This window comes from Clytia hemisphaerica, unplaced genomic scaffold (genome assembly GCF_902728285.1).
Source record: "Clytia hemisphaerica strain Z4C2 unplaced genomic scaffold, Clytia hemisphaerica genome assembly, whole genome shotgun sequence".
Classification (NCBI taxonomy): Eukaryota; Metazoa; Cnidaria; class Hydrozoa; order Leptothecata; family Clytiidae; genus Clytia; species Clytia hemisphaerica.
Window position 1 is genome coordinate 743 of NW_027104188.1, and position 139679 is coordinate 140421.

Genomic DNA, 139679 nt, shown 5'->3' on the forward strand with positions numbered 1-139679 from the left:
TTAAGGTCAGAAGTCCAAAATTGGCCGAACCCCCCTGGGGGTACTGATTCGCACTACAGGCAAAAATTGGAAAAAATGGCATTTTCTGGCCTTTTCAGGCCTGTAAATATGTCAAAACTATTGCCAATCTTATTTTTTTCACTTGCTGTACTAAATTTTATGAAGAAATAACAAAATAATTATATTGGATTGAAAATTGTGCCCGTTGGAGCCCTAAACAGGCTGTTTTAAGCCGATTTTGGGTAGCAAAATGCTTTTTAAGGCCAATTTTGCAAGTTCATAAACTTTAAACTAATTGATTCACACGTCTGAAATTTTCAGAGATGGAAGTCTTCAGTAAAGTCTTTAAGCAAAATGAATTTCAAGATTTTCACTTTTTTCAAAAAATCATAATGGCGTCTTCAAAAATCGCTTTTTAGCAAAAAAAAATCAGATTTATCAAAATATAGCATTTTTTAAGGCAAGCTTCTACAAACTGAGTTTAAATGCTGATTGAAATTTTTTTGCAGTGATAGTATTCTGGAGATACTCCAGGGAAATCAAAATCATTTGGGTCTGGGATGTGGCTATGTCCCCCATTATGGAAATAAAATCCCTGCTAAGAGCCATTTTTCAGGCAAAAATCCAAATTTGGACTGAAAAAATCTCTAAAATGACAATAGACATGGGCCCAAATTTTCTTGCAGTGATAGTATTCTGGAAATACTGCAGGAAAATCAAAGTCATCTGGGCTTGGGATTTTGGTAAATCCACCATTTTGGAATTGAAATTCTTGCTAAAAGAGGCCCCCCCAGGCGACCCTCAATTCACGTATTCACGCAAAATTTTTTGCCAATTCACGTATTCACGCGCGAAAAAAACCATTTTCACGTTCACGCGCTGATTTTGTTTTTAATTCTTTTGTTAAACGATTGTGACCTTATTGGGCTAAATTTGACCTTTTTATGGCCAACATAAAGTTTTCTGCAGTTTTTTGACCTTATTCTCGACATCGTCGACCCTTTAAGACCTCTGCAATTATTGGAGCTTTCATAGGGCAATGTTTAATGTCTGTCTATCCCGTCTATTACGCCAAAGTTACAAAAAACTACCTCTCTGGCGTACGGTGGTATAAGCCCTGCCTGAATTTGCTTTCTAAGGGACGTAAGTGCAAAGTTAAGCCTTAGCTTTAAGGTTTCCCCCCGAAATTTCTTCGTCGCAGGCCCTAAATATATTTTACTAGCCATAATTTTCATTAAAGTGCCACCGCAGAAGAACGATCAAATAAATTGTTGAATTTGGAAAGAAATGTTACTTATAGCCGTTTCTTCTGTTAGAATGGCATCTCATCTGAAGCAAAATTTAGTCTACAAATATTAGCAATTTGTGTCCATCTCAGAGATATCTTCTTATAGAGATAAGGTAAAGTTATTTATCTGTTTATTTTTATCATCTCTTTTATTACCAAAATAATGGTATATTATGGTTTGTTCATAGCATACTAAACGCTACTGTACTAAACTGCCATTTTACTGTAATAGTCAAACGACATGTTTATGAAAGGATAAAAATTTCTAATTTGACCTGGTCAGAGGCGGTTAATAACTACTTGTGGTTTAAATAGGGAATTTCCCAACAAAAAAAGGAATTTCCCTTAATTTGACTCCCTGAGGTAATAAAAAAAGACATATAGAGCTTTGAAAATGGGTAATCAGATCAAAAAAAATCCGGAAAAGTGTTTTTAATGATGATAAAACAATAGAAATACAGTCAAGCTAAGAATGTTACGGTACACCATTTAACCGGAACTAAAATACTGAAAAACGCGCGCAAAATTATGAGATGTTTGCCCAACTTCCTTATGCGTGAAGCTATGAATGCCATCCTCGGAAGCTTTAGGCTTCCTGCGGTGGCAATCATACACTAGCTTTCGCTTTTCAGGGTTGTAATGAGCTATTCGCTTTTCATGGTCATAATTTGCTTTTATTTTCACAGAATGCGAGTCGTAAAATTTTTTATTTTCTTCCTTTCGTTTCAAAATTTTAACCTTTTGGTTGATTTTCTCAAATAAATCATCAAATTTACTTTTTTTGTTGCTTGTACTGCAAAGACCTTCATAGTTTATTGGATTTCTCTTTCGATTAGGATATGTTTTTTTGATCTCATTTTCTTCATTATTGATAGACAATTCTGTGTTAAGAGGGTTAGTAGTATCTATAACAAAGTCAATTTTTTCAGAATCAGATTTTCTATAAAAGGCAAAAAACCAACCTCCTTTGTTTTCAGAAAACATTTCATTAATGTTTTGAAAACAAATTTTTTCAGGATTTAAATCATCAATGTAAATCCATTTATTCTCAATAAATATACCACATGCAAAATGGGCACCACAATTCCTTACAATGGCATGTAATGTGTAGCTATTTTCTTTTACTATAATCTCCTCAAAAAATCTACAATTGTTTATACATACTGTTGTACAGAGTTCTATAAGAAGAAAAAATAGGCAAATTGACAACTTGAATCTGTGCTGGTATGTTGACAGAGCAAGAATCACAATTAATTTCTGAGCTTGGATTAAGAGAATTTGATACACAGTTTGGCCACAAACTTGCATCAACTAAAATCTCTGGATATAAAAAATGCGAAAGAAGACTGACAATGCTACCCGTTTCTCTTTGTTCCTTCTCACTACCACAACTATTACAAGTACCCTGAATTACAAAACTTGTTTCAAAAACATGTCTCTCTTCTTCTGTTAATTCTTTGAAAATATTACTTCCAAAAATCTCTTGAAACTCTGCGTCGCTATTTCTTCTCACAAAGGTACCACAATTTTCAATAATCTTAGACCATACCGGTTCCCTAATTTCATCCAGCAGTCGAAAAGCATTACTTTTCATATCGTAATCTTCAAGTGAAATTTCCATTGATCCACTTAATTGAAGCAGCTTAAAAAAATCACTGATTTTTCATATGATACTTTAGCTTTCATTTCTGGAAGAAGCAAGCGGTAACATATTTCAAGAAAGCAATCAACAGCGCAAGAATAGGTACGACTGCCAGTTGTCCTGCTTGAATTTCGGAAATGTGCAACATTCAATGCAGTGTCTAGATTAATCGCAAAGTCTTCCTCTGCCATACTGTGAAAAATCTTCAAATTATTTTAGGAGCAAAAAGCAAAAAATGTAATTACAGTTGACACTGTCTAATTTGACGTTCTACTATTTGATAAGCCCGTTTTGGATAAAAATTTGAAGTCACTTTAAAGGTTTTGAAAAAACCACTCTCTTATTTGATTTCTAGTAACAAAAAAAATGCCAGATATTTTGAAATTCAAATGTTCGATTTTGTTGCGTTCAAATTAGAAACTCAAAATTTGACTCCTCAAATATTGCAAATATCAAAGATTTCTTCCAAAAAACTTATATAAATTTTCAGCAAGATCTTCGGTTATTGTACTGATTCGACGTTCAAAAACCAATCGCAATAATCAACCTTCGCTTCGCCTTCTTCTTCCCGTGTTACTCTATAATTCAATATTTACTTTAGGGATTTGGGAGACTTTCTCAATATTCAATATGCTGTGGTATTCGATGAGAATCCCTTGAAATTTGAATTAGAGAGTGTCAACCACCCTCGCGAGCCAGGGCCGATAAACGATTCTGCGACTTAAAGAGGCCAGTACCGTATAATTGGAGGAATCGTTTAGGGCCCTGGTACTTTAGAAGAGAAAATATCAAGAATCTTGATATTTTTCGACCTTTGGACTCTGCCAGCTTGAGTGTGGGCAATATGTTGCGAAGACAAGTACAGCCGAGCTGCGAGCACACTTACTAAAATAATTTATATCAAAATGCTGTAAATAGTTCTTCTCCGTATGACCATTTGGCATGGGAAAAGAAAATATGTTGATTTGGCATGGAAGGGAAATGCAAGTAGAAAAGACTGTGTTTGTGTTTGGAATAGAGAATGGCTTTCCTCTGTCTTTAATTTTTTTTACGGCTCAAATTAAATTAGTAGCTTGCAATAAGTCTCAACTTCCAATTACTGTTTTTTAAATTTGGCTCTCTGATATGGATATTTTTTTGTGGTGAAGTTTTAGGGTTGGTGCAGAAAACTGCTGTGAACTGGTCTTAAACAGCTAAAACTATAAATTAACTGGCTTTAAACACACTCAGCAAATCTAAAGAAATTTCAACCTTGAAATTATTGCTTTCTTTCTCACTTTTAGAGTATGTGAAAAATAAATAAAATATTTTCAACAGCTCTAATGCTTTGCTGCTGACTCTGCTGATTAGATGCTGCTTATCCAAAAAGTAGCCGATAGAATTTTTATATCCAGCCTCAAGAACGTAAACTCCAATCGTCCACCCATATCATGTCACCACAGCTGGGAACGATGAACGACAGTGACAGTAGCAGTAGGATGAACTCAATCAGATTTTTGTACAACAACATAATGTTTTTGTGTGTTAAAACATGAAAATTATCATGTCCTCAACATCATCATTGCATCTTGCTTTTGTGACTAATTGGCTGATTGGAATAAGCATGAGCTATAAAAACTCTGAGAGATTGCACTATTTGTTAGCCCTGGTTTTCCAGGATGCTAAATAACTAAATGCATTGATTGCTCAGTCATCAGTGTCAGTTGAAGTTAATTTTAAACATTTGGCCACTGTTATGATGTTTAACTGGTTTAAATATTAAGAAAGAAAAGATTGATGGACACTTTATGGACTGTGTAACAATTAAGAGTGAAAATGCTTGATCTTTGTTACTTTCACTTCACTGAAAAACAATTATTTAACGAAAAGGGACAAATGGAGATAAAATGGTGAAATCAGCAAGAGGCAAAAATTGCGAGAAAATAAGAATTTGGGAATACAATTACTTTGGAGAGAACTTATTTTGGCAAGGAGCTAAATAAAATAGAATTTTTTATAAATGTGGTTTTGAAGAGAAATGCAATTTTTAATCATGGCTCCGAATGGGGTTCTAGGTCCCCCCAACAAATTTAGGTCCCCCCTACGATTTAGGTCCCCCCACTTTTCAGTAAGGTTCAGGTCCCAGTTGAAATATAAAGGTTCAGGTCCCTGCAAAAATTACTTTCAAGGTTCAGCTCCCAGCAAAAAAAGCTTCTGTCAGTTCTGGTAGTATTATTACTAGTTTATTTACGTATCAACATGGCACGTCAACCAACTGAGGAAGAGAAGAACGAATTCATGTACATCATAAAAATGCATAAATATTTGGTTACATATCTTGGCAAAATGCTGATTATACAAGCCACGATGATAATAAATTTCAAGAACCTGAACTACCATGGGCCCAAGGTTGGGATTAAAAGTCGGGGGTCCAAATTGAAAATTTAAATAAATGTTGCCCACCATGGTTGGGCAATGAGAAAATTTTGGAATTTAAGGTAGAAATCTGCCTTTTAGCCTACATTTTGATTCGAATGTAAGAGATAATTCATAGAAAATCCTTAACTATTAACCAAAACAATAGTGAGGGGGTATTTTACAGTTTTCTAATTAGCCCCCAGAACTTTAGTGTAGCCCTTCAGCTCCCCCCACTTTTTTAGGTCCCCCCTGAGTTTAAAAAATGAGACAGCTCCCACCCACTTTTAGGCCAATTTAAGATTTACACCCCCCCCAAATAAGTGGGGGGGGGGGCGGAGCCATGTTAATTTTGGCAAAAACTAATTTGGGCAAATAGCACAGTATATAAAGTGGTTCTTTTATGCTAAAAAATTAGTGTTTCAAATAGAACTTTGGGGTTACTTAGGGGCCGTCCACATAGTACGTACCCACTAAAATGTCAAAAATTGAGTATATATATACCCCTCCCCCTATAGGCAAGCAGATGCAAATAGAGCTATACCCCCTGGTGAGTACGTACTTTTTCATTCACACCCCCCCCCCTGGCTGAAAACAATCAAATTCAAAAGGCTTGGTTTCCCCTTTTTCTATGGAGAGAAACAGCTGTATTTTGTAAGGAACAGCGAATAATATTCTTTTTATTCTCTTTCAACCAATTTAAGCAAAAAAAGGGCTGTGAAATTTTTTTTCTGCGTACTACTTTTCTTTCGACCCTCCCCTTCCCCTTCCCCTCTGTACGCAGCATATGCTTTGAGAAACCCCCCTCTCCCCCCTATGCTACTCTCGGGTACCTAAAGCGTCCCCCCCCGCTAATAATTTTTCGAAAATTTTCCCCCCAGGACATTCTTATTCCAACCCCCCGCTTATTAATTTTGGGAAAATTTCTTGAAAGTTCCTCTTTTGTCCTAATTCAGCTGTTTATATGCCTTTCACAAATTTTCCATCCAGACTTTTTATTCCAACCCCCGCTTATTAAGTTTTGAGATTTTTCCAACCCCCCCGCTTATTCCACCCCCCCGGCTCTTAGGTACCGAGGAGTACATATATGGGACGGCCCCTTAGGAAAATCACTGGAAATTTATTCTGTAAGAACTTATTAGGGGGCCCTTTATGGTGAGGCAGGGTGAGGAAGCAATTCTTTCATTTTGGCGATAATTAATTTTGGTGAATTTTTCTGTTTCTATCTCATTCATTAAGAATTTTTATTTAGAGCAACACATTGAATTATGTAAATACCCATTTGAACTTTATGAAAATTTTATCTAGCTAGAATCATTGTATAGAGTTTGGAATTAATTCTCATTAATACGAGTTTTCTGACTAGTTAAATGAATTTGATATTCTTTGTGTGAATCTTTTACGTTCCATTTAAGATTTTCTTGTGAATCTTTAAACGATTTTCAACTCAGGGTTTTGATAATAAAANCACCCGCCAAATTGAATTCCTGCCAAATTTCTTCTTCAAGGTATTATTATCAATTTTGTCAAGTCTCGAGAACAGTGAAGGTAAAGTACAATATTTCCAAATTTTTATTTTTGCCTTTAATGGTTCCTAATTTTTGATTGAAAAAAGTTCCAAAATTAATCTTGTTTTATCAGTCCTTTCAGCTTCAAAGTATCAGATGCTTTAAAATGAAACAGCTTTGCTCCAAAGAAATGTGACATTTACAAAAAAAAAAACAAGAGATATATATTCAATTTTTGTAGTAAATTCTCCAATCATTTTGTATCAAAATAACAGAACTTGAACTGAAAAGACATATATAATCTTAAAGTTCTATTCTGGAATTTTGACCAAAATGTAGTTGATTGCTATCTTTTGAAACAATGTCCAGAAATATTCATCTATAAAATAATAAAATTTGACACTTAATACAGCTTATGAAAAAAAATCTGTCAATGTTACTTTAGACTGTATTACTACTTGATTTTATCCTCAAAATAGGTTAAAAACTGAAGACTCTATGGAAAACTTTCCAAAAATTTTGTTATGTAGCAAATCAGCACATTATGACGACAGTGAAACATAATCTTTAGGTCAGAATAAATTCAACTGAAATCCAAAAAAGTCTAACATGTCATAATTGATATTGATAATCTAGATGACAGATTTGTTATTTATATGTTTGCATAAATTTTATCCCGATAAAAAAACTACTTCCAGCTTCAACATTTTTTGTCAAATTCAGTCCAATATACACACTGTACCACACTAGTTTGTATACTTTTTGACATTTACGGTCAATATAAATAAATTTTCAGTCTGGTAATAGGATATGTTTAAAGAATTGTTTCATGGTAAACATTAAAGAAACAGATTTATTTCTTTTTTCAATACTTGAAGTTTCTTGCTTTTACACATTCATCAATTGATTAGAATTGTTCACATAATTGTATAAACCATAACCAGAACATTTTTGCAGTGAGTTTGTATTGTACGTAGTCTCAAGTTTTTCTGAAAAAGCTTCTTCACCGATCAGTTCATTTTGACTACCAGTCAAGCAATCACTGGAGATGTATGCTTTTTTCTTTTTCATACTCCTGATGCCCATGGTGTCATGGACAAGATAGATGCCAAAATGTATAAACATCAGTCATTCATCACGAGTGATCAGATTATAAAGAAACATGCAAGATTGCTGTTGGAAATCAGTTCAAGCAAAACAATTATATGTGGACAGCAGAGGGTCTTCTCGAGTGAATCTTTAAACTATTTTCCATAGTCATTTTGTCTTTCTGTAAAAAATCGTTTTACAAGCAGTTCCAGTTCGCTCAGTGCAGGGATAGACCAGGATAGACTGCTTATCAAGGTCTCGTAGTATCTTTCTCTGCCAATCAAGTTTCATTTAAATGACATTTTGCAATTTTGTCAATTGATTGGTTTGCCAAGAGTTCTTCATACTTCAACTTCTTCATGTTGAGAATCTGTCTTTGACTTTTAAATTTACTATTTACATCAGCCATTCATTACATATTTAGCTTGTTTTGATCTTTTCAAATTCTCGGAATTTGTAAAATGGCGGGGTTATGCTAATCGACATACGTTTCGCGTACATGCCTAAAAGTACTTTCGTTTTTAAAGTGCACCAGGGCTTATATCCCCCGTCAACGCGTCCATCAGAATCATCAATAGCGTAAGGGGGTTAGATAAGCCATGGAGTCGAGGGTGGAATTTTTGTACAATTATTGTCACTTTTTTCTTATTTTCATCTGATGTTAATCATTAGGTAGGTCCATTCAGCATGTTGCTTGTTTAACCTATACGGATTGTTTTATATAGAAATGACAGTTACGATATTACGTAATTATGCAAACTCGTCCCAGCCCTCGCATGGATATGTGTCCCAGCCGTAATCTGAATTAGTTTTGTTTAGGTTATTAGTTGTCATAATTTTGATTCATTTTGATTTAGTCTATCATTTGGGCAAAAAGTATGATGGTGAAAGCAGGTACTCGTGTTGAAAGAACCCATAAACCTTTCGAAGGTAGAAGGCAGATACGGAGGCGAGCAAACGTAAAAACTACAAAGTTCTTTCACTTTCCTAAGAGAAAATGTTGAACAGGATAAACTATGTGTCTATGAACAAGGCCGATCTAGGTTAGATGTTTTAATAAAGCCATATCTACATCAAAGGGATAAATCTTCGCGGGCAAACATTTTTGCGAGACAGTTTGAAAATTTTGCGCCCCCTTTTTCATTTAATTTTGGCAAAATGTTTACCAAGATTTCTATGCTATTGGAAGAAGCTTACCTTAAGTGGATTAATTTTTGCAATTATATTTGGTGATTTTTGCGAGTTTTCCCAAAAATTTGCGAAATCTAATGCTCGCGAGGATTAAATTTAACTATTCATTTCCAAACCAAGAGTTTCACATGTCGCTCCTTTGGTGCTTTGAACTGATATGATCTTCATACAGAATTGATATAAAAATAAATCACTTTTGATTACCTAGGAAAGTTTTTCTTTGTGTATAAATTCTGTGCATTTTGATTTAAGAATTCTTATGAATCGTAGATTTATTTTTTAAAGGGATTTTATTTTATACCAGTAAATTTTATATTTTTTCATAAAAATGAATTATCGAATTTTATTAAATTCTATGCATCATTCTTGCAGTTGAGATGGATAATCGAGATTTTTTGCCTTTGATGACGAGACGAGCTTTCACAATGAAAAATGAGCGGGAAGGAAAGGGAACTAGTGGTCACAAACATCGGTCACAAACATCGTTCAGGGCTGTATTGAGCAGGGAAAAGATCAACAGACCCAAACATGATAAGAATCCTATTTTAAATCCTTCTTTATGAATAATGTATAACACATTAGAATACCTTTGCGGGAGACATGTTAACTAAATGAATGGCTGTTGCTTCCTTATCCCTAACAACCTAAAACTATAAATGAAATGGTTAAGAATAATTCATAAGCTCGTATATTTTTGTTTTGCTTAAAAATATTTTTCCACTGATCTCGACTTTTTGTTTTCAGACCGGCTGAAAAGAAAAAGGTCGGAAAGAAAAACAAATTTATAAAGTTAAAAGATATATTTTAAGAGAAACAAAATGTTTGATTCAGAAACTATGGAGGATGTGATGAATAGGTTCTCGGACCCTTTAACTGATGATATCACCACAGATGAGTTACAACAAATCTTTTTTGTGATGTATCCCTCAAATTGTCTTCGTAGAGAACACTTCACGGAAGCCGTCAAAACGATTTGTGACGATAACGTTTGCCATCGATTAGATTTTCAAAACGTTTTAAGAGAACTTATTCGACGAATGGAATTACGAGAAATGATCTTTTGGGATTTTGAACTTTTAGATGGTGAAAATCAAGGATGCATTACTTTATCTGACGCGCGAATGTTGTTCCAACAAACACTAGGAGCTACACATTTTGAAAAATATTGGCAAAATTTTGAGGAGAAACGACTAAAAAATTCGTCAAATAAAAATACGGTTTCGTTTGAAGAAATCGAAATTATTTTGTGTGCTGCTGTCCCAGAATAAGATTTTGGTGATGGTAAGAAAATTTTTTATGTAGATATTATTGTAAATTTGTAAGAATTTTGCTGATTATTTATATCATATTATGAAAAAGAATTTATTAAGAACTTTCCCTGCAAAAACAGATTTATTACAAATCGGTCGTGCACCTGGCCAAGGAACGTTTTGTCGTATATGGGTAGTGTGATGTCCAGTTAAAGCAATGTCAATTGAATTCTCTACCTGGTCAGGAAGTCCCGGGTAAAAGGTTGAAGTTCATTTTGTTTTGGTCACGTGATCGAAACGCAAGGGTAGGTTTTCGGCGGAGGCGAGTCTGCTACCTTAGGACTGTTCAAAAAAGTAAACATTACCTTTTGTTTTTCATGGAAACAAGATGGCTGAGCACCTTGGAACTGAAATCTTTGAAACCCGATTTCCTGACCATGTATTTCTTCAATTGACATTGGTTAAAGCTAAGCGGATATGTTTAATTCCTATTGTTAATAGCAGCATTCTTTCAAACGCCACCCAAACCACATCCATCCTTGTTATAATCAAGTGAAAATGTGCCTTTTCACAAATGCTGAAGAAGTAACTGTAGTCTTGTCTTTTAAAGAATCTCAATTTCCAAATGCTCAATGGAGTACATTGAATCTCATTGAAAGGTAGATTGATGAAGAGTTTTCTACACGTAAAACAAGAACACGTGCACACAATGTTCGCCCGAATTATTGAATTCCGCCCAATACACATAATCTTCACCGAACCATATTTTCCAAACATCACCACTGTTCACTTTCTTTACACCTTGTGAAGTCGGTAGAACCAACTCGTTTGACATGTGATCAAAATCAACCAATGGGATCTCTTTATGGTTTACTCTCGTTTCGAATTCAGAATCAGGTAGACTGGAGTCGTTTATAATGCGTGTAATACTAATACTACCAATACTACTAATAATAATACGGGATTTAGTTTGTATAAACGACTGGAAGAATCCGGTGTTCCAGCCTTATAGATACAGGGGCTAGCTACGCAGAAACTTGCGTAGCGAGAAAACAATTTATCAAGCAACAACAAACTCTCAAAACGAAATCAACTCAAATGAAAAACTTTCAATACACAAATCCACACACATGTTTTTCTCAAGAAATATTTTGATCGGGAAAAACTTATAATTGCAAAATATTGACACTTTTCTTTTGTTTGAAGTTAGTGCACAAACGTTTCTAGACGACTAAAATTGTTCTCTTTATTACTTTTTGCTTTATTTCTACTATGTATGAATTAGTCGTCTAGCTTGCTAGACTAAGAATCAGGGAATAATGGTCTATCTTGTGAATCTGTTATAAGTGTTAGCACAGTGTTCTCTTTATAACAGCATCCACAAGCCCAACGACTTACGAGTCTTTCACCACAAGCAATGTACCCAGAGACATGTTGCAATTTGACAAAGGCGATAGAGCCTGCATCTTTGATCGTAAAGAAACCAGGTGAACTACCTTTTCCTTTGTAACAAACTGGACTGGTTGTCACTTGCTTGTATCCGGCTGCTAGAAAAATAAAGTGATAAAGAATTTCAAAAGGGAATAGTTTTGTCAGGAGAAGCTATCATAATTGAGAATTGAAATCTCTTTACTGTGACTGCAGTCAGCCACGAAAGTATGCGAGCACAGTTTTCTCGCATATTTTTTAAATAAAAAGTTACAGCCGTACAGTAAAGAAGGTTTATTTTGGCCGTTTTTTAGAAAATTGAAAGATATACCGGTGGACAATCGTAATTTTAATGCGCAATGACAGTCAACCAGTATATTTCAGTTTATTGCTCACGCAGAAAAGTTTTGGAGAGTACCATCAAAGGTTCGATATAGGGTTGTAGGAGTCAACAAAACTGATAAAAACTCGTACCTTTCCTAAGTGTGATTCTAAATGTAGAATAGAGTGGACCATTTTTGATTTGACCTTTTGCGTTGAGGAAGACAGTTGAGACGTAGAGAACCATTGACCGTGATATTTCTTTGATCTCCACCTCCACACTTTTATCTTTGGTGTATGTAACCATGAAACGCTGACCAAACTTGTTGATTCCGTGCTCCGTTACACCAGTATCATCATTCCAGATGGCGTCTATTGAAGAATTTTCATGATCTGCATAGTATACACTTACCCAATTACTATGTTCATCGATATAAGGATACAAGTTCACTTTGATAATGACATCTTCCCCTTTCGTCAATTCGAAGTCTGATTGGGATGGAGCGATATGTCCTCCACGAACTAAACAAATAGTTGGGCGAGAGTATATCCATAACGGATAACTTTGTAAAATACAAACTACAAAGAGAGAAAGATTAAAGTTCAAAGGAGTTAGAGGTATACTGTCCAGTTTGGATATAAAAATGGAATAAATATCAGAAAATCTGCCAATAACAATTACAATCCAGGCGTTGCTATGATTTCTGGAAGGTATGAATAAGTAAACAAGAGTGTCAGGAAATTTCAGGTCTTTGAATGATTAAAAGATTTACCTGAGCATAAACTTTGAGCAAGCAAAGAAAGCAAAGATAACAATCTAACAGAATTCATCTTTCACTTTTCGTTTGTTGAAAGTTGTGTTAGTGGTGCAGACTCTACCGACGTTAAAATGCATTTTAAGCATTATTAATGTTTCCGTAGAAATCAAAACAATCAAGCCATCGATGTCGTTTCCAATTACAACAAATAAGGATCTTATTTCATGAAATGCGAAATCCCCTAACTTACATACCTAAATTCAGTCAACTCACAGAAAGGGATATAAAAAAAAATTTGTCACAATCATCAACATACCTATTTTTGCCTAAGCATCCTTCTGCTTTCTGCATTCCATTTTTCGTATGTAGAAGCCAAAAAGAGAGCCTACAAGTTTGAAAAACAATTGGAAATATAAAATTTAAATACTCCTGTCAGAAATACATTGGACCATTCCATTTCATATCCATACAGGGGTGGACGAACATTTCTACCGAGAAGAATTTCCAGGGGTTGTATTTTCATTTTTCCAAGGGGATAAAAAGTTATTCTAAAATTTCCAGAGGTTGAAAGACTGATTTTAGCTCGTCCACCCTCGATTCAAGGTATTAAAAGAATCTTTCCAAGGGTATTTTTGCAAATTTTGCCAATTTCCATCCCAGGGGGTAACCACACATTTTCAATTTTTTTGACTTAAAAAGGTTCGTCCACCCCCCCCCCTTGTATGGTTTTTAATGGAGCAGCCCATTCTACTTTCAATGAGTGCCCCTGTTGAGCCATAGGATAAAAAAACATATTATTAAACAGTACCCTTAAACTGTTGGAAAATTCAAGAACCATTTTACTTACGTGACTTGGCTAACTGGAGAGCTCCTCAGGAATCATGTCCACATTTTTATTGTAAACTTTCCCTCTTTTTCTAAAATTCTTATTTTACTTTGTATCACTGTAAAATAATAGAAAAATATATTGAGAAAATATTTCTATCAGAAATTTTTATCAGAAAGAAAAAAAAAAGCTTTAAAAAAAAAAAAAAAAAAAAAAAAAAACAGGATTAGAAAAAATTGAAAATGGTCTTATGATAGTCTTTGGAAGAAGGAAAAGAAATTTGCACCTTCACAAAACAGGATTGTATAACGCGTAGGGAATTTTTTCGAGTTCAAAAAAGGTTTTGGTGAAATGACTTTGCCACCTTCATTCTTGTCATGTCTTACTCCGACCAGCCGCACGGTCTCTCGAGCCAGTAGCGCCGCAGGACACCACGGATATCACTTTTCACGAATCACAACACCTGCATTGCTAATGAATCGATTGAATAAAAAGACGAACAAACAATCAATCGAACGATATCGATTACATCCGATTCGGAAATACGATTCATCTAAAGTTTCCCCGATTATGAAAGATGTTTTGGAAAGCGTATTCAATGATAGAATGAACTACGCAGCTGAGCTGTTTGGAAAGCTCACCAAAATTGCAAGTAATTCCATCAAAGAGAAAGTCAAACATCTTGGATTCAGTCGTTATCGGATCGTCTCGATGGTTCACGTAGGTCAAAATTTACACCAAGGAACTTCGATTGCCAGTAGAACTTTGATGGATAAAGAAAATGATGATTTTACAGAGTTAACGATTGATTATGGACATTTCTTTGTGACTGCTGTTGTGTATGCTGTTTACAAATTGTAAATGGAATGTGGGAAAAAATAAAAAGAAAGAAGATTTAGTCAAAGTCTGTTCCAGCCAAAAATGGCAATGGTCACATTTTAATACATTAAAGGAAACCCTGGCTAAAGGAAACCTTGTACAATACAATTTAAAAGAAAAGCCTCAGTTGGAACTATCTTTCCAACGCAGTATTACTTTAATCATTTATTATTTTATTCGAGACCATTTTTTTAGACAATACTTCAGAAATGTAATATATGAATGTGAAACAAGGTTAAAAGATATTCCTATAAAACCTAATACACCAATACCCACAAATTGTAAATCAACTGTTCCATTTCAATGAGCCTACAGTAAGGAATCTTCGAAGCTTTTCTGAACCTTTTCTAAAAGTCCTTCCTCGCAAACGATATCAATAGCGGTCATTGCCATACTCTTTGCTGAATTCAATGTGGGTAACTGACTTTCCGCAGATCCAGCGGCTTTTGTAAAGCCATGGTTATGGTTTGTTTCTTCCGATTTTATTTTATATATAGGGTGTATAGATGGTTTCATTGCTGATACATTTCCCATATCTGTCGAAGCTTGCAATATGTCTCTCATGCTATCATCTTCAAAAGGAACGCCAAGTGATTTTGCGTTTTCGATGTAAAGATCGATCATGACTTGATTTGTATTGACAGCAGCGAAGTAAGGACTTGATTCAAACATCTCCATAGTACAGCCTATGAAAATTCATAAACACTTCAATCTACTTCTAAAGACGGACCATAAACACACAACATTTTAAGCTGCCCAGGGGGGAGCTACTAGGTTTGCGAGGTGACGGGTAAGTCCGAGTCAAAGTTCGAAAATCGACCCTTTGAGAGACTACTGAATTTCGCCGTTTTTGCAACCCTTTGAGAGACTATTTTTCCAATTTTTAGATTTCGTAATTTTGGGACCCTTTCAGACTCGATTCTTCTACCTTTTGAGAGACTTTCGGGGGCTAAAAATAGGACCCGTATGGCACATACCCGACACCTATTGTGCCAAAGTAGCCCCTGGGAAGTTGCTTGATCATACAGATTATAGCAGTGAAATCTACAAAAGCTGGTTCATCAAGTAAGAGAGAAATTTCTAACCTGTAGACTGGGCTGCTCCTTCAGCGCACGCTCTGAGTCGTTCGACCATACTCGCGACTTCTTTATCAGTTTGCGCGCGAACAAAATAAAACATCTCGGCGCGTTCAGGAATGATGTTTGGTCTTTCTCCTCCGTCCACAATAGTACAATGAATACGATTAGTTGGTTTCATTTGTTGTCGTAACATGCTAACGTTATTATAACATGCTACAGCGGCATCTAATGCGTTGATTCCTTCCCATGGCGCCGCTGCTGCGTGTGCTGTTTTGCCTGAGGAGAGAAAAGAATACAAAAATAATTATAGTAAAGCATAAAAATATAGATTTGGAAGATTTTCTTCGTAAGAATGAGATATTCTAATGTATTATCACGTATTTACACGTGCAGAAAAATTCAAATGTTATTGCCCAGTCATTAGTTAGTATTGTAAATTATTCGTCATTTTAGTACTAATCGGATAAAAATTCATTTATGAATGATTGGCACTTAGGCTGTAGGCCTAAGTTTAATAAAAAATAGATATTTATTACCATCAAACAAAGTCCTACCTTTGAAAACGATTCTGTATTGGGCAACACCAAGCCAAGAAGGGCTCGGAATTTCATATGGCGCAGGATGACTCATCATGCAAATATCTGCTTCATCAAAAACGCCTTTTTCGATCATCAAACACTTCCCACCGCCCCCTTCTTCCGCTGGCGTGCCATAAACGATCAAGTGGAAATTGCAATCAGGTTTTGAATCAATCACTGCTTTCAATCCTGGAGTAGGGAAGAAGATATAAAGAATATTAATCAGCTTATCAATTCACAATCCATTGATTAAAATTTCTTGAAAAATTGACAGTGAAGAAGAAAAATAAAAGTAACAAGCAACATACTGAATGGACCTACCTGGTGATGAAAGCTAGATAATAAGGCAATAAGAAGAAAAATGAAAAAAATCAGTCAGATGATTATAGCGTTTTGCGAAAATGCATAACACATTAAATTTTATCATTGATTGTTGATGGGGGAAGAGGGAAGGGGAGTAGGGAAAATAGAAATAGAAAGTTCCAGTTCATCTTTCATCAGTGCGCAAAATTTCATAAAAAAATATTAAGTACAGCTCGAGAAATTCAAGAAATACTGTCTTTCCGGCGAAAAAAGGTTGTTCCGGCGATTTTTGAATAGTTCCGGCTTCAAAAATCAATTTTTTTGAAAATTGAAACATGCTTGATGGTGGGTATTGCTATTAATAATGTTTTTGAATGAAAAAACAACCAATTATAAGAAAAAAATCCAATGAAAATCCAGAAAAACGGCGATTTCCGGCATATTTGGCCGGAAAAAAATGTTTTTCGAAAATCGGGCTCCGTCACATTTTAGGCATTGCCATTTTGCATCATTGTGCAAAAAATCAGAAAAAAGTAATGAGTCAACATTGAGAAAAGCTATATTTTCTTATTTGGTTAAAGGGAATTTCCCCAAAATACGAAAATCCGTTTTTTAAGGCGAATAAGAATTTTCCGGGAAAAACCACTTCAGCCATTCTTTAGAGAATCTTGCCCTCCATCTTTGTACAAAAAATCAGAAAAAAGTAATGACAGGATTTTGCACAAAGTCCAAAAAACCCTATTTTTAGGTAGTTTTTGGCCCAAATTTGCCCAAATAGATTTTTTTTTCGAAAATCTGGCTCCGTCACATTTTAGGCATTGCCATTTTGCATCATTGTGCAAAAAATCAGAAAAAAATAATGAGTTAACATTGAGAAAAGCTATATTTTCTTATTTGGTTAAAGGGAATTTCCCCAAAATACGAAAATCCGTTTCTTAAGGCGAATAAGAATTTTCCGGAAAAAACCACTTCAGCCATTCTTTAGAGAATCTTGCCCTCCACCTTTGTACAAAAAATCAGAAAAAAGTAATGACAGGATTTTGCACAAAGTCCAAAAAACCCTATTTTTAGGTAGTTTTTGGCCCAAATTTGCCCAAACAGATTTTTTCTCAAAAATCGGGCTCCGTCACATTTTGGGCATTGCCATTTTGCATCGTTGTGCCAAAAATCAAAAAAAACTAATGAGCCAATCCTGAGAAAAGCTGGTAACAGACGGACGAACGAACGGACGAACGGACGGACATCGGTTAATTTATAGGACCTCTATCCCACCGGGGTAGGTCCAAAAAGAAAATATATTTTCTACTGGTTTGATAAAACGGCACAAAAACTAGGTTTTTTTTCGCTATTTCGGATGAGTTTTGACCATTATACCCAACTTTGGTCCAAAGTAAGTATCATACCAAAAATCTGAATTGAGTTTTGGAATCAGAAAGGTTTAAATATTCTAAAAAGTGCTCTTTTGTGAATGTTAAACCAGTAGAAAAATTTTCATTTAATTTTCTTTTTTCCGAATTCTTTATTATATTATAGCATTCTCCTCAAAAATACCTTTCCAACTGTACATACCTTTTTAACATAGCATGAGTGGGTGCTTAGAAAATGTTGAAAAGGTAAAGTGTTCACTTTTAAGACATACTTCATGGCTTTAAGGCTGTATCGTCACCTCTTTTCCCAAACATTTACTAGTTACCCTGGTGATCATAACTTTGAATGGTGGGTGAAAAGATGTTTTCAAACTTTTCTGATTAGTTATTTGAATATGATATTGTTGAACTTATCTTACCTACCTAAAGCTGCTCCGATTCCTGCTTCAGCGATCAAATTATGACCGCAAGCATGTCCAACTCCAGGTCATGCATCATATTCACAAATCACTCCAACTTTGATTCCTTCTTTTTTTCCATAACGAGCAATAAATGAAGTTTCCAAAGGAGTGCTCTTTGCTACTTCAAACCCTTCTTTTTCAAGATATGACGTCAGCAAGGCATGTGCTTTAAATTCTTCGAAATTCACTTCAGGATTTTTCCAAATTTCTTGACTGATATTGTTTAGTTCATCCTTCTTGGAGTCTATGGCTTCGCAAATGATCTGTTTTAGTTTTCCTTTCATTTTCTACCCTGAAAAAAAAAGCGGACAAGATAACATTGAAACTTCCTTATAAAAATTTTCAAATAAATTTAAGTCAATCAATAAGAGCTAAATTTACTGTAAAATTTAAATTTAATGTTAATGTATCCATTGTTCTATTCTTTCACCTTCAAAAAATATTACAAAAAGGAAATAAGGTAAATTTTAATACAACAACAATAATTTTTGAGAATTAAAAAAATTTATTTTAAAATTATTGCAAAAATTTTTACTTTTGTCACTTTTTATATGATAGAAAATTCATTAATTATCCGTGAGTGGTGTATGAAATTGGATGTATGAAAATAATGCAAGTTAAAAATTACCAAAGTTTACAATTACAAGTAGACAAAAACATGACAAAAGGACATGGTCCCCGTCACCAGGGGGGGGGGGACACTCATATGATCTGGCCTACGTCATGTGCTGCGCTTAAGGGTGGGGTTTTTCAACATCCCAAAATGCACTGTAAGGGTGTGTTTCTGTGAGATTGCACTGCAAGGATCGAATTTTAAAACAAATCCAAAATAATTGTTAAAAAGAAAGTTTTTTACTTCTCGTTTATTTGAAAAAGTTTCTATAATTACAGCTGACAAGAATAATTTTCTCAGTTTTTCTTTGAAACAGAAAATATCCCAAGCTTCTTCTTTCACGCAGGTTTACAGCTGAGAAATATCGTGCACTATAAATAAGGGTTGGGTAAATCAAGAGAAAATGCACTGAAAGGGTACCTTTTCAGCCATTTTGAACTGCACTGTAAGGGTACGATTTTTAAAAGCAAATTTTGCGCGGCACATACCGTCGTTTCGAAATCGAGTGGCCCCCCCGGGTCATGGCCCCCTCATTATTTTGCAAAGTTATTTTTTTAACTTTAAAAAAGTCTTATATATACCGTTTAGAGGGGTGAAATAAGGATGAAAAGTCGAAAATTTTCTTCGTCGCCTAACCATGGTGTGCGACATATTTTTTTGGCCCCCTCAATTCGACTCGCACGCCGGGAGCAGCCATGCAAAAAGATACAGTAAACAGTTAACTCTCTCTCATTCAAACCTCTACTATTCAAAAATTTAAATAGTTCGAACTAAAATATTAGCCCCCTCAACTGAAAAATTGTATGAAATACTCTCTGTAATTCGAATCTTGCTCTTCTTTGGCCCTTGAAGATTGAATTAGAGAGAGGCAACTGAACATCTGTGTTTTTGGAGGCTTAGCAATCACATGTTCGTTATATTTCATTACGAAAGTAAAGATTCTTTAAAACCTTTCTGAACCTTTTCTAAAAGTCCTTCCTCGCAAACGATATCAATAGCAGTCATTGCCATACTCTTTGCTGAATTCAATGTGGGTAACTGACTTTCTGCAGATCCAGAGGCTTTTGTAAATCCATGGTTGTGGTTTATCTCTTCTGTTTGTATTTTGTAATAAGGATGAATGGACGGTTTTACAACTGAAACGTTCCCCATATCTGTTGCCGCTTGGAAAGTTTCTTTCGCATGGTCGTCTTCAAAAGAAACACCAAGTGATTTTGCATTTTCGATGTAAAGATCGATCATGACTTCATTTGTGTTGACAGCAGACCAAGAAGGCGCACTTTGCTTCATGGCCATTGTACAGCCTGTGAAAATTTAGAGAGAGAACTTTCCTGAACAATAATTTCTATAATTTCTAAAACTAAAACCATTTTTTAGCATTCAAATTCAAAATTTTAACCTTTCCGCCCCGAAAGACGTATCTGATACGTTCGCCATACGTTCCGAAAGACGTATCTGATACGTTTTTAAGGTGACCTTTATATTTGGTCGGATTACGCCCCAACCGTCAGAGGTACGGTAAAACCGATTAAAAAATCGGAATCAGCGTGAAATTTCCGATAAGAAACAATCGGGGTTTGTTTTGGTATGACGCAACATTTTTCAAAAATAGAAATGGTAGACCAAGCTGTGTTGCGTGATTTTGTGAAACAGGAGGAGGCAGAAAGTTAGCTATGAAAGTAAGGGTTTATAAAAGTGTTTGAGTTTTATTTGGCTTTTCAAAAGTATGGAATTGTATTACCTAACTATAAAGAAACCTTCTAAAGAAAAAAGTATAAGTGTTTTTATCAATTTTTCAGTTCTCTATAATTTTTTGAAGTTTTGCACCAAAAAATGACTTTTCCGCGACATTGTTTTTTCATATACCTTTTGTCTGGCTTCATAATTTCTGTCCAAAATTGTTTGAAGTACTCAGTTAAACATATTTAGAAAGGGGAAAGGTAGGGCTTTCCAAAAATATAAGGGTTTTTTTCTGAAGTTAATTTTACAAAAAGTTATAACGGTTATCGTGAAAATTGCATTTTCATCAAAAAACGTTGCGCGCAGACGGGCTGAAGATGTAAAAATGTTGCGCGCTGGAAAGGTTAAGGTATTTTTTAAGGAAAAAATCTGACATTATTTGAAATCTCCACACTATTCGAAATTTTAAATGTTGAAAAACTCGTCGTCATTGCCCAAAAATCATTATTCACTTTCACATTGCTCCAGACAGGCAGACAGATAGACAAACAAACACTCAAGTATTGTCAAAATTGAGCTGAACTGAAATTAGAAATCAAAAGACACGAATAGGAAAGGTTAATTCTATCGATAAAACTTTTCAGGGGGATTAAAAGATAAATTCAAACCTGTAGCCTGGGCTGCTCCTTCAGCACACGCTCTGAGTCGTTCGACTAAACCTGTAACTTCTTTATCAGTTTGCGCGCGAACGAAATAGAACAATTCCGCGCGTTCAGTGATGATGTTTGGTCTTTCTCCTCCATCCACAATAGTACAATGAATACGATTAGTTGGTTTCATTTGTTGTCGTAACATACTAACGTTATTATAACATGCTACAGCGGCATCTAATGCGTTGATTCCTTCCCATGGCGCCGCTGCTGCGTGTGCTGTTTTGCCTGAGGATAAAGAAAATGTGAAATGAGAAAGGTTATAACGTATAATCTTGCGTTCGAGAGACTTTCAATCCCTTGTGAATTCAATTTTCCCACAAATGAGTGCTTCGGCCATATGTTTCTCTCATATGGTCATCTTCAAAACCAACACCAAGTTTTTTTGCATTTTCATTATAATTCGGCTTCCAAATAAAATTTAAAGATCATGATCAATACAAGAATTTTCATGAGTCATTATCAGATGATCCGTAATAAAATTGTATCTGTAAATCTTCTTTTATCCATGTTTTCATTCAACAGAACCTTACCTTTGAAAACGATTTTGTATTGGGCGACACCAAGTGAAGAGGGGCTTGGTAATTCGTAAGGCGATGGGTGGGTCATCATGCAAATGTCTACTTCATTAAAAACGCCTTTCTCGATCATCAAACACTTTCCACCGCCCCCTTCTTCCGCGGGCGTTCCATAAACGATCAAATTAAAGTTACAACCAGGTTTTGAATCAATCACTGCTTTGAGACCTAGAGTGGGCGATGAGTAGAAATTTAAGCCAAAAATCTTTGCCTTTATACCCTCCAAAAAAGATTTGAAAGTTTGTAGTCTAAAGCCAACCTGCATCAACAATAATTCAATATTTACAGTAGTAAAAAGAATGAAAAATATTTTTCAAGCTATTCTCAATCTTTATTAATCAATAATCCTTTGTGAGTTGATCTTACCTACCTAAAGCAGCTCCGATGCCCGCTTCAGCGATCAAGTTATGACCGCAAGCATGTCCAACTCCAGGTAAGGCATCATATTCACAAATCACTCCAACTTTTATTCCTTCTTTTTTACCATAACGAGCAATAAATGAAGTTTCCAAAGGAGTGCTCTTTGATACTTCAAACCCTTCTTTTTCAAGATATGACGTCAGCAAGGCATGTGCTTTAAATTCTTCGAAATTCACTTCAGGATTTTTCCAAATTTCTTGACTGATATTGTTTAGTTCATCTTTCTTGGAGTCTATGGCTTCGCAAATGATCTGTTTTAGTTTTTCTTTCATTTTTATCCTGAAAAAGAAGCCGATACTTTGTATCAAAACATTAAAACTAATTTGGGGTACAACCATTAAACTATACAACCATGAAGAAGAATAGTAAAACGAGTCTGTAATATATGTCAATTACATTTTGATAGTTTTCAGGTATCATTTTTCACTTACACAAGCTCGATAAAACAATATATCCGACACTCGAAGTAAAAATTCTCTTCCGGCATGCTGAAGCTCTGAAGACAGGAAACATTTTTTAACATATAGGGCTTTGGGTTAAGGAGTCTCGCCAGACAGTGTCATGGATCTTGAAATGAGACATCTGAACACATGGGAAAGAATACCCCTTCTTTGGAGCTTTAGCGTGGGTTGCCGCCAATCCACCATATCGGAAACCATTCAATCAGGAAAGTAAAGATTCTTTGAAGCTTTTCTGAATCCTATCTAAAAGTCCTTTCTCACAAACGATATCAATAGCGGTCATTGCCATACTCTTTGCAGAATTCAATGTGGGTAACTGACTTTCTGAAGATCCAGCGGCTTTTGTAAATCCATGGTTATGGTTTACATCTTCAGATTTTATTTTGTATATAGGGTGTATAGATGGTTTCATTGCTGATACATTTCCCATATCAGTCGAGGCTTGGAATATTTCTCTCATATGGTCGTCTTCAAAAGGAACGCCAAGTGATTTTGCATTTCCGATGTAAAGATCGATCATGACTTGATTTGTGTTGACAGCAGCGTAAAATGGTCCGCTTTTTTTCATCTCCATTGTACAGCCTGAAAAAGCGAGAAAAAAAATGTTTTTGTATTCTATGTTAAAGCTGCAATTTTAGTGTTTCGTGTTGACCAATATGAAGGAAATTCGCAATGTGTAACGAGTGATCCGAAAAAAAGCTTAAGATGTTTTCGACTACTTGAGGCGAAACAAATGCATTAGCTTGATGTTGTCATAATTCAGAAAATACACAAAACCTAATTAAAAATTCCAGCTATAATATTTCAATTTGGATGACCCACTATCCCCTACTTATGAATTTTTTACAAACCAAAACTTATTTATTTCAAAATGTGTTAAAGATAAATCAAAAATGGGTCTGGAAAATGTTCAAAATATGATACCCGTGGCTTGTGCGGCTCCTTCCGCGCACCTTCTGAGTTTTTCGATCAACTTTTCATTGTCTTTATCTTTCTGTGAACGAGTACAATACAATATTTCGGCGCGTTCAGGGATGATATTGGGTCTTTCTCCTCCATCCACAATAGTACAATGAATACGATTAGTTGGTTTCATTTGTTGTCGTAACATACTAACGTTATTATAACATGCTACAGCGGCATCTAATGCGTTGATTCCTTCCCATGGCGCCGCTGCTGCGTGTGCTGTTTTGCCTGAAAACCGGAAAGATTAATAAAGAAAGGATAACAATATGGTTTAAACTCAGTGCCTTAGGAAGTATATGAAAATGCACTCAAAATGAAATTTTATTTGAAGCAATAAAATGAAAAAATCTGTGATTTAACAAAAAATTTAAAAGAAATTTCATACCAGTGAAAACAATTCTATATTGAGAACTAGCTAACCAAATCGGATTTGGAATTTCATATGGCGCAGGATGAGACATCATACAAATATCTGCTTCATCAAAAACGCCCTTTTCGATCATCAAACACTTTCCACCGCCCCCTTCTTCCGCGGGCGTTCCATAAACGATCAAGTGGAAATTACAACCAGGTTTTGAATCAATTACTGCTTTCAATCCTATGGAAAAAAGAGAAGTCATAAATAAAGGTTGTCATTTAAAGTAACTCATACCTTTTGCTTACACAGCATTTTTAAACGCACGAACAAACTTTTTAAATTCATTCAACAAAAACCCACAAATAATTACATTTTAACCAAATCACTGAATTAAATCAAAATTAACCCACTTTAGATAGTGATTAACTTCTACTCACCATCGAAAAAGCTTCTTTTAAGAAGTATAGTTCTGAGAGTCGGACTAAAATAGCGCCGTTTTGATATATTTTTCACACTGGAAGATATAATTCATTACCTAAAGCAGCTCCGATTCCCGCTTCAGCGATCAAATTATGACCGCAAGCATGTCCAACTCCAGGTAATGCATCATATTCACAAATCACTCCAACTTTTATTCCTTCTTTTTTTCCATAACGAGCAATAAATGAAGTTTCCAAAGGAGTGCTCTTTGCTACTTCAAACCCTTCTTTTTCAAGATATGACGTCAGCAAAGCATGTGCTTTGAATTCTTTGAAATTCAACTCAGGATTTTTCAGAATCTCTTGACTAATATTGTTTAGTTCAACCTTCTTGGAATCTATGGTATCGCAAATGATCTGTTTTAGTTTTTCTTTCATTTTTACCCTAAAATAGATACAGTCAATTTCACCCATGTAACAATCAGTCAAGTCAAGTGAAAGACTTTTTTTGTGGCGCTCTAAAAAATATCCGTTAAGAAAAAAGGAACTAGTCTCATGAACAAGCTAGCATTTCACTTCATTCCATTATAAGCCTTACTTTTTGTGGACTGTTAAGTAATCACTAAAAATACCAAAGTTTGAAAAAATTATTACATAAATCGCTACATGTTCAAAATCTTTAAAACGAAGTATTGCAAAACTCAGTAGTTTCATATGAAAAAATCTGATCAAATTCTGCTTCACGAGCCCTTCTACTTCATAGGGGCTGAAGGTTTGGAATCTTCGAAGCTTTTTTGAATCTTTTGTAAAAGTCCCTCCTCGCAAACAATATCAATAGCGGTCATTGCCATACTCTTTGCTGAATTCAATGTGGGTAACTGACTTTCTTCAGATCCAGCGGCTTTTGTAAAGCCATGATTATGGTTTGTTTCTTCTGATTTTATTTTGAAACATGGATGAATAGATGGTTTCATTGCTGATACATTCCCCATATCAGTCGAGGCTTGTAAAAGTTCTCTCATATGGTCGTCTTCAAAAGGAACGCCAAGTGATTTTGCATTTTCCATGTAAAGATCGACCATGACTTGGTTTGTGTTTAGTGATAAACAGGTTAGACAATCTTTAATGAATTTAACTTCACATCCTATAAAAAATCAAATTAGTTTAGTCTGTTAGACCAAAATATCATAACAATACTTCAGTTTGTGAAAAAAGCATGAAACTTTGCACAGACATGCACAATTGTATTCTGAACAACAAGCGATACTTTTATGGACCTACCTGGTTATCAAACTAATCAGTGAACATTGAAACAATGAAACACATAAGACATAACTGGTCAAAATACAAAAAAATAAAGAAAATGAAAGCATATCTATTGAGAGAAACTATCAACACTATTGAAAAAGATTTTTGAAAAAGAAATAAAAAAGCTATTAAGCGCTTTTCTTTATAAAAACCACTATCAGAAAAATGCACAGCTTAATAAAAACTCGAACTCTACCGTGACATTTTCTTCTGTTAGAAAAAATAATAATAAAAAAACAATTTGGCTAATAACATTGATATATACTCATAAATAGTGATTCTTATAGATAAAGATTCGTTTTTCAGCCAAAAAAATAATAAGTGTTTACAGAAAACTCAAATCATTAGACTCCACCGTGACATTTTCATCGTAAAAAATTTAATAAAAATAATAATAATAATATGGCTAAGAACATTGATGTATTCTTATTAAAAGTGGTTCTTATAGATAAAAATACGATTTTTGAGCCAAAAAAATTTTTTTGCAAAAATCTGCTTGAGCCATCCTTTAACTATGATTGTACCCTACTTTCATGCTAAAAATCAGAAAAAATTAATGATCCAATTTTTCACAAAGTCCAAAAAACCCGTTTTTAAGCCGTTTTTTGGCCCAAATTTGGCTAAAAAAATTTTTTTTAGAAAATCGGGCTCCGTCACATTCTTGTTTTCTGTTTTTTTTTTAGATTCGAACGCCAAGGACATTTTGCATTTTACCGTCGCCGGAAGATAAATCATGGAAAAAGATTTCTTCATGGGGCAAAGAAACTTTTCGATTGCATTTGTTGTGTGAAGGTTCCAAAGGAGGTTCTGTTGGAGATATTCATTTCATCCAAGACCATGAAGGATATCTTGTAAGTTTTTAAAACAGATAATAAATTGGGCGTTTTGAACGATTGGCTCGTTATTTGGCCAAATTTTGTTCCTCAAGGCTAATTTGTCAAATACTCTTAGGTGCCAAATAAATGGGCTGCTTCGACTAATGGGAGGGGGGTTGGAAATTTTAATAAACGGGGGGGGGGGGGTCCTAATAAGGTCTGTGGGGGTTGGAAAATTTTAGAAAAATTAACAAGCGGGGGGCCGTTTATTTGGCACCTAAGAGTAGAAGTTTGGCATTTACATATTTGACTAACCTTTAATCAATTTTGGGAAAGTTTAGTTCCTTGCTATGCTAGTGAAAACTAATATAAAATAGAAAAAGGGTTGCCAACCAATATCTCTAGGGCGAAAGGGAGTTAAAGAACTTTTTTTTCGAGACTTTGAAAACGCCATCTTGACCTTATTTGTGCATTAAGAGTATAGCCAATACCGTGTGAAACCAAATTAGAAGTGACACTACTCGCAAAGTGGAACGCCCTGTTATTAACCGAAGGCGGAATGGGTGATTTAGACGATTTAAAACTATGATTTAACTATTGTTAAATAAACAACCACCAAGTCTTTAACTTGGAATTTTCACTAGCAACATATTAACCATTAAAGAACACCCCTTTCTACAGACCCGGTAGGATTTTTTCAGTCAGTGGGGATGAAAATAACGGACTTAAACTAGATAGGGATTGATGTTCCCATATATTTCTTATGTCTGGGGATTTAAATTCTTTTGTTTTTTTTCAAGTCAGGAAATTGAATAGGGATGGGAAAAATAGTAAATATTTTGCAGTGAGGATTGGTTTATTTAATTATTTTCATCGGGGACAAAAATTGGAGGGTAATTTTCCACCGGGGACGATATAAAGACAGTGTGCAGAATTTTATATCTTACAAATTTTTCAGTTCAAATGATCAAATTGAAAAACTTTGATAATTCTTAATCCTTTTTCTTCAGATTGAACAGCCTTCCATGTTTTTAAAGAAAGTTTTACCTTTATTGTCGATTGGGATGAAAGTCTTGTCAACGGCTGCAAAGATTGCTGGAACAGTGATTGGAGCTGGTGGTTTGGTCCCCAATGCGGATGTCTTGAAGACTTTGGCGATTGCTTCTCTTCTACAACAGGTGAAAAGAACTTTATATATTATCATCGTGGAGTGTTTCTTTCTCTTTGTTGTTGATAGAAGTTGAACATTTTTGACAAAAAAACTGTAATCGTAATTTTTTATGTTTCAGGTGCAAGATAGCATTAGAGAGTGCAATTCTCAAGTTGTCGAGAATCCTGAAATTCAGGTCACAACAGGGGCAGCATTACGTTCTTTAGAAGTCTTTTTGAACGAAAATGATGAGTTACGTCATTTTGGTGGATTGCAATCGGTTGCTTGTCCTGATGGACGATGGGCTTGGGTGTGTGACCAACATGCCAAATTCTAAACAACAAAGACATCTATCTAAGATTTAAATCACTTTTTTAACCTATACGCATTGTTTTATATAGAAATGACAGTTACGATATTACGTAATTATGCAAACTCGTCCCAGCCCTCGCATGGATATGTGTCCCAGCCGTAATCTGAATTAGTTTTGTTTAGGTTATTAGTTGTCATAATTTTGATTCATTTTGATTTAGTCTATCATTCGGGCAAAAAGTATGATGGTGAAAGCAGGTACTCGTGTTGAAAGAACCCATAAACCTTTCGAAGGTAGAAGGCAGATACGGAGGCGAGCAAACGTAAAAACTACAAAGTTCCTTCACTTTCCTAAGAGAAAATGTTGAACAGGATAAACTATGTGCCTATGAATAAGGCCGATCTAGGTTAGATGTTTTAATAAAGCCATATCTACATCAAAGGGATAAATCTTCGCGGGCAAACATTTTCGCGAGACAGTTTGAAAATTTTGCGCCCCCTTTTTCATTTAATTTTTGGCAAAATGTTTACCAAAATTTCTATGCTATTGGAAGAAGCTTACCTTAAGTGGATTAATTTTTGCAATTATATTTGGTGATTTTTGCGAGTTTTCCCAAAAATTTGCGAAATCTAATGCTCGCGAGGATTAAATTTAAGAGTTTCACATGTCGTTCCTTTGGTGCTTTGAACTCGATGGTTGGCTTTGGACTGATATGATCTTCATACAGAATTGATATAAAAATAAATCACTTTTGATTACCTAGGAAAGTTTTTCTTTGTGTATAAATTCTGTGCATTTTGATTTAACCTTTCCAGCGCGCAACATTTTTATATCTTCAGCCCGTCTGCGCGCAACGTTTTTTGATGAAAATGCAATTTTCACGATAACCGTTATAACTTTTTGAAAATTTATTCTCAGAAAAAAACCCTTTTATTTTTGGAAAGCCCTACCTTTCCCCTTTCTAAATATGTTTAACTGGGTACTTCAAACAATTTTGGACAGAAATTATGAAGCCAGACAAAAGGTATATGAAAAAACAATGTCGGGAAAAAGTCATTTTTTGGTGCAAAACTTCAAAAAATTATAGAGAACTGAAAAATGGATAAAAACACTTACTTTTTTCTTTAGAAGGTTTTTTTATAGTTAGGTAATACAATTCCATACTTTTGAAAAGCCAAATAAAACTCTAAAACACTTTTATAAACCCTTACTTTCATAGCTAACTTTCTGCCTCCTCCAGTTTCACAAAATCACGCAACACAGCTTGGTCTACCATTTCTATTTTTGAAAAATGTTGTGTCATACCAAAACAAACCCCGATTGTTTCTTATCGGAAATTTCACGCTGATTCCGATTTTTTAATCGGTTTTACCGTACCTCTGACGGTTGGGGCGTAATCCGACCAAATATAAAGGTCAACTTAAAAACATATCAGATACGTCTTTCGGAACGTATGGAGAACGTATCAGATACGTCTTTCGGGGCGGAAAGGTTAAGAATTCTTATGAATCGTAGAATTATTTTTTAAAGGGATTTTATTTTATACCAGTAAATTTTATATTTTTTCATAAAAATGAATTATCGAATTTTATTAAATTCTATGCATCATTCTTGCCGTTGAGATAAATAATCGAGATTTTTTGCCTTTGATGACGAGCTTTCGCAATTAAAAATGAGCGGGGAGGAAAGGGAACTAGTGGTCACAAACATCGGTTCAGGGCTGTATTGAGCAGGGAAATGATCAACAGACCCAAACATGATAAGAATCCTATTTTAAATCCTTCTTTATGAATAATGTATAAGGCATTGGAATACCTTTGCGGGAGACATGTTAACTAAATGAATGGATGTTGCTTCCTTATCCCTAACAACCTAAAACTATAAATGAAATGGTTAAGAATAATTCATAAGCTCGTATATTTTTGTTTTGCTTAAAAATATTTTTCCACTGATCTCGACTTTTTGTTTTTAGACCGGCTGAAAAGAAAAAGGTCGGAAAGAAAAACAAATTTGTAAAGTAAAAGATATATTTTAAGAGAAACAAAATGTTTGATTCAGAAACTATGGAGGATGTGATGAATAGGTTCTCGGAACCTTTAACTGATGATATCACCACAGATGAGTTACAACAAATCTTTTTTGTGATGTATCCCTCAAATTGTCTTCGTAGAGAACACTTCACGGAAGCCGTCAAAACGATTTGTGACGATAACGTTTGCCATCGATCAGATTTTCAAAACGTTTTAAGAGAACTTATTCGACGAATGGAACTACGAGAAATGATCTTTTGGGATTTTGAACTTTTAGATGGTGAAAATCAAGGATGTATTACTTTATCTGACGCGCGAATGTTGTTCCAACAAACACTAGGAGCTACACATTTTGAAAAATATTGGCAAAATTTTGAGGAGAAACGACTAAAAAATTCGTCAAATAAAAATACGGTTTCGTTTGAAGAAATCGAAATTATTTTGTGTGCTGCTGTCCCAGAATAAGATTTTGGTGATGGTAAGAAAATTTTTTATGTAGATATTATTGTAAATTTGTAAGAATTTTGCTGATTATTTATATCATATATTATGAAAAAGAATTTATTAAGAACTTTCCCTGCAAAAACAGATTTATTACAAATCAGTCGTGCACCTGGCCAAGGAACGTTTTGTCGTATATGGGTAGTGTGATGTCCAGTTAAAGCTAAGCAGATATGTTTAGTTCCTATTGTTCATAGCAACATTTTTTCAAACACCACCCATCCTTGTTATAATCAACTGAAAATGTACCTTCTCACAAATTCTGAGGAAGTAACTGTAGTCTTGTCTTTTAAAGAATCTCAATTTCCAAATGCTCAATGGAGTACATTGAATCTCATTGAAAGGTAGATTGATGAAGAGTTTTCTACGCGTAAAACAAGGACACGTGCACACAATGTTCGCCCGAATTATTGAATTCCGCCCAATCCACATAATCTTCACCGAACCATATTTTCCAAACATCACCACCGTTCACTTTCTGTACACCTTGTGAAGTCGGTAGAACCAACTCGTTTGACATGTGATCAAAATCAACCAATAAAATCTCTTTATGGTTTACTCTCGTTTCGAATACATTATCAGGGAATAATGGTCTATCTTGTGAATCTGTTATAAGTGTTAGCACAGTGTTCTCTTTATAACAGCATCCACAAGCCCAACGACTTACGAGTCTTTCACCACAAGCAATGTACCCAGAGACATGTTGCAATTTGACAAACGCGATAGAGCCTGCATCTTTGATCGTAAAGAAACCAGGTGAACTATCTTTTCCTTTGTAACAAACTGGACTGGTTGTCACTTGCTTGTATCCGGCTGCTAGAAAAATAAAGTGATAAAGAATTTCAAAAGGGAATAGTTTTGTCAGGAGAAGCTATCATAATTGAAATCTCTTTACTGTGACTACAGTCAGCCACGAAAGTATGCGAGCACAGTTTTCTCGCATATTTTTTGAATAAAAAGTTACAGAAGGTTTATTTTGGCCGTCTTTTAGAAAATTGAAAGGTCTACCGGTGGACAATCGTAATTTTAATGCGCAATGACAGTCAACCAGTATATTTCAGTTTATTGCTCACACAGAAAAGTTTTGGAGAGTACCATCAAAGGTTTGATATAGGTTTATAGGAGTCAACCAAACTGATAAAAACACGTACCTTTTCTAAGTGTGATTCTGAATGTAGAATAGAGTGGACCATTTTTGATTTGACCTTTTGCGTTGAGGAAGACAGTTGAGACGTAGATAACCATTGACCGTGAGATTTCTTTGATCTCCACCTCCACACTTTTATCTTTGGTGTATGTAACCATGAAACGTAGACCAAACTTGCTGATTCCGTGCTCCGTTACACCAGTATCATCATTCCAGATGGCGTCTATTGAAGAATTTTCATGATCTGCATAGTATACACTTACCCAATCACTATGTTCATCGATATAAGGATACAAGTTCACTTTGATAATGACATCTTCCCCTTTCGTCAATTCGAAGTCTGATTGGGATGGAGCGATATGTCCTCCACGAACTAAACAAATAGTTGGGCGAGAGTATATCCATAACGGATAACTTTGTAAAATACAAACTACAAAGAGAGAAAGGTTTAAGTTTAAAGGAATTAGAGATCAACTGTCCAGTTTGGATATAAAGGTGGAATAAATATCAGAAAATCTGCCAATAACAATTACAATCCAGGCGTTGCTATGATTTCTGGAAGGTATGCATAAGTAAACAAGAGTGTCAGGAAATTGCAGGTCTTTGAATGATTAAAAGATTTACCTGAGCATAAACTTTGAGCAAGCAAAGAAAGCAAAGATAACAATCTAACAGAATTCATCTTTCACTTTCTCGTTTGTTGAAAGTTGTGTTAGTGGTGCAGACTCTACCGACGTTAAAATGCATTTTAAGCATTATTAATGTTTCCGTAGAAATCAAAACAATCAAGCCATCGATATCGTTTCCAATTACAACAAATAAGGATCTTATTTCATGAAATGCGAAATCCCCTAACTTACATACCTAAATTCAGTCAACTCACAGAAAGGGATATAAAAAAAATTTGTCACAATCATCAACGTACCTATTTTTGCCTAAGCATCCTTCTGCTTTCTGCATTCCATTTTTCGTATGTAGAAGCCAAAAAGAGAGCCTACAAGTTTGAAAAACAATTGGAAATATATAAAATTTAAATACTCCTGTCAGAAATACATTGGACCATTCCATTTCATATCCATACAGGGGTGGACGAACATTTCTACCGAGAAGAATTTCCAGGGGTTGTATTTTCACTTTTCCAAGGGGATAAAAAGGTATTCTAAAATTTCCAGGGGTTGAAAGACTTATTTTAGCTCGTCCACCATTCAAGGTATTAAAAGAATCTTTCCAAGGGTATTTTTGCAAATTTTTCCAATTTCCATCCCAGGGTGTAACCACACATTTTCAATTTTTTTGACTTAAAAAGGTTCGTCCACCCCCCCCCCTTGTATGGTTTTTAATGGAGCAGCCCATTCTACTTTCAATGAGTGTCCTTGTTGAGCCATAGGATAAGAAAACATATTATTAAACAGTACCCTTAAACCCCTTAAGCTGTTGGAAAATTCAAGAACCATTTTACTTACTTGACTTGGCTAACTGGAGAGCTCCTCAGGAATCATGTCCACATTTTTATTGTAAACTTTCCCTCTTTTTCTAAAATTCTTATTTTACTTTGTATCACTGTAAAATAATAGAAAAATATATTGAGAAAATATTTCTATCAGAAATTTTTATCAGAAAGAAAAAAAAAAGAGCTTTAAAAACCGCAAAATGAAAAAAAAAAAACAGGATTAGAAAAAAATTGAAAATGGTCTTATGATAGTCTTTGGAAGAAGGAAAAGAAATTTGCACCTTCACAAAACAGGATTGTATAACGCGTAGGGAATTTTTCGAGTTCAAAAAAGGTTTTGGTGAAATGACTTTGCCACCTTCATTCTTGTCATGTCTTACTCCGACCAGCCGCACGGTCTCTCGAGCCAGTAGCGCCGCAGGACACCACGGATATCACTTTTCACGAATCACAACACCTGCATTGCTAATGAATCGATTGAATAAAAAGACGAACAAACAATCAATCGAACGATATCGATTACATCCGATTCGGAAATACGATTCATCTAAAGTTTCCCCGATTATGAAAGATGTTTTGGAAAGCGTATTCAATGATAGAATGAACTACGCAGCTGAGTTGTTTGGAAAGCTCACCAAAATTGCAAGTAATTCCATCAAAGAGAAAGTCAAACATCTTGGATTCAGTCGTTATCGGATCGTCTCGATGGTTCACGTAGGTCAAAATTTACATCAAGGAACTTCGATTGCCAGTAGAACTTTGATGGATAAAGAAAATGATGATTTTACAGAGTTAACGATTGACTATGGACATTTCTTTGTGACTGCTGTTGTGTATGCTGTTTACAAATTGTAAATGGAATGTGGGAAAAAACAAAAATAAAGAAGATTTAGTCAAAGTCTGTTCCAGCCAAAAATGGCAATGGTCACATTTTAATACATTAAAGGAAACCCTGGCTAAAGGAAACCTTGTACAATACAATTTAAAAGAAAAGCCTCAGTTGGAATTATCTTTCCAACGCAGTATTACTTTAATCATTTATTATTTTATTCGAGACCATTTTTTTAGACAATACTTCAGAAATGTAATATATGAATGTGAAACAAGGTTAAAAGATATTCCTATAAAACCTAATACACCAATACCCACAAATTGTAAATCAACTGTTCCATTTCAATGAGCCTACAGTAAGGAATCTTCGAAGCTTTTCTGAACCTTTTCTAAAAGTCCTTCCTCGCAAACGATATCAATAGCGGTCATTGCCATACTCTTTGCTGAATTCAATGTGGGTAACTGACTTTCCGCAGATCCAGCGGCTTTTGTAAAGCCATGGTTATGGTTTGTTTCTTCCGATTTTATTTTATATATAGGGTGTATAGATGGTTTCATTGCTGATACATTTCCCATATCTGTCGAAGCTTGCAATATGTCTCTCATGCTATCATCTTCAAAAGGAACGCCAAGTGATTTTGCGTTTTCGATGTAAAGATCGATCATGACTTGATTTGTATTGACAGCAGCGAAGTAAGGACTTGATTCAAACATCTCCATAGTACAGCCTATGAAAATTCATAAACACTTCAATCTGTCTACAGGATAACTACTTCTAAAGACGGACCATAAACACACAACATTTTAAGCTGCCCCGGGGGGAGCTACTAGGTTTGCGAGGTGACGGGTAAGTCCGAGTCAAAGTTCGAAAATCGACCATTTGAGAGACTACTGAATTTCGACATTTTGCAACCCTTTGAGAGACTATTTTTTCCAATTTTTAGATTTCGTAAGTTTGGGACCCTTTCAGACTCGATTCTTCTACCTTTTGAGAGACTTTCGAGGGTTTAAAAATAGGACCCGTATGGCACGCACATACCCGACATCAATTGTGTCAAAGTAGCCCCTGGGAAGTTGCTTGATCATACAGATTATAGCAGTGAAATCTACAAAAGCTGGTTCATCAAGTAAGAGAGAAATTTCTAACCTGTAGACTGGGCTGCTCCTTCAGCGCACGCTCTGAGTCGTTCGACCATACTCGCGACTTCTTTATCAGTTTGCGCGCGAACAAAATAAAACATTTCGGCGCGTTCAGGAATGATATTTGGTCTTTCTCCTCCATCCACAATAGTGCAATGAATACGATTAGTTGGTTTCATTTGTTGTCGTAACATGCTAACGTTATTATAACATGCTACAGCGGCATCTAATGCGTTCATTCCTTCCCATGGCGCCGCTGCTGCGTGTGCTGTTTTGCCTGAGGAGAGAAAAGAATACATTAATTATAAGTAAAATATAAAAATATAGATTTGGAAGATTTTCTTCGTAAGAATGAGATATTCTAATGTATTATCACGTATTTACACGTGCAGAAAAATTCAAATGTTATTGCCCAGTCATTAGTTAGTATTGTAAATTATTCGTCATTTTAGTACTAATCGGATAAAAATACATTTATGGACGATTGGCACTTAAGCTGTAGGCCTAAGTTTAGTTTTATATAAAAAATAGATATTTATTACCATAAAAAAATGCTACCTTTGAAAACGATTCTGTATTGGGCAACACCAAGCCAAGAAGGGCTCGGAATTTCATATGGCGCAGGATGACTCATCATGCAAATATCTGCTTCATCAAAAACGCCTTTTTCGATCATCAAACATTTTCCACCGCCCCCTTCTTCCGCTGGCGTGCCATAAACGATCAAGTGGAAATTGCAATCAGGTTTTGAATCAATCACTGATTTCAATCCTGGAGTAGGGAAAAAGATATAAAGAATATTCATCAGCTTATCAATTCACAATCCATTGATTAAAATTTCTTGAAAAATTGACAGTGAAGAAGAAAAATAAAAGTAAAAAGAAAATATATTTTCTACTGGTTTGATAAAATGGCACAAAAACTAGGTTTTTTTTGCTATTTCGGATGAGTTTTGACCATTATACCCAACTTTGGTCCAAAGTAAGTATCATACCAAAAATCTGAATTGAGATTTGGAATCAGAAAGGTTTAAATATTCTAAAAAGTGCTCTTTTGTGAATGTTAAACCAGTAGAAAAATTTTCTTCTTCATTTAATTTTCTTTTTTCCGAATTCTTTATTATATTATAGCATTCTCCTCAAAAATACCTTTCCAACTGTACATACCTTTTTAACATAGCATGAGTGGGTGCTTAGAAAATGTTGAAAAGGTAAAGTGTTCACATACTTTTAAGACATACTTCATGGCTTTAAGGCTGTATCGTCACCTCTTTTCCCAAACATTTACTAGTTACCCTGGTGATCATAACTTTGAATGGTGGGTGAAAAGATGTTTTCAAACTTTTCTGATCAGTTATTTGAATATGGTATTGTTGAACCTGTATTCCCTACCTAAAGCTGCTCCGATTCCTGCTTCAGCGATCAAATTATGACCGCAAGCATGTCCAACTCCAGGTAATGCATCATATTCACAAATCACTCCAACTTTGATTCCTTCTTTTTTACCATAACGAGCAATAAATGAAGTTTCCAAAGGAGTGCTCTTTGCTACTTCAAACCCTTCTTTTTCAAGATATGACGTCAGCAAGGCATGTGCTTTAAATTCTTCGAAATTCACTTCAGGATTTTTCCAAATTTCTTGACTGATATTGTTTAGTTCATCCTTCTTGGAGTCTATGGCTTCGCAAATGATCTGTTTTAGTTTTCCTTTCATTTTCTACCCTGAAAAAAAAAACGGACAAGATAACATTGAAGCTTTCTTATAAAAGTTTTCAAATAAATTTAAGCCAATCAATAAGAGCTAAATTTGCTGTAAAATTGAAATTTAGTGTTAATGTACTATTCTTTCACATTCAAACAAATTACAAATTTTAGTACAACAATAATAATTTTTCGAAAATTAAAAGTTTTATTTTATTAAAAAACGTTGCAAAAATATTACTTTTGTCGCTTTTTATATGATAGAAAATTCATAAATTACCCGTGAGTGGTGTATGAAATTGGATGTGTGAAAAAATGCAAGTTAAAAATTACAAGTTTACTATTACAAGTGGACAAAAACATGACAAATAGATACAGTGAACAGTAAACTCTCTCTCATTTGAAAAAGTAATTCGAACTAAACTATTACCCCCCTCAACTGAAAAATCGTATTAAATACTCTCTGTAATTCGAATCTTTCCCTAATTGAGAAAATTCTTTCTTTGTTTGTCCCTTGAAGATTGAATTAGAGAGAGACAACTGAATATCTGTGTTTTTGGAAGCTTAACAATCACATGTTCGTTATATTCCATCACGAAAGTAAAGATTCTTTAAAACCTTTCTGAACCTTTTGTAAAAGTCCTTCCTCGCAAACGATATCAATAACGGTCATTGCCATACTCTTTGCAGTATTCAATGTTGGTAACTGACTTTCTGCAGATCCAGCGGCTTTTGTAAATCCATGGTTGTGGTTTATCTCTTCTGTTTGTATTTTGTAATAAGGATGAATGGACGGTTTTACAACTGAAACGTTTCCCATATCTGTTGCCGCTTGGAAGGTTTCTCTCGCATGGTCGTCTTCAAAAGAAACACCAAGTGATTTTGCATTTTCGATGTAAAGATCAATCATGACTTGATTTGTGTTGACAGCAGACCAAGAGGGCGCACTTTGCTTCATGTCCATTGTACAGCCTGTGAAAATTTAGAGAGAGAACTTTCCTCTGAACAATAATTTCTATAATTTCTAAAACTAAAAACCATTTTTTGGCATTCAAATTCAAAATTTTAGGTATTTTTTAAGGAAAAAATCTGACATTATTTAAAATCTCCACACTATTCCAAATTTTAAATGCTGAAAAACTCGTCGTCATTGCCCAAAAATCATTATTTACTTTCACATTGCTCCAGACAGGCGGACAGATAGACAAACAAACACTCAAGTATTGTCAAAATTGAGCTGAACTGAAATTAGAAATCAAAAAACACGAATAGGAAAGGTTAATTCTATCGATAAAACTTTTCAGGGGGATTAAAAGATAAATTCAAACCTGTAGCCTGGGCTGCTCCTTCAGCGCACGCTCTGAGTCGTTCGACCATACTCGCGACTTCTTTATCAGTTTGCGCGCGAACGAAATAGAACAATTCGGCGCGTTCAGGGATGATATTGGGTCTTTCTCCTCCATCCACAATAGTGCAATGAATACGATTAGTTGGTTTCATTTGTTGTCGTAACATACTAACGTTATTATAACATGCTACAGCGGCATCTAATGCGTTGATTCCTTCCCATGGTGCCGCTGCTGCGTGTGCTGTTTTGCCTGAGGAAAGAGAAAATGTGAAATGAGAAAGGTTATAACGTATAATCTTGCTTTGGAGAGACTTTCAATCCCTTGTGAATTCAATTTTCCCACAAATGAGTGCTTCGGCCATATGTTTCTCTCATATGGTCATCTTCAAAACCAACACCAAGTTTTTTTGCATTTTCATTATAATTCAGCTTCCAAATAAAATTTAAAGATCATGATCAATACAAGAATTTTCATGAGTCATTATCAGATGATCCGTATTAAAATTGTATTGAAAACCCCATGGAAAATGTTCTTTCCATCTTTAAACACACTCTTCTTTGATACATATTTTCATTCAACAGAGCCCTACCTTTGAAAACGATCTTGTATTGGGCGACACCAAGTGAAGAGGGGCTTGGTAATTCGTAGGGCGATGGGTGGGTCATCATGCAAATGTCTGCTTCATCAAAAACGCCTTTCTCGATCATCAAACATTTTCCACCGCCCCCTTCTTCTGCTGGCGTTCCATAAACGATCAAATTAAAATCACAATCAGGTTTTGAATCAATTACTGCTTTGAGACCTAGAGTGGGCGATGAGTAGAAATTAAAGCCAATAATCTTTGCCTTTACTCCTTCAAAAAAGATTTGAAAGTTTGCAGTCTAAAGCCAAACTGCGTCAACAATAATTCAATATTTACGGTAGTAAAAAGAATGAAAAATATTTTTCAAGCTATTCTCAATCTTTACTAATCAATAATCATTTGTGAGTTGATCTTACCTAATGCTGCTCCGATCCCCGCTTCAGCGATCAAGTTATGACCGCAAGCATGTCCAACTCCAGGTAATGCATCATATTCACAAATCACTCCAACTTTTATTCCTTCTTTTTTTCCATAACGAGCAATAAATGAAGTTTCCAAAGGAGTGCTCTTTGCTACTTCAAACCCTTCTTTCTCGAGGTAAGACGTCAGCAAGGCATGTGCTTTAAATTCTTCGAAATTCAACTCAGGATTTTTCCATATTTCTTGACTAATGTTGTTTAATTCATCTTTCTTGGAGTCTATGGCTTCGCAAATGATCTGTTTCAATTTTTCTTTCATTTTCTACCCTGAAAAACAAGCCGATATTTTGTATCAAAACATTAAAACTAATTTGGGGTACAACCATTAAACTATACAACCATGAAGAATAGTAAAATGAGTCTGTAATATATGTCAATTACATTTTGATAGTTTTCAGGTATCATTTTTCACTTACACAAGCTCGATAAAACAATATATCCGATACTCGAAGTAAAAATTTTCTTCCGGCATGCTGAAGCTCTGAAGACATTGAAACATTTTTTAACATATAAGGCTTTGGGTTAAGGAGTCTCGCCAGACAGTGTCATGGATCTTGCAATGAGACATCTGAACCCATGGGAAAAAATTCCCCCTTCTTTGTAGCTTTAGCGTGGGTTGCCGCCAATCCACCATATCGGAAACCATTCAATCAGGAAAGTAAAGATTCTTTGAAGCTTTTCTGAATCTTATTTAAAAGTCCTTTCTCACAAACGATATCAATAGCGGTCATTGCCATACTCTTTGCAGAATTCAATGTGGGTAACTGACTTTCTGAAGATCCAGCGGCTTTTGTAAATCCATGGTTGTGGTTTACATCTTCAGATTTTATTTTGTATATAGGGTGTATAGATGGTTTCATTGCTGATACATTTCCCATATCAGTCGAGGCTTGGAATGTTTCTCTCATATGGTCGTCTTCAAAAGGAACGCCAAGTGATTTTGCATTTCCGATGTAAAGATCGATCATGACTTGATTTGTGTTGACAGCAGCGTAAAATGGTCCGCTTTCTTTCATCTCCATTGTACAGCCTGAAAAAGCGAAAAAAAATGTTTTTGTATTCTATGTTAAAGTTGCAATTTTAGTGTTTCGTGTTGACCAATATGAAGGAAATTCGCAATGTGTAACGAGTGATCCGAAAAAAAGCTTAAGATGTTTTCGACTACGTGAGGCGAAACAAATGCATTAGCTTGATGTTGTCATAATTCAGAAAATACACAAAACCTAATTAAAAATTCCAGCTATAATATTTCAATTTGGATGACCCACTATCCCCTACTTATGATTTTTTTACAAACCAAAACTTATTTATTTCAAAATGTGTTCAAGATAAATCAAAAAATGGGTCTGGAAAATGTTCAAAATATGATACCGGTGGCTTGTGCGGCTCCTTCCGCGCACCTTCTGAGTTTTTCGATCAACTTTTCATTGTCTTTATCTTTCTGTGAACGAGTACAATACAATATTTCGGCGCGTTCAGGGATGATGTTTGGTCTTTCTCCTCCATCCACAATAGTGCAATGAATACGATTAGTTGGTTTCATTTGTCGTCGTAACATACTAACGTTATTATAACATGCTACAGCGGCATCTAATGCGTTGATTCCTTCCCATGGCGCCGCTGCTGCGTGTGCTGTTTTGCCTGAAAACCGGAAAGATTAATAAAGAAAGGATAACAATATGGTTTAAACTCAGTGCCTTAGGAAGTATATGAAAATGCACTCAAAATGAAATTTTATTTGAAGCAATAAAATGAAAAAATCTGTGATTTAACAAAAAATTTAAAAGAAATTTCATACCAGTGAAAACAATTCTATATTGAGAACTAGCTAACCAAATCGGATTTGGAATTTCATATGGCGCAGGATGAGACATCATACAAATATCTGCTTCATCAAAAACGCCCTTTTCGATCATCAAACACTTTCCACCGCCCCCTTCTTCCGCTGGCGTTCCATAAACGATCAAGTGGAAATTACAACCAGGTTTTGAATCAATCACTGCTTTCAATCCTGGAGTAGGGAAGAAGATATGTCATAAATAAAGGTTGTCATTTAAAGTAACTCATATCTTTTGCTTACACAGCATTTTTAAACGCACGAACAAACTTTTTAAATTCATTCAACAAAAACCCACCAAAAATTGCATTTTAGCCAAATCACTGAATTAAATCAATGCCAAAATTAATCCACTTTAGATAGTGATTAACTTCTACTCACCATCGAAAAAGTTTCTTTTAAGAAGTATAGTATAGTTCTGAGAGTCGGACTAAAACAGCGCCGTTTTGATATATTTTTCACACTGGAAGATATAATTCATTACCTAAAGCAGCTCCGATTCCCGCTTCAGCGATCAAATTATGACCGCAAGCATGTCCAACTCCAGGTAATGCATCATATTCACAAATCACTCCAACTTTTATTCCTTCTTTTTTTCCATAACGAGCAATAAATGAAGTTTCCAAAGGAGTGCTCTTTGATACTTCAAACCCTTCCTTTTCGAGGTATGACGTCAGCAAAGCATGTGCTTTGAATTCTTTGAAATTCAACTCAGGATTTTTCAGAATCTCTTGACTAATATTGTTTAGTTCAACCTTCTTGGAATCTATGGTATCGCAAATGATCTGTTTTAGTTTTTCTTTCATTTTTACCCTAAAATAGATACAGTCAATTTCACCCATGTAACAATCAGTCAAGTCAAGTGATAGACTTTTTTTGTGGCGCTCTAAAAAATATTCGTCAAGAAAAAAGGAGCTAGTCTCATGAACAAGCTAGCATTTCACTTCATTCCATTATAACCCTTACTTTTTGTGTACTGTTAAGTAATCACTAAAAATAGCAAAGTTTGAAAAAATTATTACATAAATCGCTACATGTTCAAAATCTTTAAAAAGAAGTATTGCAAAATTTTCAGTAGTTTCATGTGAAAAATCTGATCAAATTCTGCTTCATGAGCCCTTTTACTTCAAAGGGCTGAAGGTTTGGAATCTTCGAAGCTTTTCTGAACCTTTTCTAAAAGTCCCTCCTCGCAAACAATATCAATAGCGGTCATTGCCATACTCTTTGCTGAATTCAATGTGGGTAACTGACTTTCTTCAGATCCAGCGGCTTTTGTAAAGCCATGATTATGGTTCGTTTCTTCCGATTTTATTTTGAAACATGGATGAATAGATGGTTTCATTGCTGACACATTCCCCATATCAGTCGAGGCTTGTAAAAGTTCTCTCATATGGTCATCTTCAAAAGGAACACCAAGTGATTTTGCATTTTCCATGTAAAGATCGATCATGACTTGGTTTGTGTTTAGTGATAAACAGGTTAGACAATCTTTAATGAATTCAACTTCACACCCTATAAAAATCAAATAGTGATGATACAGATGTTATTGTACTGAATTCTTGAAGCTGTTCATATCCAAATTTGTGGATTTGAAGATTATAAATACAATTCATTGATATTCATGACGTAATGTTTTCTACGGAAAGACTCCGGTTCTTGCCAGTAGGGGCAAATTTTATATAACCTTTGTCTAGTTTGAAAACATTACGTCATGAATATCATGAATTGTCAAAAATCATCCAGTGTTGACGATGCTATGAGCATTATACTCATTATCTTCCGAAATGGGAGCAAGGATATGACAATCTACCTGTACTTTTTGCTGCTCCTTTGGCGCATTCCATCCATTGCTTAAGTAATATTGTTAAGTCTTCATCTTTCTGTGTTCGTAGATCCCAGACCATTTCCGCGCGTTCAGGAATGATGTTGGGTCTTTCTCCTCCATCCACAATAGTACATTGGATACGATTAGTTGGTTTCATTTGTTGTCGTAACATACTAACGTTATTATAACATGCTACAGCGGCATCTAATGCGTTGATTCCTTCCCATGGCGCCGCTGCTGCGTGTGCTGTTTTGCCTTGAGAAAAAAATAGAGAAAACTAAGTTTAGACAAAAGCAAGATATTGCTAGTATACACCAGAAGGCATTTTTTTAAACATGAGATGCCAGTAGACCTTTTTATAAATTAAATCACGAATATCACTTTCCTCGTATTCAAACAATTACCACGGTGATTATGCCCCTCGAGACATTCAATTATTTTTTTATAAATAGAAAGTAGTTTTAATAAAATCCACTGGGAGTTAATTACCATGACAATAATTTCAAAACGAGGCAAGTGATGTTCGTGACGTAATTTATGAAAAGGTCTATTTTTTCAAAAAAGATTCGATCAAAATGAAGCTAATGGCGTACCTTTAAAAATGACCCTATATGAATCAATAGCTAACCATAATGGATTTGGAATTTCATAAGGGGCAGGGTGAGACATCATACAAATATCTGCTTCATCAAAAACGCCCTTTTCGATCATCAAACACTTCCCATTGCCACCTTCCTCTGCGGGTGTGCCATAAACAATAAGATTCATCTTTAGGTCTTTGTTCGAATCCATTGCAGCTTTTAACCCTGAAAACGATACGAGATTGATTTTGAGTATGTCCAGTTAGTATGAAAGAAGCATCAAAATTTAATATTTCTCAGCAAATGCTTTATCATTGATCGAGAAAATACCATTTACATGGCAAGTTAAAACTTTAACGAGAGGAGAAATTACATTGAAATCCTTTGCTTACCCAAAGCAGCTCCGATCCCCGCTTCAGCGATCAAGTTATGACCGCAAGCATGTCCAACTCCAGGTAAGGCATCATATTCACAAATTACTCCAACTTTGATTCCTCTGGTACAGTCTCCATATTTTGCGATAAATGAAGTTTCCAAAGGAGTTTTCCTCGACACTGAGAATCCTTCTTTTTCAAGAAATTCCGTCAAAAAGTTGTGTGCTTTAAATTCCTCAAAACTAAGCTCAGGGTTTTTCCAGATTTCTTGACTAATATTGTTTAGTTCGTCTTTCTTGGAGTCTATGGCTTCGCAAATGATCTGTTTTAGTTGTTCTTTCATTGTGAACGCTGAAATCTCAAAGTAAAACCCTGACTACTTACTCCCTTCCTTAATCCAAGACAAAACCTACTTATTTTGTGGCAACAAAAAAATATTTTATGGCCAGTGAGAACAATGCTTGAAATTTGATCAACTTTTTGTTTTGACTAGCTACTTTCTACAGACACCGAATAAAGTGTATTTCAGCTAATTTATAAGACTCATATATTAAGTTCAGTGTGCAAAAAAGACGTGATATTATCAAATTGTCATCATACAACCATCAAAAACAAATATTTGTTTAGTGCGGTTTTTGAAGTGATATGAAAAAAGCGGCCGGAGATATGTATTTGAAAGGTCATAGTTATTATTATCAAAACTATATGATATAAAACTCATATCTTCTATATAATTTTATACATAGCTTCAGTGAAATTTTAGTCACACAGGATGGCTCATCTTGGCACCAATCAATAATCTACACTTTACATAAACCCGCGTAACAGGGGAGTAGTTGAGGAGATCGATCCATTAAATTCAGCATAGAAAAAACAACACTCAATGGCGAAAATAATAATCAATGGCTGTAGAAAAAGCTGCGAAACCCGCACAGCCAAAAGCGGCTGCTTGCGGACCCGCACGAAATCCCAGCATTCCACCTGTAATACAACCTGAAATTGTTCCGTTTGAAAGTGTCGTTTTACCACGATAAGATTCAATCAGGCACTCAGTGGCCGAAAACATGGCTCCTACGACGGCAAAGTTCCTAGCATAAGAGCCAGCTCTAGATTTCATATCTTTGACAATTTCTTTAGCAGTTTGTTCATGTTGGCCAGTGACATTGGTCGGCATACTGGAGTCAAGACCAGCTGTAAACAAACCAAACGCACCACCAAGTGCATATCCTATGTGATAGATGTGATTTGATATTAAGATAAAGTATTAAAAAAAAAATTCAATAAGATGTATTGGACTACTAAAAAAAACACTGAGGGCCTAAAGAAGGCATTACATTCTTACAAACACTCATGAGGTAATTTGTTGGTTTTGTCATAAACAGCTAACCGCTAACACACTTCATCCGATTGAAAATAAAGGGATCCAATTTCAGTATCAGACTAATTCAATTAAAAATTACAATCTTATTTTATATATTCTCTGGACTTTCCGTAACTCGAACCACAAAGGGGACGGGGGGTATTTTAGGTAGTTCGAGTCCACCAGAAGTCGAAAGTTATCGAAACTTTGTTGTTCGAAACTGACTTGACAATTTAATGAAAATACATTGCATAAGACTTCAAATCAAATCCTCTTTTAGAACGAAAATATGAAGAAAGTATTGAAAAACTTTTAACAATTAAAATAAATTTGAGTTACATTTAACTCAACTCAACAAGACCTGTAACCTCGTAGATCAGTATATTAAACTCAGGAAACTCACACATACCTAAAACACAAGCCATTCCAGTCTTGAACCCACAATGCTCCATCATTCTTTCCACAACAACTTCTTCTTTCTGTTTCATGGCAGCAGGGATTCCAACATTTGGTACAAACATGCCATTAGAGCGATGTACTTGTTGCATTAAAGGAATAATTTCACTGAATTTGACGCCATCTGCTTTATTATGGTTTTCTGTTGTTGTCATTACTTGTTTGCACTTTATTATTTATCTCTGCAGAAAAAAACAAAAAGGAAAGAATATGGTAAGATATAAATATATGATGATCAACATCAAAGACCTGCTACAGTGAATACGGACACGAAGGAGATTCCAGCAGATGAATTTCTTTTGTATCAGGAACATCATAAACATAGTCGTTGTATATCAACACAAGTCCAAAAAATGGAAAAAGGTAGACACATCGTTTTGAAAATTTTTTATATAATACTCCTCTCCATTTCTATAAAAAATCTACAAAATTGATTAAATTTATATTAAAATATTTATCCTTCTTAACCCTCTCCCCTGCATAAAATGATAAATACTGTGTAAATTTATTGAAATAAAAATGATGACGTAGCGAAACGTATTATCACAAAATATAAAGAAAACCAGCAAAATTAGTTTCATTTCTTTTCAAATTCTTCTTTGACCTTTATCATCAACTTTGGATCACAAGCCAACTCAATAGCGGTCATTGCCATGCTTTTAGCTGAGCTCAATGTGGGTGGTTGGTTGTCTTGGGAACCAGTAGCATCAGTGAATGCATGTGTATGATTGGCTGCTGTAGTTTCAATCTTAAAGCATGGATGAATAGAAGGTCGATGTTGTGACACGTTCCCCATATCAGTGGAAGCGAGTAACTTTTGCGCGTACTCGTCTTCCCCTTCAAAACTGATACCATAACTCTGCGCGTGTTTCTTGTACAAACCAATCATGGTGGGGTTGGTTCTTACAGCATCATAACGAGGAGCTGGTTCCTTGATATCCACAGTACAACCTATATATCAATAACAAAGTAAATAACAAGGGTGATATTTAGTCAGGTAAGTATACACATTTTTTTTATAAGAGCATTCAAAATCTTTGAAGCCTTCGGACGTTCTTAAGTTTTTCAGTTTTAAGCCTTAAAATGTTCTTAACATGTTCTTACTTTCACCATTTTGTGAGCGTTTTTGGCCATTTTCCTAAGAAATTGGGTGTTTTAGAGTTCTCAACTCGTTCTTAAAATTTTGGCCATCAAAGCCCTACATTCTTATATAGTTGTTCTTATAAAAAAAACAAACGTGTATTAAACGAAAAACGATGGCTAAAAATCCAAAAGAGAGAAGTAATTCATCTTCAAGCTATTTCAAGTCTTGAGTTTATAGTTAGATTTAGGAATAACGATTTATTTAATGTTATTTGAGGTGACTTCTTTATTGGCTGCAAACAAACCTGTAGACTGAGCTCCTCCGTGAGCACACGCTCGAACGCGCTCACTCAGTTCCTCGGCGTCCTTCAAACTCAAACTTCGTACATAGTAACACATTTCGGCGCGTTCAGGAATGATGTTTGGTCTTTCTCCTCCATCCACAATAGTACAATGAATACGATTAGTTGGTTTCATTTGTTGTCGTAACATACTAACGTTATTATAACATGCTACAGCGGCATCTAATGCGTTGATTCCTTCCCATGGCGCCGCTGCTGCGTGTGCTGTTTTGCCTTGAGAAATGATGAAAAAGGATATCGTTTAATTTTTAACTAAGAGAAGAGACCCTAATATATAAAGCAACCGCTTTATGCTAAGATTAATGCAAATCGAAGAATGAAAAATGGGCTGCTTTACTGCACACCAAATTGGTGCAAAACAAGAACCCAGGATTTCATATACGGATATATCAAGAATTTTAGGACAAACCATGAAAGACAATATCCAATTGTATCCTGGCCAACCAAATTGGAGTTGAGATTTCCACAGGTGTTGGATGCGACATCATACAAATATCTGCTTCATCGAATACCCCTTTTTCCAGCATGAGACACTTTCCACCGCCCCCTTCTTCCGCAGGCGTTCCGTAAACAATCAGGTTAATTTTTAGGTCTTTGCTCGAATCCATTGCAGCTTTGAGAGCTAGAAAACAGTACATAAATAAAGAGTCATTATACGATCTCATTTTAGGTATTACTATTTCTTTTGAGACATTAGCTCTGTTCTATTAAGGGAGAATTTTTAATATTTTTTATTGTCAATTAATTTCGAAACAAATTTACAAGTCTTATATGAAATATGAAAGCTTCCCTACCTAAAGCAGCTCCGATTCCCGCTTCAGCGATCAAATTATGACCGCAAGCATGTCCAATTTTAGGTAAGGCATCATATTCACAAATCACTCCAACTTTTATTCCTCCGGTACAATCTCCATATTTTGCAACGAATGAAGTTTCCAAAGGAGTTTTCCTTGACACTGTGAACCCTTCTTTCTCAAGGAAGTTAGTTAAACATTCATGTGCTTTGACCTCATTGAAACTTAGTTCAGGATTTTTCCAAATTTCTTGACTGATATCATTCAAGTCATTCTTGCGGTTTTCGATAGTTTTGTCAACAACTTTCTTCAACGTTTCAACCAATGCCATTTCTTTTAAATTTTCTTTTTTGTTTTTATGAAATATAAAGAAAGAAAGAAAAGGAGTTAGCAATATTAGGACTTACCATAGAGGTTTTTTTCATCTTAAGGATGCCAAAAGTAAAGCATAACAACTAAAATGAAAGCTAGAAACAGCAAACTCTAGAGGAAGAAAATGCTTGTTTAAGTTTGTTTTCTACAGATTATGAAAATTGTTGAAGGTTTGGTGATCAATGTTATCATAGAAAATTGTTAAAAATAATGAAGCATATAATATTTCCAAGATTTTAAATAAGGGTTACACCCCATGTTTAGCAGTGTTCAAAATAAAACTGACAAACACTACGATACGAAACAAAAACAAAAATTTTTGATAATCGTATAAAAATATGTGTGTTTAAAAAATGTTCATCCTCTTTAATTCAAAAATTGTAAACGCAAAACGTCCAAAAATACCCACTCAACATCCACTCAACATCTTAGATAAAATATCTTTGAAACAATTCCGTGACCTGCGAGAGATCTCTACTTCCCTTCCGCTCATCGACCTAATTTTTACAAAAGATATAGATACCAACATACGTCACAACACTTCTAGTACTCCTTGAGATGGTGTCAAGAAAAACAAAAAAGCCAAATGTGAAGTTAACATCAAAACGCAAAAAAAATTTGAGCATTTGACAAAGTCATCTCACCGACGTATCATTTAAGCATCTGATTCGTCATTTGCTTCTGGTTCTCCAAGTTCTTCATTCTTTCTTTGTGAAAGAAATCTTGGTCCAGTTAATGAAATACCAATTGCACCTAAAGGAGCTGTGATCAAGATTGCCAACACAGCTAAAGTGACGATTTGAATTCCATATTCAACGGCCTGGTTATTAGCATCCGTCGGATCTTTAGAAGCGACTTGACGAGCTTTATCTAGAGGGATGGAACCAATTGCCGCCTGAAATGAGTTACAATGAAAATTTTAATTGAATTAGACAATTGTGGCGTGATAAGATAGGGTGATTAAACTTCACTCGTCTCTCTCGTAGCGTTAAAAATTAAGTAAAGAGTGATAATATAATATGTAGCGAATATGTGAAAGTACGTAATGCATAAGGAACTTTCGTGAGAAGTAATTTTTTCGGGACAAAAATTTGCGGTGCGAGGGTATGAAATTGGTGGTTTTCGTGGAACTAATTTTCGCGGTAAACAGCCACTTTTAGCTGAAATTATTTCATTTTACTTAGGAGGACACACATAACTGAAACAATTTGTTCCACGAATATTATTTATTGCACAAATTAGTTTCCTTAAACAGTCTAGCTCTCTATCCCTCGAAGATCGAAGAAAAATTGTGTCGAAAAAAGAAATGAGAATATAATAGTTTATGAAGTTTGGTAAACGGAAACAACATTACTTGAACTGTAGCTTTAGGTAACCATGCGATAGTGCAAAATAATTTCTCCTTGGTTGAGAAACTATTTCCCAAGACAGCAAAATAAGTTACACCAATTCTTAAAACAAGACCAATCCCAAGTGCAGCCAAGCCCATCCCTAAAATGATAATTAGGGCAAAACTAAATTGATTGATCCTCCTGAATAAAAACCAGTAAAACTGATTTGTAGTCTAAAGTTTTCAATCGCAAACTTGCACCGTAATGGACTGACTTAATCTCGATCAAACCAGCAGATAAAAAACCATATCGTCAATCAATTTACGTCAAATTAAAACTAAAAAGAAACAGAATATTCGTTAGAAGGATAATGGCGATTACCGACAAGATCAGGTTTGAGGTATTGGATGGAGACTTCTGCACCAATCAAACCAAACAAAAGAGGTTGAAAGATGTCCCATAAAATTCCCATCACTCTCTCGATTGGAACCTGTAATAATAGTTTGATTGTAATAGCATTAGTGGCATTTAAGAAAATACCGTGCACTTTATGGGGCTTTTTCACTTGCGCGAATGCGTGAAAATGAAAAAAAAGTTGCATGAATGCGTGAATTGGAAAGCTTTGCGTGAAAAAAAAATTGCGTGAATTGCGAAAAAATATTGCGTGAATGGGTGAATTTCGGAAAAACATTTACGTGATTGCGTCAACTGAAGGTCCGCTGGGGGAGACTATTTATCCTTTTTGATAGAACGCACAGCTACCAGTCCGATTCTCTTCCCTTTAAATTAATTTAAGGTCTTTTACTTGATGAAAGAGAACCTTTTACCGATATAATTAATGTCTGATCTGTATTTATATTGACCCTCACCCATAGAGACTCAAGGTCATTAAGTTAATTACTCATTACCAAGTATGTAATCACCCTTGATAGAAATTACATACATAATTTTCTACAAGAAGGATAACAAAATCATTATCCCCAACTTGGTTAATGAGTAATTGACTATATCCCTGGATGAGGGACGATATGGGATGAGACAAATAAAGTTCATCAGTTGAATATTCTTTTTTATCAAGTAAGGAAGCCGAAAAGAATTGTAAAGCATTTTGAAGTGAAGATAATCTGGCTAAATAGACTGGCTCATGGGATCTTTTTTCGGCTTTAAAGAGCCTAATCAAGTTTTTTGGAAGATTGAAAAGTCTTTCATGTCAAACATCATACATATAGTTACCTTTTCTTTTTCACCCCAACCGTAAGCAGTTGTAGCGCCCAAACACAGAACGCCCAACGCCCCTGCTCCAGGGAAATTGACTTGATTACTACCAAATAAAAACAAGAAAGCAAATGCGAGCAGAAGAACACTTCGGTTGGCTGTTGCATTTCCCTGGAATGAAAAAGTCCAGTAATGAAGTATAAGAATGTAAAAAACATGTGTTAAAAATTTCATATCTGGCGTTTTATGTGAGCTATAACCAAGACGAAGGGCCAATGAAAAAGGTTATTAATAAGCAACGTATAGACCTGTCAACCTTTATCCGCTTGGTCGGCCTTAACATTGGAAATTTGTTTGGGTGACGATAAACACAAGCACAGAATGGTCTAGTGAAAAGGCAAATATAAACTCATTACCAAGCCGACGTCGTAAGTGAAAAGGTGTATTTTTCAAAAGAAACCTCTAGTTCCCTGAAAATTATACGATGTGAAAAATATGATGATGATACTAACAGCTTTCTTCCAAGGGAAATACCACAACAGACTGCCAATTAATAAACCTCCGATGATACCCATGGCTATTTCAAGTGGTCCACGAAATATATTCCATAACAAATTTCCTGAAGAAAAAAGAAGATGAAATTCTTTTAGCCCAGAACAAAAAGTTCGATATCACCAACCCGAAATTTCTTCCTAAGAGGTGTTCAAATGAAAGCTAAATATGAATAGCCTTTAGGTAAAAAAACGAACCATCTGTATAAAGAATTGCGTAGGTAGCGATCAATTATTTTATATCAAGACCTAAAAAACTTTCACTGGTTTCTTCTATTAATATTCCTGGAAACATTACGATATAAAAAACCTCTTACCCTCTGAGAAAGAAACACCAAGAAAGACACCAAACAAACTAATAGCAAGTACATCATCGCAAGAAGACGCTGCCATGACCAGCGTTGGAATGCCTTCTTCTACACCATAACCATCTAATTGCAATGTCAACATGGATGGAACCACAACTGCTGGTGAAACAGCACCAATGATGAACCTAGAAGATCGTGTTGGCAATTCAAATGGTCAGTAACTTTTATAGGGTAGGTCAATTATTTCCGCTATCATTTGTACCGACAGATCTATATCAGAAACCAACTAGTATTTCTCAACTCCGACCTTGTCTACTTACAGCTTGAGTGGTCATTAGTCAATTAGTCATTGGGCTATCCCAGAAAAATTTTTTACCCCCTATATTGAAGAAATCTTTTTTTAAAAAGGTGACCCCTTGGATTTTTTCCGATTTTTCAGGACCCCTTAAATTTTTTTCTCTCATTTCTTTGGATCACCCAGGATTTTATCATTCAAAAAACCAGACTGGATTTTTTATTTTCCAAACCACCCTGGACGTCACAGCTCCTCAACATAAGGGGTACAGACTATTTCTAGAATAGCCCATTTTACAACGATTTCATCTCTTTATTGGATTCATTGAAAGAAAATAATTTGATTTAAAACTTAACACTTATAACTAAGAATTTAATTCAACCCAGCTGCCACACGACGTTGTTTAAAATATTCATCTAACATTATAAGAGCCCGTAGGCGTTGCGTGTACGTTGCTCTGACGTAGAGTGCCGGGATAATTGCTGCTATGAGAAAAATAAATATTACCCTAGTTGAAAAGCCCATAACCACGGCAAGCCAAGCAAGAAATGCGCCATAACGGCTACTGTAACAGCTTCAGTGATGCAGGGTCCAAAAGCCAATCTCAAAACAGTAAAACGAAGTCTTTTCAATGCCGCTATATCTAATCCAAGGCCCGAGCGCAAAAGAATGACAGCTAGTGCGACTTGACGTAATGAAGAGGACCAGTTAGAATCAATGTTCTTTGCAATATTTATCGCTTCAATGTTTTTCAATAGAAAACCAACGATCAACATCCCTAACAATGCTGGGAAATTAAAATATTGTGTCTTCCAAGCTACCAAGAATCCACCAAGAGAAGCCAGTACTAAAAGCAAATACAACGAGAATAAGTTTCCGCCAACCCAAGCTGAACTTCCGACAACGCAATAAAGAGCCGCCCATATTACAATACAAGCAATTATTCGTGTGGCGTATTCACCAAAACGCCCTCGGGGCGGGCAACAGTTTTTAACAAAGGCGGGTGTTCTATGAACCACATTTAAGTGGTTCGGGCCACCAATACTTCGATGAGTGATCCGTTCATCGTACCCAGTGTCTAATCCACTGTCGTTGTCGTCAGGTTCCTGGGGCTGGTTGTTAGGGAGATTGATCAATGCAACGGATTCAGGAATGTTACTGGAACGCACTGGTGAAGCAGCTTCGGACATTCTAATGCACTTTTTTTCGTTAATATTTAATTCATTTTTGTTGGTTCTTTTCTATGATTAAAATAGATTGGTTATTAAGAATATAACATTAGAAGAAATTGACACTTTTGGGAAATTTGACGATACTGAAAAGATTCTAAAGCATGAATACTGAATCTCCATAAGGAGTCACTATTACATCAGGGACCCTGGTGGTGAAAGCATTAAGCTTGGATAAATCAACAATGACACATAATAATTTCAAAAATATATTCTAAATCATTATCCAATAAACGCAAAATATCAGTATTTTTTTCAAGATTAAGTTAATCATATAAGCAATTTAAAAAAAACTAAATTGGGGGTAATCTTGAAATATGTCGAGTTATGGAGAGAGCTACGCTTTGAATATAAACGCATGTTTTATTCAGAAGAGGGAAAACGGGTCAAGTTTCATGCCCATATGAGGACGTGAATATGATTTCTCTCTAGTTGTAGTTCGATTCACCTAGGATGGAGGTGTGAAATTTCTAATATATAAACAGTTACGTAATACACCAATTGATTGATATATACTATATTTTGATTTTTCCCGACATGTTTCAAACTCCCTGATTGATTGATATTGATTGATATTTTTGTGTGAAGAAATTCATATATATTAGAAACTATATATGAGGTAGAGAACAAAAAGTAAGTAGAACACAATTCAGAAGTGGGAAAAACCGAGTCCTCCCCTCTCAATAAAAATGATCTTTTCATTATTCATGAAATCCAATTAAGGTGTAATTTGTTCTTTAAAGAAGGTTAGAAGAGGGTTACTAAGATGAAAAAAAAACAACAGATGATTAAAAAAGACCCATAAAAAATAATTTTCATTAAAATATTAAAGAGAAGAAAATTATTTCCCAAGACGACAGGACGTAAGAACAATTTGTTCACATAATCATTACAATTATATGAAAAGAGACAAGACGGAACACTGAACCAACATGGATAACGCCAACGCGACCATTTGTAATTCCACCCAATGCACTGTATTCCCAACACGTACTGCGGAGACGGCTTACAAGATTTTCTGTTCATCCATCATCACATTTTCAGTGATTCTCAACACGTATGAAATATACATCTATTTGGTAAAACGTGTTCGCCAAACCACTTTCAATCGCGCGCTTGCTAACTTAGCGGCCGCCAACACACTTCAAGCTATTGGATACTTCCCGTATCTTTTTGTGGATTTGCAGGTACTAGCTAGTTTAAAAAATAAGATCATTGAAAGGGTGGTTTGTGGACTTGTGGACGGAATTAGTATATATTTCGCATTCGCAATCAGTAATGCATTCATCTTAGCTTTCCTTTCCGTACACCGATATCTTGTAGTCAAACATCCCTTACAAAATTACGTCATCAAAACAAGATGGCTGATTGTTGGATGGCTGTACGGTATTTTATGGCTCGTTCCAAACCTCTTGACCATGCGTTATGTTGAAACATTTTGCTTCCGTGATTTTGGGGGCATTGAGTTAATCGGGAAGATGTATAAAGCCAGTTTATCAATTTTTGGGCTTTTCGTACCCCTCGGTATCATGGTCCTGACGTACCGTCTCACGATTCGCACATTCGACCAAAACACTGAACTCGGTACGGCGGTGAGCGCTCGTTTGCGCTACCGTAAAGCGGTCATTCGTTTACTAGGATGTTTAATCTTGGTGCAGTTCATCTCATGGTGTCCCTTTGGTTGTTATTTCTTTTTCAAGATGCTTCATAAATATGAAGGTTGTTGTGCCAATCACACCGATGTATTTATTTACAAATGCATCATGATTCCCTGTCTATTCGCGCCATTATGGAATGTGATTTTCCACAGTTCGTATTGCCATGAATACCGGAGAGCGTTCTTTCAAACGTTCGGTAAAATAATCAAAAGAACGCAACCAGTAAAAAATGACAAGAACGAACAGTGTGACGCGGAAGGAGCTGACGATCAGAATTGAAATGACAACGTGATGATCTCAAAAGGTTTAACTTTCACGGAAGCATTGTTTGCATTTAGTTTTTCAACACAATTACTGACGCTTGTTAAAGTTTCGTCAACCTCCTCCAGTGAATTTACCCTGAAGTGAATATAGGTAAATAAATTTTTTTAATACTTAAGGATATTTGGAGTATTGGTCAAATTCAAGTCTGGAAATTGATATTTGAGGTACTTTTGTGGTAATTCAAAAGAATTTCGCACTGCGATTTCAGTAAAACAGTAAAGGAACTTTGGACAGTTTTGACAGTAAGCTGTACATCATACTGCGCATTCACTGTGTTTTGATATATAGGGGAAACGCATCTTGTAGAAAATCCCCGTCCGAGAGCTACACCCGTCATTGTGTTTTTGAGTTTTAGAAACTTGATTTCTTTATTAATATACTTTAAATGGGAGATGGATTTCATTAAATTTGAATTTGAAAAAAAAAATTTGAATGGCTCTAGGTTAAAACAATCATTTGATATCTGAACTTTTTTAAGAAAATTGAAATAGGTTACCCCAAATTTGGTAACTCTCGGACGGGAATTTTGTACACGATTAGCATTCCCTCCATCAAAATACATCAGAGGGAATATTTGCAGCCTATTTTGACCGCAGATAGAGCACTGACACACCCCCTTCCCACAGACCCGGTAGAATTTTTTCAGCCAGTGGGGGGGGGGTAAAAATAATGGAATGAAACTCGATTGGGATTGATATTCCCATATTTTCTATGACCAGGGATTCAAACTCTTTTGTTTTCAAGTCAGAAACTTCAGTGCAGATGGGGAAAATAGCATGATATTTTACAGTGAGGATTGGATTTAATTAATTATTTTCAATGGGGATAAAAATTACAGTATAATTTTCCACCGGGGACGATATTTTGGCCAATTTTTCCAGTGGGAAGGGTTCCCAGTGGGTCTGTGAGAAAGGGGTGTACTGACCTGGCAACATCTTGGAATGCGTGATATGAAGTGATGAGAACGTCCGAGTTTCCACCATGTGATTCGTGTAATCTCAAGATCACGTTCTTTTCTTTATTATTATGCTGTAAGAGTAAATTTTGTGAAGTAAAAAAAACAAGCTAGAAAAAATTACATCTTTTCGTTAGTTGTCAATATATGTAGTCAAAAGAGATTGTTTCCGAATAAAATTCCAGACCCAACCCTACAATACCTCACCCTTCCTCCCACAACTACTCTTGTCTCCCGAATAGACGTCCCCCCCGCTAATTGTTAAATGAAAAAAAATCCATCCCCCCTGCTCTTATTAAGACCCCCCCGCTATTTAAAATTCGAATAATTTAATATTTTATTACAGTGTAGATAGACCTTAAACTTGTTAAAATTTTCCTTTTTGTTAGTATTGGTTCTTATTTTACGTGTTCATTTGTTAAAGTTTATTTTTTTGTTGTTGAAATTGATATAAGTTAAAAAAAATTCTGTCTTCGATTACCCCCCCCCTCTTATTCCATCCCCCCCCCCCCCGCTTATTCGAATTTAGAAAATTTTCCTACCCCCCAGCTTATTCGGACCCCCCCCCGTCTATTCGGGAGACAAGAGTAATGTTTCTTCGTATACACTGGTAAAGTCGGAACGAAGGAAAGTAACACACTAAGTAAGTAATGTTAAGAAAGTGACAAACCTTTTCTCCAATTATTTGAGTCCCGACCTAATGGTTCTTACAATACTTTTTCAAAAATATTTACAGTAATGTAGCCTATGCTAGACGTCGCCCGCGTTTTTTCTACGACTTTTTCGAACGTTTTGAGCCAAGGTTTTCGGGTTCCAAACATTCGATTTTTTGACGTCACTTTAAACTTTTGAAGCCCTTGCAGTAGGGAAAAATCGAATTTGCGTCAAAACACTTGAAAGGCTTCTATTTTTCAAAAATTGTCAAAGTGGAACTCTAAGAAACGAGATGAAAAAGCCTGGAGGATTTTTAGTGAGGTGCTCGCTAATAGTAATACTATACATTCAACAAATTCTACACTTCAAGCAGTTACTTTGAAGTTTCTGTTTTCAGATTTGAGTATTAATCAAGAAAGAAAACCTAATTTGAAATTTAGATCGGGGAAAAATCAATAAAAAGTCCCTTTCTTCGCCAAACTTTTCGCCGTCTAATTTTGAGCCCAACTTTTTCCCCTGACCAGGTTATAAGATCTTACCATTTTGATGGCTTGAATAACGACTGCATGATTATCGATTGTGAACAAAGACAAGCTTGATAAATCATTTACTACAAAAAGATGACAAAAAGAATATAATCAGTTTCTCAATTTACATCTAACTTAAGAATAACCTAAGAATATCCCTCGTAAGGCGAGACCAATTTAATTTGTTGTTCTACGGACAGATCGTTAGAAAAATATGGGTCGGTCGGTCGGCAAAATAAGAATAAATTTTTCATTTATCAGGGTTGGTTATCGAGAAAATTTTCCAAAAAGTATCTGGATCAAAAATTCACTTTGATTTTTATCTTCGATGAAGATCATAATTTTAGTGTATGGAATGCTTTTTATGATTTTTCAATTTCTTGAATTAATTTTCAGCTTTATTGGCCCAGCCGCGCAGCGCAAGTGGGCCTTTAAAACGCAACTGAACGAAAAGATTTTGGTTTTGTCGGGGCCTGTGCGCGCAATAGATTAACAAGTCCAGTAGTCCAGGCTAAACCAGCGGCCGATTTAAAATTTTTGCCTCGCCTACCCGCACGATGTTTGACCTACTCTTATATTGGATGAATTGGTAGTATAGTCAAATTTCATTCTCTTTATGGCAAAGTATTTTTTATGTAAGGTTTTCAAGATGGATTGAGTCAGGTCAGGGAGCAAGTGGGAGCATTTGGATGTTGGAGTTTTATATTTCAAGCTTGACAGAGACTTTTTTCAAGTAAACTTATGCTGTAACTCATTAAAGGATACTAAAATGCAGCTCAAGTGTAAATTTGAATAAGTTTGGAATGTTTTTCATGATGCTACCCGTGAAAATGGTCAAATTTGGATTTATTACTCTAAACTTAAACGGTCGGTGGTTGGATTTTTCAAACCTAACAGAGAATTTTTTCAAGTAAACTTATGCTGTAACTCATTAAAGGATACTAAAATACAGCTCATGTGTAAATTTGAATAAGTTTGGAATGTTTTTCATGGTGCAACCCGTGAAAATGGACAATTTTGGATCTATCGCTCTAAACAGTCGGTGGCTGGATTTTTCAAACTTGACGGAGATTTTTTTCAAGTAAACTTATGTTGTAATTCATTAAGGATACTAAAATACAGCTCATGTGTAAATTTGAATAAGTCTGGAATGTTTTTCATGATGCTACGGGTTAAATCGATATTTCTGAACTTTGACGGTCAATATTCAGTGTAGACCTAACTCTTCACACAAAAATTACGGGAAACGCATGTTTGGACTTTGTACCCTATGCTGCACTCAAGCACTTAAGCCAAAGTCCCGCAAAGGCAGGACAAAAATCAGTTTTTTGAAGTTTGCAAAAAAACGCCACATAGAAGATCTTTCAAATTCAGTATGTGAATAGAGCAGTAAAAAATGCAATTTTTCTATTTTTCCTTTTTTTTGCAAAAGTTCTAGGAATGAAAATAAAGGGATAATGATAATTGAATACTATCCATTGATGAACCGCGGCACTAATGTAAAGCTAGAATCGCTTCGCGTACTCTTCGCTTGAGAAAATGATTGACAGATTGAAGTTTTTCACCCGCGCAGGAGTTCGCGGAGCGTTCTCGGCTCAATCCTCGGACCGCGCTAAAAATGGTAGACTAGGCTGTGTTAGATCATTTCGATGGAAGTTGTTGGAATGTTTACGAGGCTCTTGACAGAAAATCGTTTGTTTTATTGTCAATGATGACAGTGTGGTTATTAATTTTGTTAGATCTGACAAATTGATGTTTGTAAGTGCACTTTATAGTTTTGATTCCCACTGAAGAATCATATTCTGATTTTCATGTTATTAGATGCTGGTTTAGAGCTTTAGGTCTACACTGACATTTGACATTTGATGTTTGTGAATTTATTTAAACCGATTTTTTTTCATACTAGTAACAAAAACATAAAGCAAATCTATAAAGCGTATCATTTATCATTGCTGACCTTCCCCTGACCTTCCAGCGCAGCTGGTTTTTTTCCTTTTTTTCATTCAGCCAATTTTCGAACTTTTTTAACTTTTTGAATGTTCCTTATTTCAATCTCTGCCGAAAATGTGCATTAGGATTCTAATACTCGATGTTTCCTTTAAACCCTAAAATTTCAAAAATACGATTCCGCAAACATTGATTCTCTTAAGGTACCCGATACAAACGACATTTGGTTATTGCCACGTCAGCTGGGCCTTCACGCCGCTTCGGCTTCTTGTTCAAGTTTAATTCTTACAAATAACTAGTGTGTAAAATATATTGTAGTGGAAATTCGATATTATTATTTTTTTGATTTTAGCAAAAATAGGGTCGGTCGGGCCCGTAGAACAACAAATTAAATTGATCTCGCCTAAGGAGAAAGAATAAGAAAACAGAAAAAAAGGACAAAACAAATATTATTTGTAATCTCATAACAGATCATCCATTGCGTATACTACGCTCTGCTCTAAAGGGATATAGTGAATGTGAAGATCTGACCTGGTTGTTCAGCCAAGACATTCAAAACCGCGTTGCCTTTTGCTTGAAAACGAAAGCGAGAGCGATCTATTGCTTTTGTATTGTCTATGTTTATGATTGACAATTGATTTTGGTACGATGGTTTTACTTAAGCCAATCACCCTCAAAAGATCATTTAATATTCATCCCAAATCTGGATGAAAAAGATACAAGCGGAGCTGAGCCATGGCCTTAAGAGTGAAAACGTGCCATGTGCGGAGTATCAGAATCTGCTTGGAATTAAGATTAAATAGTACAGGAAAATAGTACTGTCAATAAAACTGGATTTTCACCTTTTTTTCCACTTTGAAGCCATATCAAGGGATTGTTGAAACAGTGAGCTGTAAAATTCACTTGCGCACTCTGGAATGAACCTACGAACCGGACAAATTTGAAGATTATTAATGAAAAACGAAAATTCAGCCTTTCTGCAATGAAAAAGAAACTATAGAATAACTATGATTTTACTCTCATCAGTTGAAGCAAAAGAACAATCCTTTTAGCTTTGGATAAAACTCAGAATCCGAAAAACATATGTCACCGGTCCTTTTCAATTCGTTATGCTTCACACTTTACCGTCCCTTTACCGAGATAGATTTTGTTTCGCTTAATTTTTCAAATTCAAAATGTAGAAAAACTGAGGAATTCTTACCGACATGTGGCATGAAGGCATAGGAGAAAGAATGAGTACCCATATCCACTTCATCGTCGGGTGCTTTGGGTGAACGCAGTCTGAAAGAAGAAAAGATTGCTCATGTCTAAAGAGCAGGTTTTTCACGGTCCTTAGTTCAAAAAAAAACTGTCCTTGTAATTTCACTCAACAGATAAAAGTTGTTTTCTTAAAAAAAACAGCCTAAGAAATGCCTCAAAACTACCTAATGCAAATTAATAGTGATTTAGCTCCTTTAGCTAAATGTAATCTGAAAAAATAATGGCCTCGTCCTAGTCTCAAGCCAAATGTCAGTCACCGCTTGACCCTTTAGCCCCCAAGCCAGGAGAGGGTTCCAGCCATCAATGTCCGCCCTTTTTGCTCTATTGAACCTTTACCTTACTTTTCGAACAGTGGTATTAATGAAAAGGCTTTAAAAAAGACGGATACCAGTTCTTTCATCAACATAAGCCTAACAATCAGCACTTACGATGGACGAGGTTAGCCGACCCCCCACAAGCATATTTCCAGGGGTTTTCTGCTACCGGTCAGAAACTCAATCTTAAATTGAGTTATGAAACTAAATCTTCAAGAAAAAAATTCTGCTCTGAAAAAGTTTCGTAATCTTGTGTACACGTTTACTCGTTTACTCTTTGCCAGATGATGTAAACTTATTGATAGAGCACGGAAAGAAGTGGGTATTACGGTTCTCCGTCTTTGTTAGCTGATGGCAAAGAATCTGTTCAGCCAGCATTGAATGGGCCAAACTTGATTGTCCAGTACGAGTATTTCAAAAAAATTGCTCTGAACAACAAAAATTTATTTGAATCAAGTCAAAAGGTCAAACTCCATCAAAAAGAGGAGGAGATCACCACAAAGCAAAAGGAGCTGGATTTGATGAGCTCAATATTTTCCCCAACCAGCATCTCGAAGAAAAAGCAAAAGCTCAAACAAATGGAGGCTGAAGCTACAAAACTAAGACAAAATCAAATCTACACCTTCGACATGCTGTTCAAGGATTGGTCAGCAAATGAACAGTTCTTGATTGATTATCCTGACATCACGACTGTATTGGGACTTGCTGCTCTCATTCCACCCTCGACGGCAGAAGTCGAGACGTCATTTTCTCTAATGAACCTGATTCTGACTCCTCAAAGAAAGAGACTACTCCCAAAAAACTTAAGCCATTGCATGCGAATCTGTAAGTTTCGCAAACTTACAGGCGCAGACTTTGATGAAATTTTGAAACACTGGCTAGTTGGAGAAGGCACTAAAACTGCCACGCGTAGAGTAGCATGCCGTTTGTAAAAGTTTCTCATATATTTTAGTCTTTATATTTTTTGGTCATAAAAAGAGTTTTCGATTTTATGTTTTCTTCTCAATTTTGCAGTAAATGCTAGATTTTCCTAGTTTACTCTATATTGAGTAGTTTTGTTTGATTTATTTAACACAACATTTGAGTAGTTTTGTTATATTTTCTTCGGTAAGATGAGTTTTCGATTTTATCTTTATTTTTTTCATGTTACAGCAAACGATGAGTTTCCTAGTTTGCTCTATTTGAGTAGTCTTGTTATATTTTATTAGGTAAAATTGTCTCTGAGCATACGATATTCTAGTACTTTATTTTACAATAAGAACAAAATTTAATGGGGGCTTCGCCCTCTAAACCCCCATTTTGTGCGTGATTTTGTGCCTACGGCACATTTTAAACTCAATCTTCAGCTCAAAAACGGTAGCAGCCTCAAATCCTGGAAATTTGCCTGCCCAAATTCTTGAAGGAACAAGTAATACTTTAATGGACCTACCTATTTATAAAACGAATAATTAGAATTTAATGGAAGTAATGTATAATTTTAAATTTTGATTTATATATCTATTGGAACGGAGAAAGCAATTAAGAAACGCATCGATGTTTAACGGTGAAAGAAAAATAATATCGACACTTTAATCAATCATTCATCTCGAGAAAATCTCAAAAAACCGCTTTTTTCGGGACATTTCCGGTTCTAGCGGCCGGAAAAATTTCTTTTTCGAAAATTGGGCTCTGTCACATTTTGGGCATTGCCATTTTACATCATTGTGCAAAAAATCATGAAAATCTGTCGAGTATAAGTTGAAAAAATGAAGGAAAACCGTTTTACGCCGGTTTTCGGCTGTTCCGGCGATTTTTAAGGAGTTCCGGATTCAAAGGATGATTTTTTTGGAAATCAAACGATGCTAAGTTTTGGGCATCATCATAAAGAACATTTTTCTGTAAAGAAACAATTAAATAAGTTGAAAAAATGTGACGGAAATGTGAAAAAACGACGATTTCCGGCACCACATTTCCGGTTCTACAGACCGGAAAAAATTTTTTTCGGCAAACGGTTTTCGACACCTTTTTGGCAGTACTAATGTGCATCTATGTGCAAAAAATCGCAAAAAACTAATGAGAAAATCTCGAGAAAATCTCAAAAAACCGCTTTTTTCGGGACATTTCCGGTTCTACCGGCCGGAAAAATTTTTTTTTCGAAAATCGGGCTCCGTCACATTCGAGGGTTTATAGTAATGCACCTTTGTGCAAAAAATCAGAAAAATTGAATGAGCCAATCTCGAGAAAAGTTGGTAACTAACGTACTAACGAACTAACTAACGAACACGGGTTAATTTATAGGACACTACCTTAAGGTAGGTCCAAAAAGTGGAGAGAAAGAAAACCTCTCGCATTTTCATTTCATTCCACACGAAGGAAATCAGATTTTCATGTTCAAGTTAACTTCGCACATAAGGCAATAATTCACATTCACGAAGGAAAAATTCTATTACACAAAAAAGGGGTCTTTTAAAATAGAATTGATTAGAATAATTGAACTTACAAGGACATTTGTAGGGTACTCCCGTAAGCCGTGAAGCCGTATTTGCAATCGTTTAATAGAGAAACACCGAATCCATATTCACTCAAATCCGCCCACTTGTGACCACAAACCTGTAAAGAAAGAGTTTGATGCCATGTGAAAAAAAAAAAACAACAACTTTCACTACCTAGTCAAAAATGAAAAATGGGATAATTTGATTGAAGTCGTTGAAATGTATAATTTGGTGTTTGCTATTGGGAATAATCAGAAAATCTTGAGAAAAGCTACTAACGAACGAACGAATCAATACACTAAACACGAGTTGAAAGAGGGGGCTGGGGTTAAGCAGTAGCGTAGACAAGAGAGATGCAAATATATGTAGGAGAGCAGGTTCTTTTATGAAAGGGTAATTAACTTTTTATATTATGAATAGATAATAGACGATATCATCTTAAACGTGGAAACTCAGATTTGACCTCCGAAAATTTCCCACAATGCAAAAAAAGTTCACGGTGAAATTATTTCCGTACAAAGCATGGTGGGGAATTCTCGGGGTCAAATCTGTGTTGTCATGCTGCGCGCCCTTTTTCTTGTCTACGCTTTATAAGTTTATAGGGACCCGATGATGTCATATGTCAGTAATCTGTAAGCGCTTCAATGCAACAAATTGAGAGGTGTATATTATTGGTCTCTATAATACACGCTTTTTTTTATAAGAATACACTTTATAAGAATGTCCATGATGAAAATGGCCAACAATTTAAGAATATGGTGAGAATATCACCCACCATCATGGAATTTAGCAACTGAACCTAAGAATGCCATTTTTAATGCATTTTAAAACCTGTAGATTGCCAATTTCGATTTTAACCTAAGAATACCGTAAGAATATTTTTGGATACTTTTCGCCAAAAAGTTAAGAATATCCATGATGAAATGAAAAAACACCATTCTTATAAAAAAAAGCCTGTATCAGCTTGAAAAGGGATTGCTGAAGTAGGATGGGATTGAATACACCACTGCTCAAATTCACATAGGTTCAGACCCGAACCGAAGAACTGAACCACCCACACCCCCACCCGTTTAAACGCTTTTTTTTTAAGAATATACTTCATAAGAGCAGCATTCATGATGAAATTGGCCAAAAGAATAAAGAATATCACAATCAAGGAATTTGGCAACTGAGCCTGAGATTGCTTTATAGGGGGCTTTTTTAACTTTAAATTGCCAATTCTCTCCCAGCAATGCTCAAAACTTCCGCAAAATGTCATATTCTTTGCTTGTTTTAGGTTAGATTTGAATACTAGCCTAGAAATGCCTTAAAAATATTTCAAGATGCATTTTCTGAAAAAAATAAATAGCTGGGACAAAATGGAAAGCACCATTATAAACAAAAGCGTAAAAGAGTAACATGCAATCAACGACGTCATTTCAAAGTTGTAAATCGGACTGTCATTTAGCGGGTAGTCCATGCAAAAGTGAGTAACCTGTGAAAATTTCATACCTTAGCGGTAGAAGTTTCATCGGTAAAAAATTTCGGGGAGTTTCTAAACATCGACCAGAAATGGCGACCACGACCAGCGACCACGACCGGCGACCAGATAAATTTGGGTTATCGAGTTTTTCCTCTTTCTCCACCGTAGAGTCTTTCTCTTATGATCATTTATTTATCGAATTGAAAAGTAAAGCTCACCCCTGTCTCACATACAGTGATTATAAAGCCACGTGCAAAACGTGTAGAGCAGCCATTTCAACGCTCTTGGAGCTTGAATATAGTGTCAATTTCTATCCTTTTGTATTTTTGGCATCAAATTAACTAGTGGCAAAATTTGCGCTGGGATTTATTTAGGAGGCTTTATATCATCAGATCATTATTTTGTCAAAATAAGTCATTTTGACAATGTAAGGACAATAGAATAATTGATGATATTGATATCTCTAAAACTGCCCTTCCCAGGGTTTGCCTACTGACAATTTCTATCTATTCATACTAAAGGCATCTCATTCGGTACAATTAAAATATTTCGTGTAATAAAGTTTACAGGCATCACACTTAATTGCCCTGTCAATATTTTTGTCAAAAAGAGTCACGTTGTCTAGAAAATGACTGGTAACGTCAAAGGTCACTTTTTTAGTATTCTCAGCTAGAGTAATTCTCAGCCACGTGCTCAGTGGTCCACATCAGGACTCGATTTGGATGTTCTCTACGGTGGATAGAGCAGATAAACTCGATAACCCAAATTTATCTGGTTGCCGGTCGTGGTCGCAGGTCGTGGTCGCTGGTCGTGGTCGCCATTTCTGGTCGATGTTTAGAAACTCCCAAAATTTCGACAACAAGCAAGTTTTCGTAAAATTTAACATGTAACAAACGATAAGAACCACTAAATTTTTGATGAGGCTCAGTCGTTCTTATTTCTTGGCTTTCTTTGAGCCTCATATTTTTCTTATCCTGTTCTGATTATAGAATGAGATTGCTGATATTGCTGCATACCTAAATGGTTCTTATTTAAAGCGATTTTGAGCCTCGTTGTTCTTATAAAAAAGAGCGTATATATCGTTATGTCATTTTATGTTGTAAGAACTCAAGTTCTTATAAGTATTGTTAACCGGTTACTTTTTCGAAGCGGGCTACACGACTTTTTGCGCAATGCAATTGGTTCCTTTCACATGACGACGGGCCTACATTGTCCAGAGTTGCCCGTCGTTAGGAAAGTTCATTGTGACGTCACTGTTTCAAAGGAAAATGAACAATGCGTTGACATCATTTCTCTCATTTTTTATTTCTGACGTCAGAAATTATAACAATTTAAATTAAATCTCTTTTCGCTTGTTTTTTTCGCTTTATTTCCCATTTTTCCCGGTTAACAAATATAACCGGTCATTATTGTATTAATACTAACTTCTCATAAAAGGAATGATTGATTATATATGTATTTGTGAGAAAAATAAAAAGTAGAAGATTCTTATGAAAAGTGTCTGGGTCTCATATAAAACATCACTGTTCTTATAAAAAAGGAAAGAAGCAAATATGCGTGTTCTTTTGTGAAAATATAAACAAAAGTTCAAAGATAATACATCGTGACGTCATTTGGCGCCATCGTATTCGTACGTTACGGTCCGCAAAAGAAAATTTGACACCAACGATGGGCATACAGGAAAACTGGGAGCCGGGAGGCGGGAGGCTGAACCGGGAGCCGGGAGTCGGGAGGCTGAAATCGAAAGTGGGAGGCGGGAGGCGGGAGGCGGGAGGCTGAAAACGAAAGTGGGAGGCGGGAGGCTGAAAACGAAAGTGGGAGGCGGGAGGCTGAAATTGAAAGTGGGAGTCGGGAGGCTGAAAACGAAAGTGGGAGGCGGGAGGCGGGAGGCTGAAAACGAAAGTGGGAGGCGGGAGGCTGAAATTGAAAGTGGGAGGCGGGAGGCTGAAATTGAAAGTGGGAGGCGGGAGGCTTAAAACGAAAGTGGGAGGCGGGAGGCTGAAAACGAAAGCTGGGAGTCGGGAGGCTGAAAACGAAAGTGGGAGGCGGGAGGCGGGAGGCTGAAAACGAAAGTGGGAGGCGGGAGGCTGAAATTGAAAGTGAGGCGGGAGGCTGAAATTGAAAGTGGGAGGCGGGAGGCTTAAAACGAAAGTGGGAGGCGGGAGGCTGAAAACGAAAGCTGGGAGGCGGGAGGTGGGAGTCGGGAGGCTGAAATCGAAGGTGATATAGGCTGAAAACGAATAGACGAAAGGCCGAAAGCGAGAACCAAGTTGCAAAGATAAACAAAATCTTGTGAAGATAAACAAAGACAACGGTTTAAAAAGCACTCTCACGAGTTCAGTATCGTTTGTTAGTATACACTTTTTCAATTATAATAAGGATCCTTACGGAGCCTGGAGTATTTAATTGATCTAAACAGTTAGCCTAGCCCATGAGGTCCAAGGTCAGTTCACCCGTATATGCAGTAGTGTTTTTTATAAGGATTTTTGAATTGCGCGGTCCCGTATTGGCTCGACAGTACATTGCTAGCGTGCCGGACTCCGAAACATACACTAGAGACTTTGGTAGTTCGAGCCGGGGTCAAATTTTCAGTTTTGAAAAAAAATTCTAAGTCGCAAGGCGTTCTAATCATTTAGCTACATTTCACTCTTGGTGTTTTCAAGTTAGTCTTTAATTATTGGAAATATGAATTAAAAAGGAAAATACTTTCATTTGTCTTTTTTTCTACGCTCAATGTCAATTTTCAGGATAGGACTCGAGGTTTGTTTACATCAGAGGAAACCCCGTTCTATTTAATTGTTAAAAAAATTCCATGACACAGCATTCGAAATAGTAGAATAATTGGGCTTTCCACAAGTATATTACTTTTTGATAAATATAACGAGATTGCTCACGGAAATATCTAACCCGGGCCTGTCAATCATTTTCTAGACCTGTCAATCACTTTTTTGGCAGCATATTCAGTCAGTTTTGCTTTTCTTTTCATCGTGGTTCTGAAAAAAGTGTTTATAAGATATAATAAAAAAAGACGAAAGCCGATTTTTCAGCATTTTTTTAGTTGAAAGTTTTGGAACATTAGATTTTCAAGACAAGGGAAAGTCATAACTCTTGAGTCTTGACTATCCACCCGCTAATCAACCTGATCCATTTTGAAATACTGTACTTGAATCAAACTGCATTGAGTTGAGGTGACACTCCCGGGGGGGGGGGTTACCAATTGACAGTATTTACCCTTTACAGTGCATTATTCTGATAAATTGGAAAACATACCCAACGGTTATCCTGGTACCAGATGTGGAAATATGCTACGACACGCTTTGCTCTAAAGGTCCGGCATATTTTATATTGGTCCGCTCCTTTAGAGCTTTAGCGTGGGCGGCCGCCAATACGCCATCGGAATATCAGATAGCCTAAACCGCTGCAGATACCCGTCGCGGCGTCGGTCAATTTGCCTGACTGCCCCCCCCCCAATTTTTGTTTCTTAAAATTTTAACGGAAATTTTCAAAAATATCAATAAGAGCTCGTGAAACCAGAAAAAGTTTGATCAATGTTGACAAAACAGACAAAATAACACAATTTTCGTCGCACCCGTATAGGATTCAAACTCTCTATAATCATTACCCTTAAGTTGCCGTTTCATCGACTTATCCACTCGGCCACGCAGCTGATGTGCAAGAGAAGTGAACAATGATTATCACGAGACCTTTATTTTGCCATGACTTGTATAATTTTACCCTGTCAAGGTATTGACTTCTTAAAGAAATGATTTTAGATTATTTCCAACATGCAAGAGCCGATTGCACTAAATATATATAACACTCGAAAACTATCATGTTATATTTTTTTGTAATTAAATCTTGCATCAGCAGTTTCGAAACAAAAGCATGCTATATTTTTATGTAAAATTATTTTTATAAAGAGAAACGCTTCCTAGGATTAAAGGAAATAAACCAGCTGTGCTGGAAGGTCAGCCCGAAAGGATAAGAAAGATTAGAAGATAAGAAGATTAAAATAATTAATTCAAGGAAAACTAGTTGTCCCTTATTTTCCAAGGAAATTTAGTTATTGCGTATTTTCCAAGGAAATTTAGTTATTGCGTATTTTCCAAGGAAATTTAGTTATTGCGTATTTTCCAAGGAAATTTAGTTATTGCGTATTTTCCAAGGAAGAACACTAGACCGTATTTTCCAAGGAAAATCACTGGTCCGTATTTCTGAGGAAAATAGTTGTTGCGTATTTTCCAAGGAAAATTAGTTGTTGCGTATTTTCCAAAGAAATTTAGTTATTGCGTATTTTCCAAGGAAGATCACTAGACCGTATTTTCCAAGGAAAATCACTGTTCCGTATTTTCTGAGGAAAATAGTTGTTGCGTATTTTCCAAGGAAAATTAGTTGTTGCGTATTTTCCAAGGAAAATTAGTTATTACGTATTTTCCAAGGAAGATCACTAGATCGTATTTTCCAAGGAAAATCACTGGTCCGTATTTTCTGAGGAAAATTAGTTGTTGCGTATTTTCCAAGGAAATCCTTTGTTCCGTTCTTTCCCAGGAAAATCAATTTTCACGTATTTTTCAAGGAAAATCAATTGTTCCCTATAGCTAATTTCCAAAGGAAATCATTTCTGTTGTATTCTCCAAGGAAAATCACAGCACTTTATTGATTTTCTTTTGAAAGAAAAGGTATTTCCCTTGCAAAAAATACAAAATATAACTGAAATTCCTTGAGCAATCATTAGTTGAATTTTTCTTTTTGAAAAAGAAGATTATTATTCCCTTGAGAAACACACAGAAAATCAATTTCCTATGCGAAAATTCATAGCCTGTCTTATTTAATTGGAAATACAGATTTTATTTATTTTTCTCTTGGAAAACTGCTCAGAATGATGATTTCACAAACTGGGGGGAGGAGTCTTCAAAAGGCATGCATCCGACATGTTCTAGTCCAACAGCTAAAAAGTCCGATAAGGCAATCGAAGGTTGCTCCAGTTTTTCCGAACCGATTTTGTCCGGCAAAAAGTGTCAAAAGAATATTTGTTTCAGAAAAAACGTTATTAGCCTGTCTGACTAGCCAACCAATTTTTAACACTTAGGCGGAGGACCGTGTCCGTCTAGTAAGACTTTTAAACTAAATTTAGGGAAAAAATCTCTCAAAGGGTCCCAAAATCATCAAAATTTTGTCTCTCAAAGGGGCGATTTTCGATTTTTGCCTCGGACATACCTGTCACCTCGCAAACCTAGTATCCCCCCCCCCACCGAGCATCCGTACCCCTTTTTGCCAATATCCCCCCATGTATATCTCGAGGAAAGTGTATTGGAACTTTGTGATTCAAAGACAGATTTTGGATGAAAATTGTATCAAAAGTATCAAAAGATTAAAGGACAACAACAAGATCTGCTATTTAAAAAGATAAATTTCTCGTCCTCCGTGCTTGAAAAATCAATATTTTTGATTAGGTCTGAAATATTTTTGATCCCTGTGGATAGATTAGTTTAGAAAAGAAAAAAAATACGTGTGGGGGAATCGAACCCTGGATCATCTGACCTGGAATCTAATGCTCTACCGTCTGAGCTAATTCACCGTATCTGCTGTTCGAGAGCAAATGTTTATATATTACCATAAAAAGTAATAAAAAATGACGTAATGTAATTGCGTAAAACATTTTCATTCGCGCATACAAACAATAGGCAGGATTTTCATTGTTATTTTGTCGATACTGGCGTAATCATTTGAGAGTATTCCGATCAGAATAACAACTAATACTTGCTTAGCGCTAGCCATAAGCGATGCTAGGTTCTAGAAATCCGTTCGGGAATGTTTTGCCGAAAACGTAAATCGGGGAAACACTTTTTTTGAACGGAAACGGATGATAACATACTATTTGAAATATTTTTTTTGATGGATTGTGTGTGTTTATAAAAAATAAATGATCTGATTTTTCTCAGCTCTTTGTTACCTATCCCTTGAGCAAAAACGTTTGTGCGTGGCCTTATAATTGAGCCTCTCACTTTTGTTTTCAGCCTCCCGCCTCCCACTTTTGTTTTCAGCCTCCCGCCTCCCACTTTTGTTTTCAGCCTCCCGCCTCCCACTTTCGTTTTCAGCCTCCCGCCTCCCACTTTCGATTTTAACCTCCCGCCTCCCACTTTCAATTTCAGCCTCCCGCCTCCCACTTTCGTTTTCAGCCTCCCGCCTCCCGCCTCCCACTTTCGATTTTAGCCTCCCGCCTCCCACTTTCGATTTTAGCCTCCCGCCTCCCACTTTCGTTTTCAGCCTCCCGCCTCCCGCCTCCCACTTTCGATTTCAGCCTCCCGACTCCCGGCTCCCGGTTTAGCCTCCCGCCTCCCGCCTCCCAGTTTTCCTGTATGCCCAACGATGAGATTATTGTTTTCAATTTCACACAGCTTTACTTACAGCGTGGTGTACGAAGAGAGAAGACACAAGAAGTTTGAAGTTTCGACGAAAAGAAAAGCAGTCTAGAAAAATAATTTTCAGATATTTTCTTCGGCTTTCCTGGTAGTATGGCATTCAAACCCACATTGCTCACCGTGCTTTTGATTGGAGCCATTCACTCGGCACTTGCTATGAAAGAATGGGGCAAAGCTATGCAAGCTTTAGAGGGTTTGATGAATCGCGAACATTGTAGCGTGGATATCAAATACTCCCACAAACATAAACATTACTTTTGGAATCGCATGCGAGTCCCAAATACCGACATCAAGATGAAACTATTTGTCCGAAACTGTACCCTAGGTGGACGACCAATGGCCAAATGTTTCAAGAGTGTTGAATTTAAAATCAATTTAAACCAAACTTCAGTTGACATTCTAGACTTTCCACAGTACTACTACGAAAGAACCGATTTTTATAACAGCTATATGTACGAGAGCCGTTGGATCGGAGCACCACCTCAAACACCAAATATGCCCTACTTCAACAGTGTATGGGAGAGATATTACAAAGCAAGACAAAGTGGAAAAATCAAAAAGCGACTTTCCTTCGAAGACTTTGAAATGAAATTGTACAAATACTCTGACTAAAAACTTTATGCTGTGATCTTATGTTAATTTTTTGAGTAGTTTTGTTAGCTTCAATTCGAGATTGATTAAAAAACTCGATAATTTTGTTATCATACTGTACAATTAGAAACAGGATTACGATTTTTGATACAAACATATCTAACCATCGAAGAATTTCAAGGAACCTTAAATCTATTTATCTATTTTGTTTTGAAGGGATGGTTTTTAAAAAGGTAGCAAAGACCTGTCCGTACAACATCATTAATACAAACAGTTTTAAAGTTTTAACCCTGTCTCCGATTAACAATGAAAAATTTCGACATTTACGAACAAAATCACCGACCTCATAAATTCCTTGAAAATATCAATATTTAGTTTGCATTCAAAGAAATTTTTTTTAGCTTTTTTCCCCCTTTTAGGCATTTTATTAGACGATCCTATCGTCTACACAAAATCACTAAAAAAAGGGAAAAGTTTAGGGTGTGGGATGATTTAGAAATCACGAGGATAATTTTTCGAACTGCACGAGTTATGAGATTACGAGCTAATCGCACAAAGATTTCAGAACTTTTTTTTCAATTTCATGAAACGATGAAAGGAAACTAGGGAGCGGTCATAAAGTATCTACTAGAGGGGGGTGGAGGATATTTTGAAAAATCCAAAAAAAATTTCGCACCCCCTCCCCTAATCTGGAAAAAATTTTCGAACCCCCCCCCCTCATAAGGCCCAATATTTTTTCACACCCCCCCCCTACTAGAAAAATATTTACGCGAAAAAAAATTCATACAGATGCGGTACAAAGAGTATTATTTGTTTGTATGACAGTTTTTTATGTCAAAATAAGGTAAGGGAGATAGTTTAGCCCTTTTAAGTTAAAGTATAACAGGGTTAAGACAAGAATCATCAAGTGGTTTTCTCTGAGCTTCTGTAAGATTTGGAAAAAAATACGGCTTATTTTCCCCAGTAGCGACCTGGGTTTATTTTCTGGGGGTGCAAACTAAGAAATTGGCGCCCCTGGTATTTTTTGTCCCTTTTTGCGCCCTCCATTATTAAGTGAAAATATTAAACTGTAAGAGCAGTATGGTTGAAAGTAACGCCCGGAATCTTTGAGTCAAGAAACTTGGAATTTGTATTTTGTAATTTGAAATGTTACAGTAAGGTGTTTTGAACAAAGGAGGCGCAACCATGGTTTGCGCCGGCGGAAAGTTTTTCAATTTTCAACTTTTAATCTGTCTAAAATGCCCCATATTATAGCACCGAAAATAAAGCCACTCAAATAAAATACATGAGCTGTTGATACTTAAAATTGAAGTTTTGTACCTGATAATCTAATCAGATTATTAGATAATTTTTCTCAGAAAAATGACGACGGGGCGAAAATTTCAATATTTTTCACCACCATTTTAGCTAAAAGACACTTTGTTTTGACAAATTTCTTTTAAGAAGTACTTTTTCAAACCACTCTGATGAGCTGTGAGAGCCACTAATCTATTTCCCTTACCTAGCTCAATGTTACAACCCAAAAGGGCAAGGCGATGATGCCCAAATAATGCCAATATGAAATGTACATATATCCAATAAGATCAATTATGAGTTGTCGGCCGTAAGGCCGAAAAAATTTTGAAATCTTCAAACGTAAAACTATGAAATTAGACTTCCTACATTTTCTCTTGAGTTTCCCAAAAAAATTTGGAACCCCCCCCTAAACCCTCAAAAAAAATTTGGAACCCCCCCTAAACCCTCGAAAAAAATTTCGACCCCCCCCCCTAGAATCCTCACCCCCCCCCCCCCCCTAGTAGATACTTTATGACCGCTCCCTTACACTGAAAGCTTTATTTTTCTCTTCTCTTTGTATGTTTTTCTTTTTGCTTTTGTTTTTTTTTCTCACAAAGTAAAGTTCGAATGAAATCATCACATTCGATGAAAGAACGATGTGAAAAATATCAAAAACTCAATTTTGAAGAAATTGGAAGAAATTGGCGCCCCTTCGAGAGTGTTATTTATTAACGATTAATTGCTCTCATTGAATGGGCGCCAAATAAGAACAAATAACCCATCGTGCGATTACAGTTTGTTCTAAACTCTACCGTCACTTTATTACCGTAAACCACTCTGACGGCTCTAAACTTAGTATGAATCGCAGACCTCCATAGATATACTTCCTATAAAAAACTCTTTTTGATAGAGGGTGAGCAGAAGCCTACTGTGAAATCTGCCTAAAAATACATAATTTGCTGACGTTTGCTGACCCTCTAACGTATGGCATTTTATTAGAAATTATAAAATTCTATTTACTGCGGGAATAGGCTAGACCCATACGACTCTCCCCCATATTATATATCTACAATTCTTCCACTGATCTTTTAACTACTTGACTGGATAGTGGAAAACTACATGGCGATCTAGCCGACTTAAAACTGGATACACTTTCATGGGGAACCTCTACTAAACAGTCAGCCTAACTAGCGTGTAAAAAGATTATATCTGTGAATTCTTCTATGCTATTGTCTAAGACAAATCACTATCGAAGAAATAAGCCCAAAGCCGAAGAAAATTCGCAAACGGGTTATTTGCCGAAAAGAGCTTACAGTCGGTAGAGTTTGCCTTCGAAACTCTCCCACCGATTTTTTTCCGTATATCGCCATATTTTCCCGCCTTTACTACCACTGTAACGGACAAAAACATCGTCTAAATTCTTCTTAGATTCATTCTCGTTTATTTTCCAACCCCACGGACCTTATAAGGATCGACTATTATCGAAAAGCGCAATTGAGGCTGTAGTTGAAAAATCGAAAATACCCCCAGTTGGTATTCATTAAGGGAAGACGTATACCAAATTTCAGCTCTTTCCGATCACTTTTGATGTCTTCAGGCTGTCCGAAGTATCTGGGACATACACACGTAAAGACATTCTCAAATTTTAGCTAAATTGAAGTTGTGCACTACTTTTTTCATGAGAAAACGAAGCTTGGACGTTAAGAAATCGATTTAGGTTGATTATTTTTTACAAGGGGGACACAAATTTGTTCGAGTAAAGCAAATTTCGAATTATGGAGTTCATAAGCCACAGTTAATTTAAGGGAAGACAAAACTTGCTCGAGTTAAGGGGATATTCGAGTTAAAAAGACTCTACTGCACCTAGGAACTAGAATAGAACCTACCTCTACAAATGACAGATTGAAACTAAAATTTACACCTATATTTCGAAAAAGATATCACTAGAAAACAAAGGAATTGCTGGATTCAATCCGTCGTCAAAAAATACGGCGCATATTTCAATGCTTCACTTTTTCTTTCCAGAGAAAAGTTAAAGATTCTATCTTCATTGCTTTGTAACCTCCATTTTCAGAAAATATTTCACGTTTTATAAGTTTTTTGAAAACAGCAAAAATTAACCAATTAAAAATTTAAAAACCATACTCCTGAAAAAATCCTTCACTTGATAGTAATTTTCTGTTTGCTTTTCAACAAAAAAGTCATCATTCATACATTGAAAGAAAAAAGTGGCTACCATATTCCATTCCCGAGAAACTTATCAACAAGTTATCATCAAGTTTCATACCTGATAAGGGTTTGTAGGGGTTCGAAATACCGTTTTCCCGTCAAAATTTTTGCTGAATCCCGGAATCCCGAAAAGTGAAAAAAATAATTCAGAGGTTAAAATACCGGCATAATGACAAAAAATAAGGCAAAATACCGTCACCGTCTGATTAAAAAATACCGTTTTCCCGTCACTTTTTTCGGCAAATCCCGTGATACCAATCTCGTCACACCGTAAAAGTACAACCCCCCCCCCTGAAAACGCTATGAGACTTCTTGTCTTGCAAAAAGTCGGTGATGCAGAATGAATAGTTAGTCACAGACCCGATATCTACAGCTAATTTCAAAATTCAATGCCGTAGAGGGTCTGTTGTCATCGTCTTTTCTCATTTGAGATTTTTCAAACCAACCGCTGCGATGGAATGCAGGTTAGAGAGGGGAGACGGCGAGAGAATCATACCTCATCACAGAGAATAATGGTGCTTTTTTTTCAATTCATCATCAACTTTTTTGGAAAATAATCATCATGAAATGATACTCTCACAGTATTCTTAGGTCTGGATCCAAACCCAGCCAAAATCTAGCATGCAAAATGTAATTTTAGGCAAAAAATTGGCATTTTTGTGAAACATTTTAGCATTGCTGGAGAATAATTGATAATTCAATGGTAGAATGCTCTAAAAATGGCATTCTTAGGTTCAGTTGCCAAATTCCATGATGGCGTTATTCTTAGCTTATCAGGCCATTTTTCATGCCATTTAAGCGTCCGGTTATCAGAAGTCCGACGCTGCCCCTCTTGAAATTACCAAAATATTGGTAAAACAGCCGTTTTAGTTAAAAAAACACTGGAAAGTGCCTTTTTTGGCAATCAACGGACACTGCCTTGCCTTTCTAAAATATGGCCTGCATATTATTAATTTTTTGGTCAATTTAATCATAAATATTCTTATAAAAAAAGTGTGCACGGAAATAATACTACGAATATACTACGAAACAACAAACGTGAGATGCACTCTGATATAAAGTAGAACATACCAGGGACAAAGGTAAAGAAAAAACGCGTACCTCGTGTTTAGCCCAGTCCCATGAAGTGTTGACAGAAGTCGTCCTTTGGATATGACCACACTGGATGTCGTATGTTGCTTGGTTGGTATGAACGTTCATGGGAAAAGCAACTCGAAGTAATTTACGATTTTCGTGCCAATCAACCTGTTGTAAAAGACATTAGCAGTACTTGGGAATTTCCAGAAATAATTAGTGCAAGTTAAAAGGGAGTCCTGGAATCTTTAGGTACAAGAAGTTTTCAGGAAAATTATGTGGATTCAAAGCATTGTTGAAAACGCGAAAATAAAAAGTGTTTCCTTTCATAGCGAAAAATCGCATTTTCTCTATTTTAAAGGTCATCTAATTAATTGATGAGGGAAAATAATTTTAATCACGAGTGAAATAAATGAAGAACCTCATAGAAAAAAGGTCATTAAATTAGAGAAAATACGGTAAGCAGGCCAAGAAGTCTATAGAAATGGAGCAGCTTTTTCCCATGCCCATCAACTATCATCTTAAGGATAATGAAATTGCTGAGCTTACCAGACTCCGGCAACTCTGTCAGCGACACATAGAGCTAATAATGGTGCACAAGATAAACACAGACTAGAGACGATAGCAAAATAACAGTGCACATAATTTTGGACACAGGCTCTTTACCTCGGTTTCAAAGCGCAGGAACTTAGACTCTGCATCCAAAGATATCGTCTGGCGTATCTCACTTTTGTCCGAGATTTTCAACGTAAACTGAAAATATAATTATGGTCGTTCATTAAAGTTTCGGCACTCGCTAACACATCATCTAGGGGACAAACTTTATGTGGTGAGCTAGCTCAACCTTTTTCGAAATGTTATTTCCAAAATTATGAGCCGCTCTGTTTGACTATTTATTCAGCTGCTACTGTTCTCCCTTGAAAGGTTTTTCAGGAGCTTAACTTTCTGGTTGTAAGCCAACTAAAGTCAACGAATGAAACTCACAAAGTTATTTCCGCGAAAAAAGGTTTTACAGGAGCTTAACCTTCCAGGTCAACTAAAGTCAACAAACGAAACCCAAAAAGCTAATATCCGCAAAAAATGAATTTCCATTAACTATTTTTCTTGCATTTATTTGTGTAAAAAACAAATAGGATCTTCGTACAAATCGAAAGAAGTTCAGTTTACCTTTATTCCAGCGCGAAGAGAGCCATGGTTGAAAGTTTCGACGTTTTGAAATTTACTTAAAACCTCCCTGCAAGTTAAAAAGAAAGAAATATAAGATTAAAATAAGCAGAGACATTCTCCATTGGTCCATTCTAGGAAAAGCTGAGGCAAGCCAACACAATCCTTGAATTTGAAAAGATAGAAGATAAATTTGTCCGTTAATAGGGTGTGGATTCGAAAGATTCCAAAAATTGAAACATCCCTTCCGATATATTGCGACGCGGCCAGGTTTTAAAAATCACAATTAAATTGAACTTAATTTCAAAATATCTTATACCGTAAATCCTCGAATAAGCGCCCCGCTTGAATAAGTGCCCCGCTCGATTAAGCGCCCCCCTTTTAGTTAAAATAATATTATAAGCGCCCCCTTTGAATAAGCGCCCTATCCAGGGAGGGGCGCTTATTCGAATATTGTTATTGATTGAATAAGATATTGAGTAGATACTTGTGTCTTAAAAAGAAAGAAAGCGATTAAGAATAAAATGATAGAAATTGTCAATTGGATTTTTCCAATTTTTCTTTTTTTTTATTATTCATAGAATTATATTTCACAGGTCTATCGACCTCTACGAAATAATTTAGATTTATAAATATTGTCTACTTCTTCATCTGTCGTCCAGTCGTCAGAAGATATGGGCAGAGAAGACGTTGTTTTGGTCTTTGTCCTAGGTTTTCGAACTAGGCGAAGGTTTGTTCTAGGGCTTCCTCTTACATGCCAAACGAAATCATCATTTTTTAAATTCATTTTATTCGCCTTTTGGCACATATCTTTAATAATTTTTCTTTCGTTGATGGTGAAGTCGTCTGTAATGCTAAAGCCACCAATTTCATTGAATCGTTTCAGCTTATGCAGATTTTGCATTATCCGTTCTTTTTCCTCTATACTTTTTAAGATCAACTTGATTGGACGCCAATGTAGCCCTTTTTCTGTTTTGTCCAATGCGATGATGGTGGGACGGTTTGATATCTTGGACGCCAATGTTACCTAGTATACCTTCAATATCTATTCTGTCTTGTTCCTGTTGTTCCTCTTTGTTATCTACCTCTAATTCCACCATTCCATGTATAATAATATTTCGTTTTCTTGATTCGATGTCTCTGTCTTCATTCTTGTTTTCTTGTTGGTGTTCTCTCACTGCTGATTTGATATTATCCTTGTGTTTCTTAGTTATTTCAGCGTATGTTTTTTCTGATGATTTTTCTATGTAATTCGTCGTTAGCTTTATTTCTTCTTTTATAATCTGCTTGGTTTTTATTTCAAAGTCAGCCATCTTATTGGTTAAGATGTTTTCGATATCGTTCTTAAGGCTGCGGTTCTTGGCTAGCTGGTTGTTGAGCTTTTTAATGACGTCGTCCTTCTTCTCAATCTCCCTCTGCATCATATGATACGAGTTCTCACCTATTTTACTCATTAGAGATCGTGTTATCCGCACGCAATTCTGACATAGATATTGTTCGTTATAAGTGTTGGCAAAAATTTGCAGCTGATAAAGCGGTAATTGTGTGCACTCGTAGTGTACCATGCGGTGGCATTTTCGGCATTTTAGACGGTTTTGGTCATCGTCATCTGAGCAGGAGGTGAGAGTGCATGTTTGGTTTTGTTTAGCTTCTTCAAATGGTTGTTTTTCTTGCTTTTTGTCGGTTTTTTCGTTCATGTTTTTGATTTTGCTAAATTTCAACCATTTTTGAAGAACTACACAAAATGCGTGTTGACTAACTGACGTCAAATAAAAACTGACCAGTTGGACTTTTATTCATCCTTTTTTGAAAAATCAACCCTTTGAAACAGTTAAGTTTAAGCAGATTCCGAATTTGTTGATATACGAATTTCTGAAATAAAAAAATAAGCGCCGCGCTCGAATAAGCGCCCTGCTTGAATAAGCGCCCCCCTTAGAGCCTGAGAATTAAATAAGCGCCTGGGCACTTATTCGAGGATTTACGGTACTAAGTTTAAAAAATTGTTTAACTAAATTTAAGTTAGATGAATTTATTGATGAAAACTTGTAGTAACCTTACCCAGTTTCGTTAGTGTAGGGCATGATATCCCATGCATCCCAGTATAAAGGGATATCAGTGTATGTAAGAAATTGATTGCACATTTGACCTGGTAAGACCGCCTCCCTGAAATAGTGAAAGTTAAGTTCTTAATTATTTCAATCGTGCGATCGAACAAAGTCAAATACAAGGCATCGCTTGTAACTTCACTAAAAATGCTTTCAATGTCTTTTCAATAACGAGAGTTTGTTAAAAAGAGTTTATTATGCTTCAGGACTGTATTCATGTCTGAATTTAGGAAATTCACTATAGCCCCTGAAAGAAGGTGAATCGGAGATTTTTAAAAAGTTCAGTGGAATTTCTGTTTGAAAATATTAATGGCAGCTTTAAAAGCTCCGAATAGCCCGCTGTACATTCAAGAAATAGAAAATGTATACCTGTTATTTCTGAGAAGAATGCAGGATGTGAGCTGGCCACATGAATTAAATGTTGCTTTGAGATGAGTATTTTGCAGAACGAAAGAACTGCCGTCTGATTCCTAAAAAAGCAATCAATTCATTCTAATTATACCACGTCACATCAGTTCTGAACCAATACACGAGTAGAGACCTAGAGGGAACTCCCATAGCAACTCATACTCATAGAGGCGACTACATCTTCGACGTTCACATATAATAGCCGAGAACGAGCTATTTACAATTGGCAGTTCAAACAAAACAAGGCTCTAACCTAAAAGGTCGCACAAAATTTAAAAGAATTTGACAACAAAGACAGCCAGAGGATGAAAATTAGACAGATGAGATGGAGTTTTTATAAGATACTTTAATAATTGGTCATTTGAAGTAATAAAAATGACGCGTTCTTTAGAAAAAGTAACAAAATTGTTCTATTACTGGTTAACGATCAACCAAATCAAATAAGAGCTTATAAAAACTCCATCTCGTCCCAACTTAGATGCCATACTTACAGATACTGTCACCGGAATATGTTTTTGAACAACACATTCTGTCAACGTTTTGTATCCGTGAGGAGGGACACAAACAAAATGTAAATTCTTTTCTTCATCTTCCACGAGTTCAGTTCGTTGGAAAGATAATGTGTTCAAGATGATCTCTTCGCCACCCTGTTCGAAGAAGTAAAGAAAAGAACAATGACATGGCAATTCTAAACAATTTATGTTCAGTCAGCAGTTTTCTGTGTTCATGATTAGGCGAGACCAATTTGATTTGTTGTTCTACGGGCCCGACCGACCCTATTTTTGCTAAAATCAAAAAAATAATAATATTGAATTTCCAATACAATATATTTTACACGCTACTTATTTGTAAGAATCAAATTTGAATAAAGCTGAAAATTAATTCAAGAAATTGAAAAGTTTAGAAAATCTAGCATTCCATACACTAAGAAATTTATTATGATCTTCATCGAAGATAAAAAAAGTGAATTTTTGAACCAGATATTTTTTGGAAAACATTTTCGGTACTTTACCAACCCTGATAAATATAAAAAAATTTATTTTTATCTTACCGACCGACCGACCCATTTGCTAACGATCTGCCCGTAGAACAACAAATTAAATTGGTCTCGCCTTACGAGGCACGATGAGAAATTCAAAAAGGGCCACGATGTTTTGAGAAATTAGGAAGGGAAAATGTTATCGGGCTCTTCCAGAAAATGTTCATACACTCGGGGGGGGGGGATATAGTGTCCGAGGGGTAGTGAAAAGTTTGCAAAATTTGCCTTGTCCAGGGGGGGGGTAAAATTGCTGTTTGGTGGTAATTTTTCTCTGTTTGAGGTCAAAGGTCAAGGGGGGGGCAAAAGTCATGATGTCCGGGGGGTAAATTTCAAAAAAATATTATATCCCCCACCATCCATATTCAATTTTTTTTCTAGAAAAGCCCATTGACAATGGTTTTAAGGACTAATATGATGTGATGAATTTTCAAAGGAAAATTTTCAAATAAAACGGATTTGGGTTAGCAGAGATAAATGGAGAGTATTCCCACTTTTCGATCAAATTTTGTGATATTATTTCTGATTATCAAGTCTTAAGGGATAATCAGATGGTTTGAGATTTGGTCTGTAGTAACCTTCTAAGGTCCTGAGTAAATCATCCAAGTATTTTGGTCTAACTATCTTCCAAAGTCGAGATACCACAATTTGAATTTACTGAAAATGGGTCCCTATACGGTTCTTTCGTTGTAATTCTTATTGTAATTCTTATTCCTATAAAAGTAAAAAAAAACTTGTAACTAATATATTAATTGGTCAGCCTAAGCTGAGCATTCAAATCCGTAAAATTCGGTTCTTCCATCACCATCATCATAAGACGGCAAAAAAAAAATCCGATTTTCCGATCTCACTTTGATTTCTAAACTTTCTTCCGATCGGGTTAACTTTCTGGGTACTTTTAGAGTGCGTTGTTTGTGGAGTTGATGTTGTGGAGAAGATGGCGGCTCAAGCGATAAGTAAGATGTGATAAGTCAGTGTTGTACCAAAGTATTTCCAGTGTAAATCTGTTGCAAGCTTCAACTTCTGTCATTTATTTTTTTAACTCGGCAAATCAAACACATGATTTTCATCAAGGGGATTCTTTTTCTACATCTTTTGAAGGTTTAAAGCCGTTTGCTCAAGTTTTTGTTTATGTTGAATTTTCTGATACTTTTTATTGCTGCTTTTGAAAAACATATTTTTCTTGTTTGCCTCTAGGCGGATTGATGGTGTTATAATGTTATTGGAATTTGATAAAGTTTACAAAAGTACAGCTACTGTCTAAATTTGATAAAGACTGGATGCAATCGTGCTTTTTTGGACTTGGACGTGTTTGATACGTTGTTTGATAAGGCGAATCGCAAAAAATTGTTTGGTTCCCGTCATTTCTACTTTAAAAAGTGGGAGTCGTTCAGTCGGTCGAAATTATTTTTCTGTTAAAAAGCAGCTACATCTTGTTGAAAGGGAATCCGTGTGGACTGATCCGAGTTTTAAAATTGAGAAACCGTGGATAAACTGGTTTTCGGTTTACTCTCCATTAGCATGCGGCTCTCTACTTCGATTTGAAAACTTGTAAACACAGAGCGTGCAGAGGTCGACAGTGGAAATCCAGCAAAGCAGCGGAAAAGCTTTCCGACTCTCCAACTCTACCTGTTGACCGTAAATCAGGGTCGGTCAGATGACGGGAACCAAATGATGACATCACATCTCCTATTATTGGACTTGCAAAATTATGACAAATGGTCTTTGGAATATGATCATTTATATTAATATTAATATATACAGTTCTTGTTGAAATTGATCAAACTATTTTTCACGCAGTTCCGGACGCAGATTGTGATTGTGTTTTTCTAACCTTTTCTAACCTTGGCGCACGTTTTGACTGAATGATGGAATGGAATGAATGGCGATAACAGTTTATACATATCTCTTATCAGACTAGCAGAAAGCGGGCTGCAGAAAGTTATGAAAAATGGTTTCTAGAATTTAATGAATTATACCGTCAAGTTACACTCTTGTCACAACTTGCACAGCCATAACAAACAGATCAATCTGGTCTTCATTTAACATTGTTTTAAAGTTTAAAAAACTCCCAGTTGAAATTAATTGCTACACCGCTGCCCTGTTGAATTTATTTACTCTCGGGTACCTAATAGCCGTCCCCCCCGCTAATAAATTCTTATTCCAACCCCCCCCCCCCGCTTATTAATTTTTGGGAAAATGTTTTTGAAAGTTCCCTTTTTTGTCTTAATTCTGCTGTATTAGCCTCCTTTTCAAACATTTTCCACCCAGGACATTTTTATTCCAACCCTCCCGCTTACTAAATTTTGAGATTTTTTCCAACCCCCCTGCTTATTCCAACCCCCCCCCCCCGGCTATTAGGTACCCGAGAGTATTATGGTTGTGTGTTTATTCCGCCAAGGCGGTAAATCGATCGCCCAAATTCATAGACCAATCAAAAGCGAGTTTAAAGCAAAACGGGGGAAAAATGAGCTTCCCCGCATAGTTATGAATTTTAAGTTTTGCTTTCGATTATCATTTGCGACCAGCAAAGTCTTCAAGATGGTTGTGTGCATGTTGTGTAACTTGACGGTACTAAACTACAAAATTTATATACGCAGACTGGATGCAAATTGTGTTTTTCAAGATTTTGTGATTTTGCTTCAAGTGCAAAGTAGGACAATGATCAGTCACATTTTTGGACCTACCTGGAGGTCCTATAAATTAACCTGTGTTCGTTCGTCCGTTCGTCTGTTACCAACTTTTCTCGGGATTGAATCACAGGAATTGTTCACGTGTTCATTTTTCATTCGGGTAGGTCCATAAATGTATCACTTGTTTTTAATGGAATTGCAGAAAGTTACGACAAATGGCTTTTTGACTTTGAATAATTAAAAAACTAAACAATTTATTCAACAGTTCTGGACGCAAATTATGTTTTTCTGACATTGCCAAATTTTGGCTTTGACTGAATAGCAGTCAGTTTTTACCTTTACCTTTTTTTGGCCTTGCAGACAACTGACAAATGGTTTCTTTAATTTGGCCAAGTCTACCAGAATACAGTTCCTGTTGAAATGTTATAAATATGAACTACGTTTTGCAAAGTTTTTTATGCAAATTGTGTTTTTCTAAGTTTGCGCTTTGTGACTTAAAGTTTGTAGCTTGTTAGTTTAAAGTGTTATTGGAGTTTTATCAAGTAAAACAAAAAGTACAGTTTCTATGTATATTTGATGGATATCTTTATTTTGGTTCTGACGTTTTGGCAATTTTCTTATTTATTTCTAGTATAATACTTTGGTCAGATATGGATATTGTCTACATCCAACAGAAAAAATGTATCATAACTGACTGGAATGAAATTAACAAAAAGTTTAATTACACTATGTTTCTCTTTTATTTTGTAGTAATGAACTATAGCTTAATTGTTTGATGTCATAGAAGCAGTGCTACAATGCTAAAGAGAAGTATACTTTGAGCTTCTCGTGTGGGGGGGGGGCTGGAGGAGCTCTCAGGCTTGTTTTAAATAATTTTAAATCAAGTTATCAAATGTTTCACATTTTGTACATTATTCAACACTTTTAGTCTTTTTCAGTACATCTCTTACATCTGTTAACCCACTTATTTAAGCTATCTAGCTAAGCTCTATTGGCTGACCTTCCAGCCTGGGCTGGTTTATTCGATTTAAGTGAGCAAAAAAGTAAAATCAACACAGTTTGTTTACGATATTTCGTTCTATTTTCAGAACTTCATAAGGTATGATACTGCACAAGCGTTAACACATTTTTAAATGCTACAAAATCAGTGATGCGTAAATAAACTATCTTTCTCATCAAAATCTTGAACATTCAAACCTCTGTTAACATTTGTGCAACGGGAAGTAGACATCATACATAGAAAACCAAATAAAACGTATTGCAGAATAAGTGAACAAAAAAGTAAAATCAACACAGTTTGTTTACGATATTTCGTTCTATTTTCAGAACTTTCAGAAGTTATTAATTCGATTTTATAGGAAGATAATTAGGCAAAAATATTTTGAGGTTTTGTTCTTGGAAAAAGAAGAAATAACCCACATGTCAAATATCTAAAGCCATCTGATTATACCCCTTTAACCTAACCAATCTTCACGCTATGAATGGCTTACCGGATCTCCTGACGACCCAAACAAACTTTTCATCAACTCCTTGGTCAATTTCATGGCTTCGACCCAAGTATCTGTGCGATAGGAAAATTATAGCTTATCAACATCACTAAAGACAAAAGTAATATGGTAGTGGAAATCTTCGGCTATAACGTTTTGACGTGAAATAAATTACCTTCACTGTTTGAATCTTTAAAAGCTCTATCTGAGCCTAACAATTTTCAAAGAAATTTATTTTTATATGACAGGGGGGGTCAAGCAGTTACTCCGGAACACTATGGGTACCACCACCCCTTTTCACTACGTACACAATGTACTAACTGGTTTTGAGGTCAAATTTCAAAACACCACCCTCAAAATAACCCAAAAGATAGCGGATTTTTGATTTTTTTAACAACCGTGATAGCAAGATTCGTCACCTTTATAGATTTGAATGGCGTCGTCGTTCACCTAAAATGGAAATCAGAAAGCTTTAATATACTTTCATATTTGTAAAGAAAAGGAGTTTAGATACATGAAAAGAGAGAGGCGGTCATGGCTGTTGAAATTGGCCATTTAAGGGGAATAAGCGATGAATTTGCAATTAATTGAGATAACACAAATCAAAATAATCGAAAAAGCTGATCAAATTTACCAGTTTGATAGAGCTACCAGGTAATACATCATGGAATTGATTGAGGAGGATATTCTTCCAGCATTCTTCTATGCGCTCGTGTAAATTTGCACCAAATGATGAATCAGTCCCCTCTAAAGTAAGATAATGAGACACAAGATTATCGATTGTGAAGAAGTTTAACAATGTCTAAACGAGTTTGAAAGTTTATTTCTCTTCTAAACATGTCAAGATAGATGCTTGCAATTTTTTACCTTTCAGGCACTGAAGTGAAGCAAAAACGTGAAGAAATTCAACGTTGTAGAGAAAGTGTTCCAGTTGTCTATTGTTCTTCTTGATCTAAGAAATGATGTTAAAAAAACAAATTTAAAAAATGATGTTAAAACAAATCAAAACAAATCAAATAAAATGAAATTAGCAATAATTTCCGATTCAGCTTCAAAATTACATTACCAAAAAGAGAAAAACAAAAATCTAATTTTTCTTGAATGAAATAGTTAAATGACAAGTTTGTTACAGAACACTGAGTTAAGAAGGATAAAATGATTTAGACCTGTGCTTGAGTTGTAAAGGTTCCTTGATGTAATTCCAAATAGAGTTCGCCAACCCATGTGTGAAGTTTCTTTTGCACTTTTTCAAGCGATTGAAAGAATTTAGTTGGAGTTGAATGCTCAATTCTTTTGAAAAAAAAGTGAAAACATAACAGTGAATTTTCTATAAAATTTACGAAATAGTCATAGCAGGAAAGAGCAAGTGTGCTTCAGACATTCAGACAAAATTTCTTAGTTTGGAGAAAGGAAAAAAGGGAAAGCACTGGAAACAGCGATACTTTAAACCTTTTAACTTTTATCAAAATTATTTATACTTACTTAGGGAGACCATTGATAGAACCAAGCCTTGATAAATTTTCAAGCATATCCTCTCTATGAAAGTAAGAAAGATATTCACAATTCAAACAAAAAATACTCTACATTTACGTGTTCTTAAACTATAGAGTCATTGTTTAGATACCAAAAATTGAGCCTTCATATGCTTATAAACGTTATGCTTATAGAAAAAAAAACATGTACTTACGATGGGCCCCCACCTCCATCACCGAAGCCATATAGCAAAACGCCTTCCGAAACAACTCCTTTGTCTTTGTTTTGTTTCGATGTTTTGTAAATCTAAGAAAGAGAGAGAAAAACCATGATATCAAAATCTATGGGAAGTGCGTAGATAGTCCAAGGAGGTAACGGAAGGTACCTTTTTTTCAAACTTGATAGCGTATGCGAATCTCTCTTCCCAGCTGGATATCCGACAGGATAGCTATAATCTTAAATAGGGGGTGTAGAATATTCTGTTGTTAGTCCAGTCCAAGATGAACAAAATAACACTATTATCCCAAAAAAATAACCACAAAAACAAACAAACAAATAACTTACGTCCTTAAATGAACAGTTTGATTCGTAAGTATCTGCAGGTGGAAAATGCGTCAACAATCTGAAAAGAAGTGTCGCTGTCAGTAAGTTTGCGACTGCAATCGAGGGCGACCCAAAGGCTCCCTTTTTCTCTAGCTGCCAACCCGAAGGTAGGGGAGGGCGCCACTCCTTTCCCTGGGTTTCTCTAGTTACCCTCAAACAGAGAAGAGGCACTAAGTACCCTTTTGGGAATCTTTGGTAAGACCCAGCTGGGGATCGAACCCAAAACCTCACGCACCGTAGCAGGATTCTCTACCTTCATGCTACGGCTGCCTAAGTGATGCTTCTTAATTGAAGCAAAATGATTGAGATGACGATCCTTTTAGAATTTGGTAATTGCTTTGTTTTGTGTTCACATGCAAATAAATTGTGATTGGTTTCAAGATTACAATTTTAGCACACCGTGGGAAGAAAAAGTTCTCAGTGGAGAATATAATTTCATGACAAATTTTGGATATTGTTACAGGGAAATTCAATGAGAATTGATAAAAAGATGTCAAAGACTTACTTCGTTCCATCGATGCCTTGCCAAACAAAAGAATTATGCTGAAATTGAAGGAAAGGTAGAATAGTCAAATAATACATCTTTTTGCTGATTTTCTTATTGTTCAATAAGAATCTCTGATAAACTATACCATTATAAAATCTAAAAAAAGAATGAAGATGACTGACATTTTGATCTTCATTAAAAACAAGCACAACACATATTGGAACTACCTAATGATAAAAATAGAAATAGAAGTAGAATAAGAAACGACATAATCATAAATTTGTGCAAAAAATCTCGAGAAAATGCCAAAAAACCGAAACGAGAAAAATCGAAAGCGCCAATCCTGAGAAAAGCTTGCATCAGAAGGACGGACGGACGTTAATTTAAAGGACCTCCGAGTTAGGTCCAAAAATTTTGAAGAAGCTGCACGCTGAAATGAGTATTATATAAAGTAGAAAGTTACAAAAACTTCAGGAACATGTCTTAAAGGAAATACCACTTACAGGGAAAGTGTTGATCAAACTCCAACTGATTTTTTGAGTAAGGAAATATTTGATGGCACACGATTTTGCGATTTGTGGTAGCTGCGCTGAGTACCCAAACGTATCAGGTAACCAGAACTGAAAAGAGACAAAATCTTCGTTGCAACGGATATTTTTCCAAGCACTTTTTGACTACCATTGTAGAGTGGTAGAAACTCAATTTCAATTAAATCAATTTTGTCAGCAGGATAAAAATCCAAAGAAAAACAGCCGTATCAGTCTTTCTCTGAACATGCTATTAACCACGTGACTTACCACATCACAATAGAATCCAAAATGTTCTTTGAAGAATTTTTGACCATACATGAATTGGCGGATGAAACTCTCACCAGAAGGAACATTTCCATCCTGTAAGAAATGTAAAAAAAAGGGTGTAGAGTGAGAAGCAACAAATTCACTCGACCAAACAAAAACTTAGGCTTTTCTATTTTCTATTTCACTATATCAAATGCTCTTAAATATTCACGTCTTTTCTGAAACTTTAAAGATATTATTTATTAAAAGTCCCAATACTGTACTTACTTTCTTTAAATAGTATTTCTGTTAGATTTTGATTTTTCAAGACTTTGTACAACAAAAGATTAGAAAATAAAATGTTTGCACACAGTATGCGCGTTTTGAGAAAGAAAATATTAATGGATTGAATTACCATTTCAACCCAAGTTCCGCCAGTTGGTAAGAATTGTCCTTTCTTTGTATAAACTTGAATTTCTTTGAACAACTCTGGGTAGTTTTCTTCAACCCATAACAATTGAACAGCCTAACAAAAATTAGATCAATATGAGCCTGGGTCTCTTTCAAAAATAAAAGGTGAAAGTGTCAAGGTCGCAATCTTACAGTATGGTTTATTAGTGTCCATTCCAATCGAGTTATGGACATGTTTTTTAATTGTTTCGTTTTTAGGGGTCTTGGGAAATCATCATTCATTTCTAATATAATGAATGAACTAAAATTATGCCCTGATGATGGTTGCGTGGAAAAGATGAACTTTAGAAATTCAAAAGAATTTTTTCTAAAGCTTAAATCTGTCATGACTTATGCTTCAACAAAATGCGGTCCAAAAATGAGCCAATACTTAGTATTTTAGTAGGAGCAAATACTTAGCATTTGGATTTAGAGGCTTGTATCTCTCTCAATTTTTCTGATATGACTCTAATACTTTGCACATGCCTTTTTATACCTTATAAGATCAATATACCAACATAAGCAATCACTAAAAATGGTTGTATGGTCCCATTATGAGCATGTTTTTAGCATTGGGTGTGGCTTTTTTTAATCCACCAGCACAGTTAAGATAAACACAAAAGAACTATGATATTGATATTATGCATACTTGAGGCATTCAAAAAGACCAAATTTGGCCGATATAAAGCATTTCAGGGTCCTTTTATGAGCAAAAATTTAGCATTGACTGGACTGGAGTTCTTGAAGGCCATGTCTTTATGCTAAAATTTGAAAATCCGAAGGTTATTGTTATTTCATAGCTCATTTAGGCGCTATTTGATGCTTGGATCATTCACGAAGCTTAAAAAGTCTTTTCTGTGATCTTTGTCATAGTTAAATGGACCAAAAACGATTCTGGACCCTGAAAAGGTTTTGAACATCAAATAAGTTATCATTAAATGTTTGATACACAATTGAACAGTAACTTCATGAGGTTATTTTATGTTCCTAGGTCTCAAAATGAGGTGAATTTACCAAAAATTAGACTAGGTGTAAAGTTAATTTTAGTAAGAGAAGCAGAATAAATTGCAGTATTTCCAGTGGAAAATGCTAAATTCAGCTCCAAACGGGCCCTTTAACAGCTCAAATGTTTTATTGGTGTTAATAACTTGACTAATTAAACTACTTCAAAGGAAGTTATGAAGGTTTTACACCCACTCCAGCCTTTTAATTAGGTGTTTAGAAACATACTAGTAATTCTGCTGCAGTATTTTTAGTGGAAAAATGCTAAATTTAGCTCCAAACGGGCCCTTTAACAGCTCAAGTGTTATATTGGTGTTCATAACTTGATTATTAACTATTTCAAAAGAAGTTATGGAAGTCTTATACCCAATCAAGCCTTTTACTTTGGTGTTTTGGCACTTATTGTCAATGGGGAAATAGGTGCTAAAAAATAGCTCTAAAAAGGGCCCCACAATAGGAAAATGTGGGCCTTTTAATAATAGGCTGCTTTAATTGCCATCCCTCTATGAGAATCATTGGTAAGGTAGACAACTTCCTGGGTTTTTAGCTCTGATTTAGATCATTTTCCGAAACAGATACAAATGCTAAAATTTGCTCCTAACTGGCCCCTACAACAGCTAGAATTTTGGGAAAAGAACTTTTTGGGGTCCTATCATCACTACTAACATCCTGTGAAAATTTCGGACCTCCAAGTTACCCCAATCAAAATTTAGCTTTTTTGAAAATGCCAAAAACGAAACAATTAAAAAACGTCCTTATACACAAAGAACAAAAACCTTACCCCCATAGTTTTTTCTAGCTTTATATACTTAAAAGTGGTATATTTCGATAGATGTAGCTTCTCATTATAAATATCAAAGTTTCATAGGGGAATATGAACTTTTTAAATGTATTTTAAGCAGTAAATTTAAGCCATTTTGTATGGTTTGTACTTACCTGTGAACATGTAAATGTGAATTCTGGGTAACGTTTCATCAAGCCAATGGATGAAGACCAACTACGGGCACATTTTCTTTTCGTTTCAGCATAAGGCCATAACCAAGCTAAATTAATGTAAATTAATGTAAAAGAACAATTTTGATCATAATTTTGAAGGTAAAAAGCCTGCTAGGTGGTAAATTGCAAAGCGCCAGCACAATGTTTTTCCTTGAAATATCATAGCGTAGAAAGCAGTTTCCCTAAATGTCACTTATAAGTGTAGGAGGGGAAAAGTTTTGAAAAAGAGGGGTAAAATAAAAAGGTCTGAGTAGTATTGGAAAGGAAGAATTCTTTAAATAATATTTTGTAATGATCTGCCATAAACCTTTTTATTTTTAAAAGTATCTTCTGATCACTGAATTTTTCTAAGAATTATTCTTAGGTCTTCTTATTGCAAATCACATATAATTTCCCTATAATTCAGTATAATTATGCAAAATCTGGGGTTATCTTCAGAAGGAGGGGGTCAGCTTATTTTGAAAAAAAAAGGAGGAATAGTCATAAATAGAAGGGTAGATTTATAAAGGGAGGGGTCCATAAAAATAAGATAATGACTTAAGGCCGGTCTCCACTTGCGCGCACTGCGATCGCAACTTTGGCTTCAATCATTTTTGCTTGGAGAAAAGATTACGTCATAAAAACGCAGCGCGCGCTTGGAAAAAAAGTTGAATGTATTTCAACTTTTTTTTCAAGCGCGCGATCGTTACGTCATATCGCACCAATGGAGTTGCTTCATTTTTCTTTTGGCCAATAGCGTGGAAGCTTTGCTCGAAGAAGAGCGATCGCAGCGCGCGCAAGTGGAGACCGGCCTTTACCAGTATCAATATGACAATGTCCCATTGCATGAATTTTATATTGGTGTCTATCAGTGCCGCCTGCATCACCATTGAAAAAGAAATCCAGAATCGATAAGGCTCTAAAAGGAAAAGTCAACAAGCTTTTATCTCGATTATTAAGAACAGAACCAACAGCAAAAAATAATTTAGGATAATATAAATTTTAATTAGGGGTAAGCTAGAATCAATCGAAAAAAATAAAAACTTTTCTTTCCATCAAAAAAAAATGAAAAAGATTACTTTTCTGCTGAGTTTGACTTTTCTGGTTGAAAACAATTTGCAACATCGCATCCTACTTGTAGTGCTTTATCAACCAAATCATTTTCTTCAGGTAAAGTCTGAAAAAAATTGACAGGTTTTGCACTAATATGATTCCAATTCTCTCAAATCAAGTGGAAATTAATTCATGTTGATTCATTTATGATAGTAATATCCACTCAGTGTCACTTACAAAGTTATTTACGAATGACTTGTTCTCTGTTAATACATTAACCGATTTCTTTTTTATTTAGTTTAAAGGGATAATCAGATGGTCTGAGATATTTTGCCTATAGATAGCTTCTAGGATTTTAGGAAAAACCTCTAAATTTTTCGGTGTATTTATTTTCTTAAATCAAGTTATGCCAATTTGAAATCTCGAAAAATGGGACTTTTCAGGGACTTTTCACACTTTTTTCTATTGTTTTCAAGCAAAGGTTCAAAATTTCAAAGTAGCGTAACTTGAGTTAGGAAAATAAGTACACCGAAAAATTTAGAGGTTTTGCCTAAAATCCTAGAAGCTATCTGCAGGCAAAATATCTCAGACCATCTGATTATCCCTTTAATGAATTATGCTCTACCTGTGCCATATCAATAAGTATCTTGAGATCTTGAACAATTCTGTAGATATCTTTATCAAGAACCGCAATTTCCAGTTTAGATAGAGTGAATGATTTGTTTGGATCGGGTGGACCAATCATACTATTCGCTCCAGCGCCAAATAATCCATTTGCTGCCATTTCTATAAAGATGGTCATTCTAAAAGATAAAAATGGATGAAGTTAAGAATATAACACCATAATGGATGTGGGACATAAATATTAGTTAAAAGGTTGAAAGACCAATTAGTGCTGTTAAATATTTTTATTTAATATTTTAAGAGCCAGTTCCAATGAAGGCGTCAAGGTCGAAACGTGTTAACTCTGTGGTTTTAAAAAGATCAAAAAATTCAGATACTTTGTCTCAAATAAATTGTCTAAACAATACAGCACCCCCACCAAGGTTCGATTTATTCAATTTTGTATCTAATAATAAATTCTGATTATGAGAGAACAAAGTAAAAAGATACTTTTCCTTCCCACAACAATTGTTGGTCAATATATAATCCCATCGTTCACTATTATCTCCCCCAGTCAGGCCCTGAAAATTTAAAGAATTGTGTTTAATTGTGAAGATTTGATAACTTTCATAGTGAGGTAAACAATTTAAAATTAATAATTGAATACTAATGGAAAGAAACTAAACTAGGTTAAGGATCCAGTCAAGAAGCTAAGTAAGGAAAAGTTAGAAGAAAAGGAGGGTTCACGAACCTGCTTTGGGACACCATCTTGCCAGACCTGCAAAAGAAAAGGACAACTGTTTTTTAAGTCAAAAATGAAGGTGTTAATGAAAAAATAATGACTTGTCTTCCAATCATTTAATTCTAAGCTTCTTACCAACGCTTCAGAGTTAGAATTCCATCTCAATCTTAATTGATGACCAATCCATTCTGTACAACTTGATAGATCAATGTCCAATTTGAACCAATGTGTTGACCATCTAAAGAGTTGATATAATTCTTATTGACAAAGCTTCCTTTTTAGAGATTGAATTTTCTTATCTTTATGGAATATTACGAGGGGAATGTAAGAGAGGGATCAGAAAGTGATGATGAAGACAACCTTTTTCACATCACAAAAGGTATGGACACAAATTTCAAAATTTAAAAAAAAAACTTTTTAGTAGACTAAAATAATAAGACATACGAAGGTCCAAACGATGTACCAACTGAAACTTCATTGTAAACATCCAAATTTGATATTGCATCATCATGAGTGATTCTTCCTGGAGCAGCAAAGTGCAAAATTGAAGGGACTGCTGAGATATGTTTATATAACCTTTGGAAAGACGAGGAAAAGTCAAATTTACATAAAGTATTTAAATTTCCAAGAACATTCAGATCTAATTAGGTTGAATATACCTATGGAATGCAATAGATCTAGCTAATATGCAACCTAAAAGTTTATAAAACTTCTGTTTTCATGTCATGTCTTTTTTGACTTCTTTACCTATATTTTAATCAAAATATTTAAAAGATATCCCAGAAATTACACAAAAAATGCAGCAACAATTACAAAATACGCAAAAAATAAATGGATGCGGCAATACCCTAATTTAAGGGGTGCTAGAAAACAAAAAGCGCAGAAATTAGAGGCACAAAAGTTAAAGGCGCCTAAAAATTAATGGTATAATGTAGATTATGTTATTTGACATCAAAATCAAACTAAGAAATGAAATAAAAGAAAAGAAGCTAACTTACTTGCTATGCAAATTGACATCAGCAAAATAGATTGGTGATATAAATTTTTCAATTCTTTCCCGCAAAATTCTCTTGTTTTTAATTCTTGGTCTCTCCATTATATCTTAATTAAATGAACACAAATTAATAAGACAGTTACCAAAGTCAAAATGTTTGTTGGGTTTATGTTCAGAAAATGTCCATAATTGGAGCCAGTTAACACTAAATTCATTAGGAGTTTCTTTATATGTTGTCAACAAAGAAAAAAATCTTTACAGTATATGGCTTCCACAAAACATCTATCCAAATTGAACTCTTTCTAGTGAATTCAGAAAATAGGGAGTGTTTAAATTTGTTTTTGTAAATTAAAGCTTCAAAATGTCTAGTTTCTTTCCCAAAAGACAATTTTCTTTAAATAAGTAGGTTTTTGTGCGATTTTCATTCAATCAAAGTTGAGTCACATTTTTCTAATAGCCCCCAAAACAGACATCAAGTTACAATCAATGCGTATGAAGGCAATGTATTACAGCTTTAAAAATTAAAATTAATTTTTCTCTTCATCTTCATACAAATGGTTGGGTGGATTGCACCAAATACTGTGTACCGTCCGTAACCCTTAAATTTCAAACGCCTTAAAAATCAAAAAGTTTGATTGGAAAGGTAACTCGAATATGTCTAACTAGAAATAACTGCTGAAAACAAAAATTTGCATTATATATTAACTTTTCTCTTTATTTTCTTACAAACAGAAATACAAAATTTGAAAAAATGGTCAAAATTAGAAAAAGGCTCAAATTTTGACCTTCATGTACAATTCAGACAAAAATACACAAACTTCACTTTTTCTAAAGTATGCCTTCTAAAGTAAAGTGGCTTAGATTTAATAGGAAAAAAACTTTACATCATTGAACTTTTTCACTTTTCCCCTACACTACTTAAAGTGGTTACGGAAGGGACGGTACAAATTTGGTGCAATTCACCCAGCTGTTAAAAGTGAGGTTAGTGGTTCCCAAAACTTTGATTTAATTAAATTGAAATTGTTAAAAAACAGCATTAATAACACTATAAAATTCATAATTAGTTTTTGATAATTTTGCAAAAAAAATGGTCCAGGCCTGGCTGAGTGCAAAATCCTGTGCAAAATACTATAAGTCTCTAATGTTAATCTTTTAATGAAATATTTCGAATTTTCTGACAAACTTTTAATTACTGAGTTGGTATGTTGGCGTATATGTTTATACTTTCCAGTTTTTGGGGTTAATTTCAATTTTTTGACTTTTGATGAATTTAGTCCAAAAAAAGGATTTTCAAAACCAATTTTTGAAAAAAAAGAAGAAGAGAATCAGCTATGTTAAAAATGAAACTTATTTTTCTTTTTTTGAACTCAAGAGAAATTGTTAGGACTGGTTAGGATTGAATCTGAAGCTTTCTTGGGTTTTGAAGTACCAATATGGCTCATTAAGAAAAACCTCAGCGTTTTGGGGGCCATATACTGTGTCCCTTTTGATGACTGGGTGTTGGGCTTTAACTTTGTTGACTTAAAAAGTGACATCAAAAAACATCCTTTCGGGTCTAAGAAAGGGTGAAGTTTTTTTTGCAAAGTTTTAACTAGTTTAATCATAATTTTTTCTTGCAACATTTCTGTTAAGTTAAAGGTGCCTTGGAATGTAATTGTTCATACCTTTTATGAGACTAAGCTTAACCAGACGTCTGGCAAAAATCAAAATAGTCAAGTGCAGGGAACAAGACAATATTTGTAAAACCATATTCATATATCAATTTAAAGTAAAACACAATTACACTTTTAATGGTAATTATTATTAAATTAAAGACAAAACAGTAAAATTCATAAAAATACACTCTACTGAGTAAAGTAATAAATTTATCATTTTTAAAATTTAAAATATTTTACTAATGATTGCATAAAATAAATCACTTGGAAAATTAATTAGATTTAAAAGACATTTATTTGTTTTTAAAATAATCAATTTAAGTTTCTATGCTGACAGTTATAAAACCAATACTAAAAATCAATATTAAAAATCAATACTAAAAACCAAGTGAAATCAATAATAAATGCATCGATTAGTAAAGGCTTATATAAAACTTAAAAAAAAATAATTTCATATTTGCAAGTTTTGTATATTCTGGAAAATACTATACTTTGCTATTAGGGAATTAGATTTATGTGATTGTTAAAGAAGATTTGACTCAATTGTCAATTTTCAGACCATCAACTTTATAATATATATAATTTTTTAATGTAGCAGATTATTAATCAGTGGATAAAAAATTGTGGAAAATGCAAAGCCCATTCTAAGAGGAAACTTATGCTTCAATTTAATTGCAAATAAAAGATGTAAATTTTCACATTGACTGAATTTTTGCCTCTTTTTCATTTTTGTCAGAGTTGGGAATATGCGCGATTGCAAATTTTTTCAAAGGACTAGTTGAAATTCAACCCAATATGTAGCAGATAAAAATTAATGATTTAAATTCAACCTTTACTACTGACAAGTATTCTTATCATAATCCTAAAGACTTTTATTCAATTCTGGCAGATGGCAGAGTGCCTTGTTCTCAAAAAAATGTTGCAAGTTATATACTTTATTATGAATTTATAACTTTTAAATCAATAGTTGTTTTGGCAATCTTTTGAATAACTATATACTCCACAGCAGTTTACTAGAGACAAGATAATTTATCATGTTTTTATTGGCTGAGGGGAATGTAATGTATGTGGAGTAATTATTTATTCAAAAGACTGTCACGTTCGCCGAAACATCTGTAAGTTGGTCTAATATTGACGTATCCCTTATCTAATACCGACACCCTTTTTTAGAGACAGGGATAATATGAAAGCTTGAATCACTGATTGAAAAAGGATTATTCCTCTGATAAAAAGGTAGTCGGAATTAGAGGAGGGATGTCGACATTAAACCAAGATACAGTCTGATACAGTATACAATAATGAACAGAAAATGTTGTACCTACTTAAAAAAGTAACACCCAAATTGACGATATCCCACATTTATATCATATCAGCAATAATGAAAAATATCATAAAAACGTGATACCCAAACAGTTACATCAAAATGCCTCGAAAATGTCAATATGAAATTGCGTAATCAGAGAACGTATGTCTCGCTCATTATAAAAAGGCCGAGACAAACTTTCAATAATTGGATTGTAACATCGAGTTAAGTCTCTTTTGTTAAGTCACCAGGGGGTAAATAAAACAGACCTTGATACATTTATCGTTCGTTTCAACTTGACCATTTGTTTAAAACTCAACCTCCTAAATATTTGGGGTAGGTAAAATATGTACAAAGAAATTCATACTTTTCCAACCGGCCAATCTTTAAAAAAGAAGCGAACAATAAAATGTAATTACCCTTTCCAAATAAACCTCTTCGGTGGCGAGCGTAGTCTACTCTGACGTAATTGTAAAATTTATGTAATGGGAGTTTGACATAGTAATGTAATGTTGTTTGGGGAATTATGAAGTTCTCTGGGATTTCGATTGCATTTATTCAGGTTGATTTTTTATGACTTCTAATGGTACTTTTTCTAACGAGTTTGATTACTCTGTTCTCTCACTTATGTCTTTTTTTTTTCGCGTCCTTTTCCGTGATTACTTTTATTTATATTTTTAAAGACAGGTAAGAAGGCATATTGATGTAACTGCCAAAGTACCCAAACACCCACAGTCAGGCACATCCTGGCAAATGAACGGGGTGAGCATTTGCCAGTGCGTCTCAAACCGCGATATTTCGAGAGCACGGAAGCGCGTCAAAACACCAGCTTTTTTAGAGTTTTGTCTCGTTTACCCAAACGCTGCAATCCTGCGTAGGCTTTGGGCTCAAGACTAGAACCCCCAATACGAGACATTAGCCTGACCGAAAAAAAATCATCATCATCAATTTTGTTAATTGTCAGAGTCGTTTACTCACTGGAAATACGCAACTTTCTGAAGTTTCGTTTTTTTTCGGTTGTGCTTCATTTTAAAAATAACGAAGATGAAAAGTTACCATCAATCCCGCGAGTAAAAGAAAGTACTCCGACTAGTCTACGAAAAGTGCGCTCGCGCGGCGAATAGAATATCTCGCAAATTAATATATGCATGAAACTGACGAAATCCTTTCTTTTTTATGCTTAGGTGACGTCACCATCGATCCTGACTCGACAATGGAGAACCAAATTTGGCAATGTATAATTATTACGAGCGGCCGAGAAAGTTTGTGTGACGCAAAAATTGCGCGATAAACGAAGCCCTAGAAGAACGCCCACTGAAAATTGAAACCAGGAATTTATTGAATATTTCACTAATGAAGTATCAAACTTTTTGTTTTTTGTAATTATCATAAATTCCTAATTTTTAAATACTATTTTTTGAATGTCAAAGGACAATTAAAGTGAATTTAAGCTGATTGGGTGGATATTGGGCGGACGGGCGTTTTGCACGTGCCGAGACTGGAAATTAAATGAGAGTAAAAGACGGGGGCGTCTTAGTATGTAATATTAATTCATTATTCTTTTATTTTTATTTTTTCGCGAATGAAAAATGAATTTTTGATTTTTGAATTAAGGAAATATAGTATAATATATTATATTTGATTGTCAATGCCAAAAGATATTTACGAATAATCTGCTGTGTTGCTTCGCTATTTACCCCCGGATTGTTTTAGTAGGCACTTCGGTCACGTAAATAAAAACACGTGTATATGTTGAAGCCGACTGTGGACTGACCGCAATTGCAATTACATAAATTATTGTGGAAGGGAACGCTTGAGACAAATGTTTGGGAAATCAAAAAGACAACTTTTGTGAGAATGTTGAGTTTTGTTTATATGGCTGTTTGTGTCGCACTGTTTGCATGGGGTATTCGTCACCCAGTGTAAATGAGATAGGACGTCTCAGGCTAAAAGCGTGAAAATGAATAAAAATGAGCTTCAAACTGAAAATGGGAAAAAAGGAAGAAAACTGGGAACTTTATTTTTCGTTAAAAGTTTCTTCAATCTTCGAAGACAAAATTGACCCATGGAAAAAAAATTTCATCTATGCAGTTCTTTGAAATGAAGCAAAATATTTCCAACCCGGTTCAATTGCGTGGGGTATTCAGTGCTATTACATCACTTTTGTTTTCGACCCCGTTCATTTGCCAATGGTCGCAAGTGAAAAATACCCCGTTCACTTGCCAGAAGATGTGCCTGACTGACCCACAAGCGAAAATACTGTAATATTAATTTAGAAATTTCTAATAAAATTTGCCTAAAAAAGATAGCTAGCATAATTTAAATTCATATAAATCATTTCAGTATAAATTCTATTTAAAGAATTTCAATTTTTCTAATAGCCATTCTTCAGTGAATTCTTCAACATCTCTCAATTCAAAAACTTTGGTGAACCCCAAGGCATTTACTAATGAGGTTTTGCTACCAGCATACGTCATTTGAAGTGCAGGTTTAATGCCACTAGGACTAATGAACACAAAGATCAATGGATAAGAAACTCTTCCATCGTCATGTTTTTTCACATAACTCAAAGCAATATACCTTGGAAGATGAGCAGGGAGCTCACTCACCAATTCTTCGATATCCACATCTTCATAAGACTCATCTTCGATAACTGTAGATGTCTCAATATCAATCTTCATAACCACTGCGGCATTGTTTGGTTCTTTTCGAAATCGAAACTTCTTCACCTTTGCTAAAAGCTCTGGATCAATTTCACATATCTTCAGATTTTGGGCCATACTTAAAGTGATTATCCAGCAAAACTAAGTTAAATTTAAAAGATCTTTATGCTTTAGAATAGAAGTTTATCTAATTCAGCTCAAGCCAGAGACAAGAAAAATGCAGCTTTTTACCACTTGGTGACCTTACCACTTTTAGAAATCCAACAGGCAATCTATAACTATCCAACCTCTCTCAACGAAAGGTTGGATATTGGAATAAATCGGGAATCGGGAATCGGGATTGTAACAACCGCCCCTTTTTTGCCGCCCGAATACAACTTTAACGCCTCCAAGGCCAAGATGTATATTTAGTCCGTAAAAGTCACTGATCTTGGTATCCTGGAACAAGTTCCCGGGGGGGGGGGGTACTTAGGCAAATGGAGGGTACGGTATGTGCCGCCCTTAAGGTTACCTTTTTTGGATTTCCCGCTTAAGGGTTCGAAAGATTAGAAAATTCAAATTTCAGTCCCACCACTAACCACTACTAAGGGTTTAGTGGGTTTCAGCTTTTTACACCCGGAAAGATCGAAATTTGGTCAAAATTGGTCAAATTAGTCCCGTTAATAAGGGTTGTAAAATTCCCAAAATTTTCCTTTGTTTTCTCCTTTTTAGTCTCAGTAAGAGCGTCCAAAGAATCTAGGAAGGACAAGGAGTATAAAACATCTGTTCCAAAAATCCAGGAGCAATGAATTTGGAAAAATTTGCACTTTTTTCTAGCAAAGCTTAGATGTTCCCTGTCTAAAGAACCCAGGGCCAAATTAATACAGAGTATGTAGATGCTGTTTTTCCAGCGGCAGGAGCATCTCGACGCTCAATTAAAGATTACGAAAACAGATGAATTTTGTGGTACCTTAATGGCGGTACTAATCATCGAGAGCGCAAGGTCTACTTTTTCCTCAAATACTTTTGATGATGTAGCGCCGTTGGACGTTAATTTTTAACATTGCAATGGCTTTTTCTCGGGCTTACCAATTCCAAAAAAACTCCAATCAACGATGGCGGTGGATATAGCATGATAATACCGTGGCTGATATGGGCAACCCTACCCTTATCTTAGATGGGCGGACAATGTTAGGCGGCCGCCTATCATCTCGGGCGGCCGCCTGACTAGGTTGGGCGGCCGCCTGTTTCTAGAGGTTGGTCATGAAATTAACATTCTGGTCTGTATTTTATTTGATGTTACTTAGGCTTTTTCTTTGATTTTAACTTAGGCGGCCGCCCAAGAAAGTTTGGCGGCCGCCTGAGTTAAGATAGGCGGCCGCCTAAAATTATAAAAGTTAGGCGGCCGCCTGAGTTAAGATAGGCGGCCGCCTGTCTTTTGTTATCTTAGGCGGCCGCCCAAGTTAAGTTAGGCGGCCGCCTGAGTTAAGCCTTTTTTGGCTCTGTTATCACGTATGAGCAGTATATTATTAGGGAGATAATAAATGTGTTATATAGTGTGTACTAGTAATGTGTTATATAGTGTTATATAGTTATATAGTGTTCTATGTGTTCTAGCGTTCTATGCATTCTAGTGTTCTATACGTTCTAGTGTGCTATGCGTTCTAGTGTTCTATGTATTCTAGTGTTCTATGCATTCTAGTGTTCTATACGTTCTAGTGTTCTATACGTTCTATTGTTCTATGTGTTCTATGCGTTCTAGTGTTCTATGCGTTCTAGTGTTCTAGTGTTCTATGCGTTCTAGTGTTCTATACGTCCTAGTGTTCTATGCGTTCTAGTGTTCTATGCGTTCTAGTGTTCTATATGTTCTAGTGTTCTATGCGTTCTAGTGTTATATACGTTCTAGTGTTCTATACGTTCTATGCGTTCTAGTGTTCTATACGTTCTATTCGTTCTAGTGTTCTATGCGTTCTAGTGTTCTATGCATTCTAGTGTTCTATACGTTCTAGGTTCTATGCGTTCTAGTGTTCTATGCGTTCTAGTGTTCTATGTGTTCTAGTGTTCTATACGTTCTAGTGTTCTATGCATTCTAGTGTTCTATACGTTCTAATGTTCTATGTGTTCTATGCGTTCTAGTGTTCTATGCGTTCTAGTGTTCTATACGTTCTAGTGTTCTATGCGTTCTAGTGTGCTATACGTTCTAGTGTTCTATGCGTTCTAGTGTTCTATACGTTCTAGTGTTCTATACGTTCTAGTGTTCAATACGTTCTAGTGTTCTATACGTTCTAGTGTTCTACAAGATTTACTTTTAGCATTGAGGGTTCCAGCTTGCCCCAAAGTTTTAGCCTCCTTTTGCGAAAGCTAGTCCTCAGGCTCAAAAAAATAATTTTCACCCAAAAAACACCCCCGTCCAGGTATATTATTATCATTATTGACCAAAGGAACAAGTGTACCAAATTTCACCGAATCAGACAATTTTTAAAGCCTGCTTGTCTAGTTTTCGGACAGACGCAATCAGGCACACAGACAGAGATTCTCAAATTATAGCTGAACTGAAGTTGAGAACTGTTTAAGGGAATAAATTAATGTGAGCGCAGCGACACCCGAAAACTTTTATCTTTTGCGGAATTACTTTAATGGGATAAATTTTCGCGGGGATTAAATTTCGCGATTGAGCTCATCCGCGAAATTTTAAGATTTCGCGGGGATTAATTTTCGCGGATGGCACTATTGGGGGCATTATTTTCTCGATTTTGTGACTTTTACTGTCAAATCTTGCATATTGGTTGTTGAAATACACATTATTTGCGCCTCTTTGATGCAAGTAACAATTCAAATTGTATTTATTTGACATATTTTGAGTTTTGTTTAGAAATATTTCGCGGATGGGCCTTTTTCAAATTTCCAACGGGACTTATTTTCGCGGATGACACCCAAATCCGCGAAATCCGCGAAAATTAATCCCCGCGAAAATTTATCCCATTAAAGTAACTACATTTTAAGAGTACTTTTATTTCCGGTACACAATTTAGTTCCCGTGAAATTCTTCAAGCCTTGAAGACCGCGAAAAAAAGTGAAAACGTAGGAAGTATATCATGGTTTATTTATTCCGCTCTAGTATTTTCTCTCGGTCTTATCAGGGAAAGAAATTTTGGCAGATTCGGTAATATTTTTGTTATTTTGTGGTATCTAGAGTATAAGACCAAAGGATCGTGGTTTTCAAGCCTTGACCTGAAGAATTTCGCGGGAATAATTCTTTTGACAAAAACTGCGAAAAATTTGTTCCCTTAACTAACTTTTTCCATACCGACAAAAAGAGAAAATTTCTGGAACAGCAACGACAAATGAAAAAGTTTGCAAGGCGATTTTTCACTGATGAAAAGACTTTGGTTTTTGGAATTGGCCTGATTTTTTTAAAACACCTGAAATTTGAAATATCAGGTTTTGAAAATAGATGGTAAACAATGATCACGTCATCACACCAATCGTGGGAGGGAGTTCCTTTTAGCTCAAGTAATCCCTTGATATGGCATTCACGGACAAAGTGATATCTGATATCAATGTGCTTTGCCTTGGAGTGTTTTGTAGGATTTTTATATTATCTTTGCTGACACGCAATTGACAACATATTCTGCCTATTCTATCTATTGTTTCTTAGAAGCCATCTGCATTGCCGCAAAAAATAAAAATAAATACATCATAGTTACATAACACCCGTCACAATTCCGTCAAAATTTTATATTCATGGGTTTTATGAATGCCGAAAAAGTCCAAAAAAGTACTGCTGAGGAACGGAATTATCTTAAATCTTTGAAATACTTTTTGGACTCAAAATTCGACATAATTGCAGTTGAAAAACAAAAAAATGCACTTTATTAACATTTTCAAATCGTCTTACTGGCCTGAAATGATTTTTTTGTTGCTTAAAAAAAATATACTTGTTGAAGTTCAAAGATTGCATAATAAAGTAATGAACGTTTAGAATTCTGCACTCTCAGAAAGTGATCTACACTTTGAGGTTAAACTTTTAAACTTTTTAGTCGGTTTTTCTATACTTAATGTCGGAAACATTGTCTCATGTTAATAATCTCATAGAGTACACGTTTTTTTTAAGCAAGACACTTTTAAGAAACATGAGGCTCAGAATGCCTAAAAACTATGAAACATCTAAGAAACATGCTGAGGCTGAGAATGAGAATGAGAGAAATTAATATTTTTTTAATTCGTTTTTTTTAAGAACCTTCCAACCATGGCTGATTATGTTCAAAAGTTTAGAAACATGTAAGAAACATTTAAAGCTCAAACGGCTGATTTCTTAAGAAACATTGAGGCTGCTTGGTAAAACTAGTTTCTTAAAAAAAACATGTATTGCAATCATCTATAAAATAGAGAACAGTTGAGACTGAGACTATAGAACAGGGAGACCTGGCTTACATTAAAACTAAAATTTCTATTATTTTGATAGAAATGCGCCCGCGCCTCCATCCAGCACGCCCGTGTCCCGCCTTGACCAGGCAAACAAAACTAACCCTAACCCTATTTATGACCTTAGACGCGTATAAGTAGTTAGCTAGCTAAGAAAAATCAGCCACTTTTTTACTTTTGATATAGTGGCTGAGTTGCAGCAAAGATGCCGAAATGGCATCCTCGGCTAAAATTGATCTTCGTCGCTGGACTTGTTTACTATATTCCTCGGTGAAGAAAACTGTCGAAATTTTGTTTTAGTAAATACGAAAAAGGAAATGTAAATAAAAAATTTGCGAAATTTGATTGGTTCTTTTTCTCAACTGCCGAAATTCAAACTGACTGGTAAGACCATGCTACTTTATCATCAGAATCATAAAAAAGAAGTAGCAGGGTCTCCATGCTAGTAGTCAGCCTGTTCATAGATTTTTGTTTATAAGTTTTGCTTAGACGAATTATGTACAGGTCGACTCATACGCGTCTAAGGTCATAAATAGCTCCTTGCGTAACCTCGCTATTATGAACTTTTTTGAACAACGTTTTAGCTAAAAAAAATTAAAACTAAATTCATTTTTGAACATATTCTGCGAAGTATTCTGCAGAGCAATGCCTCTTCTAAGAGATTTTGAGTATATTTTCACACCTTTTACATATGTTAACCTTGTTGACTAAGCTCCTCAGAATATGGCAAAATTGAAACTTTGAAGTCCTGAGAAGTACATAGACAATATACTAAGGGTACAAATATCAGTTCATGAGGAGGGTAAAATGTGTAAAAATGAGATTTAAAATCAATTAGATCAAATTTTAAACTCCTCCAAAACTTATTACTATTATTATTTTATTTCGAAAAGCAGGTCGGGTACTATTATAAAAAATTATACATGATATATACAATTCTATATATATTGGTGCAGTGTGAAAAACACTGATGTGGCCCTACAGACTAAAAACCAAAAAGTAAAAACATGGAAGTATTGTAGATAAGTTGTTGTAAGGTAATTCTACCTCTTAAGATATGGTGAATTCGGAAGAGAAACTCTGCAAAATTGGGAGTTGAATTCCCTGGTAATAGAAATAGGGATAAACCCAGTAAATCCTGTGATTGCCAGGGTTAGCATAGGAATTAAAAATTTAAACTAAAAGCTAGCAATATGCTAATAAAAAAAAAAAAATTTTAAAACCTTAAATGAGAGTAAATCTGCACGAATTGAGTGAAAATGTCTTACAAACTAGGAAAGCTAGGAGTGTAAGATTGGTTAGAATGTAAAGGATGAAATTTTAACTTGATTAGACTTGAATTAAATGTATGGAGGGCTTAAAATATAATGGCTCAAATATTGGTAATATATATAATCTTTATAAAGTAGTGCCTGGCCAGTCATGTTAAATTTTTAACTTTGTCTAAACAGTCAGATTAAACAGACAAATCTTGGAAATCAGATAGCACATACCCATCAGCTTATATACGTGAGAAAGTGAGAAATGACTTAAAATAGTGGAAACGAAAAAAAGATACGACAAGGTGATTACTGAAATTAGTTTTGCTTTCCAAGGGTAAATTGTGCATACCAACTCTGACCAACTTATAGAAAATTTTGTGCAGATTTAAAAAAAGTAAAAATTTGCCTAAAGAATATTTCTCTATCAAAAGTTATAAACTTTAAAATTTGAAGTTATCCTGGTATCCTCCCACTAGTACTTGTCAGTGAATGTGTTTTGAACATGATTGGCATACTTTCTTCTTGACATGAATATATTGAATAATGAAATAATTATAAACAAAAAAATGTTTTGGATAGGACCCTAAACAATCCTTTTCTTTTAAACAAATTTAATGACTGAATGAGAATTCAAATAGTAAAACCATTATTTCCAAAGTGCTCTAATAATGTAATATAAATATCTAAACCTGAAAACGCATCAGATGGTCAGAGTATATTTCCTATTTGGCAATAACACTCAAGTAAGTCATGAAGATCTTTATTTTTTGAAACCGGACAGTGGTCTATTCCAATCACATCTCTTGCAACGGTAATATCGTCGTCTGAAGGTACAAATCCTTGGTTTTCAAAGCCAATCCCCTGAGGCATTACATACAAAATGTCTGGTTTACCACCTGGTGCTGCAGCAGATTGTCGAACATTTCTCGAATTCCAAACACGTCCAAATTCATTTAATTCACTCTGTATTATTGGAATAAAAACAAACAATAATGTTTCAATATGAGTTTCCAAGAATGATTTGTAAAGGCTTTCTTTTTCCATTTCCTCAAAAAAAAGCTATCCACCAACAAAGTCGATATTTCTTTAATCGCGACCAAAAAGATTCGATTCGTTGATTTCGAGTTGAGGTTGCATACAAAAAACTATTATATAATATCATTGGTGAAAAATACTTGTAAATCTTGAATGTATATGTTTTCAGTTCCTCTATCAAACCGAACCACTTTTGGCGTAATCTTTTTATTGTTAACAAAGTCCAGATAAAAATTGGCAATAACAAGAGGATCATTGTTGGTTGTTGATACTTTCAACCATAGCAACTTCCTGCTGAACCCATCCACTGCTACATGTACAAAATCCCCACTTTTTCAATTTATCATTTCCGTCCACATGCCAAATATCGTTTGGTCCTATAGTTTGGTACATTCTTCTCCTAATCACATTTCTGGATCTTTCTTGGACTCCTTCGGGATCCAAAATCCTCAGTAAGCGGCGGACTTTTTCCTTTGCAACTAACACATTGTATTTCAAATTAATGAACTCAGTCATTTGGCGATATCCAACACGGGAATTTGACGTTTGCAACTCGTTCAAGATGATACTTCTCAAATCTTCCATTGATATATAGTTATACCTCCGAATTCCATTTTGTTGACGTATGTATTTCAACTGTCTTGGTGTTAAATTATTTTGATGGTGAACATTGATTAGTTTACAAATTTCATCGTTTGTGAGAGTTTTTAAACTGGAATAATATTTTACTAGATCAACAGTTGATATAGTCTGTGCAAATCTTTCTTGTACCACAGTCTCCATCATCTCGTCAAGTATGGCATATATATAACCATATAAAAAGAAGCAGTGAATGACTGAAAAATGAAAGTGAAAGTGAAACTGCACTGTGGGAGTCTACCATTTTTAAAATCCGTTTATTGTAGGCGGCCGCCTATCTTAACTTAGGCGGACGCCTATGAAACGATGTTAAAAATACAGACCAGATCAGTCGGTAAAATCGGTAAGATAGGCGGCCGCCTATGTTGAGATAGGCGGCCGCCCAAATTAAGTTAGGCGGCCGCCCAAGTTAAGATAGGCGGCCGCCCATCAAAGATAGGCGGCCGCCTAAGAAGTTGGGCGGCCGCCTATCTTAACTCAGGCGGCCGCCTATCTTGACTTGGGCGGCCGCCTATCTAAGATAAGGGGTAGGGTTGCCCATATCAGCCACGGTATGATAAGCTATGGACGCCAGAGAATTATCTAGCGCTATCAGTAAAGAAGCATAAAAAAACTGATCAATTACGCAGGGAACGAGGTTGCTGTCCATTGAATTTTAAGACGAAGGCTACTCAAGCTTTCCCAAGCAAGAATTTGAATTTGAATTTCAAGCCTTTGAATTTGCACTGCATTTAAGATGAGGTATTGAATCTAGTAAATTTTTGAGTTCTATATTTTTCGAATAGACGATATCGGCTTTCCAAATTTTCCCCGAATGATTAACCATGATGCATTGCGCAAAAAATTCACGGAAAGTCAATATCGACCGTGAATTTTTTTGCGCAATGCATCATGGTTAATCATTCGGGGAAAATTTGGAAAGCCGATATCGTCTATTCTGGCGTAGATGTCACTTACTACTGTCAGGGGGGCTGAAAATAGATACTGTGATTTTTACGACCTTCAAAGGGACTTTGAAGAAGAAAGGCACCACTAAGGGTGGCACATACGTACGGGTACTTTAGGAGTACAAACTTTTGCGAATAAGTAAATACCCTTGAAAATTCTTAATAAAACAGGGCAATTCGCGAAAGTTTATTAATTTTCAAAAAAAATTGGAAATCTATATAAAACCTCGAAATCGAAATCGAAATTTTTGGCATAGTTTTATTTGGCATATTCTTATCTTTATCATTTCATTCGAAAAATCTAATTTTCATCCAACAATTCGTGAAAGCTCATGCTAGCGAAAAACATTTCTTCCTCAAATTCGCGAAAGTAAATGTCGTAAATTTCACGATTTTTTTATCTCGCTCGCGAAAGTTTTTGTTTACGAAAGTTTGTACGCCTTAAAGCTAAAGTACCCTGAAAATTTGAGCAGGTATTAAAAGGACTATCACTTTCTTTCAAACGCTCTTTATACATTTAAAACCCTCTTAATTTGGTAAAAACATACAAGGAGCGAATTCCCATGGTTATAGTTATTTTTCTTTTCGATGATGCACGTCTAAATTGACATACGTATAAAAGTGGTATATCTTTGAAAAGTGCTTTGAGTAAAAAAAATATATCAAAGATTTTAAAATTAATCTGTAGCTCTTTTCAAAATTGAAAATATTTTAAAATTTGTTATATAATAACTACAATAAAATTATTGATAAATAGAATTCGGTAATCCTAATTTTATTTGAGCCCTCTTTGTTTGAGCATTTCATTTTCCTCGATACAGCTCATTCAATGTTGGATATTTTACAGTAATTTTTGTGATGGTGAGAAGCCTTGCAATCCAATTTGCACCATTTCATTTATGGATCCATCGAAAATCGTATCGTTCAAAAGTTTCGAAGTTCTACGTCAATGGTACTGTACAAACTTCACTGTCGAGTCTCTCCACGCTGAGTACCAATCATAAATTTACTGAACAACAATGGAAGGTTGGTTATCATACAAATTTTTGTTAGGAATGACGTAAGCGACGAAGAAAATTGGCATCAACGAGGTTGAGACAACTGGAATAGTCGCAACCAACAATCCAAAGTTTGGATGAATTAAGAAGTAGCTTGAAAATAAGCTTTCAGCAACATAAGGTGTCCAGGAAGTCAAGAAAATGGTGACTGCGTATTGGATTTGTTGTTGAGCTCGTTTTTCGAATGTGTCGTAAATTTCTTGTTTTGTCTTTTCCATAGCTCCTTCATTGTCAGTAACTGATTTGTCTCCATTGATCTCTAAAGATTTGAGAAGGACGTTGTAGACCAGAGCTGAAACAGGGATCACAAAGATGAATGAAGCAATGAAAGCCAAACTGAAACCACCATGCGGCGGCCAGTCCACTCGACAAGCAGCTTTACGCGTGATGAAGATATATTTGCTCCATAATAAGGATAAACTGTATGAGAGAGTTGTATGTGCAATGACAAAACCAAGCACTAATGGATTCAACGAATTCTGTGCAGGATAGCCAGTACTGGAAGCGTTTCTACGGAGTCTTGCGAATCGATCTGAAGCAATAGTGGCGAGTGTGGATACCGACACAATAATGAAAATGACACTATTCAATCCATTAGCTTGACACCATTTGTCAACAAATTTCCAATGTCCTGTCTGAATAACATCCATGAATTTTGTAACGTCTTTCAGTGTCACTAGAATGTCAACACAAGCCACATTGCAGACAATAATAGCAGTTGAAGTGCTTCGAAGCCATCTTTTATTGTAGATACGATATATGGCAAATAAATTGAGTAAAATACAACTCAATGAAAAAGCAAGGATTGCTGATGAGATGTGTTTACTATAGGATAATACAATCCATTCCATGATTTGTTATATCTTTGTCTTCTTCTGTTCTTTTCTATCTAATGAGAACTGAAATAAGAAAAACGAAAAGTATTTTATAACATGTTTTTGATTTATTATAATACAGAATAAGAGTTGACTGATCTTTTGTTTACATTGTTTATACTGAAGCGTTCTCTAATTATGATTTGCATGCAAAATTTTGAATTGCGCATCGCGTTAAACATTTTCACAAACTTCGAATGATTTTTAGACCAACTGTTAAAGAAACTTCACCTTTATGTTTGAAACAGTATGTATTCATGCTGGTTTCTGAAAACTATGATTAAGTCAGGTTCACCGAGACATACTGTAGGATAGATGATCGAATAAAACCTCGGGGAGAAAGTATCTGCTCCTTGAGCTATTTGAAAAAATTACCACTAAAACGAAGATGAAACTACAGAGCCCATTGAAAAAGTAGAAAATAGAGCTACTCCATACCATAGGCGGTTTTAGCATCTTTAGAATATACATCTATAAAAGAAAACAAAACTAAGAAGACATGAAAGACCAACACCATTAGTATCAAACACAAGTTTCAATAACATCTTTAACGAATACTCGCGTCTAAGTGGCAATAAATACAACTGTACAAATGACATACCATTAAAAATCATGACGAAAGTTAATTACCTCCTGAATATAACAATTTCTTGCTTTTCTTCTTTGTTTACGTATGTATTACTCTATGAAAGAGAACTTTGAAGGAAAAGATGACATTCAAGAAACGGTTCCCAAAGAAGAGGCTGGCCGGAAGAGAGGACTTTGTTTTTAATCGATGTCTTTTCAAAAATATCTTTTGATCAGGATTTGTCGGCAACATTGTGTAACAAAAGCCAAAAATAAGTTGAACCAAATATCAGTAATTATCTATGATTCCGTTGTTTTGGTTTTCTGACTATTCAAAATCTGAGACGAGGTTATTGTAAGAATCGTCAAGTGTGAAAGTAAAACAGCCGAAAATGCCACCGCATGGTACACTACGAGTGCACACAATTACCGCTTTATCAGCTGCAAATTTTTGCCAACACTTATAACGAACAATATCTATGTCAGAATTGCGTGCGGATAACACGATCTCTAATGAGTAAAATAGGTGAGAACTCGTATCATATGATGCAGAGGGAGATTGAGAAGAAGGACGACGTCATTAAAAAGCTCAAAAACCAGCTAGCCAAGAACCGCAGCCTTAAGAACGATATCGAAAACATCTTAACCAATAAGATGGCTGACTTTGAAATAAAAACCAAGCAGATTATAAAAGAAGAAATAAAGCAAACGACGAATTACATAGAAAAAACATCAAAAAAAACATACGCTGAAATAACTAAGAAACCAAGGAGAATTCAAATCAGCAGTGAGAGAACACCACAAGAAAACAAGAATGAAGAAAGGACATCGAATCAAGAAAACGAAATATTATTATACATGGAATGGTGGAATTAGAGGTAGACAACAAAGAGGAACAACAGGAAACAAGACAAATAGATATTGAAGGTATACTAGTACATTGGCGTCCAAGATATCAAACCGTCCCACATCCATCGCTTGGACAAAGCCGAAAGGGTACATTGGCGTCCATCAAGTTGATCTTAAAAGTATAAGGAAAAAGAACGATAAGCAAAATCTGCAAAGCTGAAACGATTCAATGAAATTGGTGGCTTTAGCATCACAGACGACTTCACCATCAACGAAAGAAAAATTATTAAAAGATATGTGCCAAAAGGCGAATAAAATGAATTTAAAAAATGATGATTTCGTTTGGCATGTAAGAGGAAGCCCTAGAACAAACCTTCGCCTAGTTCGAAAACCTAGGACAAAGACCAAAACAACGTCTTCTCTTCTGTCCATATCTTCTGACGACTGGACGACAGATGAAGAATTAGACAATTTATAAATCTAAAATTATTTCGTAGAGGTCGATAGACCTGTGAAATATAATTCTATGAATAAAAATAATAAATGAAAATGCGAAGAGATCACAATCTTCTTTGGTTTTGTTTGCGAAATTCTTGTAAAGAAAAATTCAACAAGTCGTTAATACTCATACGTATCGAAATTTCTGTAAAATGAAGATTTTTGATTTAAAAAAGCTAAACATTAAATTCAAGATAAATGAGAGGGTCCATCAGAAAAAAATCTTTGAAAAGTCACTGTTTATATACACGTTTTTTTATTTATTAGAACCTAGTCTATAAGAACATATAGGCTGAAATTCGTCGAAAAATTAAGAACATCTAAAGAACATGCGCAGCCTCAGTTTGGAAAAAAATGACAAGAAACTACAATTTTTTCCTCTTTTTAAAGCAGTTTTAACCGAATTTAGGGGCGGATCTTCAAAAATCGAGAGTCAAATATTGTCCAAATTTTGCCAAATTTAAGTGCTTTTTATTTTGTATCATATTGTCGATTTAGAGTACACGTTTTTTTTTATAAGAACGTCAAAAATTTTCGAAGCCTTCGGATGTTCTTAGTTTTTTGGATTTGAGGCCTAAAAATGTTCTTAAAATGTTCTTATTTTCAGCATTTTTTGAGCTTTTGATGTAATTTCTTAAGAAAATGCATGTTTTTAAGTCTCCAAAGCCTTAGAATGTTCTTAGAATGTTCTTAAATTTTTGGGCCCCGAAGCCTTATGTTCTTATATAGTTTGTTCTTATAAAAAAAAAAACGTGTAGTCTGAAAAATTAAGAACGCATTTAAGAACATTTTAGGCTGAAAATTGCTTAAAAAAAATAAGCACATCCAGGCTCAGCCAAATTTTAGGTGTTCTAATAAAAAAAAACGTGTACACGTTTTTTTTTTATAAGGAACCTTAACTTTGCTCTGAGCCTGGAGTTCCTTATTTTTACAGAGAATTTCAGCCTCAAAGTTCCTTATCGAGTTCCTTATTTACATAGCTGCTAAGTTTGGATTCGCAAAAATTGAATTCCTTAAAACTGGTTTTCTTATTCTCAGCCTGAGCATTTCCTTAACAATTCCTTATTTTTTGGACCATTTTCAGCCTCGAGTTCCTTATAAACGTGTTCCTTATAAAAAAAAAAACGTGTATATTAAAGAATTGAACAGATTTTTTATCATTTTAAAACGTTTCATAGAATATCTCTTTCCATGATAATAACCTCTCGATAATAAATACTACAGAAAGTTTGGTTGAATTCGTTAGTTTTCCTGTAGAAAAATCACAGCCATCGACATCCGTTATACACACAGCGTCCTTCAAAATCCCATTTTGGCTTCACCCAACATTCGATAATCCACAAGATTTTCAGGGATCTCTAAAAAACGAAATAAAATGAACATGAAGACCGCTTTAAGAGAATATTTTTTCTCATGTTTGTCTAAGTGAAAATACTTGGCAAACACCTTTGCAAAATACTCACTTTTAATGAAGTCAACACCCACCCAAAAGCAGGTGAACTCATATTTTATAGCATTAAACAAGTTAAGCCAAAAAATGATCATCGCTATCCAATAGGTAACAAAAGAAGTAATTACAAATAACAAACAGGGGGGTCACACTGAAAATTAAGCATGCTTTATTTCGTTTCATAGAAACCAGTGTTAACAGAGGCGATTTAGGGTAGGTAAAGTCACGTGACTAGTTGATGCCATGGATGCCTTTATCATCTTCGTGCACAAAACTTTATCAACATTTATCTCCGCGTTTACTCCTAATGTTTTGCGAGTAACCTGCCGCTATTTAAGGCTTTTTTTGATAATGCGAAAACCTTTCTACCGCCCGACCCATATCGCCGCTGGGTGCTTCGCACACCCTTTTGCCCTCTCGCCCTAACAATCGGGATCATATTACCGAGCTCAATTTACCTAAAATCACGTTAACGACCTTCACGCTGATTTTCTGGCCACCTTTTCGCTACCTATAAGCCTAGACACTGCTAGAAATGATGAAACGACCTAGCAAATTTTAAAAATCGGGGTAATAAGCTAATTCCTTTTCATAGTTATCTAATTTGTGAAAAATCAATGACTTCACGTCTAACTGTGATTTTAAGCTTAATTTTGTGATGGCTTGGCAGCAGTTTTGCCCTAAGATTCAGGTGACCCCTTAGGTAAGCCCACCCCTGCCAATGACGTCAAATTTTTTCGAAATCCTTTTAAACTCAAAAAATACAGCAGTTAGTTTAGCTTTTTGCTAAATAGAATAAATGCCAGAAATAAGAGATAAGCTAAGTACTGAGGTTCAGCAGATTATCAGGGTTTTGTAAGTCAGGGTCCCTTGCCGACAGATATTTTTCTAAGTAAATGCAAACAGGATTAAAATTTTTTTACAGATCAGTGCCGTAGGAAGCATTTTTATATAGGGGGTTGAAGTTTAGTGACACCGCAAGGGCCAACCCTGGCTTGGCCCGAGGGGGGAATCTTGAATTTGAGCTCTAGATGCTTGAAATGCAACCAAAACAAGCACTTATAAGACCTTATGACAATTTAAAAAGAAAACTTTGCATTTTGCAAAAAACCATTTTTGAAAAATATTGGGGGCATAGCCCCTCCCCCCCCCAGTTGCTACGGCACGCAGATATATATTAGAACCAAATTGTCAGTTTTTGAGCATTTTAGATAACCTATAAGACGAGAAAGTGCCAACCTATGGTCTGGGCTGCTTATATTTCACCACATCTTTTCTAGCCCCCATCTGAAAACATTTAGGTGACCCCCGGTTAGTCCCCCCAGCCACAGGCTAATCAGTACCAATTGAGCTTGACTTTTAGCCCCCCCTCAGGCCGGGGGGGGGGGTTCCGCCATGTTTTGGATATTGCTAAGAAAATCGTCCGGGTATTAGCATCCGCACCAGTTGTACTTCTTTAAGTTGAACTAATAATGTTTTTTTTTAGCAACAAATGAAGCATTTTTCAAAGTCTTTTAAACTTTGTTTTTAACTGTTTTGATTTGTTATGAGCGAAAATAATATCTTAGAATTTTGACCCATTAATTATCTCATATTCAATTCAAAACATAAAAAATAATTTTAGGGATATAAAGGCCTATAAACTCATCTATAACTCATCTATATTTTTTGTTATAGCTGGTTATGGGGAAACGGACTGCTCCACATCAGTATCTATTTTTTTACCACAAGCGGTTAATTAGCGTAAAAAGGTAGTCAAAACGTGAGACAAAGGTATTAGTTGAGTAATAAAATTCTCATAATTTGCAAAATACGAAAGCGATACAAACTACGTCTAAACAAAAGTGGAATCTTGCGTAGATACTCAGTAGCNGGCTGAGATATGAACAGGGTAATCCAGGCATTCGATGTGCCTAAGAAATAAACATGAAAAATAAAATGTTTCTGAAGAACCTAAGTGACAAAACTTCTAGGGAGGTCAAAAGTCATGCGCTTACAAAAATACAAAAATGTATCGAAAAAAATTGCCCATTATTAAGAATTCACTGAAGAAATGAAAAGCTTTTAAAATAAAGTATACCTGTGATACGATACTACGTTCCATTTGTAACTTCATTGCCATGTGAACACCATGGGTAGTTCGAGCTGATTTCAATTCTTGTTTCACTGCGTTCACTGCATGCTACAATTGAAGAAAGGAAAATCATGTTAACCGTTAAGTGCTACGGTCGAATTTTAAAAGAATTGAAATTAGAAGCAACGATGGTCAAAATTTACTTAGAGTTGATACAATTTGTACTAGGAAGATGTAATAACTGCTAGCTTCAGAAAAGAAATGACGACACCGCATACACTTTTTTTAATAAGAACCAGTAGAATTTTTAAGATTTCTTTGCACTTTGAGCCTTAAATAGTTCTTATCCTGTCCTTATTTATAGGGTGTAATTGAGGTATTTTAGGTGTTATACCCAATTTTTACTACTTTGACCCCTGATTGCTTGAAATGGAGTAATTTTAGGCTCAGCATTATTCTTAAATTGTTGTTATTTTTGGCGATTTTGAGCCTCGTTATTCTTATAAAAAAATAGTGTATGGGTTTTTTAAATTTTGGGAAATCTAAGTTTTCTGCAAGCTTCTACAAACACTTTTAAATATAGACAGTTTAGGAAGTGATCATGTTGTTGTAATCCTAAGTTACAACTCAAAGCATTTAAGTAAAAATTGATTAATTACATTCTTTTCAGATTTTTCGACAGCATGATGACTGATGGTGCCACTTAATGCATGTGAAAACCTAAAAACAGAAAAATCCAAAAAGCAGTTGATTAAGATGAAGAAAAACCATTTCAAGGAGAAGGTACTGATTTTAGCGTGTACACGTTTCTTTATAAGAACATCCAAAATTTTTGAAACCTTCAGATGTTCTTAACTTTTTGAGTTTTAAGCCTAAAGATGTTCTTAAAATGTCCTTATTTTCCCCCATTTTTCATGTATTTTCAGTGTATTTTTGTCCATTTTCCTAAGAAATTGGCTGTTTTTGAGTCCGCGAAGCCTTAAAATGTTCTTAACTTGTTCTTAACATTTTGGCTATCGAAGCCTTATGGTCTAGTTTGTTCTTATAAAAAACGTGTACTTATTTTCATGCAATTTCGCTAAGTCGTCCGAAACTATGCCAGAATTATGTGCAATGTTGTGCATGAGAAAGCAGAATGACTCAAAACTAAGATAAATCTAGTGTGAAAGATGTATCTTTGTAAAAGAAATATGTCATGTCTTAAAATTAATACCAAAAATGTTTTTAAAATTAAAATAAAGCTTGTATGCGGAAATTGGCACCTATAGAATATTCGTTTTGCTATTGCATCTCAAAAAAGCATACAAATTTTACTGTATTCATATCTTTTGTAGCTAAAGGATGTTCAATTTCCTACAAGAAAATCAACCTAGCCTAATAATTTAGTCACTGCCACAGAAAAAGGAAAATTGTAGATCAGATTTCTTACCCTTGTCTTAATGTATCGTGTACGTTGTATGCTCCAGTCTTCTGTGAAATTTCTGTCATTTTTATTCAGTTTTATTTGTTTACCTGTCAAGAGAATTACAAAACTAATTGGCGAGTTGCCAGAGCAAAACTCGAGGGTTTTAGCTCTCTAGCAATTTGTTGTTAAGCAAAAAAGTAACAAAGTCAAATAGTTCGGGCGGTGATATAATAGCATACAAACTGTCAAAACCAAAATAGTTATACGGCTGAAGTTAAAGCCAGGTGTACGAGGGCATAGTATTAAAATCACATATCTTTGAAGAAGAGAAAACGATCTGGAATTGTATCATGCAAAAAAATGAGCAAATGCAAATGTAAAAGTTCTGATACAAAATGTATAAACAAAGGCATTTTCCCTCTTTTTTCCAGGAAATTTCATGTCATTTCAAATAACTTATGCTACGAAGCTATATATGAAAGATTTCTCTTGTTGTCAACATGGCGGAAGGAGGGAGTGCAGGAAAATATCCAGATAAGCTTATGAAATTTTTGTAAGATCGAGATCCAACTTCTAAAAGAGAGAAAGAGCATTGGACCAACTTGGATATTGCCAAAAGATGGTCATTCGTAAGATCGGATGATACCGGTGAATGTGACCATGAATGTCCTTGTGGTAAAAAAGGCATCAGGTATCTGTTATAATATACAGAATCTTCACGACCCCAAAATTGAGGAGTTTGTTGGCAGTAAATGCATCAAAACTTTTGAAGAAGAGCTACAAGAAGTTCTAAAAGTAGCATTACGGTTGGTAGAACATGGGCTGAATGGAACATACAAAGGAATAGCTAACAATCTTGCTGGAAAAAGAAAAATGAGATTTCAAATTGATGGAAACAATGTCTTGGTCAAACACAAGGACAAATTCAAACGATTCTTAAATTTTGTTCCTGTGTATCAAGCAGGCCGAAATTGGGAAACAGTTCTCCCTCCATTCGGAAATTCTATTGAAAGTCAAGATTATGCCAAGAAGAAATTGAGACAAGATATGCAGTACAAAATCAAGCTGGGAATGAGACAGTGGCGCATGAAAGGAAAGACAGAAAAGACAGGATTTAGCCTTTACATTACCAGCATTATGGAGGAAATATTGAAGATTCCGAAGATGAATTTTTCTGAACTGATTTGACAAACTGCATTGAATAAAAACTTCAAGTGGCAAATCTTGAGAGTATTATTATAAACAAGTTATTTTGAGCAATGTTATTCACTTACAGAGTGCACCACAAAGGGCATACAAGTTTGTTGAAAAACTAAAAAAGTCTATTTCAAATTAGCTGGCAATGTTTTTTCAAACCTTAATAACTTTTGATAGAATTTGAATTTAGTAGCGATTTTGTGCTCGTTGAAAAGATAATCCGGAGTGGAATATTATCAAAAAAGAAAAAAAATTAAAAAATGAATATAAACGAAGATGATCAATGTAGAATAATGCTATGATCTTCATTTTTGTATCAAGAATTCTTCAATCTTATGACGTCATAAATGCGAGAAAAAAAATTTAAAAATATTCATTCAATCAAAAAATACACCCTAAAACTTTGCCCTGGTTGACTTAAAAAAGGGCTCTTTTTTATTGTTTTTTGATGGTTTTTGAAGTCAATCATTGATAAACTTTGGACTATATCTTTCGATGGAATAATTTTTTTTCGCATTAATGATGTTCTAAGATCAAAGAATCACTCGTGTGAAAATGATAATTATTGCACAATTCTGCACAATTATTAAAGAAGTTGATTTTCTTCTTCTTCATTTTCCGATGTTTTTGAGTTTTTTCTTTATGACAATATCCCACTCCTGTTTGTTTTTCAACGAGCACAAAATCGCTACTTAATTCGAATTCTATCAAAAGTTATGGACGTTTGAAAAAACACTGCCAGCTAATTTGAAAAATACAAGACATACATAATTTTGCTTGTAAAATACAGGATAGTGTTTAAATTCCATTCCATAAACAAGAAAATATTGTAGTTCATTTTCCTTGAAAAAATAAGAAATCATTTACATACTTCTCACAAGAAATACATTTAATTGACCTCTCTTATTCAAAATAAAAGACTGTTAATACTATTTGTGACTTTATTTGTGTAACCACTCAAATCGCACATATTTTGGCTCATTTTTATATGAAAAGAGCATTACATAACTTTAAAAGTCTTGAAAGGAAATGCATGTCAGTAAGGGAAGCCATCCAGGATCCTGCCATTCTATCAACCAGAAAATACTACAAAAAAATGATACTTGTAAACTGAAGTTTGCTACCATTTTCCATTAAAAACAACCAAAAACATTACTACTTCCCAAAGCCGGAGACCTAAACAAATTATCTTCCTTGATGAGGGTACCCTTTTGGATCTATTGTTAACTCATTTAAAATGATGGATGGAGTTGCGGAAAGATAAAGGGGCCTGCTGCTTTAAGGGTGATAAAGAAGGAGAAGGATAAAAAGTGTTCTGGTTAATTTTGTTTAAATAAGTTTGTTCTATCGTTTTCGAAAGTTGGAGAAATTTCTATTATTGCTGGATTTTTTTACAGCCAACTAAAGACACAGTCTGCTTATACTTACTTTGTTTGCTATATCGTCTAGGCAAAAAACGGTAAAAGAGAGCGCAAACATAATTTTTTTATGAGTGACGTTATGATTTTTTTTTATTGCCACCACGTACAAGAATTCACCAGATGTTCCTAACTGCAAATGTTTCTTCCCTGAGAAAGATCTTGCTCATTGCTTTTAATAATTTACAAATACATACAAAAAAGAAAAAAAGAATTTTAAGCAATGAAAAATAAACCAGCTGCGCTCGAAGGTCAGCCCGAAATGCTAAGAAAGATAAGAAGATTAATAAGAACTCATAGCAGTATTAAAACTTGATAAATTTATCTGGTTTTAGAAATTCGAATTTTAAATATTCTATTGTCCTTATGTTGATGAAATGACTTATTTTTACACAATGATGATCTGACGGATCTGATGGTAAAATATAAAGCTTCTTTAATCAATTCCGGCTTTTGTCAATTATTAATTTGATGCTTATGATACAAAAGGATAGAAATTGACACCCTATTCAAGCTTCAATAGCTTTCAAACGGGTGTTCTACACGTTCTCATGAGGTTTTATAATTACTGTAGGTGAAACGGAAACCCCTTAGAGCCACAATTTTTAACCTGTTACCTTATTACCCTGTGTTACCCTGTGTTACCCTGTGTTACCCCCTTTTACCCCTTACACATTTGCGGCTTCTGCTCTGGAGTTGCGAGCGCAATTAAGAGGATTTCCAAGATTGTCTATTTAATAAAAAATTACTCCAGCATACATTATTCCCTCAGCCAGTACCGCAGTGCAGAAATGGGAATCTTATGCCAAAGGGCGTTACAAAGGGGATAAATTATCATGTCAATAGGTAACAGGTTTTAACAGGTGTGTTGTAAAAAGCAGAAATCAATTAAATGACTTTATCATTTACAAAATTTATGATGGAGTAATTTAGTTATTCTAAAGACAAGCATGGTGTTCCCCAAGACTTTCCCACATGAAACAATTGATGACTTATCTATAACCAATCGATTGATTGGATATCACTTGATTGCTATATAATCAATAGGTAATCAAGCTTATTTTAAAATATTGTATTGATTATCATTTGCTATCGACTGTGATCAATCAATCATCTTAGAATCAATGAACAATCGATCAAGCAATGATAGGCAATTGCGCCTACTCATTTTCAAATTTTGAACGAACGAAAAGACATATCTTGATAATTTTTTTTCTGAAAGAAAGCTGAATAAAGTCTGTTGAAGTTGGAAAAAACACTTGTGCTAAAAAACGTTTCCTTTTTTTTTTAAATCCTGTTTTTGTTACTGCAGGAGTGAGCTTTGCCGTCCCTAGTCAGTCCAGCTCACTCTTATTTTCGTGTCCATAAACTCAGCATTTTAATAGCTAAAAAGAGCCAACATTTCTGCAACAGAGACCATGATAAATGAAATTACACTGCTAGCGTGCCCTTTGAACGACGCCGATTGAAGAATTATAAAGCGCCTGTTTCTGAAAAACGCCAACCGCCCCAATATTTATATAATGATCAAATTGTGCATCAACATGCGCTCCATCGTCATGGCATGAACCCCCCCCCAGCCTGCAGGGGGGGGGCTACAACCAAAATTTTCCTGAAAAAGGCTGGGGCTGGATTTTTTTTTATTTCAGGGGGTACCTATGATCGCTGGGGGTATCTAACTTTTATGCAGTAAGGTCTGGGGGCTTGGGAACTATATTTTATATCTTGCTTTTATCTAACTATCATTAATCTTTTTAATTGTAAAAATATACAATTTTTTCATTTCTTGACATATACTCAAGTCACAGGGAGTACCAATCACAGGGGGTACCTAAACCCCTGGTCCATGCCATGATCGTGATGCCGCAAAGTTCTTCTTCATTTTCGAGGAAGGCAAGTTGAGGGAAAGATGAAAATGGAACCAAGATTTAGCTCATGAAAGCTGCCATTTATGTTTACAAACTTTGAAAGCTGATAACCCCATAACTTGCTATCAATTGCAATTGAAGTTAACAGTAAATTTCTTCTGGACTATTATACCGTCAACTACTCTAACTTAGGACTATCTAACAAAACATGGGACGGCAATTCGGTCACCATTTCACCGAACCTTCAAAGTCATTTGATTTGAGTTAATGAATGGCGTATTAAAAAATACACGATTTCTCTGTCGCACCGAGTAGGCTTTTAAATCGAAATATGAAAAAAATCGGTAGTGGTGGAACACACGCGAATGTCTAGAACGAAAAAGACCAAATTAGTGGCAAAACGATGAAGCGTTTGACATCACTCGCACGGCAAGTTACACACTCGTTATTTGTTAATACCTTTGGTTGATAGGTGGTTAGGCGGCGGGCGTTTTCTAATTCTCCAATCGGCGTCCGGTCATTTTGAATGAAAACAAAAAGTTATCAGTGAAAGTTATCGTGACATGTTATGGCAGAAAGTATGATTGCTAAACTTGGTTGAGTTATCAAAACAAATTTGTTGTCAAAGAGATTTAACAGTAAGTGAATTTACAGGCCAGATTGTCAACAGTCCCATGTTTCGACCAATCGCCCCAAGTTAGAGCAGTTGACGGTAAATTTCTTTGATCTTTCACTATTTTTTTTTATCAAAACAGCAAAGCTTCTATGTGTAGAAGTCAAGTGATGAAGAGCCTAGTGTAAACAATCGGATAAAGGAGAAGAAGATATACTGGACAAAAACTCGATTCCAGCGCTGAAATTCACAGATTTGATACGGCAAGGAAGGTTAAAATTATTGAGCTCACACCAATACGCCAATCCTGGCAGGCTAGCTCTAAAGCTCTAAAATAGCATCTAATAACATGAAAACCAGAATATGATTCTTCAATGGGAATCAAAACTATTAAGCAGTCCGTCACAAAGTGCCATATAAACAAAACTCATCACCCTTACAAAAGTTGTCTTTTTTATTCCCCAAACATTCGTCTCAAGCGCTCACTTCCACAATAATTTATGTAATTGCAATTTCTTTCAGTCCACAGTCGGGTTCAACATATACGCGTGTTTTTATTCACGTGACCGAAGTGCCTACTAAAACAATCCGGGGGTAAGTGGCGAAGCAACATAGCAGATTATTCGTAAAGTAAATAAATATCTTTTGGCATTGACAATCAAATATAATATATTGCATTACATTTTCTTAATTCAAAAATCAAACATTCATTTTGAAATCGTGAAATAACAAAATGATGAATTAATATTACTTACTAAAACGCCCCCATCTTTTACTCTCCTCTAATTTCCCATCTCGGGACGTGCAAAACGCCTGTCCGCCCAATACCGTGAGTGGTCCTAAATCCGACAGCCCTGCCTAAATCCGATGGGGCCTTTCAAAGAAACAAACTAAAATAAAAACAAACCTTTCGCTGTGACGCAATAAAGATACCAAAGTGTCAACTTGGAGAAGGAATGTTTGTAAACATAGAATTTTTTTCATAACAGTTATTTGGGGTGTCGGAATTAGGCAGGGCTGTCGGATTTAGGACCACTCACGGTATCCACCCAATCATCTTAAATTCACTTTAATTGTGCTTTGACTCTCGAAAAATATTATTTAAAAACTATGAATTTATAATAATTACAAAAAACAAAAAGTTCGATACTTCATCAGTGAAATATTCAATAAATTTCTAGTTTCAATTTTCAGTGGGCGTTGATCGCACAATTTTTGCGTCACACCAACTTTCTCGGCCACTCGTAATAATAATGCATTGCCAAATTTGGTTCTCCATTGTCAAGTCAGGATCAATGGTGACGTCACATGCATAAAAACAGTGAGGATCTTATCGCGATTCTCAGATTTACGGAAAACACCAGCTTTTTGCTGATTTTTGCCTCGATTGCCCAAAACCTGTAACCTTTTTAGCTTGAGGGAAGAAAAAAATTAGAGTTTTTGGCTTTGCCTAGTCAAATTTTTTTCATCTTCGCAGGATCCATTCCCAACCTCAAAATACATCTTTTTGTCTAGGGGTTTGTTTGGCAAATTCTTCCTTCGAAGAATATCGATCACTTTCGTTTTCCCCTGAAGACCGCGAGAGAAAAAATATTAGGGCCCGCGCTCTAGGCGGGCCCTAATATTTTTTCTTACGATGAGGGCGTTTTGTCTCCGCCTGATATCACGCCCAGAGAAGACGCTGTTTAAAAAGCGGAGGTAAAAATAGTAAGTAAAAGCTTTTGTAAGTGTTTATTTTGCGATATATATAACCATTTTCTAATATGGTCTACAAACTAGCATTTCTAGAATTTTGATAATGGAAACTTAAATATATAATGAAGAAAAAAACAAACCATTTCAATTTTGTTTATACGTTTAACCCCCGGAAAAATTATGTATTACCTATTACATAACTTTACATTTCCCGACTCGCTAACTCCCAGAGGAATTCCGATTGTAAACCGGATTGGTTAATTTCGGAACATGTTCATAATGGCAGATAATTTAGAAGTGTCTAGTGGAAAGGTCGTGTGAATTTTTTGATGTTAGTATTAATTTTGTTGGTTGATGGCTTGTTGAATCTGGCAAGAAAAAAGTAAACAGGTATAGCTTTTTCTAACCAAGGATCTGAGAGATTCGAGCCACACTGAAAAAAGAAAGGATTTTGTCAGTTTTATGCATATATTAAATTGCGAGATATTCTATTCGCCGCGCGAGCGAACTTTTTGTAGACTAGTCGGAATACCTTCTTTTACTTGCGGGATTGATGGTAAACTTTTCATCTTCGTTATTTTTAAAATGAAGCACAACCGAAAAAAAACGAAGCTTCAAAAAGTTGTGTATTTCCAGTGAGTAAACGATTCTGACAATTAAAAAAAATTGACGATGATGATTTTTTTTCGGTCTGGCGAATGTCTCTTATTGGGGGTTCTAGTCTTGACCCTAAGCCTACGCAAGATTGAAGCATTTGGGTAAATGAGGCAAAACTTGAAAAAAGCTGGTGTTTTGAAGTGCTTACGTGCGATCGAAATATTGCTCTTTGTGACGCACTGTTTTAAGTGCACTTACAAACATCAATATATCAGATCTAACAAAATTAATAACGGCACTATCATCATTGACAATAAAACAAAGGATTTTCTGTCAAGAATCTTGTAAACATTCCAACAACTTCCATCGAAATGATCTGTCACAGCTGAGTCTACCATTTTTAACATGGTCCGAGGATTGAGCCGAGAACGCTTGCAGAACGCTTGCAGAATGCCCGCGCGGGTGAAAAATTTAATCTGTCAATCATTTTCTCAAGCGAAGAGTATGCAAAGTGAATCTAGCTTTACCATAGTGCCACAAATCATCAGTGGATACCGTGAGAGGTCCTAAAGCCGACACCACTGCCTAAAGCCGATGCCTAAAGCCGATGGGGTCTTTCAAAGATACAAACTAAAATAAAAACAAACCTTTTGCTGTGACGCAACGAAGATACCAAAGTGTCAACTAAACTGAGAGATTTGATACACTGAACCAATTGAACCAAATAACAATAATTGCTTCTTATAACAAAACATATTTTTTTATTGCAATATGCACAACGTCATAAATGACAACAGTAGTAACAGCATCATAAATAGAAAGTAACGAGATGTTTTGATTTTCCAAAGCACACAAAAATATAAAAGAGGTCTGTGAACGAGCGTGCGTGTCAAAGATCGATCTCCCATCCGGATCATTAAGTAATCCATCGATCACATATCGATCCGACATCGAGCCGTCCCGATGATCGATCCTATAGACCCCTTTCATAATTTTTCAGCTTGTTTCGGTTTTCTCGCTTAGTCTTCTTTTCTGTATGGTCTTTTTTAACAAAATCTGGAATAAAAGAGACAGAATTCGGAGGCAAAGTTGGAGGCATATTGCCTCAATTATCCAAATTTGTAATATATTTTATTTAGGCTAAACAAGGTAATCAAAAACATATGTAAGTCGAAACAGGTTATAATCAACAACAACCTGAACATAACGGACATTTTATCTGGAAAAGTGAATTTCCAACGTACTCATCAGCATTATGACTCAGACTTAATTGATCAGTGCAAATACTACATTGACAACTGGTACTCATTTGAAAATCGTGTTGCTTTTAAAGCAATCCTTGAAGAACGCGTTCAGAGGGCAAGAACAGAGCAATAACTATTCAGACCACGTATGTCTTATCCCTTTTCCTCTGGTTTCCCCTACATCCCCTTGTCTACTCTGATCTACCTGACAGTTATAAATGCTCTGTTCCTACCCCCTAGACATATTATTTTCTTTGTATATATTTTGTTTATTTTTTATGTCCTATATTCCGCTTCTTTTTAAAACTGTACATATTATATACCTAACTACTTTGGGTGATAAAAGATATACCGTAGAGTCGTCTAATCTCGACATACGTCTTGCAATCTCGACACCGGATCTGTAAAATAATCAAAACAAACCTTGAATGAAATTCTTGGTATCATTCATATCGAACAAGTTCATCCATCAAACTAGAAGTTCAATAAACATTGCAATCCTTTCAATTAAAAAAACAGCCAAATTATAAGCAGTTTTACACAACACACGAAACGCATGCAAACTTCCTTGTATCTTTCTTGTGTCCATCATTAAAATTTTACAACTTTATTACGCTTCAAGTCACGTGATAAAAATAATTCGCGCGCTTAGCCTGGTTTCCCCTTCCTTATATATAAAAACACACGCTCTAGGCGCTAACAGGCCGCACGCCGTGATTGCCAGTATGGCGGTCACATTAAATTCAAAAGGAAACCGGGTTCTTTTTATTATTTTCGGTTCACGGTAAAAATGTCTACTAAAAAATTCCTCGCGTGCAAAATGTTGTGTTGTTGTGATTTGGACATCTTCGTTGAAAGTATGCTAATTAGTTTTTAGCGATTATACTATACATCGTTAAAGTTTTCTTTTCAAATATAAGTAATAACACTTCACATTTCTCATATTATATTAACAATCTGTGACGTGATAGAGAGAGAGTACATTTTAGTGATTGATTGATAACTTTGGTATGTATTTGTTTATGTTTGATTTTTTATTTCGAAGACCAGCCTACAGCTATGTCGAGATTGCAAGACGTATGTCGATATTAAACGACTCTACGGTATATATATATAGTCTAGAAGTATAAAACCTTCAACTACTCAAAATGGAAATAATAATATATATATATATGACATCACATGAAAGGGGATGACCCTGCCTATGCCCCGGACAGTCCGGGGTTTTTTTGATGCGTGCCCGGGGGCCGTATTTTTTGTTTTTGAGAGACTACCCTGGACGCCCCAGACAGCCCGCGCGGTCGCTTTTTATAGAATTGCTGACCGCGCGGGCTTTTTTCTAATTCATTGAAATATTCTTCCGTGGACAAACGCCGTCTTCCAAAAGATCTTGTAATGTCCTGATTTTGGCGTTTCGTGTGTGAGGCCTGTATTTGAACCTTAAATCTCAAGCGTGGTTTGTTCAGCAATCAAATTCTAAAATCTAACCGAAAGCTGAAAAATGGATCCTGATCAGACAGAGAAAGGTAAGTAAAGTTAGTTTTTTTAATTTTAATTTTTTTTTAATTAATAATAACCCGCAGTTCTGCCCCGCAATATGGCGCGCCAAAAGGCTTTTTAATACCAACTTTTTTTTTTTTGATACCAACTTTTTTTTTTTGGTACCAACTTTTTTTTTAATACCAACTTTTTTTTTTGATACCAACTTTTTTTTTTGATACCAACTTTTTTTTTTTAATACCAACTTTTTTTTTTTTGATACCAACTTTTTTTTTATACCAACTTTTTTTATTTTTGATAGCAACTTTTTTTACAATGCCAATTTATTTTTATAATACCGACATTATATCGACGTAATACCGACGTAGTACTGGCGTAATACATTTTATAACATCAACATTATTGTCTCGTTTACTCCTATTTTCTTTTGTGTGATGTAGATGGGGCTTTAATAATGCGCACATGAGCAAAAATCCACGCTCGCTGCTTTCAAATCGAGCGTGGTTCCTCCCGGTTCCTCCTTTCTTCCTAGTTCTCCCTCTAGACTAGTAAACTAGCCTGTAAATTTTTAAAAGAAGATTGAGAAATTCCCAAGATTTATTTAAAGTGGTGTTATGGGAGGAGAGTACGGGCGAAGGAAGAAAATTTAACGACTTTCGATCCGTGGTTATCTTCCTAGCTATATTTTATAAAAACCGACTAATACCTAGTCTATCTTCTCCCGTGTCTTGCCTTAACTACCGAGTTTATGTATTCGAGATAAATCCAGGGGGACGGTATAAAGCAAAGCTGACATAGAACCAAAATCACCGTTTACTTTGCTCGACGACGGTAAAATAACTTTTCTATACTGTGCTTTGTTAGTATCACATTTTTCTCTATTCCGCTAAGGAGTAACATTTTCATTGATTTTCTTATAAAGAATATATTTTATCTTTAGAAAAAAAAAAAAAAAAAACACCAAGATACCGTCGTCTGTTTAGGTGAGCAAAGGCGATATAGAGCCGTAAATCAACTATCGACTTTGTTTTGTATCGATTTCACTTACCGTCACCCTCGATATCCTCCGATACATAGTCTATTTTGCCCGACTTTATTTCCCCGGAAAAAAATTTAAGGGCCCTTCTACACTTGAACAATTAAACATCGAGGTAAAATTTGGTATTGTACAAAACATTGATATCAAAAAAAAAGTTGGTATAAAAAAAAAAGTTGGTATCAAAAAAATAAAGTTGGTATCAAAAAAAAAAAGTTGGTACCAAAAAAAAAAAAAGTTGGTATCAAAAAAAAAAAGTTAGTACAGAAAAAAAAAAGTTGATATCAAAAAAAAAAGTCAGTACCAAAAAAAAAAAAGTTGATATCAAAAAAAAAAAGTTGGTACCAAAAAAAAAAAGTTGGTACCAAAAAAAAAAAGTTGGTATCAAAAAAAAAGTTCGTATTAAAAAGCCTTTTGGCGCGCCATACCGCAATATCGAGGACGGTAAAAGTGTTGATTTACCGTCATCCTCAGCTGGTCAGGATCTAGTCAAATTAGAACCTTACCGTCTCCGTCGCTGAAAAACACACATACATAATCTCGGAATTTGGGCGTGAGGGGGTGAGTTTTAGACCTGGATAAAATGTCCGGGGGTTTAAAGTGTGCTCGGCGATATACGTCCGGGGTAAATTTATGGCGCAAAAATTGGTAGGTCCGGGGAAAAAGTTATTTTTTTCAGACCCCAGACATTTGCCCCGGACTGTCCGGGGCATAGGCAGGGTCGTGAAAGGGGTCTATCGAGCGCGGACGTCTGGAAGAATGCAATAGTTGTTTGTGAGAGACAAGACAATGCATTCCCTAGCTAAACGTAAAACTGTGCCTTTTTTTAGATAGCTCAGAAATTAAACGTGTAATTGAGAGGGTTTCCCATACTTGATTCAAGTGAGCAATCATTGAAAAATTGTCAAATTTTGCAAAACAGAAAAGTTGTGTTACTTTACGTATGAGATTGACAACACATCAGTTGTAGAAGGATGCTTAGTTAGCCATTCCGGGTTTGCTTGTTTTTTATTTGACGCTTATCAAAATCTTCAATTTTAGGTCAAACTTTGACAAGCAATTGTTCTTTGTGTAGTTGAGCTATAAATAGGGTGTAAACTGGATTTTGAATTTTAGAGTTTCAAAATTGTCACAATTTTTTATCAAAATTTATTATATTGTAAGACTTTTTGCGCAATTTTGAGGTCCATAAGTCAAAAATCCACTGTTTGCCCCAGGGGTATCTGATTCGCGGTAGTAGCAAAAAACGGCAAAAATGGCATTTTTTGTCCATTTTAAGACTATAAAAGGCCAGGAAATGGTCAAAATGGTTTCTAAATGGTGTCTTGTACTAATATTCAACACAAAAAGACAAAATAACCCCAGCGAGATCGCTCAATGTTTCAATTTCAGGCTAAAAAGGCCGATTTTCTCGGATTCTGGGTAGCAAAATGCATGAAAGCAGCATTTTTGAGGACCCACAACTTTTAAACTTTTTAAGGTACACACTTGAAATTTTCAGCAATGAAACACTTCAGAGAAAGCTCCAGGAAAAATCAAACTTGAGTTTTCAAATATTTCCTATAAATCCATAATGGCGCCCTAGAAATTGAGTTTTCATGCTATATGCCAATATTTCAAGCTAAAACTTGGTTTTCTCTGGCTAAAATCTCAAAAATGGTTTCAAATGGTGTCCTGAAATCTTTGGGTGATGAAAGTATTCAGGAAAAACTCTGGGAGAATCAAAATGGTTTGGGTTAGAAATTTGCCAAAGTTGGCCATATGGAATTGCATTTCCACTTAAAAACGCGATATTTAGAGTTAAAGTCTAATTTTCTCAGACTAAAATCTCAAAAATGGTTTCAAATGGTGTCCTGAAATCTTTTGGTGTTGAAAGTATTCTGGATATACTCTGGGAGAACCAAAATGGTTTGGGTTTGAAATTTGCCCAAGTCTGCCATTATGGTATTGCATTTCCCACTAAAACGCAATATTTAGAGTTAAAGTCTGATTTTCTCAGGCTAAAATCTCAAAAATGGTTTCAAATAGGGTCCTGAAATCTTTTGGTGTTGAAAGTATTCTGGATATACTCTGGGAGAACCAAAATGGTTTGGGTTTGAAATTTGCCTAAGTCTGCCAATATGGTATTGCATTTCCTACTAAAACGTGATATTTAAGAGTTAAGTCTGATTTTCTCAGGCTAAAATCTCAAAAATGGTTTCAAATAGGGTCCTGAAATCTTTTGGTGGTATCCTGGGAACACTCAAGGAAAATCATAGTGGTTCACAATGGTCATATATATGCCAAAGTCTGTCATTATGAATTTCATTTCTTTAGGAAGAACATTAGCTTACTCAAAACATTGTGTTTTAGAATGAAATACAATTCCATAATGGCAGACTTTGGCAAATTTCTGACCAAAACCATTTTGGTTTTCCCATTGTATTTCCAGAATACTTTCAACACCAAAAGATTTCAGAACCCTATTTGAAACCACTTTTGAGATTTTAGCCTGAGAAAATTAGAGTTTAGCTCTAAACATTGCGTTTTAGTGGGAAATGCAATTCCATAATGGCGAACTTTGGCAAATTTCTAACCCGAACCATTTTGGTTCTCCCAGAGTATATCCAGAATACTTTCAACACCAAAAGATTTCAGGACCCTATTTGAAACCATTTTTAAGATTCTAGCCTGAGAAAATTAGACTTTAACTCTAAAAATCGCATTTTAGGGGGAAATGCAATACAATAATGGCAGACTTAGGCAAATTTCTGACCCAAACCATTTTGATTCGTCCAGAGTATTTTCAGAATAATTCCAAGATTCAAAGATTTCAGAACACCATTTGAAATCATTTTTTAGATTTTAGCCCAAGAAAACCAAGTTTTAGCTTGAAATATTGGCATTTAGCATGAAAACTCAATTTCTAGGGCGCCATTATGGATCTATAGGAAATATTTGAAAACTCGAGTTTGATTTTTCCTGGAGCTTTCTCTGAAGTGTTTCATTGCTGAAAATTTCAAGTGTGTACCTTAAAAAGTTTAAAAGTTGTGGGTCCTCAAAAATGCTGCTTTCATGCATTTTGCTACCCAGAATCCGAGAAAATCGGCCTTTTTAGCCTGAAATTGAAACATTGAGCGATCTCGCTGGGGTTATTTTGTCTTTTTGTGTTGAATATTAGTACAAGACACCATTCAGAAACCATTTTGACCATTTCCTGGCCTTTTATAGTCTTAAAATGGACAAAAAATGCCATTTTTGCCGTTTTTTGCTACTACCGCGAATCAGATACCCCTGGGGCAAACAGTGGATTTTTGACGTATGGACCTAAAAATTGCGCAAGAAGTCTTAGAATATGATAAATTTTGATAAAAAATTGTGACAATTTTGAAAATTCAAAAAAAGTATTTTTTCATGGTTCCAGTTTACACCCTACTATAAAATTAATTCTTTTTGAGTAATTTAGAACTTTCTTTTAGCTTTCCAACCATATATAATATGTAGGTGTAATATTCTACACTTTTGTCTAAAAATTCGTTTCAACTAAGGCCATTTTTAGAAAAATTAGATCTGCGGGACACAAAAAATTTCACAACTCATCTTTGATTTCAAAGCGCTGCGGAGGAAAAAATGTTCAGACAGTGAAACTTTCCATATTTATCAGAAAATACCTGAGAAATCCAATGGTGCTACTATCTGAAATTAATTCTTTCATTAAAGTTATCATTTTTTACTTTTCATACTTTGACAAGCATTTTCAGCCTGAAAATGAGGACTAGAATTATAGAGAGTGAAACCACTGAAAAATTTGACCCTTTTTTAGCCTAAAACAGTTATTTATATGCCATGGGGAATTTTTCCTCCGCAGCGCTTTGATTACAAAGATAGGTAGGTTCAGCAATTTTAACTTCCGCTTTATAACGTTTTTATTGTTTTTTGCAATGCAATGTCTTCTTTTTCAAAAAAAATGTCTTTTCATTTCTTCCTTGAAGTGCTAGCAAGCCATTACAAAAAGAATTTGATCAAAGTCTGCAGTCAAAATGAAGATATCTGGAATATCTTGACTCAATACAAAAGCTTGAATTTTCAATTTTCGCAGCATATTTCGGTGCCATTTTATATGCCATTTCTGGGCTAAATTGTCAACCTCAAATGTCTAAAAAGGTGCTATTTTAGCGGAACCAAAATCTCAATATCTCCGGAACCGCTTATCATTAGGAGGTGTATGACCCCTCATTTTTTTTCTTTTTTGAAGCTCTACAAGATGAACTAGGTTTGATTGCCACCAGAATAGTTTCAATTTGACCCTGGAATGGCTAGCTTAGTTTAAGAAACAAACCAAGTACACACTACAAACACTAAAAGTCCAAAAAAAGTTAAAGAGTAATTGCGATACTCAACTGATATCAAAACAGCAGAAATGTTACAGAAATGTTTGACACTAAAACTCGTCTATAAAAAATCAGCTCAGTCACGATTCAGTCGGGTTTAACTGTAGCATACTACGTCCTCTTATTGCACCACAATGGCTTATTGCGGTGAGTGTGTTTAAAAAGATGTTATGTCTTAATATTGTAGTCAGGGTCTTAGTATACTACAGTTAAACGCGACTGGATAACTGCTTTTATGTGTAGCTCTATCCACCATCTTTCTTATTAACCCGGTTTTCACACAGATTTGTAAAGCCCGAAGGGCTAGATCCGCAGCCTTTTATCGAAAAGTGAAGCAAGTTTTGGTAGATACGAAATAGCGTTTGCCGCCTACTTTTTTTGATCTCGCGCTCCGAAAACAATTAAAATGTTAGATCATATCCATCATCAGCACGAAATTTAAAAAGCCAAATTTTTGCTTCACTTTTTTTTGCTGGAGAAAGCTTAAAGTTGCCTATCTAGCCCTTCAGGCTTTACAGATATCTGTGGTTTTTCCATTGAGTTTAAAGCCCGAAGGGCTAGAGTTCAATCTCTAACCTTTCTATCTCAGGCAAGAAAAAAAAAGCTAAGCCTTAAAATGCGCCGCATTTTTGACGACAGACTGAATCTAGCAAATCCTTTGTTTACGATTGATATTTTTTTTGAAATTTAGCGGTAAATTTTAGTTTCAATCTGTCATTTGTGTAAAAACCAGGCGAGCCGCTCAAGGCCGCGCAGCTTTGGTAGGATTTGTTGGTTTCAAATCCTACCAAAGAGATTGACTTCTAGCCCTTCGGGCTTACACTTCATTGGCTTTTTCACCGACCTTTATATATCCGCCATCTTTGATCGAAGTTTTTTGAAAGTTGGTGCCCGCAAGTGTTTGAAACTTTGCCTACCGACAAAAAACGGCGGTGCTACATCATCACTAGTGTACAAGCGAAATAAGGTCAATTTTCAGAGGGCACGTTAGCACGTTGGGGACGTAAGGCACGTGAGCACGAAGGCACGTCAGGCACGTATGGCACGAAGAAACGTCTAAAAAATTAAGGCACGTGGGCACGTAGGGCACGTCATTTAGCAAACACGTGAAATTTTCATCCGACAAGTTAAAGCTCTAAAGATCGGGAAAATTTTCAACATCTGGAAGGTTTACATTACAGAATTTTGCGAGACCGCGTCAAAAACTTTGCAGCGGGAGGTCTGGTAACCCAGCCCTCGTTTTCGGGGATTGGCGGGTCCAACTGAAATATTTATAGCTTTACGCACAAGGGCTGTTGAACCCGACTGAGGGTGCGTCACATCCAAGGCCGACTATCATTCCTTGATTCTTGGCCAGTTTTGATTTGTTTTCTTGACAAATTCGACAAATTTGATTACTTCCGTACCTCCTTATCATTTAATATCCACTTGGTTTTGCAAGGGCAAGTTTAGTTCACTTAAGCCTAAGGTGGTTCCCCACCGGAAAATACCATTTTCAAAGTTGAACTAGAAAGACTTCCTGTTGGTTGAACTTCACTTCTGGGGAAATTTTTTGGTCATTGGGGAATTTCCCCGCCCACCACAAGGAGTTATTTTGCGCCTAAGATTTAAAGGAAATTTGACAAGGCTCGCCGTTAGTGCTCGCCGTTTGTGATCAAAGTGACTTTTAAGACTTTAAATGAGTGCTGATATGTCCAACTTTTAGAAAAAAGCAAAAAGATTGGTCAATTAGACCTTCTTTGTCCTTTTCTTGGCTAAAATGCAAAGAAAAAACTTTCAACGTGATTTTCTCCATTTAATTTTTAGAAAGTCTGCAGAAAATAACCCAAGAACGGTTTGAGTTTTTCACTTGAAATTTTCAGGGAATGTTTATATTAGAATTATGCATGTTCCCTATAAATTTCTTTAAGACAGCAAAAAAATTGAGCTCAATGTGACGATTTGAAGTTTCTCCAAGTTTTGCCAAATTAATAACTGCGTACTTAAAATAGCATAGCTCAACAAAAAATAGTCCAAACTCTTAGAAATTTATAGGGAACATGGAAAATTCTATATAAAATGCACCTGCAAAATTTGAAAACATTCTGATCAAAATTGCGTCCTCCATTTACTGCAGAATGGAGCCCTCTAAATGGCTAATAAATCATGCTCAAAATGAGGAAAATTAGGGAAATTGAAAATTTTTTTTAAAAAAATTTATTTTTACCTCAAATACTTTCATGTGACCAAATATCAAGTTTATTGGACCAATATTGAGCATTTTAGCATTTCCAGTGGGGAACCACCTTAAAAGAGCACTCCTCCCGCCCGCACGACCTTCAAAAAACTTCTTATTTATTTGATACTTGATAGTTACTTTTAAAAGTCAAGGAATGATTAAGATCCTTTCTATCACCTTTCAAACTAATTTTTTTTCCATTTAACAGCAAAATAAACATTTAAAACCGAAGAACCACTGTTTAGATGCGTGCCCACACCATGACCCGAGGGGGGTACTAGCCCGGTGGAGGCACTCATGCGAAATTGGGAACGGGGACGTGCCGCTGGTCAGTGTCCCTTTTTTAGGCTCTGAAGATATCTGACAGGGTACCAAATTTACTAATGTCAACATTAGTACCTGATGGCATGATAGGGTCGTCTTTTGGTTATTTTTTGACAATTAGAAAATCTTTTGTCTACATTTCGTCATTTTTGCCACTTTTCAGGGGAAAATGGGAAATTTTTTTCGGTTTTCCTACCGACAGGGTCCCAAATTTACCAAACAATCATATCTGACAGGGTCCACTTTTCAAACTCCAACGGCACGTCCCCGTCAGCCGTCAAGGTCAGTGCCCCCCTCCCCGGGGGTACTAGGTTTGCGAGATGAAACTGGATGAAGGGTATGTCCGGACGAAAGTTCGAAAATCGACCCTTAGAGAATTTGAATTTCGAAATTGTTGTCCATTTTTTTAACGTTTTTTCCACCCTTAGTAGAGAGACTTTTCCCCCAAAATTTTAGCCAAAAATTCCAAATTTTATTCCAGATTTCAAAAATTTATGACCCTGGACTCAATTGCTTTGCTTTTTAATGGTTTCTTGGTACTTTTTTCTAGCGTGATTAACGTGATTTGAACTTTTTTTTCTTGATTACGTGATCAGAGGTCAAAACGTTATCGTGATTTGAAAGATCTTTAAATCGTGATACGTGACGTGATTTGGACTTTTTTCAAAGGGATGCCTGATTATCCAAGTCCAAATTGAAGACCAAAAATTGCTTGATATCGTGATCAGAGTTACCGCTTGGGTAGACTAGTAAACTAGTCGTTGAAAACAGACCCATATACAAAAAATCAAGCTCCAAATAAAAAGAATCGAAGGGGTGAAGTTGCATCTCTTTTCTGAATATCAACGACTAGAAGCAACAGCAACTTCCCTCAAAAAACGTTGTTTAATTTTACAACTCTTTTTAGGTTTTTGATAATCCATCCAACTTTTTTGACTAAATGATATTTCATAGTAACATTGAACATGGGAACATATAAATAAATGAGCATTTCTAAAAACGCAATAAACAGAAAGAAAAATAAATGCAATCCCGCACGGGTCAGACATACAGAAATCTGTATGTCTCTCCTTACGATTTTAGGTGAAGAAAAAAAGGCGTTGGAAGTAGCTTCTAGTCGGTTATTTTCCTTTTCTCTCACGCGCGCTGAATATTTAATTAGTGTTTACATTATTTGATTGAAAGTTTTATTATAAGGTTATAAATAATAACCGACTAGTTTACTAGTCTACCGCTTGGGGAGCCTCCATGATGGGGGATGAAGATAACAGGCAAGATATTATTATTGATATTCTTATTATGTAATACTGCTACAACATCATGTTATACTTTTTATGTAATATGCAAAATAATTTCGTCAATTTGTTATATTACATGTAGACCAGGCTACCTAATAGCATGAACCTAACTTTCATATATGTTAATGAATTGTTTTCTTTGATTAAATGGAAAAAATTTCTGATGAATAAGTTTTTAATTTTTTCTGATGACTAAAATTTTTTACTTGACGAATATAATTTTTCATTTGATGAATGAAATTTTGTTGATGAATATTGACACCAAAAACCAACTTTACAATTCTAAAGGCTTCACTTTTTCTTGCTTGAAAAAGGTTGAAGATTCATCTCTAGCTCCTTCGGGGCTTTAAACTCAATAATCTACACCCGGGGGGGATACTTAGGCAAATGGAGGGTACGGTATGTGCCACCCTTAAGGGTACCTTTTTTGGACTTCCAAAGTCCCGCTAAGGGTCGGAAAAATCAGAAAATCAAATTTCAGTCCCACTAAGGGTAGGAAAAATAGGAAAATTTCAACTTTTTACCCCCTGAAAGATCGAAATTTGGTCAAAATTGGTCAAATTTGTCCCGCTAAGGGTCGTAAAATTCCCAAAATTTTCCTTTGTTTTCTCCTTTTTAGTCCCAGTAAGGGTCCAAAGTTCGAAAGTCGGGCGGCACCCCCGTCAGCTCGCAACCCTAGTACCCCCCCCCGGGAATCTACATCATGTCCATATCCACCCTACACCTTTAATTTGAAGGTTTGGTTATCTAAATGACTTTAATGCTTAGTGGAATATTTTATGTCGATATTAGATTACCCAGTTTCCCATGGCGAAGTCAAAACCTTCGTTCGCCATTTTTCAAATTTACCCCTCTTTGTTTACGTCACTAATGGACATCATCTGGTAAACGTCAGTAAACATCAAAAAGCCAATAATACACAGTGAACAAGCTTAAGGGCTCTGACCATAGTGAATTTTTAATATTTGCCACTTACAAAATATGAATTTCTGCCTGATGTAGTGGACCATAGTGGACAAAACTTTGACATGTTATACATTTTCTGTTAGGCCAACCATCAGTGAGTCTGAAAATTTATGAATCGCAAAGAAAAAATTTGATGAAGAAGAAAATGAAGACTTTTGTGAAGAAGAGTATTTCAACTTTGAAAAGCTTAGTTTCGGCGAAGAAAAAACATTTTGAAAATTTTTTTGCAGTATATGGTGTATCTTTTATCGAACTAAAATTTTTTTTTCGGGAAATCTTTCTGAAAGCTTATTCGCTTCAAAATCATGAAAATAGTGCTTTTTGACCAAATTTCCATCCCAATTTTTCATAGAAAAACAACGATAATTAATTTAAATTCCAAGAGAACATACTAAACCTTCCGTCTCGGACCCTTTCTTGCGATCATCAAAAGCATACGTATGAAACGCACACTTCGATGAAAAACATTAAGGGGCCCTCAGGAAGGCCAAACACCATCAATAGCACTAATAATAATTTGTGACAGCTTGACTCATACGATGTTGGTCCTCCTTTGAGCAAAATTGCTTGTTGTTTCTGGAGTTCAATCCATGACATGAAATGAAACAGCCAGTTGATTTGAATTCGAATTGTTGCGATCTGATGATTGAGCCAAAGACTGACCAATATTTCTAGTCAAGAGGCTTTTATATGTTTTTGATAGAACATTCCAGAAAAGAACAAAGTGTAATCTGATGAAATCCTGAATTTATTTATTGATTAGAAACACAAAGATATTAACAACCTTATAAACATTAGTGTTTCTTTCTGTCTAACAAATCCAATTTTCTTATAAAAATCAAGTTGTTGTTGTTGTTGTTACTAGGAGACAAATGAGAGAGAGAGGGAATGTCGAATAAAAATGACTTTAGGCGGATGGTGTAATAAACAGTAATTTTGTATATTGCAATCTAGAATGTTCTCTCTATCTGCGATGGTTCAACCTACTGTAATATTTTTCTAGAATGGCCTCTTGGATGAGTATAAAAGCTACCCGAGTCGATATTTACTTCAGTCTTTGACTCAATCATCAGATCGCAACAATTCGAATTCAAATCAACTGGCTGTTTCATTTCATGTCATGGATTGAACTCCAGGAACAACAAACAATTTTGCTCAAAGGAGGACCAACATCGTATGAGTCAAGCTGTCACAAATTATCATTAGTGCTATTGATGGTGTTTGGCCTTCCTGAGGGCCCCTTAATGTTTTTCATCTAAGTGTGCGTTTCATGTGTATGCTTTTGATGATCGCAAGAAAGGGTCCGGGAAGGAAGTGGGTAATTTGGAATGGTAGTAGTCGTGTATGTCAATATATATGTAGGAAGAGGCCGATTATGGTATGCTAGGGGCGTATTTAGCTTTAATTCATCATCGAGCAGCTGATGGACAATGTAAACTAAGGAGTTAGATATTTCACTAAAACAATTATCATAGCAATTTAAAGGAAAGAATTTTGTCCTACATAGCTGTAGGAGCTCAACTTCTTTCGAGTTATTAAGAAATGAAGGATACCTGAGTATTTCTTTATCCGAATGTTCACAGTGTCTTCTTAAGGGATGGCGATCTACTGTCGGGTACCTAATAGCCGGGGGGTTTGGAATAAGCGGGGGGGTTGGAATAAAAATGTCCTGGGTGGAAAATTTTTGAAAAGGAGGCTAATACAGCAGAATTAGGACAAAAGAGGGAACTTTCAAAAATATTTTTCCAAAAATTAATAAGCGGGGGGGTTGGAATAATAATGTCCTGGGTGGAAAATTTTCGAAAAATTAATTAGCGGGGGGGGGGACGGCTATTAGGTACCCGAGAGTAATCTCCTAAAAATAAAAGGTTTGTAGAGGATATACAAAATATCTCGTCTCAAAAATTCAAACTTTTTACTTTTTTCGAAAAAGCCACTCGAGGCCTTTCAAGAAACTCAACTGATGCGGCGTAAAATTTAATACAACGTCTTCTTCTACTTATTTAGCGATATTTTTGCTAAGCTGTTGGCATCCATGTTAATGGATTGGTGTTAGTTATAGATAATATAATATATGCAGTTTTGCAGAGATCTACTCGTTAAGGAGGCCCCCCAGCGGTTGGCGTGCGATGGCGTGATGGAGGCTTTTTCGCGGCGTGAT

The 139679-nt window shown here is 35.4% G+C and overlaps 17 protein-coding genes and 1 pseudogene across 21 annotated transcripts; 2 read left to right on the top strand and 16 right to left on the bottom strand.

Annotated features, from left to right (window-relative positions):
* Positions 1–14046: 14046 nt before the first annotated feature.
* Positions 14047–14556, top strand: LOC136814916 (dynein light chain Tctex-type 5-A-like). The gene has a single exon (XM_067071340.1). The coding sequence runs from the start codon at positions 14047–14049 to the stop codon at positions 14554–14556; it is 510 nt and encodes a 169-aa protein (XP_066927441.1).
* A 170-nt stretch (positions 14557–14726) lies between these two features.
* Positions 14727–18648, bottom strand: LOC136814925 (xaa-Arg dipeptidase-like). The gene is made up of 4 exons (XM_067071350.1): positions 18325–18648; positions 16208–16420; positions 15660–15929; positions 14727–15260 (listed from the first exon to the last, which is right to left on the bottom strand). Exons 2-4 carry the CDS (start codon positions 16323–16325, stop codon positions 14884–14886), a joined length of 765 nt encoding a protein of 254 aa, XP_066927451.1. The 5' UTR covers positions 16326–16420; positions 18325–18648; the 3' UTR covers positions 14727–14883.
* A 1251-nt stretch (positions 18649–19899) lies between these two features.
* Positions 19900–22642, bottom strand: LOC136814917 (xaa-Arg dipeptidase-like). The gene is made up of 4 exons (XM_067071341.1): positions 22314–22642; positions 21899–22111; positions 21324–21593; positions 19900–20279 (listed from the first exon to the last, which is right to left on the bottom strand). Exons 1-4 carry the CDS (start codon positions 22633–22635, stop codon positions 19900–19902), a joined length of 1185 nt encoding a protein of 394 aa, XP_066927442.1. The 5' UTR covers positions 22636–22642.
* Positions 22643–22984: 342 nt separating this feature from the next.
* On the bottom strand, positions 22985–25040 carry LOC136814926 (xaa-Arg dipeptidase-like). Its single transcript, XM_067071351.1, has 4 exons — positions 24684–25040; positions 24176–24388; positions 23749–24018; positions 22985–23406 (listed from the first exon to the last, which is right to left on the bottom strand). Exons 1-4 carry the CDS (start codon positions 25003–25005, stop codon positions 23027–23029), a joined length of 1185 nt encoding a protein of 394 aa, XP_066927452.1. The 5' UTR covers positions 25006–25040; the 3' UTR covers positions 22985–23026.
* Positions 25041–25319: 279 nt separating this feature from the next.
* LOC136814918 (xaa-Arg dipeptidase pseudogene) lies at positions 25320–25649 on the bottom strand (annotated as a pseudogene).
* A 4985-nt stretch (positions 25650–30634) lies between these two features.
* Positions 30635–32568, bottom strand: LOC136814924 (uncharacterized). 3 transcript variants are annotated; one of them, XM_067071349.1, is made up of 3 exons: positions 32456–32568; positions 31836–32204; positions 30635–31500 (listed from the first exon to the last, which is right to left on the bottom strand). In XM_067071349.1, the coding sequence occupies exons 1-3, from the start codon at positions 32511–32513 to the stop codon at positions 31049–31051; spliced, it is 879 nt and encodes a 292-aa protein (XP_066927450.1). In that variant the 5' UTR covers positions 32514–32568; the 3' UTR covers positions 30635–31048. The 3 variants fall into 3 exon arrangements, with proteins under 3 accessions (XP_066927450.1, XP_066927449.1, XP_066927448.1); XM_067071348.1 differs by having other exon boundaries at positions 30635–31497; positions 31836–32261; XM_067071347.1 differs by having other exon boundaries at positions 31836–32261.
* A 1058-nt stretch (positions 32569–33626) lies between these two features.
* LOC136814919 (dynein light chain Tctex-type 5-A-like) lies at positions 33627–34136 on the top strand. Its single transcript, XM_067071342.1, has one exon. It carries the CDS (start codon positions 33627–33629, stop codon positions 34134–34136), a length of 510 nt encoding a protein of 169 aa, XP_066927443.1.
* Positions 34137–34306: 170 nt separating this feature from the next.
* Positions 34307–36969, bottom strand: LOC136814931 (xaa-Arg dipeptidase-like). The gene is made up of 4 exons (XM_067071356.1): positions 36644–36969; positions 35811–36023; positions 35260–35529; positions 34307–34840 (listed from the first exon to the last, which is right to left on the bottom strand). Exons 1-4 carry the CDS (start codon positions 36963–36965, stop codon positions 34464–34466), a joined length of 1182 nt encoding a protein of 393 aa, XP_066927457.1. The 5' UTR covers positions 36966–36969; the 3' UTR covers positions 34307–34463.
* Positions 36970–37075: 106 nt separating this feature from the next.
* On the bottom strand, positions 37076–39865 carry LOC136814930 (xaa-Arg dipeptidase-like). Its single transcript, XM_067071355.1, has 5 exons — positions 39780–39865; positions 39301–39630; positions 38891–39103; positions 38281–38550; positions 37076–37924 (listed from the first exon to the last, which is right to left on the bottom strand). The coding sequence occupies exons 2-5, from the start codon at positions 39620–39622 to the stop codon at positions 37545–37547; spliced, it is 1185 nt and encodes a 394-aa protein (XP_066927456.1). The 5' UTR covers positions 39623–39630; positions 39780–39865; the 3' UTR covers positions 37076–37544.
* Positions 39737–42077, bottom strand: LOC136814927 (xaa-Arg dipeptidase-like). The gene is made up of 4 exons (XM_067071352.1): positions 41685–42077; positions 41162–41374; positions 40735–41004; positions 39737–40393 (listed from the first exon to the last, which is right to left on the bottom strand). Exons 1-4 carry the CDS (start codon positions 42040–42042, stop codon positions 40014–40016), a joined length of 1221 nt encoding a protein of 406 aa, XP_066927453.1. The 5' UTR covers positions 42043–42077; the 3' UTR covers positions 39737–40013.
* Positions 42078–42200: 123 nt separating this feature from the next.
* On the bottom strand, positions 42201–44579 carry LOC136814928 (xaa-Arg dipeptidase-like). Its single transcript, XM_067071353.1, has 4 exons — positions 43999–44579; positions 43619–43831; positions 43011–43280; positions 42201–42712 (listed from the first exon to the last, which is right to left on the bottom strand). The coding sequence occupies exons 1-4, from the start codon at positions 44321–44323 to the stop codon at positions 42327–42329; spliced, it is 1194 nt and encodes a 397-aa protein (XP_066927454.1). The 5' UTR covers positions 44324–44579; the 3' UTR covers positions 42201–42326.
* A 68-nt stretch (positions 44580–44647) lies between these two features.
* On the bottom strand, positions 44648–45980 carry LOC136814932 (mitochondrial import inner membrane translocase subunit Tim22-like). Its single transcript, XM_067071357.1, has 2 exons — positions 45750–45980; positions 44648–45207 (listed from the first exon to the last, which is right to left on the bottom strand). Exons 1-2 carry the CDS (start codon positions 45949–45951, stop codon positions 44861–44863), a joined length of 549 nt encoding a protein of 182 aa, XP_066927458.1. The 5' UTR covers positions 45952–45980; the 3' UTR covers positions 44648–44860.
* A 192-nt stretch (positions 45981–46172) lies between these two features.
* LOC136814929 (xaa-Arg dipeptidase-like) lies at positions 46173–48394 on the bottom strand. The gene is made up of 4 exons (XM_067071354.1): positions 48036–48394; positions 47651–47863; positions 47185–47454; positions 46173–46747 (listed from the first exon to the last, which is right to left on the bottom strand). The coding sequence occupies exons 1-4, from the start codon at positions 48364–48366 to the stop codon at positions 46374–46376; spliced, it is 1188 nt and encodes a 395-aa protein (XP_066927455.1). The 5' UTR covers positions 48367–48394; the 3' UTR covers positions 46173–46373.
* A 150-nt stretch (positions 48395–48544) lies between these two features.
* Positions 48545–53344, bottom strand: LOC136814933 (sodium/hydrogen exchanger 9B2-like). Its single transcript, XM_067071358.1, has 7 exons — positions 52615–53344; positions 51822–51997; positions 51466–51572; positions 50972–51124; positions 50120–50228; positions 49762–49898; positions 48545–49302 (listed from the first exon to the last, which is right to left on the bottom strand). The coding sequence occupies exons 1-7, from the start codon at positions 53295–53297 to the stop codon at positions 49063–49065; spliced, it is 1605 nt and encodes a 534-aa protein (XP_066927459.1). The 5' UTR covers positions 53298–53344; the 3' UTR covers positions 48545–49062.
* A 780-nt stretch (positions 53345–54124) lies between these two features.
* LOC136814934 (alpha-mannosidase 2C1-like) lies at positions 54125–94595 on the bottom strand. 3 transcript variants are annotated; one of them, XM_067071359.1, is made up of 33 exons: positions 94495–94595; positions 93941–94072; positions 93632–93734; positions 93506–93532; positions 93265–93335; positions 92777–92954; positions 92178–92275; positions 91917–92017; positions 91060–91166; positions 89087–89197; positions 88693–88785; positions 88399–88515; positions 87914–87951; positions 87370–87427; positions 87020–87111; positions 86815–86868; positions 86499–86622; positions 86200–86284; positions 85967–86079; positions 85752–85782; positions 85336–85406; positions 80668–80823; positions 80138–80238; positions 79722–79826; positions 77667–77733; positions 77166–77252; positions 76527–76670; positions 63455–63564; positions 60603–60682; positions 60244–60324; positions 57467–57537; positions 56244–56347; positions 54125–55393 (listed from the first exon to the last, which is right to left on the bottom strand). In XM_067071359.1, exons 1-33 carry the CDS (start codon positions 94590–94592, stop codon positions 55264–55266), a joined length of 3138 nt encoding a protein of 1045 aa, XP_066927460.1. In that variant the 5' UTR covers positions 94593–94595; the 3' UTR covers positions 54125–55263. The 3 variants fall into 3 exon arrangements, 2 of the variants coding, with proteins under 2 accessions (XP_066927460.1, XP_066927461.1); XM_067071360.1 differs by lacking the exons at positions 54125–55393; positions 57467–57537 and having other exon boundaries at positions 56263–56347; XR_010847659.1 differs by lacking the exons at positions 54125–55393; positions 56244–56347; positions 57467–57537; positions 63455–63564.
* Positions 94596–99799: 5204 nt separating this feature from the next.
* Positions 99800–100228, bottom strand: LOC136814920 (glia maturation factor gamma-like). The gene has a single exon (XM_067071343.1). It carries the CDS (start codon positions 100226–100228, stop codon positions 99800–99802), a length of 429 nt encoding a protein of 142 aa, XP_066927444.1.
* Positions 100229–108983: 8755 nt separating this feature from the next.
* Positions 108984–110361, bottom strand: LOC136814935 (melanopsin-like). The gene has a single exon (XM_067071361.1). The coding sequence runs from the start codon at positions 110305–110307 to the stop codon at positions 109405–109407; it is 903 nt and encodes a 300-aa protein (XP_066927462.1). The 5' UTR covers positions 110308–110361; the 3' UTR covers positions 108984–109404.
* Positions 110362–115491: 5130 nt separating this feature from the next.
* On the bottom strand, positions 115492–117310 carry LOC136814921 (proteasome maturation protein-like). The gene is made up of 4 exons (XM_067071344.1): positions 117199–117310; positions 116429–116489; positions 115776–115877; positions 115492–115608 (listed from the first exon to the last, which is right to left on the bottom strand). Exons 1-4 carry the CDS (start codon positions 117255–117257, stop codon positions 115492–115494), a joined length of 339 nt encoding a protein of 112 aa, XP_066927445.1. The 5' UTR covers positions 117258–117310.
* Between the last annotated feature and the right edge of the window lie 22369 nt (positions 117311–139679).

What these genes read in the sequence shown, in the direction of transcription:
- LOC136814934 (XM_067071359.1), bottom strand. Translation starts at nt 94,592, where the DNA reads ATGGAGAGACCAAGAATTAAAAACAAGAGAATTTTGCGGGAAAGAATT. An exon ending in GCGGAACTTGGGTTGAAATG is followed by an intron (nt 88,786 to 89,086) that starts GTAATTCAATCC and finishes CATTTCTTACAG; the next exon opens with GATGGAAATGTTCCTTCTGG. An exon ending in CAAGGCATCGATGGAACGAA is followed by an intron (nt 87,428 to 87,913) that starts GTAAGTCTTTGA and finishes ACTTCTTTTCAG; the next exon opens with ATTGTTGACGCATTTTCCAC.
- LOC136814916 (XM_067071340.1), top strand. Translation starts at nt 14,047, where the DNA reads ATGACTTTGCCACCTTCATTCTTGTCATGTCTTACTCCGACCAGCCGC.
- LOC136814935 (XM_067071361.1), bottom strand. Translation starts at nt 110,307, where the DNA reads ATGGAATGGATTGTATTATCCTATAGTAAACACATCTCATCAGCAATC.
- LOC136814917 (XM_067071341.1), bottom strand. Translation starts at nt 22,635, where the DNA reads ATGAAAGAAAAACTAAAACAGATCATTTGCGAAGCCATAGACTCCAAG. An exon ending in GGGCATCGGAGCTGCTTTAG is followed by an intron (nt 22,112 to 22,313) that starts GTAGGTAAGATC and finishes CGCCCACTCTAG; the next exon opens with GTCTCAAAGCAGTGATTGAT. An exon ending in ATACAAAATCGTTTTCAAAG is followed by an intron (nt 21,594 to 21,898) that starts GTAAGGTTCTGT and finishes CTTTATCCTCAG; the next exon opens with GCAAAACAGCACACGCAGCA.
- LOC136814926 (XM_067071351.1), bottom strand. Translation starts at nt 25,005, where the DNA reads ATGAAAGAAAAACTAAAACAGATCATTTGCGATACCATAGATTCCAAG. An exon ending in ATATAGAATTGTTTTCACTG is followed by an intron (nt 24,019 to 24,175) that starts GTATGAAATTTC and finishes TCCGGTTTTCAG; the next exon opens with GCAAAACAGCACACGCAGCA. An exon ending in AGGAGCCGCACAAGCCACGG is followed by an intron (nt 23,407 to 23,748) that starts GTATCATATTTT and finishes TCGCTTTTTCAG; the next exon opens with GCTGTACAATGGAGATGAAA.
- LOC136814929 (XM_067071354.1), bottom strand. Translation starts at nt 48,366, where the DNA reads ATGGCATTGGTTGAAACGTTGAAGAAAGTTGTTGACAAAACTATCGAA. An exon ending in ATTGGATATTGTCTTTCATG is followed by an intron (nt 47,455 to 47,650) that starts GTTTGTCCTAAA and finishes TCATTTCTCAAG; the next exon opens with GCAAAACAGCACACGCAGCA. An exon ending in CGGAGGAGCTCAGTCTACAG is followed by an intron (nt 46,748 to 47,184) that starts GTTTGTTTGCAG and finishes ATTGATATATAG; the next exon opens with GTTGTACTGTGGATATCAAG.
- LOC136814919 (XM_067071342.1), top strand. Translation starts at nt 33,627, where the DNA reads ATGACTTTGCCACCTTCATTCTTGTCATGTCTTACTCCGACCAGCCGC.
- LOC136814932 (XM_067071357.1), bottom strand. Translation starts at nt 45,951, where the DNA reads ATGACAACAACAGAAAACCATAATAAAGCAGATGGCGTCAAATTCAGT. An exon ending in TGGAATGGCTTGTGTTTTAG is followed by an intron (nt 45,208 to 45,749) that starts GTATGTGTGAGT and finishes TCTATCACATAG; the next exon opens with GATATGCACTTGGTGGTGCG.
- LOC136814924 (XM_067071347.1), bottom strand. Translation starts at nt 32,513, where the DNA reads ATGAATTCTGTTAGATTGTTATCTTTGCTTTCTTTGCTTGCTCAAAGT. An exon ending in TGCTCAAAGTTTATGCTCAG is followed by an intron (nt 32,262 to 32,455) that starts GTAAATCTTTTA and finishes CTCTCTTTGTAG; the next exon opens with TTTGTATTTTACAAAGTTAT. An exon ending in CAGAATCACACTTAGAAAAG is followed by an intron (nt 31,501 to 31,835) that starts GTACGTGTTTTT and finishes TTATTTTTCTAG; the next exon opens with CAGCCGGATACAAGCAAGTG.
- LOC136814920 (XM_067071343.1), bottom strand. Translation starts at nt 100,228, where the DNA reads ATGGCCCAAAATCTGAAGATATGTGAAATTGATCCAGAGCTTTTAGCA.
- LOC136814930 (XM_067071355.1), bottom strand. Translation starts at nt 39,622, where the DNA reads ATGAAAGAAAAATTGAAACAGATCATTTGCGAAGCCATAGACTCCAAG. An exon ending in GGGGATCGGAGCAGCATTAG is followed by an intron (nt 39,104 to 39,300) that starts GTAAGATCAACT and finishes CGCCCACTCTAG; the next exon opens with GTCTCAAAGCAGTAATTGAT. An exon ending in AGGAGCAGCCCAGGCTACAG is followed by an intron (nt 37,925 to 38,280) that starts GTTTGAATTTAT and finishes AAATTTTCACAG; the next exon opens with GCTGTACAATGGACATGAAG.
- LOC136814928 (XM_067071353.1), bottom strand. Translation starts at nt 44,323, where the DNA reads ATGAAAGAACAACTAAAACAGATCATTTGCGAAGCCATAGACTCCAAG. An exon ending in GGGGATCGGAGCTGCTTTGG is followed by an intron (nt 43,832 to 43,998) that starts GTAAGCAAAGGA and finishes TATCGTTTTCAG; the next exon opens with GGTTAAAAGCTGCAATGGAT. An exon ending in ATATAGGGTCATTTTTAAAG is followed by an intron (nt 43,281 to 43,618) that starts GTACGCCATTAG and finishes TTTTTTCTCAAG; the next exon opens with GCAAAACAGCACACGCAGCA.
- LOC136814927 (XM_067071352.1), bottom strand. Translation starts at nt 42,042, where the DNA reads ATGGGTGAAATTGACTGTATCTATTTTAGGGTAAAAATGAAAGAAAAA. An exon ending in GGGAATCGGAGCTGCTTTAG is followed by an intron (nt 41,375 to 41,684) that starts GTAATGAATTAT and finishes TCCCTACTCCAG; the next exon opens with GATTGAAAGCAGTGATTGAT. An exon ending in AGGAGCCGCACAAGCCACCG is followed by an intron (nt 40,394 to 40,734) that starts GTATCATATTTT and finishes TCGCTTTTTCAG; the next exon opens with GCTGTACAATGGAGATGAAA.
- LOC136814933 (XM_067071358.1), bottom strand. Translation starts at nt 53,297, where the DNA reads ATGTCCGAAGCTGCTTCACCAGTGCGTTCCAGTAACATTCCTGAATCC. An exon ending in TGGTGTTTCTTTCTCAGAGG is followed by an intron (nt 51,573 to 51,821) that starts GTAAGAGGTTTT and finishes TTTTTTCTTCAG; the next exon opens with GAAATTTGTTATGGAATATA. An exon ending in TACCTAAAGCTACAGTTCAA is followed by an intron (nt 49,303 to 49,761) that starts GTAATGTTGTTT and finishes AACTCATTTCAG; the next exon opens with GCGGCAATTGGTTCCATCCC.
- LOC136814931 (XM_067071356.1), bottom strand. Translation starts at nt 36,965, where the DNA reads ATGAAAGGAAAACTAAAACAGATCATTTGCGAAGCCATAGACTCCAAG. An exon ending in AGGAATCGGAGCAGCTTTAG is followed by an intron (nt 36,024 to 36,643) that starts GTAGGGAATACA and finishes TCCCTACTCCAG; the next exon opens with GATTGAAATCAGTGATTGAT. An exon ending in AGGAGCAGCCCAGTCTACAG is followed by an intron (nt 34,841 to 35,259) that starts GTTAGAAATTTC and finishes GAATTTTCATAG; the next exon opens with GCTGTACTATGGAGATGTTT.
- LOC136814925 (XM_067071350.1), bottom strand. Translation starts at nt 16,325, where the DNA reads ATGATCGAAAAAGGCGTTTTTGATGAAGCAGATATTTGCATGATGAGT. An exon ending in ATACAGAATCGTTTTCAAAG is followed by an intron (nt 15,930 to 16,207) that starts GTAGGACTTTGT and finishes TTCTCTCCTCAG; the next exon opens with GCAAAACAGCACACGCAGCA. An exon ending in AGGAGCAGCCCAGTCTACAG is followed by an intron (nt 15,261 to 15,659) that starts GTTAGAAATTTC and finishes GAATTTTCATAG; the next exon opens with GCTGTACTATGGAGATGTTT.